At 40.5% G+C, this 120,481-nt stretch overlaps 2 protein-coding genes across 7 annotated transcripts; both read left to right on the forward strand.

Annotated features, from left to right (window-relative positions):
• The first annotated feature begins 3,181 nt into the window (after positions 1–3,181).
• Positions 3,182–105,303, forward strand: tln2a (talin 2a). Of its 3 annotated transcripts, none has more exons than XM_023291347.3 (58): positions 3,182–3,359; positions 28,523–28,570; positions 49,759–49,930; positions 51,108–51,205; positions 52,286–52,415; positions 52,707–52,859; positions 54,355–54,497; positions 54,921–55,048; positions 55,357–55,420; positions 55,532–55,636; positions 58,813–58,968; positions 59,804–59,905; positions 60,297–60,373; positions 62,315–62,495; positions 62,687–62,800; positions 62,950–63,058; positions 63,812–64,020; positions 65,698–65,796; positions 66,576–66,743; positions 67,460–67,594; positions 67,899–68,058; positions 70,778–70,944; positions 73,298–73,426; positions 74,232–74,345; positions 74,622–74,735; positions 75,102–75,236; positions 75,738–75,866; positions 76,049–76,151; positions 77,189–77,397; positions 78,562–78,681; positions 79,229–79,426; positions 79,576–79,715; positions 80,448–80,541; positions 80,756–80,845; positions 80,950–81,072; positions 81,192–81,335; positions 82,427–82,588; positions 82,886–83,026; positions 83,163–83,344; positions 84,698–84,830; positions 85,417–85,518; positions 86,559–86,729; positions 86,940–87,086; positions 89,395–89,496; positions 91,176–91,295; positions 91,522–91,668; positions 92,677–92,843; positions 93,847–94,030; positions 94,201–94,326; positions 95,589–95,705; positions 95,908–96,093; positions 96,773–96,880; positions 97,801–97,906; positions 98,605–98,729; positions 101,045–101,233; positions 101,317–101,499; positions 101,743–101,868; positions 102,459–105,303. In XM_023291347.3, the coding sequence occupies exons 3-58, from the start codon at positions 49,795–49,797 to the stop codon at positions 102,585–102,587; spliced, it is 7,629 nt and encodes a 2,542-aa protein (XP_023147115.2). In that variant the 5' UTR covers positions 3,182–3,359; positions 28,523–28,570; positions 49,759–49,794; the 3' UTR covers positions 102,588–105,303. The 3 variants fall into 3 exon arrangements, with proteins under 3 accessions (XP_023147115.2, XP_054866727.1, XP_054866724.1); XM_055010752.1 differs by having other exon boundaries at positions 101,048–101,233; XM_055010749.1 differs by lacking the exon at positions 3,182–3,359 and adding an exon at positions 3,508–3,684.
• A 5,380-nt stretch (positions 105,304–110,683) lies between these two features.
• LOC111582597 (tropomyosin alpha-1 chain-like) lies at positions 110,684–117,268 on the forward strand. 4 transcript variants are annotated; one of them, XM_023291352.3, is made up of 10 exons: positions 110,690–110,914; positions 111,409–111,534; positions 113,661–113,794; positions 114,781–114,898; positions 115,061–115,131; positions 115,265–115,340; positions 115,462–115,524; positions 115,780–115,849; positions 116,469–116,547; positions 116,920–117,137. In XM_023291352.3, exons 1-10 carry the CDS (start codon positions 110,801–110,803, stop codon positions 116,921–116,923), a joined length of 855 nt encoding a protein of 284 aa, XP_023147120.1. In that variant the 5' UTR covers positions 110,690–110,800; the 3' UTR covers positions 116,924–117,137. The 4 variants fall into 4 exon arrangements, with proteins under 4 accessions (XP_035813610.2, XP_023147120.1, XP_054867438.1 ...); XM_035957717.2 differs by lacking the exon at positions 116,469–116,547 and having other exon boundaries at positions 110,684–110,914; positions 116,920–117,268; XM_055011463.1 differs by lacking the exons at positions 110,690–110,914; positions 111,409–111,534 and adding an exon at positions 112,775–112,921.
• Positions 117,269–120,481: the final 3,213 nt, after the last annotated feature.

A 120,481-nucleotide genomic window follows, 5' to 3' on the forward strand; every position in this document is an offset into this window, starting at 1 on the left:
AAGGAAAAGGATTGACAATTTAAAAAAACAACAACAAATGAACCGGTTTTGTTAATTGTGGTTTTATATACTCAAGGATAATATACATTTTGGTTTATCAAATGGTCAGAAATAACAGGGAAATGCATAGATTTCTGCCAAATAAGGTAACAGAGTCATTGCCTTTTTACAGACAGACCATATTCACCCCCACCCACCCTTGTAAGTCAAGAAAAATGCTGCTGAGGAGCTCACTGAGTTAAATGTAAAGGAAAAATACATTCTTTTTTGTAGGAGCTGTCCTGTTTACCTTTTCTACTTTTTATGTTTGCTTTTTTCTGTAGGATTCTTAGCCGATCCCTTTTCATTTTCTCCACCACAACTTGAAGCATTTTTCCTGTAATATGTAATGCGTGCATTTAACCTCAAGGTGGCAGCATTGGTCTGATTTTACTCAATGTACAGGATCTGATGTCGAAACATGATTCCAGATTTTTGTGCTTTCTGGTCTTTGCAGTAAATGGGGCACATGGTTACTGGCATAGCTACTGGACAATGGCACCTGCAAGTTTCTGCATTGTGCATTCCAGTACCTTGTTTTGCAGTATAGATACACTTAAATTAAAGCGGTAGTCAAACTGCAGTGGAGTTGAACATGGGCCAAGACCTGATATCTCTTAGTGTGGTAGGTCTGCTGTACTTGAAAGGATTTATTTTCCCTCTTCAATGCCTGCAGGCATTTGTTGAAAGCAAACCGCAGAGGTGTCAACATGAAAATCTGCCGGAGTTAAGGAAATCTTTGAGTTCTTATTGCAAAGGTAATAACTTGTCCTGTGACCCTGATGTTATGGAAACTAGTTCACTTGGTGTCATTTTAAACAGCTCGTGAATGATGACAGCAAACTTCAAAGTTGAAAGTTCTCACTAGGAACAGTGTGCGCTCCAATTCTGAAATGACAGTACTATGTCTGGTGATTTATGCTGGAGTGCTGGTGGAAGTATGGAGATTACAGGAACAGACAAACCTCAGTGTGAGGCAGACGGACAGACGGTGTTAACGGCTCTGACAGTAACAAGGGCCTTCCATCAGAATGTCTGGAATTTAGCCGTAGTTATCCTGCTCCAGCTGGGGTCAACATCTTTAAGCTCCCTGGACGCCCCCCTCCAGCTCACATTTCAACCAACTGTACCCTAACAACAAGCACCCTGTGTCTGCATATAGCATGGGGAGCAACTGCATCCAATCCCTCAACTTATATTTTTGTCCTGATTCAACCCAAGTGACCCCAGTAAAATGCTGAAATTATTCAATACTCTTCATCAAATGTCCCTTATTTGTCTCACTCCCAAGTAGCTGCTGGACCCCACATCTCAAACAGCTTAGACTGCCTTAACCCGGGATCTTAGCTTTTATAGGGTCAGTCTTTATTGTGATGCCACACAGACTCTAACGTCTTCAGTGGCTCTGGAGGAGCTTCATCATGTTTAAGAGAACTCTAATGACGATCATTATGTCATCAGCGGCTCACAGAGACCATGGAAGAAGCCCTAACATTGCTAAGCTGCTACTGTTGGGCCCTTAAACTCCGTTCTTTTCCTTTCTGCTCCAGAGACACTGTAGTGTGACCAGCCCTGCACTCTGACCCCAGCCTCTGAACAAACTGGGATATGCAAACAGAAAATTTCCCAACTTTAATAATAAAGAATAGATTTTTTTTTTTTTAAATGGATGTTTTGTTTAAAATGTGTGGCAGCAGGAGTCTAATCCCAGACATGTAGTTTAGTCGCCACTGTGCAAAATGGATGCAGAGTCTGACACCTGAATCTGTCTAGTTTAACACACGAGCATGATTCGGTAACATCACAGCTCATTTGGAACCAGTCGCAGTCCACTATGAGCTCCTGCAGGTGTTAAGTGTAAACTTGACTCCTCTAGTGCACATACTATACAACAACAATGGGTTTTTCAGTGCAGCAGGAGAGATCTGTTGTCTGTCGGTTAAACCTACAAATGGGTGACATATTAAAGGAAAAACCCGAACTCTCGATCCCTGCAGTGAGGGACTCTGATGGTTCTGTTATGCTGTGGAGGGCATTTTGCTGGCATGTTTTGAGTCGATTTGTCCCCTTAGAGGGAATATTCATTACAAATCAATACAAAGTTGTTCTGAGTGATTACATTTATCCTGCGATGAAACATTTCCATTCTGAAGGGAGTGGTCTCTTCCAGGATGAAAATACCCCAACCAGTGAGCATGAGAGGAAATGACGTGAATCATATACTAAGGCCTTTGCTGTCACTAAATCTCACCCCAACAGAACACTTATAGATTTTGGACTTACATTTTCTATAGCAATCTCCACCACCATCATCAAAGCACTAAATGAGGGAATATATTTTGGAATAATGGTGTTCATGCCCTCAGCAGAGTTCCAGAGACTTGGAATATCAATGTCAAGGTGAACTGTAGCTGTTCTCATGGTATATGATGACACTTCAAAAAGACACTTTATTTTGGTGTTTCTTTTAATTCATCATCACGTATATTATTTTAATAATGGAGAAACAGAAGCTATAAACAATTATTAACAAGTTCATTCTATTTTTTTCTGTAAAAAAATAAACAAAAAACATATTGGATTTTATATATTCCAAGAAGAGTATTTTTTATGTGCCCTGAACATGTCCAGAGGAAGACATCAGTCTGTTTCTTTCAAATCTGCCACCACTCGTAGTGCTTTAGTAACTGCTGGAGAACACAATATGTTCTCGGGACATGTGGTTTAGAGTTTGTTGGACATAAAGATGGCAGGTTTGAGTCTCTTTATCAGTCAGGCTACAGTTCAACAAACAAACTAAGGTTTTCTGGATTTGTTCTCAAATATTTGAGCAGGTGAAGATGTTTGGATGTCTGGATGCATTTTTCTCCTTCTTATTTCTTCTTTTTCTTGGATATTAACATGCTTGTACAATACTGGTGCCTGCTAGTAAGAAAATCCCACAAATAATTAATTATATTATTATATAATTAATAAACTAACTCCCTCTATTTGTTAATAAATATCAGTTAATCCTAGATGATTTGTAGTCTCGTGGGATGTACCGGTGCGCGCACGGACTACAAAACGTTCAGGCCATTAATAATGACGCATTTCCTCTTTGCCCCCATCGTAGGATTATCTCCCCCTCCCCATTTACACACACCACACACACAAACACACACATAGTGCCGCCGCCGCCGCTGCTCTCACACTGTCCGGCCACTTGGAAATTTCCCTGAACGCGCAGGATATTTGCGAGCCGAGGAGCGGGACTGTCGGCCAATGTGCATCTTCTCAGGGCTGCCTCGCTTTGAAATGCCCCAGTAGAGGACCTGAAGGTAGGTTTTACAACCCGCTAATCGGCTTAATGTGGTGCCCATCTATCTCCCCCGCAGCAGATCTGTCTGACCTTCTCCCTGACCAGGCTTTCTAATCAAACTGTGTGCGTACGAGCGCAGCGTGAGTCCCAGCCTGCGTCCGGATGGGTAGCCTCTCTCTCACTGCGTTTCTGGAGCTTTTTTTCTTTTGAATGGATCTGCGTTAAGTTTGCCATGATGCTCATTCGAATCAACTTGTGGAGTGTTTAATTGTCTCCGCTTGCATCGTTTTTTTTTTTGGACGGCGACTTTACACACCACGGTTGCTGCTGCAGGGGGTCGCCCGGTGAGTTTTTCTTCCCCCCTTTTTTTACGCAAAGCTCGTTGCGCAGGATTCGGCATGTGGAGGCTGTAGCTTTTGTGGTAGGTGTGTGCAGAGTCAAAGGAGGCATGCAGAGTTCACGGAGGGGGCTGCTAAGTTGCATTCGCGCTGGTCAGAGACAACCAGCCTCCGCCATGTTTCCATGTCAGTCAAGCTGCCACTAAATGCCACAGGCGATTGTTTCCAACTTTTTTTTTTCTCTTCTCCCCCTGATCTTTCTTTACCTGCTGCCAGGAAACATTTAAACGCGTCTGTTGAAAGCGTCGCAAATGATTCCTGATCATCATATAGCTCTCCTTTCAGCAGCAGCAGCAGCAGGAGGAGGATAGGGAATAGGGATGTATGTTTTTAACCGTGGGCGTTATTTCTACCTTTTTATCCAACGTGTTTCCCACGCCTATGCGCATGTGGTTGGCATTCTACGGCATGCTTATCACGGTCAAGGTGACAATGGGAGCAGCGTGGAGGTGGAGGAGAGAGGGAAGGGGGGGGGTGTAAAGTGTGGAGTTAATGCATGGCTCCACTGCAGCAGGTTATGTAGAATAAAACAGTGAGGATGGTTGGCTGAGTATCGCCTCCGCTGCCACACCCCTTCATAGAAAGACGAGGCTCTTGATATTCTGCCTCTTCCCCCCCCCTCCTCATATATACACATACCGATCACATGTTATTATTACTGCAGGAAATCTCGTGATATCTTCAAGTGTGTGCCTCCTATTTGGGACCGAGCTGGACGATCACCTCGCTCTCTCTGTGTGTGTGTGTGTGTGCCAAGTTTGTGCGCAAAGGATCAATATAGCTCCTAGTATTGCACTGAGTGGATCTATCAGCAGCCAATGAATTTTAGTGAGCCGGTGCCTTGTGTGTGTGTGTGTGTGTGTGTGTGTGTGTGTGTGTGTGTGTGTGTGTGTGTGTGTGTGTGTGTGTGTGTGTGTGTGTGTGTGTGCGTGCGCGCAGACGTGACAGGCCATATGAGATGATAGGGAGAGGGTGAGGGTGGGTGGGGTGTGGGGGTGGGGGGGCAGCAGTGGAACAAGAGATGCCTGCAATGTTTGATGTGCAAGTGAGTTTCTCTGGCAGTTTAATTGGCAAAAGTAAATCCTGTCCTGAAGCCCCCCCCCCCTTTCTCTCCCCTCACCTCACCCCTTTTACACACCCACTCCCACTCCCTCCCTCCCCCCTCCTCTGGCTGCCTAGACCTTGGCTTGTCAGAAAAAGACACATGACCTTATAGGCTGCAGGCTCCAATGCGTGTGTCATGCTTCAGGAACGAGCGTTCTCCGTTTTGCTTTTTGTTTTTGCTCATCCTTTATGTATCGTCTGTCAAATATGACAAATAATAATCTATAGTTAATAAAGACGCAAAGCAGCCAAGAGAACGTCATCACACCTCCTCAAGTTGCCCTGTGCTAAAATCTGTCCTTTCAAAATGGCAGCTCTCGTCTAATGAGCCAGGCCTGTGTTGCTGCGTGCTGATCGCTTATGCCTCTCTTACATCTCTGCGAAAATGTCCTTTTCCTGAGCCTCGGAGTTACTATGGGCTGCCTCTGCTTCTGTTTGCTGCTGCTTGGTATGCGTCTCTGCCAGCAGCCACAGCCACCGATCATTTATTAAACTGACCAAAACTCTGTCTGGCTTCCCTGACATAAAAGCAGCAATCGACAGTGCTTTCATTACCTTAGCAACTGCGCTGTCCTTTTTGGAGCGTGTGTTTATGAATCCATTATGCTATTAGTAGCTCTCAAAGCAGAGCCATCAACAGATTCATACAACTCTTTACAGGGCAGCTGCTCAGTTATTTGGTGCTGAAATCAGGGAAGTTGAAGGAGAAGCAGTGAGTCACAGAGGAGTTGTTGAGGAAATGATGTGCACATACTGCCGGTAAACTGAAAGCGTAGGAGAAACTATAGCTAATCTTTAATTTATAGATTCACCAGACGCTATAGTTTATTGCTCTCTTGGTGTATAATATAGGAGACAATTGACTGATTGAGATTTGGCATACCTACGCCCACGGGGGAAGAACTTTCGATGGCCACGTGCTCTTGGCTGGACCTTCAAGGCCAGTCTCATAGGAGGTTACTCGTCAGCTGCACATGGCTAATTTATTGATCCATCTCTTTGTTCTGCATGAAAACAGGCCTCTGCTGTCACCACTGACTACAGAGAGGAAGTAATGAGCAACCTCTAATGACACTTTAATCACGGCGGTAATGCAGTGGATCACAGGAAGGGAGCAAGCAGTTTGTGGTTCAGCCAGGTAGCTCTGCTGTGCTCTGTTAGGAAAAAGGAACATCCAGGAACCGTCATTATGATCTTGGTCAGTCGGTGTTATGGGGATTTAGTTAGCAAGTCCTATTGAGGTTATTAGCATTTCCTCAGAGAGACTGTGAGAGCTGTTCTAGAGGAAAGGAAATGCCGAGCTCGTGATCTGTGTGCCCTTTCTATGCAAAAAGCTGCATGATGAAGAGGCTTTTTAATGCAGGCGGAGGGAATACAGTGAAAGCTGTTACAAAGAAAGCTTGGTTAAATTACATTTGTCAAACCTGCTATATCTTATTTGCAAAATTTCTGACGAGCAGCATCCCTTGGTGCTTGTTCCACAGTCGTTCTCAAGTAAACCTAATCTGTCTGCTCTTAATGCTGCCATCACCCAGTGAAGAATCCCTGCCTGTTCTGCTTGTTTCCCAGAGCAGCTCCCAGCTGGTCACCTGGAATTAATTCTCTGTTTTCATGGATCTTAGAACTTGAAACAAATGTGTGGAAGCGGTTGCCAGATTGGTAACTAGGGATCTGTGGATGGCTGCCAAAATTGGCAAAAATTATTGGTGTAGTTATGTTGATTTGAGCGATAATGATCCTCCATGAGTATGCAATTATAGATGATTATTGTATTGTGCCTTTATTGGCAGGGGATAAAAAGGCGGGGCGATGACCTCATGCGAGCATGATCACATTTAAAGTTTTATCAGTCGTGTCACATTGCTACTCTTGATGTGGTGATCATGAAATTTTTTAACCTGAGAATGTAGCGAGCAGATCTATCCAGGGTAGTCTGATTTGCAGCAGTCTTATTTGGAAGCGTGGGATTTGCTAGCAATTGTTTGAAGTCAAACAGACTGGTCAGGAGGGCTGGTTCTGTCCTGGACTGTTCCCTGGACTCCATAGAGGAGGTGGGTGAGAGGAGGATGTTGTCAAAGCTCACATCCATCATGGACAATCCCTCTCACCCACTGCATGACACTGTGGGGTCTTTAAGCAGCTCCTTCAGCAGCAGACTGAGACATCCACCCTGCAAGAAAGAGCGCTATCGCAGGTCCTTCATCCCATCTGCTATAAGACTTTACAACATCAGCATCACTGGCTGATGTTAACATAAACTGGACTATATCATTACCACCCCAAACCATAAAATTTGCACTGACATTCTTGCACTGCACATCTCTGCACTTTTAAACTTTATTTTTATTTTTTCTGTTAAAAAATTTTGCCACCCTTGTATATATTGTAAATAAAGCTGCTGTAACAATGTAAATTTCCCCTGGAGTGGGGAGAAATAAAGAACTTTATCTTATCTTATCTTATCTTATCTTGTTTTCCTCCTTGTCTGCCCTTTTTGTCACTCCAGTTTTGTGTATCTATGGTTTTCTGCCTTCAATCAGCAAACTTGTTCTCTCAGTGGTAGAACCTATGTTAATGTGCAGGGCTTATGGTATAATTCTGCTTAATTTTAATAAAATGCTCCACATAAGTGCTGGAATTTCTCCTTGTTTTGCTTGACTTCAGTGATTCCAGTGTGGGATGTGTTCTTTATGATACTGATGTGTTGTCATTGTACATTAAATACATACATTCCTAACTTGTAGTGACAGAATAAGGGGGAAAGATTCCTCTCTTTTTGGGTTCAGCTTTCTGCAGCATTCATTTGATGTATCAATATTCTGTAAATAGTATTCTATAAAGGAGTTTACAAATCAGCTTCACAAGTATCATTACAGTGTGAGTTTGTTTGGCTGCACTGCAAACTGATACACCAGTTGGTCTTGTTGTATTTCTGATAGAGTAGATACTGGGAGTGTTTACTGTGCTACTAAACCCCACCTGCTGTAGCTACTTTAGCCACAGGTGTCGTCAAAATCAACCAGGACTTAACAGGGCAATACGATTTACAGCATTAAAGTTTCATACCAGCTTCGTATTTAGAACTAACTGCAATTCATGTAGTTAAATGCCTTACAAACTGTAGCCCACTCACATTTTGGGAATGGTGAGTTGGTGTGATGGTGAGCTTAATGCCAGGGTCTGAGTGGAGGCGGAGGAATGTCTGGCCTAGTTCAAGTTAACAATATCACAGAATTTCACACTTCGTTGTGACCAACCAAGGCATGCGTAACCTTAAACACAAGAGTCAAATCACAGGATTCCAGGCAGGACTTCCTGTGAGAAAGAGGGCCCCTGTACCTGCCCCTTTAGTGCTGGGACAGGATCAGAGAATACACTGAACTGCTTTTCATGATTCTTCATATTGAACTGGAAGCAAGGGATCGGCTCATAAAACATTTTTAGGGAAACTTCAGTTTTAAAAAATGTCAATCTTGTGCGGCAAATACGGTCGCGATGGCAGCTGAGCCCTCTAGCAAAGTTTAACTGGTACCGTTTTGATGTGTAAGTTTTGGATGCTGGTTACAGTTGGATGGATGCGGCAGAGGCTGTCTTCTTCTTGGCACATCCCATCTACTTTCTGTTTTTCTCCCACCTCCCACTGAGTTCTCGTTTGCTTGCCTCCCACTCAGTCCACCATCCCATGTACACTGCATCACAAATAGAAGCCAGTACAGTGGTTGCCTTCAGGTAGTATGAAGAACTATTTCTGCGCAAGTGGCCTTTGCTAATTGACTGGTTTTAAATGCTCGGCGTGATGCAAAGAGAGGACATGTTCAGTATGTGTGCGTGTGTGTATTTTTCACCTCCTTTTTTTTGTCAGTAATTAAACATGAAGTATATTTTCAGGATGAGCAGCCTGTCTGAGCAAATAGGGCCCTGCAGCAGTGTCCATATGTGGTCGTGTGTGGTGCTGTAAGTCAGAGGACCCCCAGTATGGTTTAAAAATACTAAATTTTGGTTATGCTGAGCAGTTTGGAGCAGCAGTTGCCAGTATGGTTGTCATAGAGACGGGGGATGGAAACTCATGCTGCTTACTCCTTAAATAGGGATTTGAATAGGGTTGTTCATTTGAACGGATGTGATTGCAAATACAACAAAATTGTAACAACATTCGTATCCACAGATGCAAAACGAGTGCCACTGTGTGCTGAGATACATGCATGTTCTTTGCATATTCATATTTCCAAGTGTCACGTAGTTTCCTGTCGAGCAAAAGAAGCTGTAATTTGGTGACACAGGACCTGAGAATTTACTGTCCTGTCAAACTGAGCTGTCTGCATTTCCACACCCGAAGGAGCAGGAGTTCCATCGTCAGTGCAGCGGTTATCTGTCTGTGTCAAGATGTCTCTGAACACAGACGTGCTCATGCTGTTCGTTTTGAACGTCGTGTCCTCAACAAAAAACTATTACCAGGTTGAATATCACATGAAGCTTGAAAGAGCCTTCTGGTGAAATGAGGTGATGTCCTCCTGCTTCAGTTCAGCACTTGGAAATGAACAGCAGCTATTTCTGAATTCTTCTTTATTAGCTTCCCGGAAATGCTTGTCGTGGGATCTGTTACAGCTTTTTGGCTATAAATGTGTAAACACTTGCTAAAATTAAACTTTATACATGGTTATGATTTTAGAACTGCCCTTATATTTTAGTTTGCTTCCCTGCTATTGTGCCAGTTTTTCACTAGTCATAACAATCCTCTGCCTGCCGTGGATACCGTTGACCTTTGAAAAATATTACATTTGTAAATGATGAAACTATTTTGGATGTGGAACCACTGTAAAATGTAGTTTGCTTAGTTGTAATCTTATCATATTATTATCATAAATTAATGCCACAATCAGGCAGGAAATGGATGTCCTTTTAAGCTACACAAACATCTGTAAGACCGATCGCTAGTTGTTGGGCCAAATCCAGATTTACTTTAAAACCTCAGCTTGTAATTTCAGAGGTTTTGGCCAAAGCGAACCGTCATCTCAACCTTTAGCTGAAAGAGTATCTGCTCTGAAATGTGTTTCAGATTGCAGCTGAGCTCTTCAGCTATTACAGGACTGCATCTCTGGCAGAAATCCCTGCTGCCATGGTTGCCACCTCGAGGCTCATGCCTCTTAGTCACCAGGGCAGAAATGTAACCTAATCAGGTGTCTGCTGCTCCCAGTACATAAGCACACTGCACTGCAAACACAGCGTAGATCGGCTGTTCTGTAGGAAACCATGTGTGACCAGGCGTCTTTGTGTATCATGTTACTATGTAGTGTTCACTTTTCTCTTAGGTCCCTCTCTTATTAGATCCTACTGTGCTCTGGGCACTAAAATGAATTCTCCATTTAGGCAATTGGCCAGATTAACCACAAATCGCCTAAAGGTTCCAGGAGCACGCCTGTTCGATACAGATTGTTGGTTTGAACCTACAGACTGAGTAAGAGACTGTGCAGCTTTGATGTGAACTATGCAGCTATCACTCTGCTACAGCAAGTCTTTTACTTTACTCAGTGGACTACTCCATGCCAAATGCTACTTGTTGTGCAGACTGTGTTTGCATCCAGATAAAAGCTGGAGTGCTACCAGTGGGATTTTTTTTTTTTAATCTTTACCTAATCTTTATCTTGTTATCAATGTGAGAGAAATCAATACAAGAGGGGTAGAACTTAGTTTGCAAGCAAAAATAAAAATGTGAAGCAAGTGCATTCAGACTTGACGTTTCTGCCAACCTTAGGCCCGCCCTTCTATTTTAAAGATGGGGACATCTAAGTTTCCTCTGCTGCTTTGAAGGCCCTTCAGCAGTTGGTTGTAATTGCATCTATTCCCCAAGTCACGAACAAATGGTGTTCCCATTACTCAACATGTTTGTTGTTTGTTGACAAATTTCAACATTTGTATCACTCATCAAATTATTTCTGTCCCTGTGACGTTGTGGTTTGTGAAAATAATCCTGTGCTGGAATTCCCCAGGAAGTGAATGTGGAGCAGCTTTGTTGAGCAGGGGTGAGTGAACATTCTGGGTGTGCTGGAAATGTATCCCCACCCCTCCGCTCCTCCTCGGCCCTCCTGCGGCCCGGGGCAGCTATTCTTGGTTTTCCCATAAGGATAAATTCTTGCTGCAAGTGTTTTGCAGCTAACTTGCATGGGGAGTAACCCCTCTGTATAAGGCCACCATGCTGGCAGAGGGGCTGAAATGGCCTCAGTGTCGCAGAATAGAAAAGACGAAATGCTCTGGAAATGTGAGGGTGGTGACCCTCAGGGTGGCATGTATATCCTTTAGAATTCTGTTTTGGCCTTTTCCCCCCATTTGTCGTTGTGAAATGTGCATCTGTGCTGGTCTTACATTTGGCTGGCATCAATTCTCAGTTAAGGGATTTGTATTTAACATGAAGTCTATGAAATGACAAATGAAAACATTACAAAACATCATTGTACTGGAGTCCAAAATAGCTTGAACGTTCATTCCTTTCATTGTTTTCCTCTGGCTGATATCAAGACTAAAGTTGAAGTAGCAAACTGAGTTTCTTGCCTGCTAAACACCACACACCAAGCTATTGTTGTGTTAAACAAGTTTCCAATAAAATACCCAAGCCAAGGATGAGGTAAGCCTCATGACATCAGTTGGGCTTTTTTTCTTAGACTGTGAAAAGTTTTCATCAGAGGCACAGAAGATATTGTTATATAACTGTTTTCACAGGTTGTGTAGTCTTTTTCAAGAGTAGAAAGATGATTGTTGAAATTGTTGGCACGCCCCTTTAAATTTATATAAATGATTGTGCTGCAGCTTTAGATTTTATGCACTGAGGTGAAGAAAAATGACAGTCTCTATCATTTTTTTCTGCTTTGTGACAAATATTTTGTAGATTTTTTGTTGTTTTGTTTGGAAAATGCAAGTGTATAAAGTGCATTGTTCTCTGAGGAGACAGTTGAGCTGGGTATCTGGGTTTATTTTAATCCCATGCAGACCTGATGGTTCCTTTTTTGCATGCATTTCCATTTTTGCCTCCTGTTTTTCTTGTTGTGTTCTCAGTGATTTGTACTCAGTTCTCTCTTTTGTCATACAACGTGTCACGGTGCAAAGTGCATGTTGACAAATATGGCTCCATTACACATGGTGACGTTTGACCACAAGTGGGTGAAAATGCTTTAACACACAGTTTGAAATGGCAGGATGAGCCTTGTGTCACACATCTCCTGTTTGGAAATGATAATTTTCTTTCTGTTTTAGTGCACGGCAAGAAAAATGTGTCGAGTTAGTTTCCTCTTCTCGGTGTGTGACACTTTGCTTTTCTCAGATAGTTTTGTGTTGGATGTGTCTCACTTTGCAGCCCTCTCAAACTTATCCAACCTGACACTGCAAAATTCTACAGATGGAAGGCACCAGAAATAGCCCTTTAAGTGGCTCTTAATGTATGAGTGTTACACAATCATACTGTCAGTGCTCCTTGCCCTTGGCCGAAACCTTTCTGTCTGGAACAGCCTTGCTTACTCTCTCCACCTCCCTGCAATCCTCTGATGTCGCTTGTGGAGGTTGTAGAGTTTAAATAGAGCTATATAAGGGAAACCATTCTTTGTTTATTAGTTATGGGAGAGTACATGGGAGTGCTGCCAGGCCTCTTGCAGTAGAAAATGGGGACAGAAAGAAGAAGACGGAACACCACTCAAACAAAGTGGACTCTGCTATGTGGAGCTGTAAACATTGCTCTTTTTTTTTTTTTTTTAAGGTGGTGATATAATTGTGGCAGCTGGATTACATTACATGTGGAGAGCTCAGTGTTAATCAAGTGGCTGAAAATAGGCTTTTATTTGTGCACTGGGCTATGGGCAGTGCGCACTAATGCAGTCAGCTGCAAGAATATAGAGGGTTACATTAGCCGCCTACCAATGTCTTCCTAAGCCTGATTTATACTCTTTATGCGGTAAATCTATGTGGAGCCGACACAAGTGGTATATGCTGTTGTAAGCATTTATAATTGAGCGCTGGTACGTTTGCCGTTAGCGAGTGGGTTCCTATTCCACTAAGTTTCTTTGTGTACTTGTAACAATGACATACGAAATGAAGTAAATCATGTCATAGTTGGAGTCCATAAATGCTGGACAACAGTCACTTTTGCCGAACTTACTGCAACACAGTAAAGAGAGAAGACATCAGAGGCAATTCAGAATACAGGCTCTTGCTTTTGCATTATTAGCAGGCCAGATACAATTACAGCCTATTATGTTGTATATTTTGTTTCACTTACAGTCTATCTCTGGTCATGCAATTGCCTCCTAAAAACTCATGTTTTTGTATGAAAGTTATTTTTTCTGTTAAAATAATCCATTCCTACCTTAAGATGGTGCAGAAGTAACTCTACACTGTTCCTTCCTCTAAAATGCACAGATCTGCATAGTCCCTGTTTCTCTCTCAACTCATAGCTCAAGCACACCAGCTCACCTACCACTCCATTCCACTATTGTGTGCTATATACTATGTGCTATATTGAACCGAAAACTGAAAACTGAAGAAAAATAACAATGTCGATAGCCTCAGTTTGCAAGTTTACAAAATTGGTTTCTTAAGTTTATCAGAGCCCTGACAGTCCCATTGAATCCCCGTTTCTTTGATACATTATCACTATTAAACGGACCAGTTGCAGTTATTGCAGTCTACACTGCAGCAATGTGCAGTTATATTTAAGGGGAAGTGCATGTCAGGATAGAGTAAAGCCTACAGGAGAATTTATGGTTCTACGTTGGAGGTTGGTGGTTTGCAGAGGGAAGTATTATAAGAATTCACTCCACAACAAAGAAATGTTGTTTGTTCCCATACTATGACTTGTGTCTTTTTTGCACCGGGGGCAAAACAGAAGGACCAAAAGTAGTCTACATGTGTGGATGTTCCAAATATTCTTAAACTACAGTAAGTAGATCTCCATCAGCAACCCTCTGCGCATCAGCAGTACCATTGTAGATGCTGCTTTATAGATTGCACAGATTCAGCGCAAAAGTATAAATCAAACTTTAGTCTGGTGATTGCTGTCAGTAGAGTTTTGAGAAAATAGGGGTAGATCATCTACCTGCGTATGAGTACTCTTCTGCTGCCTTAACTCGCAGCTTAAGACCCTCCAAAGACGGATTTTATGATTAGATTTTTATACATACCCCGGTACTTGGCATGGATAAGAAATTGACCTAATTGAACATTAGAGCCACTCCATTCAGTTAGAATAGTTGCTGGTATGTGCTGCTTAGGGTTGGTTGTTGCTGGGGCTTGCGGGTGTGTCTGCAAGTAATGAAGAAGTCTTTCTGTTTTTAAAAACTGCTCTTTAAACATGTGGCTAAATCTCTCTGAGGTCTCCACTTTGGAAAATACATTATATTAACAAGACTTAAGTTAACAGTTGTGGGGGTGGTGCTAGGTAATAAGTCGCAATGCTCAGATTTGGTTGTCAGCTCAGTGTAATCATTGCTGCACACTTTGCCTCTGAATTAAACTGTTCAATGAATGCACTCTGCATGAACTGCATGTGGTTTCATGAGGCCTTACCTTCAACTTGTTGGTGCTTTTCTTTCTGTAGGATTAATGAAAAGCATGGGATTTGATGCTTCATAAGCACCATATGCTTATTTTCAGAGGCCAGTGTTTGCAAACGGCAGCATAATCACTTCTACTCCTAGTTTGAATTTAATGGAGATAATCCATTGTCAGTACTTTCTGCTTTGCCAATTTAAAATAAGATTGTTTATAGTAATCTTCTGAGCTTAAAGTTGGTCAGCACAGTGTTTCATATCGACGTGTCTGTGGGGAGCTTGTTCTCCAGCTGGCAAAGAGACAAATGCTGCATTGTCAGATTCCTCTTTTTAGATGGACTCAGGCATTTTGTCTTTTGGACTCGGGGTAGAATGCCAGCCTTGTCCTCAGTTGGGTTACTTATCTCCCCAGTGCAGAGCACACCCCCAGGGAAATTACCCACCCACCTCTTCATCTCTTTGACAACATGATTGAGTGATGTCTCCACATTTAAGATTGACTTCCCTGTTCGTCACTAGTGCTAAAGTTGGGCATCTTCCCAATTAGCTACACGATTATCTGTGTTTGTGAGGCTGGTGGGCAAACACCAGGTGGGGAATTTGTTGCTGGCTGTTCTTAAGGGAATGTTCATGCAGACACTCAGTTTAGAGTTTGAACTGGCAACAGGCACTGCAAGGATTGTGGATTTAAATGCCAGTTACAAGTGGCAGATGGGAAATGCATTTTTTTGTTTTTGATCTGTTTTCCCTGATATCAAGTGCAGCTTGTTGCCTGATTGAAGGCTTGTTAACTGTGCTGCCAAGCATTTTCATGCAGCTGTGGGAGCAGGTGAACACTCCCAAGCAACCTGGCATCCCTGTGTGCTTCAGACTGCCATGCATTCCACAGCTTTTTCTTCACCCCGCAGGATTTAATAAGGCAGGCTCTGTTTACCTGAAGCAGACGCACACTCATTTTTCTGTTTTTCAGGGAAGGAGATGGACACGCAGTGATTGTGGTGTAGTATTAAAACATAGATGGACGTGGAGATATTAAAGTTATACATTCTTAGACAAAATGCTTTCCTGCTTAGAATTAGATAAGAAGATTAATATTCTCATATCGGTCCATTAAAAGCATCACTACTTGTGATGTAAAAGAGATTGCTGATGGTGATGGCCGCACAGAGAATTATCACATAACCCTCAACCTTGTAGAGATAGATATATATCAAGTTTTAGCTCACTGTTATGTTTTTCCATTCTTCAGCTTTCATATTTTGGTTGATTCGCAGCTGGCAGGTGTAGAAGTTGCCCAGAATCCACTGTGTTCTCTCTGTTCAGCAGCAAATAGCAAAAGGACAAAGTTAGCAGCTACTTGATGAACACAGTGGAGCATTTTGCAACTCGAATGCTAATGTTACTAACGAGTTGGATTTATAAAGAGGCAAACTGGTGCTAAAATAAGGACGCACATTTGAGATTTGCTAATGCAACTCTTTTTACTTTGTGCCTTCATGACAGTTTGCATTTTCATATAATTTTTAATAAAGTGTCAACCATCAGTACATATTATTTTATCAACTAGGCCTGTATGAAGCCACTAGCTATAGCAGGTAATTAGCTTTGCATAAAGACTGAATACAAGGAATTAGGTTGTTTGGCTCTACCCACAGGTAAAAAATTAATTTACTAAAACCTCTACATTTTGCTAAATAACATGCCCTATATGTTTGATTAATTTAAATACAAACAGAAACAACTATAGCAGGTAATTAGCTTAGCATAAAAATAGAAAACAGAGAATAACAGGTACAGTAGCTTGTCCAACTCTTTCCAGAGATAAAAAATTTACTTAATATAAATTTTACATTTTGTTAAATGACATGTTGTATGTGTTTGCTTAATTTGAACACAAACAGAAACAACTACAGTGGGTAATTAGCATAAGGACGGGAAGCACAGAATTACAGCTACAGTAGCACATCCAATTCTTTCCAGAGGTCAAAATTTCACCTACTAAAACCTTAACATGTCACTAAATGATACATTGTGTATGTGTGTTTTATTTAAGATAAGATAAAGATAAAGTTCTTTATTTCTCCCCACTCCAGGGGAAATTTACATTGTTACAGCAGCTTTATTTACAATATATACAAGGGTGAAAAAATTTTTTAACAGAAAAAATAAAAATAAAAATAAAGTTTAAAACACAAACAGAAACAAGTTGGAGACAAGTGGGTTCAATGCTGGTGGTATGCTAAGTTAAATTAGTTTCTTGCTAGCTCTAGCTTAAGTGGTTTGGACATTCTAATCTAAAATCTGAAGAGAAAGTGCAGATAAGTGTAAAATTCAAACATGTCAAGGTATTTTTATAAAAGCATAATAGTTGGAAAATAGAAGTGTAAACACAGAGTGCAGCACTGTAAAATACTGTTTACTCTCACATTTAGCATTTATTAGTGCCAAAGTCCTGCTTTTAAAACATTCTTCTTTGTGATTGATGTTATCAGCTTCCCTGTAGTAATCCCGGCATGCGGTATGCATTGAATTCATACTGCTGGTCCCCGCCTTCCCTCCTGTCTCTGCCTTCATTTCGGTTGTGGTATTCCTGCTGAAAGATAAGCCGTCCTGGAATCGGCCCCAGTCTGCTGACCATGCAGGAAACAGTAGCAGCCCACCTCCCCTCGTCTGTGCCACTGCCTCCCCTGACCCTCAGCTCAGTCGCTTTCCCTCTTTATCTAACCTTTTCTTTTTTTTTTCTACCACCTGAGTCTACCCTTCTGTTAATTCCTCTCACCCCTATCTCTGTTTCACCACCCCACTCCGTTCTCTCCTCAACCTCGCGGCTAGCAAGCGTGTCAACACCTCGGCTGCAACCCAGTCACAGGGATGAAATGACACAGGTTGGGCTTTCTAGGCCGTAAATCAGCGCAAACATCTGGTAAATGGATGAAGTGTGGTGTATAGATGGACGGGATATTCACACTGCCTGCGTGACATTTTGAATTTTTCTCATCGTGTTTGTCTGGGTACCTTAAAGATTGACTCCACATGATTTGTGATGACTGGAAATGGGTCACCGGACCTTTATTTAGCTGCAGTTTGGTATTACTGTCAGTCACTTGCATAGAAGATTATGTTAAATAACCGGTCTGAGATGGTTCGTATGCCATCAGAATTATAGGTTTACTACAATGCTAAATGGACTTAAAGAGGATTTTCACTTAATACATATGTGTATGCTTTCATACAGTAAATGCTGCAAATGCTGTAAGCAGCGTTTTGCGCCATCTGTTTTTTTCACCAACTGCGCTTAAGTACATTAGATTATTAGAGTAATCAGATAATGGCTGTGCATTTTTGCATTTTTCTTTTGATACAGATTGTGTCACATGTCATGACGTGGAGTTTAGCCTATAAACCTGTATCTAAGATATTAAAATGGCTGCCTGAGACCTGATTTCAAGAGGGATATTCCACAAATGGAAAGTATGTTAGGTTACATGATGCAAAGATAAAATCTGTGAACCAGGATGATTGCTTTCATGTTTCATCCTATAAGCTGAAGAAGATGTGAATTTACAGGAATATAATGGTTTGAGGCTAATGTACGGGTACTTGTTGAACATGAATGAATGATAAAATTGAAAACATGCATTACAGCTGCGGAAATTTGGCTCTTTGATTGGACCAACATCAAAGCTCACTTTATTGGCTGTGGAAATTCACTGCAACCCTGGTTCATTCTCTGTCTTCATAGGATGACCTCTTAAAAGTGTGTGTGCACGCTGGCTATCTAGTGTGCCTTCTTTTGCCATCTGACTCCCCAAACAATGCCGAGTATTTAATGTGTGTGAGGTGAATTGGGAGCGGCTCCTGCCTGCTGCTAACAATAGAACTGACAAGCAAAGGGACAGGCTTTCACTTTACAGACAGCATGGAAAAACTGCGCTTGGAGTCGCTGGATTGTTCAGCCACAATAGGCAGTCTCAGTGCTGTAAGGCAGTTTGCCTCCCATGTCATGTTTTCCTTCTCCTTTAGTGTCCCTGAGCCTCTGAACAGCCACCAGCCTGGTTTTTAATTGGTTTTCCTGCCTGTTTGTCCAGGCTTACCTGCCTGGAATTGTTATCACATCAACTTGCCCTGAAATTGCAGTGGACTTTTTTTTTTTTTCGAAGGGGCTTCAGGAAAGTGTCACACCCAGAAAAGCACTCATCCATTTAGAAAACCTTGACTGCAAAAGAAGCTAATGGAAAAGATAAGGGCTGGCAGAGCAGCGCTTATACTAATTAAAATGTATGTCAGTTCATATAGCTTTTTGGCTGTTTTGGGCTTCGAGGGCCAAAGCGGTTGGAGCTACAGTAGCAGACCGTTAAATGTCTGATGCAGCTGTCCACCCAGTGAGCGGATTAAAGGACTCCCATATCTGTACAGCTGAGATGCAAAAGAAGATTAGGTCGGCAACTCATGAGGAGGGTTGGTCCATCCTAATCTGCAGGGCTGCCACACTGAGACATGGCTTTTTAAACTGGGCTTTGATGATTTATTGTATTTTGTAAATTATGGACTCACTTCTTTTTTTTTCTTAGGATAATTTTAAGAGCGAGCACACTAGCTTCTCATGTACCAACCCGCAGAAGAGGCAGCTCATTATGAAGTACAATGTGGCAAAAAAGGTCCCTCTAATGAAAGAAGTTACTGATTGTATTCTCTAAAGAAACTAATGCAGCATTCTCACTAGCTGTGATGCCAGGTTTGTTCCAGCGGCACTATTCTTTTGTTGCTATTGGACCTTTGTCAGCAATACCAGTGCATTAAGAGCTTAGTTGCTCATCTGTGTTCCACTACAGTAAACATTATTACGACAAACTGACCCAATTAACAATGTATAGTACCTTTAAATTACCCCGACAGTGACTTAAGTCATTCCTCTCCCATTATTCACATGCTGTATGCGATGCCAGCTGCAGCATTGAAGCCAGCTACTACTTCCAGTATGGGTTGAATTCTAATCCACATGGAGATCTCAGCTCCAGGTGTTCATGCAAAGTGACCAGAAGGTGTAACCAGAGGACAGTATCTATCATTCACTGGATGGAGTGCGAAAGTGGGATTCAATTCAAGATGCTCTGCTATGCCACGACTGCTTGGCAGCTGGTGTCTCCACGACCAGCACAACCCGCTTGAAACACTGGACGAGGGCCCAAAATTTAGGCTTTGAAAATCAGTGAGCTTTTCCAGAAACTTTTTTCTAGAGGGCAAGCAGGGCAGTAACTGAAATGACATTTAATACTTTGATGTGGCATCACTTTCTAAATATATCTATATATATTAGCCTGTTTGACATCCATGGGTGTGCTCAGTATGACGTGAAGCTTTTCTGTGAAGGATGCTCCTTTCGGTTCTTATTATGCTGATAGAGGAAGGATGTTGCTGATATGACCTGCCTTTCTAGGTCAAACATTTTAAGGGATTTCACCATGGCAGTGAAATTTCCAGAGACAGATGGTGGCTAATGAGTAACTGGAATCGACAGGCTGATAATTGACAATAAGTGAAAGATTTACGTTGAAAAATGCTGGTCGTAACGACTAGAGAAATTGTCAAGTGCCTCACATTGATGTTATTCTTTCCTGAAGATGCGCTTCACAGCATTATAAACACCTTCAACAGCTAATGCATTGTTTTTATGATCAGCAATATCAATTCCGCCCATAATTCTACTGTTTCATGCAGTCTTTTTGTTAGGGTTCAATTGTCAGAAAAGGGTATACCTTTGTCATTTTAGCTTTTATTGCTAGCTCAGATGTTGAGAAACAGGTCAGACTTCCCATCAGGGACATCAGAAAGAAGCACTAAGTGCATTTTTTTTCTTGGACTATTTTGTAGAATGTAGCCTTCAGAAAGCCATCACTTGAAATGGTATGGCAGTTTATCTAAGGAGTACAAAGAACAGCCAATACAATCCACTGATTTCCAGTTTTCTGTTGCCCATTTTGCCTTTGTTCTTCCTAAATATTTGCTTTAAGTTTTATTGCTGGTGCCTGCCTTTCATAAGCTTGAGATCTGAAATTAGGGTGTCAAGAATAATATCTTTCTTACTGAATGGCTGGACTGATGTTGAGTTTTAATGACTACAGACTCTGTCAGTAAACCTTAAAAAAAAAGTTTCTATGTGGTTGTCAGAAAGCCGATGAAACTGTTCACTGTCGCTCAGACGGAGAGCAAAAAGACACGCACATACGTCACATTCACATTCACACAGGGGCCTCTTACAAGCTAAAAAAAAAAATCAAGTGCAAACCACATGTAAATCACAAATGTAAACACATTGTTGCTACTCTGCCCCCACCCCTCTCCACTTTGCTGGATGGGTTTGATTCCATTCATGGAACTAGGAGTCGGCCATCCACAGGGATGAGGGTCTGTGTAATTGAATTAGTGCCCCCCCCACCGCCCCCACCTACCCCTCTGGAAAGGCAGGACTAATCATTGAGAATCTCTGCCCTCCCAAGAGAGGGTTGAATGGTTGCCTTGTATAGAAGAGAGCCGAGAGGGCCTCTGTTGTGTGTGTCTGTTTGAGTGTGTCTGCTTGAGTGTGTGCGCGTGTGTCTGTGTGCATCTCCACCTATTTTTGTGAGTAAATGTGGCCGTGTGGTGTTTGATTTCCAAAGATTGTCTATACCTGGAGCAGATTAAATGGTGCGTCTGGACACGGGGCTCCTGACCCCCTCACCTCTGATGGGGAAGCTATGGAACAACTGTGTGTGCATGTGTGTGTGTGTTTGTGTGTGTGCATGTGTGATGCAGAGCAACAGCTGTTCTCCAGATGTCCCTCAACTCCCCAAACGGGGGCAAAAAAAGAAATAATGAAAAAAAAATCCCAACCTGAAAGAAGCATAGATGAGGCCCTGTAAATATAGATTGTTTTTGTTGGTGAAATTAGGTGTTTTTTCACATTGGGGCAATGTACTGTGTTGCACTGTATGTGCCTCATACAATATTTGATATATATTATATCGAGAAGTTAAAAAAAAGTTGTCAGATCTTGTACACAGTGTATAAACTCTCTTTTACAAGTAGAAGTCAATCATTCAATATTTAATAAAGCAACAGTACAAAAGTATTGGCATCAAAATATACTGAAAGCACCAAAAGGAAAAGGCCTAATTATGTAGGATGGCATATTCCAGAATACTGTACTTAATTTAATTATAAATCCTGTTGCGTTAATGTGTTCATCACTTTAATAATGGAGCTAGTAAAAATGTTTACTTTATATAATTTATCTGCTGGGTAGCTTGTAAATTTCCACTCATGGTTTAATAAAGGGTTATCTTAATCTGTAATATTACATCATAATCTATTCGTTGATTACATTTTGTATTATTAAGCGAAATCTGCAAAATAACTAGTAAATTGCACTTTTTTCCACTTATGTGAATAAGTGGAAAAAAGTGCATTAGCAGAAAATGAAACATCAACTAAAGTACCAGTAACTGAAAATTGTACTTATGTACTTTCCACCCCTGATTATTTGTTACTATACATACTATTCTGTATTCTTCGTGCTTTAATTTAGGGCTAAAATGATTAGTTTAGCTGGTCAACTTATTCAGAGGGTTGTGGATGTTGCTTCTGAACACAACAAGCAGTAGAATTTTGCATTTCCCATTCTGAGCTCCACAAACAGAATGGTGTCGCTTATCTCCAAACTGCAGCAAATTAAAGCAAAACTTATCTGCATACAGGCCTAAAAAGATTTAATGATTATTATTTTTCTTAAAATCCACAGCTGCCATTGGGTTTTGATCAACAGAGATCCTGCTTTTTGTAACAGGAAAACATCATTAATATCCTTATTTTCTAGGTCAGTGAATGACTAGTATTGATTTTCTTTTCGAGTAGAACCTCCCGCTTGTGGGTTCAGGATTTGATCATTTGGCTGGAAAAGTGTATTGATCACACATACACAAACGCAGCAAGAGAACATGATTTGTGTTTAGAAAGATGGAGATTTTATTGTTCGTGGGAGCAATGCACTCTTGGGTGCTGGTAAAAGCTGATGTCATTAACTTAAAATCATTCAGTCTCTTCTTCTGTCTGTGACATTACTGAAACTGTAGCTGGCGTCTGCACTGAAAGGTTACATCATCTGATTCACACAGGTGGTGATTGTGGATATTTGCTTACTTTATTTACTCTTATATTTTGCAGTTATGCCAGATAATATGCCCACTAATAAGCAGCCCTGCGTGGCTTCAGCCCTTTTCTATTTTGATTTCTCCATACGTCTAATTTTTCTAGAGGCTAACAAGCTCTGTGTGATGAGTACAGCTCTAGACAGGTGGCTCTCAGTGACAGGGTGGTGGTTAATGAGTCCCCAACCCACCCCCTCCATTGTATTTATCAAGCCCAGATCCTATGGACCCATTTAGCTAATTGCATATCAGGGTCTGCTACTTATCCATGACAGCGCTGGAAGACACCAGACAATTAGTTTGTGGGCTTCAGTCAATCTGCAGTGCTGACATGTTGGCCATGATTTAGAACTTTGAGTCCCCTTCCACGGGCAGCTAGAAAGCAGCGGCATCATCATCAGCATCAAATTTGTTTTCCTCTCGGCATTGCTGCTCAAAATTCACCTCATTTCTCTGCAAAAGCTGAATTGGTCAGTCGTGTCTGCGGTGTAGAGGAGCTGTTTGAGAAAGGGTCACTCTGCCGTTTGCATTTTGGGGATTTTTGGGCTGCAGTGTTAAGTTTCAATGAGGCAGTATTATGAAGCTGATGGAGGAGAGGATTGCTGATGCTTGGGGGGGAAATGACTGGATTGTCCTTGATGCTTCAATTTAATGCTCCAAGGACGTGGGTGCAGAGACGTTTATGTCCCAGCTGAACAACGGCACTCAGCCAGTTGTCAGACTAATGTGCTGAATTAAAAGATGTTCAACTTGTTGGATGGACTTTGGGTGATGATAGGCTTCGATGTACTTGGGAAGGAAATGGATTTTGTGGATCTCAGGCCTACCTAGGTTTATTAGATGCAGGGTTTTACCAGTTGTAGTACATCACATTTACCTTCAGGTATAATGGACAGATAAAAGTGTTTCAGCTCCTTTAATCTCTTGGTAAAACTGAGAATAATGTGTTTCTCAAAATGCTTAAGTATTCCTTTAAGAGACACAAATCTGTATACTAAGGTTGTTTGTGCAAATCTCTACAGAGTTTGGGGTAAAATGTAGATGGGAATGTTGCCCTTCAGCGAGCAGCTGCCATTGATCTTTGAGGTGGCCTGCAGCAAGGAACTCAGCACCCAGCCCCCATTAGTTTTAGTGGAGCTGCTCAGTGGCAACAACTGTGAGCAATAAATCAGGTTAATACAATGAATTTCTTTTTTTTGGTTAATGGCTGAAACTTCATGTGAATGGGCCATGGTGCTGTGTTATTTTTTTGTTCCATCCTCACACACTCATACATATATCTCGTGTAAGAGATATGAGTTGCTACTTTGACCTGCGTGTAATCCAGCTGTGTTTATAGTGTTTGATGTTGAGGCATCATAGGGAGCAGTTTTATTAAAACCTCATTTTTGGGGCCGGAGGACGGTGTTTCCCAGGCACCATATTGTCTGACCTGTCCCCACTCTGTCCTCTTCTGCACTGTTATTAATGAAACTGCAGGACGGATGAAACAATGAAGTCCCAAGTGGCATATTGCACTTCTAAAGGTTGAAAGGAGCTATATGCCCCACCTCTGCAAACCTCAGGGGTACCAAAGGAGTTTCCCTACTCATTCAATTTTCTACCAGCCTTGTTTCCCGTCTTTTTTGGTATGACAAACGGCAACAAAAATATCCTCAAGAATAAGTTTGTTTTTTAAGCATACAGCTGCTGCTAGTGTCTGTGGTCCCCCCCTGCTCCCACCCTCCATCCCAGGTAGTGTTTTCTCAACTAAGCAAGCTGGATTTTGCTCAAAGCAATCCCCCTCAGGCTCAGAGGAGAGAATTACAAGAATGCAAATGTCTCTTAAGTTGCGCGAGATAAGGATTCTCTCTCCTCAAGTGTGTTTTGTTTAATTCGTGGGCTCACATTTATTTTCCTCTCGGCATTTTTTGTGCTTTCCAGTGATTCCTTTCCTGTTTTATTGTAGTTTGATCTGTGAGAAAGTTTCTCTTTCGCATTCTGAAGTGGATTTAATACGAGTCTCTGTTAATTGGCACCTAGATACCCATGTATTATCACGGAGTATAAACATTGTAGATCATAGTTTAAGTAACATTTTATGTGCCGCTGTAATTTGAATGTTGGAGTAAAACAGGTTCACTCTTCTTGTTACTTTGCCGTTTGGGGTAGTCTGATTACTTGAAATGTCAGTTCATGTCATATTTATAAAGTGAAATTCACACATCATCTCTTTTTACAGGTCTTAAAGGTCCCATATTTTGACCATTTTTTACTAATTATGGAAAGTCTCCCCAGAATGCATCTTTCATTTTTTCAGCTCAAAACACTGCAAAGATGCTTTATTTTCACATGACTCTATAACTTTTGGTTTTAACCCTGTTCTAAACAGCTTGTTTTCGTGTCTGTAGCTTTAAATGCAGCTAAATGCTGCTGTCCACACCCGCTACAGGAAGAAGACTCTCTCTGTGTCTGTGGTTGATGGCGCATAGCAGACAGTTGTTCGCCAACATACATGAATGAGTGACTCATTACCTCATGTGAGTCACTCATGTATGAGCATAAATAGTTGTGGAAAGTTACTGTACGATGACTCATGTGTGACTCTAATTGTATAGAATTCAGAGTTCAACTCAGGCACTGAACAGACTGTAACTACTACTACAACAACCCATCAACAGACTGCAGTAGAAATGTAACACTGGACCTGTTGACAGAGCAGACTACTTAACATATTCATTTCATATATATTTATACCTAGTTGATTGTGTACTTCTGTAATATATGTGTGTCTGTGATTTATATGTGGCTACAACACTACAGTTTACAATACCCAGCTTTATCATACCATGAATAAGACTGAGGTTATTGTTTTTGGTTTGTCAAATGTTCCTCCAGTTCTTTTCTGTTGAAATCAGGAGTAACCTTGGTTTTACTTAGTGTATGTCTCCAGACATACATGCTTTTTTTAGAACCCCATACAGATGGCAGGCCGTGCGTGCCTTAAACCTTCGCAGTTGCTCAACTCATATAGGCCATATTGGCTAGTGACAGTGGCTAACGTAGGCTGCCTTAGTCACTACTGGCATAACACACTGGAATCTCTGAAGTTATTGGCATTAAAGTTGAAATGTGCTCGATGTGAACTCCACATTTTGTCAAATGAGAAGAATTCTTGGCAAAATCCTGGCAAATGACATAAAAACTAAACTAAGAACTAAATGAAAAATGGCACCAAAACAGGACTGCATTCAGTGCTACTTTCCTAAACCCATTTTTCTGCCAATGATCATTCTTTTAATGGACATTTATTGATGCGATGTATTTTTACATTTTTTGACATCCTGATTGAGACTTGGAAAAAGTGAGTCATTATGTGAATAAGTTGTCTCCCAGTGAGAAACCTAAAACCTTTTTCACCACAATGCCAGTGTCAGCCAATCAGTGACACTCAAGTGACCGATTGTTACTGCCGGCTGCTTGAGCAAAAAACGAGCTATGAAGGAGTTTGATGATTAAGCAGGTAATCAGAATTGTTGGTGATGATGAGCAGCTCTAGTCAGTGCTGGCTTTCATCAGAATGCTTCTTTTTGGACTTGCCCTCTAATTTTACAATGTTTGTTATTCTTGGATGTATTAATTGATGGATAAAGGTGCAGTTTTCCTGTGTAATACACTTAATCCTGTGACATCTTGCCGGTGTAAAATCAGATCACTTCGTTGTTGTGTACGTTTGCATGGCTGGTGCATTACTGCACAGTCTTCCGGAGTGTTTGTGAGAATGCGAGTGCTGATGTAACTGCAGTGCGTGCAAATCCTCCCGGGGGAGACGGGACAAGCACGACAGTGAGAGCCTGCAGTGTGTTGCTTCTCCCTCCGATCATCCACCTTTAGAGTGTCTCTCAGTTGTCCCCCATCAGTCCTCCAGCCTGTCAGTGGAGCGGCTGCAGCTCGTGTCATTAACTCTGGCTATGAGCATTATACTGTACTGCCTGGACAGGTGTAATAATCCACACTGCCTGTTGTGAAATATTGTACTTGTCCAGCGATTGATTATTCTAGTCCAGAACATTTGGAAACTACAGCAATGTGCCACATACACAACCACTGGATCCTAGGATAAATGGGCTGTAGCTTTTTACTAGTAAAAGATGCTAGAAATAAAACGAAAATACATAATTATGATTCTGCTCAGAGCAGCTGAATGATTAAAAATTTAAATCATTATTTAAGACAATGCAGTTATTCAGTCATAAGCGTAATGATTTCAGTGAGGCTATAAGACAGATTAACAGTGTTTTAACAAGCTGTTAGTAGTAAAGAGATTATTTGGAAGCCAATAATCATTTCCCTGTTGTAGAGTCTGACTGATACTGGATTTTTAGGGCCAATACTAATTTTAGAGCATAAGAGATTCTGGCATTGATATAACTTGCTCATAATAATAGTAGTTATGGCACACATATCTAACCAAGTGGGGCTAGTTCAGGGTCCTTCCTGATTTAGAATGAGCCTTTGAGAGGGAGCACACTGGATACTAAGCAAGATGAGTCTGTGTTCAGTTATTTGACATAAATCTATGCATTTCTGACCATTTCAATAAGTAAAAATGCATCTCATGCTCATATCTACAAAACCCCAATTAGCAAAGCTGGTTTACACATTGAGTTGCTTTTTTTTTGTGCTCAATTTGTATCATTTTGCTATTAGCGGTTTGCCTTTGAAACGTTTTACAGGAGGTGCAAAGAATTCCGCTAATCAGAAAAAAAACCCCTATATTTTACCAAATCACAAAATATATTCTTTGCTTTTAATTAATGTGCATTTTTCAGTTAGAGAGATGATTTAGTTAAGAAATAAGCACCACTTTATAAGAGTTCTTCAGTGAAATTACCCATCGCTGCTGATTAGTTAACACCAGTCTTGTAGTTAAATTTAGACGCTCTCCATATCTATGTTCTGAACTCAAAATTTACTGTCAGATAATTAGAAATAAATAGGCAGTTGAAGCTTTATTTAACTATTCTTCATAATAAAAGCTTTGGTTAGTTATCATTAAATGAAAGTGTCACTGCTGATAATTTCTTATATTCCCTTCAGCTGTCACAAAACTGTGTGGTTGGAGCAGATTTCTTCATTTTAGAGAACTGTGGGGCATTTTCGAAAGCTGCTTGAGGTGGACTGCAGCGGATGTGACGCTAACTGTAACTAATTCAATAGTCGTCCTGATAACGTTGCCGTTCCAGACTCTCCAGAAAATCTGTGTCGAGTAAATATTTGTCCTGGGCTCTACCAAGAAGTCACCAGCACGTAATTCAAGTTCAGTCACTAAGAGCAAGTTCAGACTGTTTAGAAAGTGACTGATAAGGTTTCAGAGTATATGTCGTCTGCATGTGACATGGAAACAAACTTGAACATATTTTGAGTGTTGAATGTTTTACCACAATGAAGGCATAATAGGATATTTCACTGTTTCATAATGCATGTGCCTTGTATACTATATGTGCCTGTCTGCTTAGAAAAATATTGTTTCCATTAATGAAGAGCTCTTTTGTCATTTGAGCTTCATGCTGTTTTTGGACCTCTGCTCTTCATGCAGCATTAAAAATATTCCTTTAATTCAATTGTGATTTGTTTCTTGTTTTTGATGGACCTGCTAATTAAATGTGCATTCATCTCCTTAACCAGATGCTCGACTCTGTACACTAACAAGCCTGTAATTATTTTCCATATCATAATTATGCTTTAGCGTGAGTGTATCTTATCCTTATGTGCTGCCAAACATGGCGCAGCCTATTACAAATATCTAAAAATATAATGAAGGGCATTTGTGCCTTTAGATTTTAATGGAGCATGAACACTCCTGCTGTGGGATCCATTTCTTCCATTTGTATATAGAGCAAAAAAAAAGTAATTATCTTGGCATGTTAACCTGCCTGTGTGTCTTCTGTGCATTTGTCTCATAAAGATACATCCTTTGTTTTGCAGCTGTGAAGATCAGCGGACATCCAAGGCTGCATTGTCCTCAGCAATAAGGTAAGAGGCTGTTAACGGAGACAGGATGACTTTTAAGGCTTCTGTTTGGACTGTAGCTGCAGAGACTGGAAAATGTCATTACAGATGATGTGCACCACTTAGGCATGAAAGTGAAGCAGCTGAAAATGTGTGATTTCCATTAAATTCAATTAAAGTGTGAAATCACACATCTGAATAAACGTGAACGAAGCATTGCGCTCTGACTGAATGTTGTTGACACAGACTTGTAGCCAATGAAATCGTCCTATTTAGCTGCACCTGTTCTTGTATCAGTGCAATGCTATGATGTTCCACCTCACAGAAATCCACATATCAGTGTTCTGGGTAGTTGGGTTACACTTAGTATGGCTGCTACTGTAATACTGTAGGCTATACTGGAGATGTACTATCCCTCATCAGTGTCACTGTTGGTGTACAATTACATGGGACCTCTCCGTCGTGCGCTCCATGTTTGTGCTGGCAACACTCATCAGCATAAAGAGGAGTAGTTTCCAGCTGCCAGGGAGCCATTTGGAAGCATATTGTTTAAGATTTTAGGGTTTTGTCCTGCAGGCTCTTTGCTTTTCTCCATTGCTCTTAACAGCAGCAGCAGCAGCAGCTACAGTTTCTCAGTATTTTCTTGCACTTACATTTTGATGTTTTGTCAGCTTGTTTTCTTTTTCTGTCTTTATGAGTCACTCTCTTCACTTACACAATCACAGGACTGCAGTGGAAGCTGGGTGATGGACCCACGTCATATGCACTCCACCTGTGTAGCTCACTCTAAATTAGTATGATGCATCAGTGCTGGCAGCTGCTTAAAGTAAACCAGCTACTTCTGCTCCATTTACGTTTACCCAGCAATGGAGTGTGTGTGTAAGCCAGAGATACCTGGTGCAAAGCTACTTGCTAGGTGGACTTTTATCAGCTACTGTGTGATTTAGTTTGTGAACGCAAACGACTGTTCATTACGCTGCAAAAAAATTCAAAATAAAAATTTGTAAAAAAAAAACCCAAAAAAAGCAGTGCGGTCATTGGCAGAAAACATGTTAATGAATGGAATACTGTAACATTTAAAAAATGTAAAACTAGTGAAAGTAACAGCTATTGTAATGAAAATAATGTATATTTTTTTTAGCTGAAGTAAATACAGTAAGCAGTGTAAGTTTATGGTCACACTGTAAAATAATAAGTACAATTTTTCAAATATATTATGTACTGTTTTTTACTGCAGTGAACTTGTAAATCAATACTTTTTTCAGTGATTTTAGCAAATATTACTTATAATTCAATAAAACAAAGAAAATACATACAAACAATAGGCAAAAAAAAAATTGCCCCATTGTTCAGCAATTGATCTACATAGTGTTTCCTTCAAAAATTTCCCCCCCATTTAAATACAGTAAAATAACACTGTTGAAGAACAAATTGCCAATTCTAAAAATGCAGATTTTTAAATGTGGACATTATTTACAGTTTTGTTTTATGGTTAACATGTAAATCTGTAATTTAATAAAACAGGGAAAATCTGTCAAATAATAATAAATTGTTTTTTTAAAAAGTACAATCAAGAACTGTAAAAACTCTTTTTTTTAAATTTTTTTTTTTTACACTTTATTTTTTAGTAACTAATAGAAATTAATGGAATTTGTGATTAAATTAAATGGGTTTGTGTATCTTCTTGCATCTCTCTGACAGTACTTGATAACTTAGATTTTCAAGGTGGCTCAATGTGCAGCTTTCAGAGGGCAATTACCAGGCAGCATCTGGTGCCCAGCTTGTCTGTAACCATGCTCCAGTCCACAAATGAGTTTACAGTTGCTGTGTGTTTTAGTTTTCCAGCAATTAATGAGCTCTGATGTTTATTTGTCTTATGCCATGCTTCAGCAAACAGCCAGATCTCAATATATTCAGATGTTTGAGCTCAAAGCTAAGGACCACAGGTTAAGAAGTGTCTTTTAGATGTAGTAACATCTGAATTATACTCTGGTTTGTTCCTCTGTGTGCAGAAACTGCCTTCTTTAACTTGGGCCAGTGTTTAGTGCTACTTGAGGTGGTCCAAAAGGCAGGATGAGAGAAAACAGATTGTTGTCCTGCAGTGTTTGAACTCCAAATTGCCTGTGTTTTTAATGTAATGCAGTTGTCATTTATCATAAAGTATTTTCCCATTGATTACAACCAATAGTACTACAAGGACGGTGCCCTTATTGTAGAGGAATATAGGTTGAGCTGCCAAAAAAGGCATGACTTTTGAAAACAAACCAATATTTGAGTATTTCAGGCTTTCTTAACCTTGTATCTCATGAGTCTACTCAACTAATGTGATCGCAGCCTTCACCAGCTGCTCTGTCCAGTCTGTTGACATTCTGAGATGGTTGTTCACAGCTCATTGTTCTAGTATCAGCTCAGCTAATTAAGCCATGTTTGGAAAAAACCCTGCAAGTAAATGTTTCTGCTTTTCCATATTTCATGCATTTATTAGTATTTAACATTTTAAAGCGATCTCAAGACATCTGCCACCTTTCCTTTATTCTGCTTTTGTACATCATTATGTAGTCCATAATACAAGCCGCAAGCATATTTTAAACTGGCTGCTTTACTTTTTTATTTAGGATTTTGTGTCGGTAGTTGAGCAAAGCAGCAGTCTGACCAAGCAGCAGATCAGCTTTCCATAATTTATTCATTTTGGAAGGAATTCAGTTACACTCACACAGGTTGTAAAACCTCCATTTTAAAATTTATGTATGACTTGGAGCTCTGCCGTTGATCAGCCACAATCCTAGTTAAGTTATTATTAACAACAATCAGTTTCTTTTCTGTGACTGTTGCCGGCATAACTTTGGCTTATTTTATCAGCCAAGAGGGATAAAACATTTTATTACATCTTTGCTTCCCTAGTTAGGATGAGGAGGAGGTTGAATATGCTTTATTTTCTTGAATAGATGTGCTCGTCATTGCTGTCCTGTCTGCCACTCTCTTGCCAAGTGGATCAATTAATTGTATAGGCCTGTGAGAGCAACAAAACAGATTGGCCACATTTTTCCCTAAAAGAGAAATGTCTGCCAGTGCTGAAGATGGCTGAATTCAGTCCATTTCCAGCTTGACCAGTCTCATGGTTGGTGTAGAGTGTTTTCATCTGTTGGCCTCACTCAGGATTGACAATAGTCCACAGCACATTGGGACCATTGTAACATTATATTACAGTATCATGCACTGCATCTGTATTGGTGCATAAAGTACCTTGCAGTTGCACAATAGTTGACACACTTTATTCACATGGTGTCTGTAGAGTCGATGGTCATATCTGATTATGACCAGATGTTGTGGAACTAGTGAGTCAGAGTGGCATCATTCAGCAGCGGTGCGAAGTGTTCCTAAACAAGCTGTTCTGTGCTGTACTGGGTACAGAGAGTGGTGATCTCACACTCAGCAGAGCAGAAAGCTACCTGCTTGATGCTATAATAATTTCCCTCATTATTTTATTTTCTAAGGAAGTTGCCTCAGAGCGTGAAGCTTGTTATATCTAAGAACAGCCCACGAGTCCTGGGTGTGATGGTGTTATTGTTTTTTTTACTAGTGCAGCTTCTAGTTACAGCTGAACTGTCAGTGTTATCCGGACAAGCGAGTCTCCGAGTGGCAATGTGACTAGAGCGGTCAACTGGTCATTTATCTTTTTCAGGAGATTTGGTCTCAGTGAGTTTTACTAGCCCTGGAACATTGCTGGCTCCGGACCACATCATGCCGCGACTCTTCCACACTATCACTGCATTCCTTCCACTGCCAGACATTTTACCGGTAAACAGCGGTCATGTCTCCTTGTGGGGGTGACTGAGGCCATAGCCACGGCAGCTGACTGGCACAGTAGCAGTGAATCACCTGTTTTTCCAGCCAGAGTGAGTGGCTGTGCCATTGGGAAGGTTGTGCAATCCCAACTGCACCACTGCCAAATGGAACACGTCGGTGTCCAGAACCCCATTGGCCTCCTTGGCATTCAGATCTAGGCGGCCATCATGGGTCTCCCCCTTGAATCTTTTTCTGTCCCCAAATGATATTTGACTTTGTATGTGAGTTTTCTCAGAAATTACTGAAGTCTGACCCTAATATATTTGCAATAAAGTCTTATCTTGCTCACACTTCTTTGCTGCTGTTGTCAGCCTTGAATATTGATCTGAACTATTAACTGCTGATACATATTTGTCTGATAATGACTAAACCCCAGTCTTGTCTGGCTGACCTGTAGTCCCATTATCACCTTTCATTATGCCTCATTATACATCACTGTCAATACCTTAGTTGGAAATGGTGATGTTACAGTAATGACATTACTAACTACTTAAAGGATTTCGGCTGATTCTTCTATACAGTATGTAAATCACGAATCCCTTTTATACTCCAGAGGACTGTGGAATTATTTCTGAGGAAAGGGATTCAGTGAAAACTAAATCTTGGTCTGACAGCAAGAATTATCTCTGGTCTTTAACTGAACCAGACAGTCCCACAAGAAACACAATCCTCCCAGTAACTTTAAAAGCGCCGAAGTGCAGAGATTATGTTAACCTTTACGACACAGCAGTGTTTATTGATTCACTGTCTCCGTATGATTTGCCCATGCAACTACAGGGCTTAGGAGTGTTGTGAGTACAGATGCCCAGAAGTGTCACAAGTCTGAACCAGAGACACTTTTTTCCTTGAGTTATGTATTTTTTCCTCAATAGCAGTTAAATGACACAAGGTAAAATACAAAATTACTGAAACAGTAGCACACATGGAGAAGTGGCAGACTGTCTCAGTAATATCCTTTATAGTGTAATATTTACTTAAGGTTTATGAATATAGTAAGAATAATTGCCTTGTCTTGTCAGAACAAATAGGACTATGGCATTGAAAACTCTGCTTCTGTGTAGAACTGAACTGTGGTGCGATTCATTGCCGAAGATTTGCAGTTGTATTTGGAAGCGGAAGACTGAGTTATTTCTTGTTGCAGAAGTTACATCGTCTCACTTTAAGGAATCAAAAGTAAAATCTTTTCATATGCTTTACGGCACAAAATGGAAACACTCCAATAACATAAAAGTACAAATGGATGGGATGAATTACAGGCCAACCTACAGCGTTATTTGAATAATTTTTAGAATCGTTCCCTACAACACATTTCCCCAGAGAACAGACTTTTCATAACAAGCTTTAGATCTGTTCAGTTGGATTTCTTTGTTTCGACACAAAGCGTAGCAATGTTTGTAGGTACAAGTGCACATTCATTCAGACATCTATGTTCACTTTCTCTTGTCTGTTCAGAACCCTCAGTGCTGGGAAGAACTAACACCAATATGGAATGAGTCACAGATGTGATGAAGATTGAACAGGCTGGGTGGTCTGTGTCTGGTTCGGTGACTCTTGCATTTCTGTGTCCCTGATGGATGTTGGTCAGCTGTCCCACAAAGTGTTCAGACAGCTTGGTGGAATGAGAGGAAGTGGTGCGGTCCCATGAGCTATGTATTAATTTATTTCTGAGAGAAAATGCTTTGTACACTGATCCTTTTATTTATATTGTCTTGTTTGTGGTCAGCGTTTCGACACAGAGTTGCAGAAAAGCTTGGATGACCCTTGAGTGCTCAGAATTAATCTATTATGTGTGTCTGCTGCTGCAGATTGCACTCATGCCTGCCTCTTGCAGTTCCTGTCCAGAAACCAACCTAACACAAATTATAGACAGTACAAATTGTTAGTTTTAAAGCTTACACTTACCACATTATCTGTACTTAAGTAAAGCATGTGGCAGTGTTACAGCGTGCTTCTTTCACAAGATGTGATTCCTTTAGATTCATATTTTTGACAAAGCAGCATCAAAACTAAATCATATTCTGGCCTTTTATGGAATAGGGCATAATGTGACTGTATGTTAACTAGTTGTGTGTTTGAAATAACCTTGCCGTTTAGGCAGAAAATGTTGTACGTTGATATCTATGTGTATTTCTGATGCTGCACATGGACCTTCATCGTATGGTGATGTGTCTTCACACAGCAGAGGCATGGTGTTCTGAATCTTTATCATGGCCTGAGGCAACAAGTAGCAGCCAGTTTGGAACAAGAAAAATGGACTGAGGTGATGCTGTTGATCACAGTGTGTTAGTGGGGGGAAAAGTCCATATACAGATCCACAGCTATTAACACTCAGAGTTTGTTTTCTGCTTTCCTGCTCATGCTTATAAGGCAGCCAGTATTGCTTTGATTCTTCTCATATTTGAGTTTGAAAGACATTTATCAAAGAAGGTTTGTTAGTGGCTCATCTATCCATAAAAGAATGTAGATCCAGCTGTCGAGTCGATGAAGATATTGATTCATTTATATATCTATTGATTATTTAATCACCGGTGCTCTGTGACTTTCAGAAACATTGGAGCACTAACATTGCACTCAACAGATGTGAGCGTTGGCCACATCCTCCTCTCCCTTTGCGCTTAATTTACGACCAAACGATTGTGAACACAAGAGCCAAAACAATAATCCAGACGCACCCGTTAGCCTACTCTAGCATTGTAAAATACATTGAACATGTTTAGTTTTTACTGTCATTTCCATTGCTCTCTCGTTTTGACAGTGCAGTGTAGGTGGTCACTCAGTCTATTTATTAATTCAGGGAGAGCCAACAGTTTCAGTTGGAGGGACTTACTTCCACTAACATTCACACGCAGCTATACTGACTGCCAAAAAATAGAATAGTGAAGCTGTGACATTATTTTTTATTTATTTTTTTGCTAATTGTCCTTGCTTCACTATATGTTTACATAGCAGATACTTGTTTGTTGCTATATTAATCTTATATTTATGTTCAGAATCTCGCATATTGCACCTTTAACAGTTTCTTTCATTCATTCATTATTGGGATTGCAGATCTGAATGCTCATTTTATGGACCGATAGATTTTATAGCAGCTTCACAAGGGTAATGAAAGGTGGCTCATTCCACTTTCAAGAGCTACAAATTTCAAATAGAAGTATTTCATTAGTCAGTAGTGGTCCCATTGTGATCTAAGACTTTGACCGCTCTGACTTAACTTCTCTGTTAAACGTTGAATTATTGACCTTTTTAGTATGCTTGATTCAACCAGCAGATGTCAACCAGCAAATATTACTTAAACCCTAGTGTTTTTTAATATCCTTGTCTTATAAGACAGATCAGATATTAGGCTACAGCCGGCCTCTGTAACCATGGCAACCTGTATTTGAACACATCCTCTAGTAGCAAAAGAGTAGTTATAGGCTGAATCTATATTGTAAATAGAAAACAAAAGCTCTGGCCTTTAAAAGAAAATTGTAATGTGGGAGTAAGTGAGGGTTGTAATACAAGATTAACTCTGAGTGGTTGCTCATAGATGTGTTGTTTTACATAGTCATGCTTGTTTTCAGATAGCCATCAAAGTTGATATCTACATCACAAATCATGCCAAACCATTTGTAGTTTGGAATCGTATTTCAAACCGATTCCCTGGTTGAATTTTCAAGGTCCACTCGTCTCATGACTTTCATTCTTGGAAACATTGATCTTTAGCTTGAACAGTGTTTTATACCATTTTTTTTCACTCTTTGGGGGACATCAGAACACACCGACAACAAACAAGGTAATAACAATACATTATCATGTTGACTGTGCCTTATATTACGTTGAATGAGGTATTACCAACAAGGTTTGTGTTGGATTTGTGGGACTGTTTGCTTCTCCTCTCCTCTGCATGAAACTCAACACCTGCATTGAAGCTGTTGCCGACAGAGATGCATCACCTGCCTGCCTCGACTATTTGCCAGAGCTTTTTTGCTCGCACTCATACATACACACATGCATACAAATGTATGCATGCAAAAACACACAGGCAGACAAAAGACTCGTAGTTTGTGTCACTCAGGAGGTATGCATTCTGTCACCTGACCCCACCATCAGCCAGGTGGATAATTATGCCAACAGGCTTTATTTCTCACATGAACTCACACAGAGGGGATGTGTAGATGTGAAGGTTCAATTATTCTACATGTCTTTTTGTATAGCATATATTGCTATAATGAAGAGTAATTAAACTCTTCGTTTTTAGTTTGTGTGTAAATCAAGCTAAAATGCAATCTGTCTCAATGTTTGTGATGCAGCAGAATAAAAACAATAGTTGAGTGCTTTGCATTGTCATCAGGCATATGTTTTTGTTTGTTTTTTTATTATTATTGTTCTGCAGTCCACTCTGGCTACATGCCATTTAAAAACAAATTGATGAAAATGTGATTTGTGGACCCATCTTCAAAGTCCTGCATCTCTTTCAGCTGCACTTCTTACCAACATATATTTATCAGAAGTTTCTCTGAGGCTAAAAACAGCTGAAAGTGCGGAGTTTCGCTTAAATATTTTAGTCTGTTTGCTCTGATACAAACACAGGAAAACTGCGTAGGCCACAGACCCAAAGCGTAAATACTCATCGACAGCTTTACCTTGAAACCTGATGCATGTGTGCCCGTACTTTGTACTGTTTGGCCTATTTGAAAGACCTCCAATCAGTCTGGCCTCATGTACACTCAAAAAAACATTTAATTCACCATGAGACTGTGTGAACCTGGAGCCCTATGGCGAATAATAAGGCGTTGCTGCTTGACTCAGATGCACTTAGAGAGAGCAGAGTGATATTTTACTCGGTTCCTCACCCTGCATTCTCAACTGACTGTGCAGTCACACAGCCACTCTTTCGACCTCCTGTCTACTGCCGCCCCGTTCAGCCTGCTGGATGATGACCTCATTCCTAACTCTGCCAGTTGAGTCGTGTGTGTGTGTGTGTGTGTGTGTGTGTGTGTGTGTGTGTGTGTGTGTGTGTGTGTGTGTGTGTGTGTGTGTGTGTGTGTGTGTGTGTGTGTGTGTGTGTGTGTGTGTGTGTGTGTGTGTGTGTGTGTGTGTGACTAAGGCTGTGTGCTTTAGATCAATTTAATTTCTGCCTGATGAGTAGTCAGAGAGAGCCTTGAATGTCTTGTTTACACTGCGTTTACATGGATATGACGGCACTGGTGATAAAAATGGATTTATTGGCAGCTGAGGTTATTCAGAAGAAAACGCTGGCTTGTTCCAGATGTGCATCTAATTATTTAACAGTTAGAAACTGATTCATCACGGAATAATAGTCAAGACCCTATGCATATGTGGGAAGGTGTCTGTGCAGTTGAGAAAACACTGACTGGATGTATTAGAACACTTGAAAGGCCAATAGAGATGATGATGAGCAATAGAAGAGGCCAGCAAGCTTTCAGCTGCTCAAAGGGTGTTAATAATGAGAAATGCTCATTATTAAAAAGTGTTCTGAGGGTGTTGTCTTTTCCAAGCATTCAAAAAAGCATTAGCTCAAGAATAGGAGTGCATGGAATTGATTGAATAGTGCAAACGTTGGCCTCCCTAGTAACCAAACAATCACTACGTTATCGTGTGAGTTTACAAGTCTCATTAGAAAATGTCATTTTTACGTTTCAGCAACTCCAGTGCTGTCCTCAAACTCAATGGTTAGTCCTGAGATAAAATGGCAAAAATGTAGCATGTTGTGGTATCTAACAGTGAAGCTGCAGATTGCAATGAGTTGAACACACTCTCATCTCCCACTCCACTTCTAAACGTGTAGAAGAACCGATGGTGGCCCCTAAAAACCGCTAAGAACATGCTCCCTATGCAGACATAAAGGCTCCATTTTTTTTTTCTTTTTGGAATTATATTCAAACCATTTAGCTAGGTGGGAATGAATAACATTTTACTTAAAGTTTTATTTAGAAGACTGTACCATAGGGTTTCCTGCATCTGAGGGAATTGTCAGTGACATGAACTGTCTACCAAAAGGCTGGTCTTGTAATGGAATCAACCCATCCGTGATGCCTGTCAGCATGTTGACGTTCCTAACCATGAGTACTTAGTAGTCATTACTGCCTCATTACATAAGTAACCAGTACACATTGATGACAAGTATAAACCCCTTAAAACATCCCATGAAGACACTATACAGTGCTCTACCCCTGTTCCAAAAACCTCCCTAAGTGGGGCCCTTTCAGTTACTTTATGATGCTGAAGATAAGAGGGACCCCACTTTGGAGGTGTGCAAAGAGCATCAGCTGCTTCAGAATGTGAAAGTGTGTTGCAGAGTGCTGACAAGCATCATCGTGAGTTGATATTTGATGTTACTGCTTTGGTGTTCAAATGCTCAGATATGTGTGTGTGTGGATGATGTTGTTTTATTGTTTAATAGTTGTGATCAAGCATGATGTGAAGCATAAATCGAGCACATATTACTGGATGTTTGTTTTTTTTGACTGAACTGACAAAATTAATTTTTATGATGTGAGGCACGGGGTACATAAAAAGTGCTCCAACTGATGTGAAAAACCCAAATACCATCATGCCTGTTAACATACTGACGTCCTGACCCACGACTATCCAGTCATTACTACATTGTGGCATGATTGCATGACTACTCAGAGGTCAGGCGACACCCAACCTCAATGTGGACCTTCTTTTTGATCTCAGCTACACGCCTTTGTGTTATTGTGTTGATAAAATCTGTCTACAGACACACACCTGCCAAAGTATTCCAAACCTCCGCCACTGTAGTCCCTGCTACAGTGCATGTCTCCAGGGCCACATTTTGCCACGATGACATGCTCACACAGACTCACAAGGTAAAAACAGCACCAGCTACGCTATCGCAACCGCTCTTACGATGATAATGGTAAAGCCTGACAAAGTGGTGCATTACACAGCATGATTATTATTCGGTAGCAGTGCATATAAAATAGATGGATCACAATATGCAATATGCTCCTGGAGCACATTAGTCCTTCCCTTGAGGCTCCAGAGTGAGAGTTTTTTTCTCTCTCTCTCTCTCTGCATTTTATTTTTTACAGATTTTGTGAAACAGACATGTCTAATTAGAACTTTTAATCTGTGTGTCTCATCATGTATTACAGCGTTTTAAATTAGGTTTTGTTCCCAGTCAGACTCATTTAGAAAATGGCACTATTGAGTTCCCAGCATTCCTCGTCCTCACTGCATCTCCTGGCGCTATGTGTACATTGAATGCCACTGTCATCTGATAAGGTTCTATTGTGCTGTACATGTTGCTGTGCTACTTACCAGGACCAAGCTGCTTTGCTTTGCATCAGTATCAACAAGCTTTTTAGCTTCAAATTAGAACACAATTTGTTTATTTGGAAAAGCAAGTTGCCAAGTTAAACACAGAAATGCTACTTGTGTGAACCATAGGAAAGTAGAAAGAAGAATCACTCTGCCTGTATTAGTCCAGTTTGGCCTCGGTGTTGAAACTAGGCTACCAACATGCTCTGGCCAAATATTGAATAGGTTCCTTGGTCCAGAACTCCTCTAGGATTGGCCTGTTTGACTTGTGGGCTGTTCTATTATTGGATTAGAGGCCATGTTACTGTAATAGGGCCTGGGCATTCCCAGCAGGCACTGCTCTGCCTCATTGATCTATTGAACAAAAGCTACATGTTCCAGTGCTCGGTCTCATTTTCCTTTTATCTCATGAGCTCTTTGTCTGACTCTTAGGTTGGGAGTTTTCTCTAAATGAAAACGAATTCTGTATGTGTATAGTGACAAAATGTAACCTGCGTTCCTCTAACTCTTTAGTGTTTTCTGCTTCAGTCTCTTTGGGTGTGATGTCTGTCAAAGCCCATGTCTCCGAATTACTGCTTCAAACGTTACAATGCGTAACAAAAACTTGCATCCTTTGGCATCTGTCAACATTTGTTCTCTTAGATGTGCATTTCCGAACTTCATTACAATAAGACTGCAGCCCAATCGTCACCACAAACCTGGGAAACAGTCTTGGCAGATCATTAGATGTTTGATAAACTGTTTACTGCGTTCACTGAGAGTCTGGGTAACCTGCTCATTTAAGGCAGAGTTACACTGCCACTTACCATGGGTAAATTAGGTAGCAAAGTCAAATAATTCCAGTAGATTTAGGGTTAAGTTCAACTAATTCTGTGCACAGTTTTATTCAGTTTCATTCTGTTTTGGCAGGCATACGTGTGTATTTGATGACCAACAATAAGCAGAAGTCTTACAAGCATGGAATCCTAAATGTACTGTTTGTATTTTCGGCATCCCTCGCAATAATATCAGGACCTCACACAGTACTGCTTACGTTCCGTTTAAGAATTTTTGAATTATTTTTCTATGCACTGTTGGTTACTGGTTTGTAAGTCAGCTCAATCAGCTTGTCTCTGTGAAAACTGTGTGTATATCTGTGCAAATAAAGGTGAAGAGAAGAGCAGACAGTATTCAGTCATCAAGGCTCTCTGCAGCATTCATGTTTCTGGGGTTGAGGTTTGATTGAGGTGCAGTTTACTTCACTGACTGGTGATTCAGTGGTGCATATACGCAGGTATAAAATATATAGATTCACCTCAGGGAAGGGTTGTATTACCTTTTACAGGCCTAAAAATAGATCTAGATACAAGATTCATATAGGTGCACATCTTGTAGAGTGACGCTGCAGTTATATTACTATCTATCACTGTCCACAGACTTTTGTTCCCTGACTTCAAGGCAGTACCTTCTCAGAGACAGCACAATTACCCCAGTGAAACTGCAGCAAATCTTGGGAAAAGTCTAAAGGACAAAGTCAGGGGACAAACGTTCCACAACCTGCAGGCTTCATCGTTCACACAAATGCTAATATGAGTCGAACACATCAGTGCACTTAAAGCTTACATCTATGATTGTAATTCTCCAGATGCTCAGTAGATGCTGAGGTGTTTATTCATTAGTACTGGAGTGAATTACTGAATGTATTCAGATTCAGAAAGTAGCAATACAGCAAAACTCAGGTAAATGTGGAAATGTCAGCAACGTGTGCTTAAAATATTTCTTAATTTAGAAAATCCCCTCACATAGTACTAAACTATATTTCTGAGTACATTTTTCTGCTGTAGTTGTTCAAGGAAGAGCTACTTTATCTATTTTATATGTTCTTATGAGGTAGTGTAATCTATGAGGGCATCTTACTGTAGCACATCATCATATCTTTTTTTAATATAAAATCTTTCCCAATAATTGTTTGAAAGTATAATGTTGGCCAAACTGGAAATAGCAGAGAAATTTACAAGCAGCTTTAAATTGCACTGCATTACTGTTTGTAGGGACAAGGCATGAGTAAATTTACTTCAGTTCATTCCACATTACAATGCTTTAAAATGAGACAGGAAAAGTCATGTAATCTAGCTGAGGGAGGCTGGTCGGGGGTCCATCAAGTGGTCATGGTGGTGCTGGGAGGTGGGGGTACAGCACCATCAGTGGCTCCTCCAAAGAGACATCCAGGGTCCTTCTCTTTCCCTCCTGGCAACTCTGCTGCTGAGGAGTATACAAGTGCAGACGGTATTAACTTTCCTGGCGGCCTCACCGCCTCAGTGTCTCTGGCAGCAGGCTGATATACATCGTCACTTTTTTTCAGGGTAAACATGATACAAGGCTGAAATCCTCCTTCAGGCGTCGGCTGCTTGAATAGAGCAGATGCCCTTGTAGCCAACAATGTGTTTTCTCTTTACTGGTCCTCGCTTTACATGTGTTGCTCTGCAGCTTCAAGTTCAGTTTCATTTGTCATTGTCACACTTATGTCAGCCAGCATGCAGGAAAATGACTAATGTGCAATATAGGACAGACATTTCAGAGCAATAAGTATGAAAAACCAAGTAATAAAGCTTTTCAGAATAGAAAATCTAAGAAGTACAACCACCACACACTCTGAAGATGCAGCTGACATATAGTTTTTTCTTATAGAAACCAAGAAAATGGTAGTTAGGTGTGACTAGCCTTTACTAATTAGTAGTACAAAGTAGAGCGGGTTGATGGGAATGTCATTAGATTTGACAGACATCATCATCTCTGAAGCCGCACTGGTAACAAGGCTAAAAATTCTTAACTAAAGGCTAATTTGCAGGGTTTTTTCACAAGCTTTCAGTTCCATATCATCAGCATGATGTTTGCTCAGTAGTGACAGAGATGATTCACATGACTTAAGTATAGAACATAATGAATTTCAACACATATTTTATGTGGGTGACGTGTATCTGTAAATCTGCATTTATTATTTAACTAAAAGCCCATTTCCTCTGATTAAATTCCCCCTTAATGAGTTTAATTCTGTGTAAATCACATGAAAAATGGTGCTTACAGCAGAGTGCTATTGTTGAATATTCTTTGTTCTGTGAGCCTGCAGTAGATCAAAGCAGTGTAGGTGTAACTGGTGAAGTTGGGTTTAAAGTCAGGAGGGGGCTGGAAGCTTATGTATTACAATGTGGGAGTGTACAGTGTATTAATGATTATGGATTTATATGTTCTCTGTCTATCATTTTTCCAAGATTCGGTGTGTGAGGACAGTGGCTCCTTAATCTCTGCTTAAGGAGGAGTTCACTTTGACTAATGGTTGCAAAAGCTTCCTGATGTTGTGGCAGCTTTAAACGCTCTGGTCTGGTTTGGCGTGAATTAGCATTGATGTCGTGGAGCAAAGCTGAAATGAAAATAGACAGATGAAGCTGCAGACGGACAGCTCCCTCCCTGGTGCAGCAGGTGGATGGATTGTACAGTCACATAAAGCAGCAAGGCAGGCAAATAAAGCATGCAGGCAAACAGACGGGCGTGCACCCAGATGGATTCACCAGCATGGAAAAAAATGAAGACAAGAGTGAGATAGCAGACTGCTGTAGTCATCACTGAAAGTGCAGCTCTCCTTCATCTAATCAATTGGAACTGAAGATGCAAGTCTGGTGTCAAGCTTGTTTTATTTGTTTCTTGCAGTGTACATTCGTAAATTGTGCTGTGAAAACCTGTTGTGCTTCTGCGCTTGTAATTTTATCAACTTATTAGCCTTATTTGACCCCAATTGGCTCTTTGGCCTGTGAAATACCAAATCAGGCCATTTTACGTATTGAGGTTTCAAATTGAGGCATTATTACAAATTTATTTAATTTATTAAGTGGACTTATATGAGGCATTTAACTATAGTTAGTGTATTACCTCCAGTGGTTGGGATCAGCAGGAAAATGTGGTTTAGCCATCTAAACATACACTGTAAAACATGTTTGTACATTTTACGGTAAAAAAACTGTCAAACTATGACGGTTAAAATCTGTAAGCTCTACAACAGTTTGATGCAGCTTATACAACACTGAATAACCTTAAATAGGTAAATCGGGAGAAAAGTGTGTTTTTTCGATTTTTTTTTTCTCTTGAAAAAATACATTTCCCAACTCCTGCACAATTTTTAATGGAAAAATGCAGTAATATGTATAACAATGCTGTCATTTTTGCATTCAATTCTTGAAAAGAATACAATTTTTCCCAGTTAAATGTACATATTGTTGTGCTGATAATGGAAACATGCTGCTGCAATATTTATAACAAGTAACATGGCAATTTCTGTATTTATTACATATAAAAACTACAATCTGTTACCGGTCAAATTGATGTACTTTTGTGTTAATAACGGACATATGCTTTAATGTTTATAACAGCTTTAACTGCAATTTTTGCTAAAAATACATATATTTGATGTTAAATACACTAACTGTTGTGCTGATAATGGAAAAATGCTGTAATATTTATAATAGGTCACACAAACTTTATTTTATATAATAGTTTCATGTACATTTTCACATTTTTAAAGGTTACAACATATTTTTTTACAGTAAAATATGAAATAAAGCATGTTTTTTAACCCTAAAATCAACAATATCAATATGTTTCTTTACTGTAAATGTAGAAAATGTTTTACCAGAATTTTACGGTAGCCACAGCTGCCGGAATTTTACTGTGAAAACAACAGTTTTTTTTTTACTGTGTAGTATTAGTCAGATTAGTTCAGATCTGAGGGAGCTCTTTAAAACACTACAGCCACACAATTAACACAAACCATTCGATGAAGGCAGCATCAGACCAAGAACTCCCATGTCCTTCAATCTAAAAGTACAATTTTTGTTGAAATATTCTGCTGGCTGTGAAGAGAACATTGGCGGATATAATGGCTTCAGTTCACTGTCTGACAGCAGGGTAAAGTGGTGAAAATATTCCAAATGTAGCTGATGTTTAAGCGGATATTGATTTTTCTCTTACCCTTCAGACATAATTGTTAGCCACACTAGCGGGATGGCTCCCTGTATGGTGGTCGATCAGTCTGTCTGCTACTTAGTCCAGATTGAAATATCTCTAGACCTGTTAAATTGAATGGACTGCATTAAAGATTCTATATCACACTCCTTTTCCACAAGTTATTTTAAGTTTCACATTTCCTTCAAAGTGGACTTCAAATTCCTTTTAAAAGACAGCAGAGATGTTCTCAGGCATACCAGCATGGCTGTGCACACCGGGTCGTAGACCTGCTCTAAATGGGCTATTTCAATGTAGCTTTAGGTTGAACTGGTCAATCTGTAGTCAGGCGAGGATGTTGCTTATCCTGTTTTGACACCACAAAAGACTCATTCAGAGACACACTGTATGATCTATAGAGAAAGGAAATAGAGGAAAAGGAAATGAGGGTCTCCTGTCATCTTGTTTGGGCCTTATGAAGACACATTGGGGACATGTCATTATGTACAAAAACAATGAAAAACAGAATTTCGTACTTTGGATTCTTGGTTCCTGCTTGACGAATCTTAGGGTTGTTAACAGATTTGGGTTTGTCTTTGAGTTGTCCGCAGTTATAAGTAATCATTAAATCTAAGGCAACAGCAAATTGCATGTTCTGAATAGTTTTTTGGTAGTTAAAATATTCTGCACAGACATTTAAGACCATGTTTACTGTGATGATACTGCTGCAAAACTTTATTATTGTGTTTCTTTGACAATTTCTGCACTTTTTTTTTTTACACAAAATATGAGGAAATAATCCATTTTTCTAAGTAAAGACAGCTGACTGTTCAGTTGCATCATGATCACTGTTAATACTGCATTCTCACTGGAGCCGTATTCCCACACTGGATTTGGTAGCAGCCTAATGAGTTGGTTGTACTCAAGTGTTTTGGGGCTTTTACGATCACATTTGATCTCAGCAAATCCTTTCTCATCGCAGGGAAGGGAAAATGTATGATAGGATGCTTTGGTGGTAATCCAGCTTCAGTGGAGACTGATTTGTCTTGATGCGGGATGGAACAGAGATCTACCTTCGTTTTTGTAAAAAACAAAGAAAAAAACAGCTGTCTGAGTGTCATACTCACAATCAAGCTCTTAATTAGTTTTTCCAAGCATTTTTGTGTTTAGTCACGTGAAAAATTTAATGCTTAAAAAGCTGAAGATGTTTTGGGCTGTGCTACTTTGAGGCAAATCAGTCATTATTGTAAATGTCTTGTTTGTGTGCAATGAAAAAAATTACAATTCACAGAGGATTCACATCTTATACAGGCTTAAAACGGTTTACGGAAGGATAAATGAAACATGGTGTGTGACATAACCAATTTCCCTACTACTGCTAAGGCTGAAAAGGATCTTGTGAGAGCCTTTTTTTGTATTTTGAAGATTGCCCTTCAGTTTACATTCTTGAAATCTGACTTGGGACCTCGAATAGTCTGTGGATTACTGGACCAACATTGTGCTTCTGCGCCATCAGAGTTACCACCTGTAGGGAGGCTAGACGACTGTACAGAATGAAAATTCAACTGCCTGATTGGAGCGTTCTGTGAATATTTAAGTGTTTCAACTTTCTCTCTGGATACCTACAAAAACCCTTAAAGCATATTGCCCAAACGTGGTTATATTTTAATATTTTTAATCTTTATGGTTGAAAGTTTTATTCCTTTGGTATCTTCCATAAATGTTTGGTATTTTTCCATGCACACTGGTGTCCAGTTGTCTGCCTGTTCCAGTCCTGTAATGCAAACATCTCTTCAACGCCTTGAGGGAATTTCTTCAAATTTGGCACAGATGTTTATTTGGAATTGAGAATGAATTGATTAGATTGTGGTGGTCGGAGATGACTGTTACCTCACGAAACACACTTTGGCCATAACTCCAGGACTCATACACCAATTATGACAACATTTCCCACAAATGTCTTTTAGGATAAAATGAACCGATGATATTTTATATCCAACTCTATCACTCTGAAATTGCTGTGCTACATATAATAAATGAGTCTGGACAGACACGGATGTAAACAGCAACTTCACTGTTCACTGTTGTAGAAATACAGCCGTAAGACGATAATTCTAGTTTTGGATATTATGGTTGATTTGGATGTGTCAGCTGTCACATCAACAAATCCAAGGCACAAAAGAGGAAGCTACTCATGGTTAGGGCATGTTATAGTGCAGTTTAAAGTTGTCTTTCATTGTGTCTTGTCTCATTTGAAAGATTCAAAAGAGGTGACATTAAAACACTAAATACAAGCATAGCCAGTGTGATTCTATGTTGTAAGCAGTGACACAGAACTCGTAAACATTGGTCTTACTTGATACCAAGCTCATGGTTAATGCACACTTTCTGACTTTTTTTTCTTTTCATCTGTCTGGTGCATTCTGAACCAGATGTTCCCCCTAAAGTCTACTTTTGTCACAGCTTTTTTTTAGAGCAATATCTTCAATACAAGATTTAGATAAACCGAATAGAGGACATATTTTCTAGAACAACAAAAAAAACAAAACACTGCCAATGCTAAATGTTCAAATCCAAAAGTAATTTCTGTGCCTGTAGTACATGGCCATAAATAAGTCTTTATATCTGATACCTGCTGAACCTGCTCAAACTTCCACTGGTAACAGTTTCATCATATTATTAATTTGTCATGCTGTGTCATCATTGCTTCTTCTTATCTCTGTATTTCCTCCTGCTGTTTGTCCAACCATTCCTCAGCCCTGTAAAGGCTGATGCTGCAGCGATACAGTGGAAAAGAGGAACATTAAATTATTTGTCATTTTGCACAGGTGAATAAATACAAAAAATAAAACCCAGTCCTCTGAGGCCAGTATGCAGTCTAATCGTAACAGATAAAGGGACTGAAAAAAAAAAAGAACCGTGGCAAGAGCTGCAGTTCCTCAGTGGATTCATGCAATGATACAGAATTTATAGTGTTTCAAAAATGTGCCTAAATACATGTTTACCACGCTCAGCTCTGATAGTGTTTCCTCACTTCATACGCTGGTTTAGCTTTTGAAGCTGGTCTTCTAAAAGGTTTTTATGTTGGAAAGAGTAAAGGAGCAGCAGGTATTTGTAGTGAAAGTTGTATCCTGCTCTGGGAGTGCGAGTGAGAGCCAATTGTTCTGGAAATGTCTGGCTTTGTTCCAGCCACTATCAGCAGGAGGTTTTGGGGAAGTACTGCACTGATTAAGATGGAGCACAATGCATTAAGAGAGAAATTTACAGGCTTGAAAGGCTGCCTAAAATGCTTATTTGGTCTGTGAAAATGACATTACGAGGTGCTAAAGTGAGACAAACTGACACATTTGTGTAATTTTTTCTTTCTTCTGGCAACTTAAACATATTAGAATAATGCCTGGTTGTATTATTGCCTGTGCTCGCTTCAGGATACCGCAGTAGAGTGTCAACATGGTGGTCCAGACAAACACCTTCACTCCTGTCTGTGAACACATCTCACATAGGAACCAGATTCTGAATGTCTGAGTCGGGGTCAGATGCCAGCAGAGCCGAGGAGAGGCTGCCTCTGTACTTCAGTCATGGCCCTCTGACCTCTGACCTCTGGCCCCGCCTGTCACAGAGCTGCTCTGTGTTCCCATTGGTCCTGGACAGGACGTGCTCTGTTAGGGAGGTCACAGCACTTTCCTCCTTTTTCTTCCTCCATTTAGCTGTGAATCACGGCCTTCTGAAGTGTCATCCTCTTCCTTTGTAATTTACTGAATGATAACAATGTGTACTTTTTTTCTGTGTGTCCCCGTGCATGCTGTCGCATTGTTTTCACGTTATGATTTGGTATTTTTGCAAAAAATATCTAATAGTCACTTTACGCATTGATGTTTTGTCATCATTTTTACATTCAGCACCTTAAATGAATCTAGTTTTCCATTTTCAATTGCTTTTTGTTACTTGTTAATGCACCGCCAGGATTGCTCCCCAGTTTCATTGTACTCTGTGCAATAATAATATAGGAATCAGTCTGTCTTTAATTATGGTTTTCAATGTACAATGCACAGTTTTTATTGAAATCTAGATTTTATGCAGTGAAGCACAAACCGTGAAGAGTGGCAGGCTGACAGCTCAGCATTTTGTGTTCCCCCGTCTGTTAGCAAGTGGTAAGAGAATATAGAGCATGCTGTTTCTTTAACAACGTTGGACCCATGCTGACTTTATCTACGATAACAAGCTGGAAATTGCTTTGCCGCCCGTGTATATGTCAAGAAGATAATGTTTGTTCAGGCTTTTCTTGATGTTTTTCAGCACCGGCAAAGAGACGACAAAGATTTAGGCAGTGGTTTGTTTTTACGCACCTAATATGAAAAAGATTGCCTCTCCACATTCTAGTTGTTGTGGATTGCTTTTCTGCTTTACCTTTTATGTCATTTGCGCAGAATATTCAGAGACTTTTTTTCTTTGTCCCCAACAGGGACCAGATGGGCCATTTTCAAAGAGTGATAAATTTGTTGTCAGCTCTTTTGTTTTATGAAGCATAACAATGGCCTCGCTGTGCACAAATTAGCACTTTCTTCACATTCATAAAATTTCATAGTTTATGACAGCGCGAGGGGAAGGAATTTTTCTTGTGTGTGTGTGTGTGTGTGTGTGTGTGTGTGTGTGTGTGTGTGTGTGTGTGTGTGTGTGTGTGTGTGTGTGTGTGTGTGTGTGTGTGTGTGTGTGTGTGTGTGTGTGTGTGTGTGTGTGTGTGTGTGTGTGTGTGTGTGTGTGTGTGTCGTAGCAACATGCTGACCTACAGGAAAGCACAGATGCATGGATGTGAAAGACAGTTTTAGGTTGTGCTTTGTCTAGTGGGAAAATAACATAGATGTTTTATTAAGCACTGATAGCAGATACAATAGTGGACCTTTTATAGTATATCGAAAATCGCAATTGTGCCATTAGCAAGAGACTTGTGTGACAGACTTGTAAGACGTCTCCATTTAAACTTAGAGGTCATTGCTCTCCTTCAACATCTGGTTCATTTATCACAGTCGATGAGTTTTTTTACACCTCCTAGACTTGTGCCCTGAAATAAACTCGGCCTCTCCTGCCCTGTCCTTGTTTTTACCCAGGTGTAGCTGCAGCCCCCGCCCACACCGCCAGCCAAGATGGTGGCGTTGTCGCTGAAAATCTGTGTGCGCCAATGCAACGTTGTGAAGACGATGCAGTTTGAGCCCTCCACAGCTGTCTACGACGCCTGCAGGATCATCAGAGAGAGAGTCCCGGAGGCTCAAACTGGACAGGGTGAGTTAGAACCAGGCTCATATACAAGGTCCGATGTCAGCTCATCGCAGATGTATTGGTATCTGTGTCCATGTCAGCTGATAAGTGTTCTGAAACTGTCACCACTATATTGCCCATTTCTTGGTTGCAGTTGGCAACAAAGTACTCTTGTCACAACTTAAAATTTATAATATAGGTTGTAAAAATGAAATAAATCTCTCATGATAGATTATCATTTTTCTCAAATAAAAACTCTCTCAAATATCACCATTAGTATCACATGCAAACATGCTTCTTGTGAAATTTCCCAGTAAGGACACAGGTTTGTGTATAAACCACAAAGGATTGTTCAGGAGGTTTTATAGCAAAGATAGAGACAGAACTGGTCCTGGCAAAGATTAGGGCAGCAGGCAATAATACATTGGTTGTCACAATTCATAAAAGCTGCATATGCCGTTTGATTTAAACAGTTTAGCCTTGTATCTCCAGAGAGTTGTTTAAGTTCAGCATCATTTGATAGGTTAATATACAAAATCTACTACTTTAGGAAGAGATAAGTAAGTTCACAAACTGCTGAGTGTTTTTAAAAATTGGAGTCAATAAAGAAAACAACAATTCTGTGTCCTGTCTATTTGTGCAGCATTTTAAGTGCTTTTCATGACAGCAAAGATTTGTTTTTGTCTTCTTTGATTTTTTTCTTAGTATTATTTTCTTGTGAACTACCATTGTTGCATTACATAGTATTTGTCTTTCAGTATGGCCACTGTGCCTGTAAAAGTCAGTCATGGAGTCTCACAGTCTTTCTGTGATCACACATTAGACTCTAATCAGTTACAGACTGTTTTCATGAGTGGAGTGTCTGGCTTTCTTTTCCTCATTTGTCTTGTTGTGTTTACAGATGTGCATGAAGAGATTCCTGGCCTCATATTAACCATTGTCACAGAAACGTTTAAAGTTTTCAGATAAAGCAAAAAGATTTTTTTCAGGTGCTGCGTTTATTATTTGCCACCACTATGACATTCTAGATGGGACAAAATTAGCAATTGCTGTACCAGATGTTCAGCTTTGTTCCCTAGACCCTGCATCTGCTGCTGTGGAACCATTGTGAGGCTGATAACACACAATCTAATCCTGGCATAAGGAATAATTTCCATCTCAGTAACGTCTAAAGTGTTGATGTTTCTTTGCCCTGCCCCAGCTTCAGACTATGGTCTGTTTCTGTCTGATGAAGACCCCAGAAAAGGCATCTGGTTGGAGTCTGGAAGGACGCTGGACTATTACATGCTCCGCAACGGGGTAAATATGTCAATGTGTTTAAGCCACAAACACATACCATGGAGTGAATGTTTACTCTGAGCTGTGTGTGGCAAAGGGCTGAACACTTGAAGAACAGTGTGTTACCACAAACACACAGAGTTACCTTGGGAGCTGTGTGTGACTGAAACCCTGGAGAGGTATGTGTGAATAACATTGACCTGGACAAACTCATCAGCAGCAAACACTGGACTTTAACACAAACAAACAACAATCCTCGCATCTGACATTATGTGTGTAGCTGTTGTCATCGTATCAACATCTGAACTTCATCCAGATGTTCTGACTGCAAATTACTGACTGATGAGATCACAGACGATATAATGATCTCTGTTTGAATAGATCAGCAAAATGTTTCAATAATGGAGCATAATTAAACAGTTTAATTAAATTAAAAAATGCTTTATAAATCCACTGAAGGGAAATTAAAACCAGGCAGTTTCTGAAACAGCTGGGAGCAAAGATGTAGAATATCATTCAGGCAGAAATCCTATACAGGAGTACAAAAACAGTGAGACAGAACGGGAAGATAAAAGCGCTGGATAAAATTGGATATCAAGACAATGAGAACATCAAAAGAGACTTTTATAAGTGAGTTTTTAAGAAGTGCTCCAGCCAGCTGTAGATCGCTTGCCAGCTTGTTTTAAAGTCTCTGATCGCTGCTGCCAAGGGCCCGGCAGACTCTGGGTCTCTGTGTAGCTCTGCCTCTCAGCACATTTGTGGTTGTAGTTGTGCTTCTCTAAACGGTTTTTCCTCTTCAAATTCACCAAAGGCAACCCAGGTAGAAGGCATGACTGTGACCAATTACTCTGAACCAAATCTCCCCTCATTGTTGTGATTGGAAGGGAGCAGCAGGCTGTGATAGGCAGCCGTTAAATAAGGTTTTCTGGCCTATATTCTCCCCTCTCTCCACGCAACCTGGATGCGTTTGATCACTTTCTTGGCCGTTACTTTGTCTTTCTCTTCGTCTCTTTCTTTCACATCTAGTTCCTGCATTCCTCTCTCCTTCATTTAATGTTTCTTCTCTGTTTTTTGTTCCCTCTGCATTGTCTCTTTGTGCAGGATATTCTCGAGTACAAGAAGAAGCAAAGACCCCAGAAAATCAAAATGTTGGATGGGGCTATTAAAACCATCATGGTGGATGACTCCAAAACAGTGGGAGAGCTGCTTGTGACTATATGCAGTAGAATAGGTACATCACATCTTTTACTCTGCCTTTTTATCTGATTTACTGCCATTTGTACCCTATGATTGTAAAAATGTGCCTTAAAATGAAATGTTACAAAGTGGTAAAATGTTTTTTGAGTCTGATCTGAATAGTTTTCATTGCTTTTGATGGCGTAGAGCTTTAACAGACATAGAAATTGAATGTGACTAGGAGACAAAAAGATGCATTTAAAGCCTGAAGAATCAGATCAAATGCATATACTAAACGAAACACGTATCCGCTTGACTCTGATGGGAATGTCTGCTTTGTTCCCAGGCATTACAAACTACGAGGAATATTCTCTGATCCAGGAGACGGTGGAGGAGAAGAAGGAGGAAGGGATGGGCACGCTGAAGAAGGACAGGACCCTGCTGCGTGATGAAAGGAAGATGGAGAAGCTGAAAGCCAAACTGCACACAGATGATGACTGTGAGTTCAGGAAACAACAACAGACGTGACTAAAATGCTGCAGAACTGTATTTGACTTGAGGGTGGAGTGGTCAGCGATGATGTGTTTATCGCTAAAATGCCCTGCAGTGATGGATCTGTAGATTATTTCCTCCTTAAACAAAAATGATCATGTCTGAATATTTAATATCCGTACACAATGACTGTTTAATTCCTTATTTTCAAAACTCTCTGTGAAATCTCCCATTTTCCACTGTAATTTTCTCTCATGTCCCAGCTCTGCTAGGGTTAAGGAACACGACATAAAAGCTTCTTTTTTTTGTAGTTTAGCCAAGTTATTTATTACATAGTGATATAGTAAACAAAGAAGGGAAAAGTGCGATAGAAAAACGGAGCCTGGGGATGCTGCTAAATCAGTGAAGCAAATAAAATCAAAAGGTGGTTAACGAAGCTTCGACTTGCAATGTGAACTTCTAAAGAGAACAACGAAACTTCCTACCCGGGCTGAAATACAAAGGCAGCAGCCATCCTGGTGCACCTAACAGAAGAATTTCTGACTTACTGTGGGTGTGGTGGAAAAGCTAAGCCTGGCCTCGTCTCCAGGCAGTCAAATTGTCGCCTCATTACACAAATTAAAGCCCTGAGCCACTAGTATCCACTGGTTAGTGACTACAGAACACAGAGATGAGCAACCATCAGCTTCAGCTAGCAGACACAGAAGCAAGTGTTGCAGAATTACACAAAATACACAAAGAAGAAGACGGAAACTAAGGACACGAAGGCGAACTGCTCAAGCACAGCTGCCACGGCTGGCAGATTAGGTTCACTTATAAGCCAGGTGTTGTGATTTCTGCAGTTTGATTGGAGCACAGAGCTGGGCAGCAGGACAGTCAATCACAGATGTAGGCAGGAAGAGGAGAGAATTTACATACAAGAAGCAGGGGCAGGAACAGTTCAATAGGAAGGAAGGTGCAAGGCCGCCATGGACCATTAAACCATGTTGCACCCCTTTCACCTCAGCTGCACTACAACAGCGTGTCCAAAATCACTCCTTCGCTCTCTTATCCTCTGCTCCCTATATAATAGACACTCCATGGTTTACTCTGTAGTTTTCAAACTGTGACAGGAGTCGAGGGAGCTGTGTGAGGCAATGCGTGGTGGAAGAGACAAGAGCTTGCTGGTATTCCAGAAATAATTGGAAGTGAGTTTGTGTAGTTTGGAGCATAGCTTGTGTCAAAAAGGGCACTTTTCTTCAGTCAGAACTCAACTGTAACTGTGTGTTCCAAACAGATACACAGTTTTAGATGCAGCGTTACTAAGACTGTCCATCTCAAATGAAAGTCCGGGTATCTACTCATAAATCATGGAAGAAGCTGCCTTGATTATGTCTAAGTGGGTCCCACAAAAAATGAAAAAAATAGAAAATAGATCTGGCATGTAAAGATAGTGGAGTGAGGAAAGGAGCCAGTTGGGAGACAAGTGTGAGATTTGCTCTGATTTGATTTTGTGTTTTCAGTGAACTGGCTGGACCACAGCAGAACGTTCAGAGAGCAGGGGGTGGATGAGAACGAGACTCTTCTGCTCAGACGCAAGTTCTTCTACTCGGACCAGAATGTAGACTCCAGAGACCCGGTCCAACTCAACCTGCTTTACGTACAGGTGCGACTTTTAACATCCTTACCTGTCTCTGCATTCACTTTTTAACAATTTAACAGTTAACAACTATTGAAGCAGCATCTTGCCATTGTCAAGAACAGAGACACTGTGGTGCAGTTTTAGTGCCTGAAGCCAAATCAGATGTATTTAATGGAATTGACAGCACCACTTGAAGATGAGGTTTCCCTTCCTCCTACCAGGAGAGGATGTGACTACAGAGCAGAAGATGCACTGTACCAAAGATTTTTTTCATTTTCACATCATATTGCCGCTTAACTTATAAAACGTGTAGACAGTTGACTTTTTGATGAACTACAAAGTGTGTATTTCTAGAAAAGAACTGGATTGCTATAATAACATACTAATAACTAGTGTTTACATTTTTAAAAGTCTTTTTCACAGTTAATGTCTTCACGTATCTTTCAGGCTCGAGATGACATCCTAAATGGTTCCCACCCCGTATCATTTGACAAAGCCTGTGAGTTTGGAGGCATTCAGGCCCAGATCCAGTTTGGACCTCACATAGAGCATAAACACAAACCTGGATTCTTAGAGTAAGCATCTATATATGAAACCATTTGTCTGTGGTGACACATGAAGAATGTAATGTAAAATTTAGCATTTTAAAGACAGAATCCCATTTATCCCAGATTCTTTGTCAGATATCAAGTGTATTACATGCTTGACTTGATTTTAAGAAACTCGTAGATAGAAACCTTTGAGTGCAGTTCATAAATCCAAAATTGGGGATTTATAAAATGGATTTTTTTTTTTTTTAAAGTTTGACTGTCACAGAAAAAAATGGAGAGCTGATTCTTTTTGCATGAGTTTCACCTTCTTGTGTGTTTCATTTCTTTCCAAGCCTGAAGGAGTTTCTCCCCAAAGAATACATCAAGCAGAGAGGAGCTGAGAAGAAAATATTCCAGGTGTGGTCACATCGTCCTCTTCATTAATGTACATGTTTTTTAATTTTCACCAATGTGTCAATTGTGCACTACCTGTTCATATGCTCAACACATGAACATCCTACCCTGCAGGAACACAAGAACTGTGGAGAAATGACAGAGATTGAAGCAAAAGTGAAATATGTTAAACTGGCGAGGTCTCTGCGGACATATGGTGTCTCCTTCTTCCTTGTCAAGGTAAGCTGAAAAAAACCTTTATCTCTGTGCTTTTACCAAAACTTTAACAAAGTGCCAAAGTATCATTTTATTCAAAGAAGTGAACTTCTACCCTCAGAAAGTGAAAAAAGAAAACCCTGCCTCAAGTCCTTTTCTTACCTTTTTATTTATTTATTTTAAATGAGGAGGCAGACTTTGGAATTAGCTGAACTGTAGTCGGAGGCTTTTATCTCCTCAGTGTGAAATCTGTCCTCTGGGCTTGGTGTTAACTGGATAAAGAGGCTGATGGCAGTACTCGGCATGTGGGGAAATTGTCTGTGTCCATTTGAACTTTCAAAGCTTCTTATATCACCTAAACCAAGAGTACCTGTTGGGGGGAAAATGCCCTACTTTTTTACAGCTGGCACAAGCAAGTTCTGACCAAAAAAAAAAAATCCCTTAATGATATAGTACAAAAAGGGACCTTTTCAAGATTTGTAATCCATACATTTTCCCTCATACATCTCCTACATGTTTCTGTCTCACTTATTCACTCACTAATACTAGCAGCACCTCCTCTGCAGGGAGTTCTGTGTGTTCCTGGAAGGAAACCAAATGTTGTCACTGCAGCCAACTGTGGCACTGAGATTATTTCAGAGCGGGTAGGGAGGAAGTGGAGTGAATGAGAGATACAGAGAGACGTCGTACAGGTAAAACCTGTGACACTTACGCTCTCGAATAAGTCCAGCTGCCAGCTGATGGGAGCAATTTGCTGATTTCTAGTCGTAGTGCCCACAGTATGGAACTGCTGTGACAAGGGTGACAGATAACTCCCGTTTTCCTCCTCACATCATTTGTCACCAAGGGGATGTCCTGCATTAAGTTATGGGAAACCTCCCTGTTTGCACTGAAAAAGCACGTACCTGCCACTTTTTCAGATTTATTGCTGTCTCCTGGTAATTACGGGAAAAAAAGTCACTTGCGCTTCTGTTTTTGGAGTCTCTGTCAAACAGTTCCTGGCTTTTCATCAGCAGCTTTCATCAGCAGAGGATAAAGATGAAGTATAATAAAACAAAAGCTCCCTGTTGCATGGAGCTCACCTCATCAAGTCCTCATTTGCAGCAGTTCACATATTCCACAGTCGGCACTGTATTCTGTCTTTTATTGCTTTTAAGTTTAAAAATCTAAAACCTTGTTCCACCTCAGGGTTTTGGATCAGTGTTCCCCTTGATCAGTTTGACATCATACCTGCTCACCTTTGTCTTGTCTGTCATCCTTGAGCGTAATCCAGCGGAGCAGAAACATTTTAAATATAACCCTGGAAAAAATGCAGCCTACAGTCTCTAACCTATAACCTCTGGAGGCCTCAGAGAGTTTATGGGCCCTGCAGGACTTTTGCACAACTCACCTCTTTGGCCTCACGTCACAGCCCATCACGTTCCGTCCATCTGCTCCCCAACTGCAGCTCCTGAAGAAACATTTGCTCTTTCCATGCAAGGTGAAAGGAAAAGAAGGGCTCGGTGTTACAGCTCGGGGAGCGACTGGAGTATGACATTCGAGGTTTAGTGAATGCAGGGGGAGGTCAACGCTTGTTGACAGCCAGATAAAGACATGATTAAGACCTAACACATTAATTACTAACTGGGAAAAGTTAGCTTGTCTTCCCACTGCTTAGATAGTTGAATAACCATCCTGGCTGATCAGCATGACAGAAAAATTAGACTTCAATGCTGTGAGGCTTATGAATTAATTTTTTCTGTTGCTTCAGTTGTTAATCTGTCTTGTTCTCTAACTGCCTTTGATTCCAGTAATACCCTCAGCAGGCAGAGGAATAAGAAAATTAAAGAAAATGAATGTGGGCTCTGTTTCTTGCTAGAGGAAATAAAACTGTTGCATAAAATGGTTTGTTTGAATCTTGGGTTTTGTATATTGTGGTTTCACTTTATTTAGACGATGTGAGTCGATGCGAGGTAACTGTGTTGCACAAATGCTGTGTATATTCAAGGCGAAGACAGCAGAGATACTACATTTTATAAAGATGAATGAAGACGAGACATATATTTAAGGGGTAGTTTGTTGTTTTTTGTTTTTTTTTTGAAGTGGGATTGTTTAAGGTATTTTTTTTTAAATTTTGGTCAGATGGTTGGTCTCCAGTTTGGAGAACCAAAGAGGACGACTGGCATAGAAACGAAACAATGAACTTAGCAGCAAAGCGTAGTTTAGCCACCTAAACAAAAACATAAATATCAGTCCGAATGCGTGCTATATTTATGAAATTCAGATGCAAACTAACTTGTTGAAGCACTAAAGACACACAAGCAAACAAACTAACTGATCAAGCTGGCTGTAGCGCAACAACTCCTGTGTTCTGCAAGGCAAAATGACCATTTCTGTCAAAGAGTTTGGTGACTTTGAAGAGAACATCAAGTGATATACCTGCTTCGCTACTACTGTCTGATGACATTGTACAGTGGGGAAAATATTCTAAATGCTGAACTGAGAGAGGTTTGTATAGGTAGCCCTGTTTAAAGGCGTTTTCACTGCTTCATTTCCCTCCTGGTCCTCATATCTGCTTCTCCAAACCAGGGATGTGCCAACTGTGATCTATGTTGGATAAGCAATACCTACAACCCCACTTCATAGACACTGAACTGACTCTATTAGACACGCAAAGCCATGAAGTAAAGCTTAAAAAACTGTAATAAATAATGTAGATTGATTTGTTGTGAGGTCCTTTAAGTCTTGTGGCTAGACTGGCTACCAACCGGTCACAGCATTCACTGAGTGCCTTGATTGTCAACAAGAAGAACAGATGCAGGCCTTACTTTAACCCAAGTTAACCTAAGTGGCTTTTCATAGCTGCACAGTTGGACAGGGACAAGTTAATACCATGCTGGATCCCAAAGCACTGTGATATGACACTCCCCAGCAGGAAACATAGACAGAGGACCATGCATTTAAATAAAATCCTTATAATCACTGACTAGATTATCAGCGGTGTACTTTTTCTGTTTTTTTTCCACTTCATGCCTTTTTGCGAATAGTGTTCTCAGTAGTCATTTTTTGGCAAACAGTCTACTTGTTAGAGATCTTTTATGACATGATGCTTTAGTCTGTGGTTCAGTTTTACTCATTATTTGTTTGGTATAATGCTTGGTGCTTAGTGCTAGTGTTTTTGTAAGGTTTGTGAAGTTTATGTGTTTCAAATGTTTTTGCAGGAAAAAATGAAGAGTAAGAACAAGCTGGTGCCGCGACTCTTGGGGATTACCAAAGAATCTGTGATGAGAGTGGATGAGAAGACCAAAGATGTGGTTCAGGAGTGGCCTCTTACCACTGTGAAGAGGTGGGCAGCGTCACCCAAGAGCTTCACCCTGGTAAGACCCATATACTCGACATTCACTACAGAGATTTAACAAGAAAACCAGCTGCATCTGGCCGGACACTGATGCAGCCGTACACCACAGTGTTTTGGTACTTTTATTCCTTGTATTCAGATTGAGCGTTACATCTCTAACACTAAATATGAACCACAGACTCACAGTAAAACCAACAGTTCCTGCAGTGGCTGTAAAACCATCACTGTAGCATTCAGTCTGCCTGCCCGTCCTTTCATTCGCCTGTGCACTTCAGTTATTGAACAGACTCTTTTGTCTTCCCTGTCAGTACCACTCCTTTGTGTCAGCACCCAGAGTCAATCAGCAACATGGATTTAATCTTGCCGATCTGAAAAATGCACTGTCTCTATTAAATTAACGCAACCTCTTCGCTGCTGTTAATTTGTCTGAGTGCTCTGTGGTTTAGTCTGTGTTTTTGCGACACTGTGATTTGAGGTTCGATTTGCTGTTCACATGAGGAGCACAGGTTCATCATTTAAGAGGTGACATGGGTGACTGATTAAACATTTAAAGCGTGGCATTGTGAAAGATGCATCTAAGCTCTGCTGAAAGTCACTTTCCTGTATAAAGTCTCCCCCAAGATGACTCTTGGACTAATCTGACTCTCTGTAGGTTGCAGCAGTTTGATGTCAGCCCAGTACAATGTGTAGAGTTCATCTGAGACTAACTGTCTCCATGGATTCACATTAATCTCCTCAGTAAATCCTTAGCCTGTGTATTTCCCCACACACAGCACTGGTTACTTTCCTTGCAACCCAGCATGAAATGCATGTTTAAGATCAGACTTTGTGTGTGTCTGTGTGTGTTTGTGTAGGACTTTGGGGAGTACCAAGAGAGCTACTACTCGGTTCAGACCACTGAAGGGGAACAGATCTCTCAGCTCATTGCCGGTTACATTGACATCATCCTCAAAAAGGTGAGACATTTATCTCTAGAGACGCGGATGAATCCTAATGAATCAATATCCTCCTGTGGCAGGCGCATTCTCAGATCCGTTGATGCTTGATAGAGCCTGACCACTGTGTCATACAGCTGCAGTTAAATGAAAAGAAGCACAGGAAAGCTGGGCTCTTGTGTCGCAGGTACACTGCAGGAGGTGACCGTGCAGGTTAGAGCAAACGGTGAACTACAGAATGTATTTCTGTGTACCTGGTATATTGAACTTGTTTCATATAATGTTCAGTTTTAATGACCTTATTCTGATGTGTCTTAAGCCTGAAAAACAGGAGCAAATATGTGGGTGTCTGAGATCAATTTCCTGCTCTGACTCACCTGAACAAATGTCTATTGTTCTCTCTCTCTCGCAGAAGCAAAGCAAGGACCGCTTTGGATTAGAAGGTGATGAGGAGTCAACCATGCTGGAGGAATCTGTATCCCCAAAAAAGTATGTACATCTGCCAGACTTAGTATTTCAACTATTAAAACCATTCTACCTGCAAAAGTCAGCAGCTCAGTGTGTCCAGTGTTTTGGTGACTGATGGTATTCTCACTTTGTTTTGTTTTTAGCACTAATGCACAGTTCCCATTTGTTCCCAGCTTTACTCTAATATAGTCTGGTATAAACTGTCATTTGATGATGCTTTGACCATGAGCACAGGAGCGGCATACGTTTTTTTTTACATTATTGTAACAAAACACAAGATTAGGTCTTTTTTTTATTTCCTTCTCTTTGCCACCGTCGACCTCAGCTCACACATTCATCTTTCAGGACCTCATTGTACCACAGGAACACTTCCTTAGCTGGACCTTATCCTGTAAGATAATCATTATGTGAGGAAATGTTGCTGCACTGGACAGGCAAAGGCTCTATCTGAACATTTCCTGATTAGATGTATATTAGCTCATTTACCCACAGAGGACTCTTGGTACGTAACTGAAGCCCTTTCCTCCCAAGCCTCAGTCTGATATTGCTTTCCTGCTTTCAACTGGGAGAGTAGTTGCTGAAAATGCTATGGTATTTTTTTTTCTTTTATCTGTTCTTGTGCGCACGGCCGACGGCAGAAGTCTTTAATACTGCAACGACATAGCAAGCCAAACTCTGGAAGGCCTTATCTGCAGAAAAACAAAACAAACCTTTGTCTTCCAGAAGTGCACAGTGGGAAGACTGTGCAGTGTCATTCTGCTTTGTGTTAATGACCCAAAGTCACAAATCCCCACTGCCTGGTGCTAAATTTGTGCCATAGATGCTCATACTCAGCCAAGAAGCAGTCACATGCCGTCTTTTTTTCTTTTAGTGGCTTTTAAAAATATTCAGCTGTATTTTGCTCTCCAGGCAGCACGTTGCTTTACAGACATATTATGACTAAGCTGTAATAGATGCTGCATTACAAGGCTCCAGAGTGTGAAAATTGTGATAGCTCATGTGAAGTGCAACAAAACATTTTCTTTGGTTGTACGGGTACACCTGACATTTAGCAAGTCTGTGTGGCTACCCAGCTAAATATAATTAGTTGGCTTCATCTTAGCTAAATCTTAGATTAAAACACCTAATTACACCCTTTTCAAACTAATTTTTGGACGCACACTTGTCTGAGCCGTATACGCCCACTGTAGCTGAATGGGGACTAGAGGCTTCTCTGTGCACGCCCTCCTAAGGGCATCTGTCTATGCATGTGAGACACATCAGTAAATTGTGGAATCTACCAGTGGTTTGCATTGGAAGCATTTAGAGTATATCTGTAAGATTTAGCTTCAGGGAACAACCTTGACTACACTCTCCCCCCTCATCCTTTCAGTCTGTGGATGCACATTACCACTGCAAATATGTTGTCAATCAGTGGAAAATAGTGAGATGTGATAAAGTGGCTAACATTATGCACTGCAGTTATTGAAAAGAATGCAATCAAAGTATGGATGGCCACAGTGCTTTTGCTGTCAGCGCATCAGTGTTTTGAGTTAAAACGAAGGAAACACAATGTCTCAAAGAAACTCATCTTGTGCTTCTCCTCCCTGCAACATTAATGTAGTGAGGCATCATAAATGGCATTTAAACTCATTACTGCTTGTAATATAGCCAAAGAAGAGATACCTTTTATGAGCTTTAACTCCCAAATCATCCACATGAGAAAGAGCAGCTTAAATGTACAACACCTATTAAAAACACTTAACCGCACCTTTGTTCCTGTTTACAGTCATTTAAATAATGTGTATGAGAATTTACAATCAAGGTCATGCTTCAAATGTGTTATTCCTGCTGAAAGACTTGTGGTGCACCAAAACAAAAAAATTAGCTGCACCAGTGCCACCAATGTAAAGAGTTAGTGTGGAGTCCTGATTACTGTTTTTAGTTTTAGTGCTGATTCTCTGGCTGTTTGCATACTGGCAGGTCGACCATCCTTCAGCAGCAGTTTAACCGTGTCGGCCGTGTGGAGCACGGTTCCGTGGCACTTCCAGGGGTGATCCGCTCCGGCTCCATTGGCACGGAGTCACTTAGCATGGGTACCATGCCATCTGCTCAGCAGCAGATCACAATGGGCCAGATGCACCGTGGACACATGCCACCTCTGGTAAGAGCAGAAAAAGTATGTGATGAAATCCTGTTAAAGCCACTAATGCAAGAGTTTGTTTAAGCAATACAGCTGGGCAGAAGAATTATCATTTTCCACTATGTCACCCCAGGAGGCAGTCTTCTTTCCTTAATTAAGTTCATTTAAAAGTCACAGAGACACTGAATCTGTTTATTTTCCTTTATGTTTAGAGCTCAGCACAGCAGGCTCTGATGGGAACCATCAACACCAGTATGCAAGCTGTACAGAAGGCCCAGATAGACCTGGGAGAGGTTGACAACCTGCCACCACTGGGGCAAGATATGGTACTGTACACCGCACATGTAGAATTAGTATGCAACAATCATACACTCATAGATTACTTTCAAAGGACACGTCTACTGATAATAGCTGTCAAACGTTTTAACTGGCTGCCATGTTTAAGTTGTACCGACTATTTCTGGTGTCTGTTTAGGCTTCCAAGGTGTGGATCCAAAACAAGATGGATGAATCCAAACATGAGATCCACTCCCAGGTGGACGCCATCACGGCCGGAACAGCCTCCGTTGTCAACCTCACTGCTGGTTAGTGGCCCTGACATGACTCAACTAATGTGCCTTTCTTTATTCTTCTTCATGACATGAATCAGTTTTCCACTAGTAGGGCATTAATTTATTGAAATTTAAAGGACATAGGACTGCTTGAATATACATTGTTTCATGGTGGCGTTTTAAAAAAACTTAATGTCAATGATTTAAAGTTTTTAGATCCCATAACGAAGCTGGTGAAAGTGTAAATACTTGTGCCTGCACTTTTACAAGTACATTTTAGGGGTTTCTATTTTCTGCAGTTAAAATTATTTGGCCAATTAGTGACTTTAAAGTAGAACTTTTCCATCAGTCTGGTGTTCATTACCATCGTTGTAGAATCTGTATAAAATCTAATAGTTCCCTCACATCCCGCTGTGGTTTGGAGAGTGTGGGCTGGTGGGGGTATTGACTGGCTCTGTACCACTCCATGTTAGAATAGGTTGATCATTTGTTATTTTTTTCGGCTTTAGACTGATAGCAGATGGTTCTCGGTTTCCTTATTTTTTCCTTTTTGTTTCCCTCTGCTAAAATAGACTGATGTGTTTATTCAGAGTCTCTAATTTTGGTTAAAGGCAAATATTTTTGCCTCATTGCTGAATGTTTGCTTCCTTTACGTGATTCAGTAAATCTGAAGAAAACTCACTGGAGAGCAATTGCGCTCGTCTTTGTTTGGGTTTAGAATCGCTTTTATTCACTTTTCCATGATTATATTTCCCTGATGGTTTCTTTTATTCTGTCCCATCTCAGGTGATCCTACCGACACAGATTACACAGCAGTGGGATGCGCCATCACTACTATTTCCTCCAACCTGACTGAAATGTCAAAGGGAGTGAAGCTGTTGGCTGCACTGATGGAGGACGATGTGGGAGGAGGTAATGACCTGATGAAGGCTGCCAGGACACTTGCAGGAGCTGTGTCTGACCTGCTGAAAGCTGTGGAACCAGCCTCTGGAGAGGTAAGCAAAGGAGTCTCAAACTATCAGAATATGTTACTAAGGGAAGTTCAACTCCACCCTGTTTGTTTATGCTTTACATTTTGGCGCTATTCCTATTAGTATGACAGGACTAATAGCACAAACTAGTGTAGTTAGTTCTATCTGCTGCATTCTGCACATGTGGAAGGGTGAAAAAGTCGTGTCAAAGTCCCACTCTGAAGATAAACTTCGAAGGACTTAATGGGAGGTATTAGTGCGGAAACTGAAATGTGAAGCGCAGGCTAAAATTGCACACTATGTTGAGCCCAAACTGGATAGAGGAGAAGTTGAAGGCACAAAAACAGAGGGGGAAAACTGTTGAAAAAGACGGAAAATAGAAAATAATGTGTGAAGGTGATGCCTCACTCTAGATTTGCAGTAGGCAAAGTTTTTTACCATTTGTGTTTTCCGTACAACGCCAGACTTTGTGCGTACTTGATCGTCTGCACAATCTTTTGTTCTGTCCAAACTTGACAACCTAAAAAGCTAATTAAATTTGTCACTGAGCAGCTCAACCATGAGACAGTGTATCGCCTCTTAATAATGCCGTGTCTGTCCCAGTCCTAAACTTCTGTAAACACAGTAACATCTTTCACTGCTTGACGACTTCAGCTAACAGAAGCGTCCTGGATGATCTGAATAAGATTCGAGACTCAGGCTGAGTTGATTGGCAAGTTTCTTCTTTATGGAGACAAAGGTAGCTTTTAAGATGCTGCAAATATCACTTGGTATCATTCACAAATGTGCTCATGCAGCCTGCATCTCCTTGGTTTGCAGGACTTTAATGTTTCCACCAAGGTCTATTAAGAGTTGTTTTGTTGTGAAAAAATCATTCAGAAGTTAATGTACTGTACAGTGTTTGGATGGTAATCTGCATATCTCACTCTGGCCACTTGTGCATTATTCATGCAGGTAGTTGGAAAGATAATGTGCAGCATTTAGATAAGGAGAAATGTAGTCTGTCTTTAGGAATTTAACCTTCTGGACCCCAAACCAACCTGCTGGTTGTAAGGCATGCTAACTTTAAAAATATTGCCAAAATTACACCCTTTATCAGTCAGAAACTGCAAACAGAACAGAAGGAATTGTCCAATTTTCAACTTTTGAGTCACTATTTGAATGACTCATCTGTGACTTTGCGTGATGTTGTAGCCAAATCTAAACTTAAAATTGTAGTATTTCATCAATATCACTTCATTTTATGTGTCTCATTTAAAACTTCTGCAAAAATAAGAAGTTTGAACTAATTAGATTCTTTAAAAGGCGAAACATTCTGTTAAACTATCTGCAACTGTGAAACCTTTAATGGCTCGGTTATGACCAACAGAAATTGGTGACAGAAATTCAGGGACTTTTCAGCTGAATTGAGCTGTACGGCAGCCTGTGTTTACACAGAGCAAATAAATAGAAATTAAAAATCTAAATAGTGTGCAAATGTATTTTTGAGATTTACTGCATTCTAACTTAATTATGGTGCACACAATTTTTGAGTCCTTTCTGTTTCTGCCCACTCTTTATATTGCAGGGAACTGTAGTAATGCCGCTGATAAAACGGTGTACGACACCATTATCCACATATCTTAAGATACAAGATGGCGCCGGGTGTTTAAATGCAGTATCACATCCTGATGGGTTTTTTATGTGTGTCTGTGTTTGCAGCCCAGACAGACTGTGCTGACAGCGGCAGGCAGCATCGGCCAGGCCAGCGGAGACCTCCTGCGCCAGATAGGGGAGAGCGAGACAGATGAGAGGTTCCAGGTAACACTGCAGCCGCTTCATTTATCATCATCACCGCATTCAGAGAAAACCCAGTGTTCAGGAGCTGCCACTCACTTAATCAGAAACACACAGTGACCAGGGGAATATGAGGGGAATATTTTTTTTTGATATTTTATCTACATGTTTTGGTTTGAACTGAAGCATTTTCGAGCCGTTACGCTTGTGGTTTGCATTGAATAACTCATTCTTGGCTGGTCGTTGTTATTGTAACACAGTGTTGGTGGTTCGGTTACACACAGATACATCAAGTCAGCACAACTTTTCTTCAGCCTGCCTTACACAAACACACTGTATTGTGTTTTGGTATTTTACGGCACTCCAGTAATGATGAGTTGAACAGATGTGCAGTGGCTAAATGTTTTTTTTAATGAGATTAGACTGTTAATGTTGCAGCTTTGATGGCATTTGTATAGTTAAGTCTATGTTTACAATATACAAATAGGCAAACACTACTGCTTTTCCATTTAGAAAGTAAATGGGGTGGCAGTTAGATGTCCTATTTCTGTGCAGTGTTTGCTGGGATGTCTTCTCGTTTAGTGCAATTACACACAATTACCAACCACAGTAAACTTTTGCTGTAGAACTGTATGGAGTGGTAGTTTAACATTTATCTGCACTGTTTGAATGCTAATGTGGCACAGTTTCCATTTTTAATGGATATGAGGTCAAAACGTTACGTATGTGCAGGTCTTTGATGTTGCCGATGAGATGCTGCAGTTTGAATGTTGCTTTGCATCCTTGTCCACCCGTTGTTGTAGGACGTGCTCATGAATCTGGCCAAAGCAGTGGCCAACGCGGCGGCCATGCTGGTGCTGAAGGCCAAGAACGTGGCCCAGGTTGCAGAAGACACCGTCCTCCAGAACCGGGTCATCGCTGCAGCCACACAGTGCGCCCTGTCCACCTCCCAGCTGGTGGCATGTGCCAAGGTACAAAACAATGTTCTGTTGCACACTGAAGTGATATCAATGAACACAAGAGCCGTGTGCGTACGTCCTGTATTTAAAGTACACTTGCAGTGGTTTATGAGGAGCTGCGTGGTTGAGTTCATAGTAATTTCCTTTTTGTTTTGTTTTTTGATTGTGTCCTACATTAGATAAATGAAAGTGATTTCTTTTCAAGAATGATGAAAAAAAACACAATTTGTCGGCTGCTAAAGACAATGCATTTTTAGACAGTGAATGTATGAGGATGCACTAAGGTGCTGTTAAATACCCTGTGCCCTCATCATATTTGCACATCCTTAATTGTACAACCCACATGCCTTTAATTAGTCTAAATGCCCTCCTGGCTCCCAATCTGAATAGTTGCATTTACTAAACACATCCTCTCCTCTCTGCATAGCCCCGTGATGAGTTCCATCTGTTGCTCTCAAATCTTGTTTTCCCCTCATTTTCTGATTCCTGTGTTCTCTGTTAATGATGAGCGTGACAGCGGTGCATTTATACCAATACAAAATAAGTTTAGTGATTATGTTTGAGCCACACTATAGAGACCGGTAGATATTTCAAATTCCTATTTACATTTTTTAGTTTGTTTTTCTTTGTTTTATTTTTCCACTAGAGATGGAATTATTTTATTATTGCATCTCCTTTACTTCCAGCATTACTTTTTTATTTACACTTTCCGCCTTGTTGTGGTCTAGGTGGTGAGTCCAACCATCAGCTCCCCGGTTTGCCAGGAGCAGTTAATCGAAGCCGGGAAGCTGGTGGATCGCTCGGTGGAAAGCTGCGTCCAGGCCTGTCTCTCAGCCACGGAGGATGGTGAGCTCCTCAAACAGGTCAGTTTGGTTAATGTATCAATCAACATTGCTCTGAGGTTCAATGTTCTGTGTCAATTTTTGATTTTGTCTCAGACAATTACAAGGTGTGGATCCCTGGAATAAACACGGCCCAGCTTGATTTGTTTAATAGAATACAGCAGCTGTTTTTCATTCAGCGTCCTCAGTTTGTGTACTGACATATGTCCTAAGAAGCAGTGAAGATAATGAATCCGTTGTGTCTCTCACCAGCCTGATGGAAAATGAAGTAGCAAATAATGCAGCTTAGCAAGTGCATTAATGATGCACATCTTTTGTGCTGTAGGTGAGTGCTGCAGCCAGCGTAGTGAGTCAGGCTCTGGGAGATCTCCTGCAACACGTCCGTCAGTACACTTCAAGGGGAGAGCCAATCGGGCGCTATGACCAGGCCACAGACACCATCATGACCGTCACTGAGAGCATCTTCAGCTCGATGGGAGACGCAGGTGAGGATTTTGCATTATAGTAAATGCTAAAAGGTACAGGATAGGAAGAAGTAAAAGAAAGTAAAGGCCGAACTTGATGCACTTGGTTATGATTAAGCAATTATGCACAGTACGTATGTTAGGTAAGAACATTAATTGATTGCCATTTACCTGGGAATTAATTTTTGATTCGAAAAGCATTTAGTGTTTTTAGAAGTAATTGGCATAAAAGGCACGGCTGACAGCAGCTACATTTAGTGAAGTTTTAGTTTTTAGTTGAAGCAGCAGTTCTCTTTGGATGAATTTCTATGAAATATTCTGTAAACTTTCATTTTCCCCTAGTGCCACAATATTGATGTATGGTTTATATTTCTGGAACGTTTTGGGACCAATATTTTTGGTGAAATATGAAAAACAGCCCTCCTCAAATTGCTTCACACTACTCAAACTATGTTGCTTGTGCATGCCTATCTAGCAATGTGATGGCATGCAGTTCAGACCTGTGCCATGTTAAATTGTTATTTATCACATACGTAAGATCTGTTGTGACTTTTCCAGATAAATGACTGGGGTGCTCATCCAAATATGAACCTGACACATTCAGATGCTGTTAGGTTAACAGAAAAAAAAAATGCATGTCTGAAAGGAGCTTTACTTTTGTTGTTGCTGCCTGCAAAGTAGTTACTGTAGTTATTGATGGACAAAAAAGTCAAGAACCTGTGAATGACAAATTACAAATAGTTGATGGCTGACCCATGACTGATTGATGCCATGAAAGCTGTCCTATTCTGAGACCTGTTGTCAACCATACACACTCAGTCCTGATGACAGTTTGTCCTGAATCTGCCTGAGACATCCAAAATCCAGCCACCAGAGTCTCAGAACTCACCCTCAAAACTGACCTGCATTCCGCGAATACATTAAAAATTCATGTGGAACTGGGTGTACATCGAACCATTAAAAACTGGCTTAGCACAGCTCTCAGATTCCCGCTTTCTCTGAAGATGTCTTACTGTGTATCTGTACTCGCCTCATCCCGTCTTCTTGTCAGAGAGACTGACACGATGGTGGTTTTGAATGGACTGCTGTCAGGTGTGGTGAAGCCGCAGAGAAAAGCTGACAGTGATGTTAACAAGTCTGACAGTACAGAAAGACCGAAAAGATGGAAAGAGATACACAGAGGAGAGGTCAGCTCACACGAACCGGTCGGTCTGATAGACAAGCAGAATAGCTGTTTGCTCTGCTGAGGCCTAAATAAATGCAGCCAGTTGGAGAATAACGCCTTTGAACAGGTGTCAAATATATCGGGTTATGTCGCACCTGGCATCAAAAAATAAAGCATGAAGAGAATAAAAAGAGTGAATCCTTCAGTAGCGGAGTGTTGGCAGATCACCTGATGCTTTCACATGAATTATAGAGGTTTATTGTCAAAGAGCTTTTATGGTGAGCCAGGCCTGCTTTGATGGAGAGAATATAGTCACCAGATTCTTTCTTATCCTTTGTGTCTCATCTCATTAGTCTGATTCTAAGAATATTATCAAAGGGAATAGGAAATGCCAGCACTGGTGGAACATTCTTCCAGAGTGGTTATAAAACCTTCCAGATCTGATCAGCAAAATGTAACCACCCTGAGTTGAAGGAATGATGTGTATTTGCTAAAATGTGTTTTGGTTTTTGTTACTTCTCTTGGACATTTGAGCTTCACTCCAGTTAATTAATGATTTAATCTCACAGTTTGATGCTAGCATGCTTTTTTTTTTTTTTTATTCTTAAAGCTGGCATTGCACATCCACAAAAAATAGTCTTTCAGAGATATAGGAGGCAGCTTACTGTCCAACTCTTAAAATCAAATATTTGCATATTCATAGATTCAGGCTTTTTCAATAAGGAAGGAGGCATTTATGTCTTTTTAAGGAGTCCTAACCAGTAATTGAACTTTTTTTTAATAAAAAAACACATTTGACACAAATTATCATTCAAAGTAGAGTATTTTTATATGACTTCAGACGTGTCTGGAGGGCGTCTTTAACTTTCACTTACAGCTACAAAATTAAATGGTTTCAAATTAAAAATCAATGCTGTCTCATTGAAATATTTATCTGCTCCCCTAAGGTTTGCCCACATCCCATCACTATCACATTATTATCCCTAACTGTCACACGAGGAAGCAGGCATTAAGCATAGTTTGACTATTATTGCAAGCGGTTAGAGAAATGAAGACGGATTTCATTTTGTTCTACTAGTTGTTCATTACAAACAACTCAGGAGGAGCTGCAGCAAAAAGAATGAAAGGTTCCCAGTGGATTTTTTTTTGAGATCAAACAAGTTATTGATATTCATCATAAAAGTGTGTCCTGTTTCAAACAATACCTGTAAAGCCAGCTTTTGAAGTATTTAAATTCAGCTTTCTATACGTGCATGTTTACTACCTTGCAGTATTCATCTTTCATGCCTTTGTCCACACATGACTGCATATGTTAGCATGTTACTGCCACCTGTTGATTAACAGAATAGTGTGACGTTGTTGGTAGGACTGTCGTCATGTTGCATATACACATAAATCAGGGTCATTCTCATAGAAAATCAGCTTAATGGGGAGAAACAACATCACAATTTTAACACATTCAATGCCTCGTTAGTATGACTTACCCATTAATCCACTTCTCTAAGGTTTTTCTCATCTCTCTCCTTCCCCTCACCTCTCCACCTTGCCTCTCTTCAATCCTCTGTCACCCCTCAGGAGAGATGGTCCGTCAGGCTCGGGTCTTGGCTCAGGCCACCTCAGACTTAGTGAATGCCATGAGGTCCGACGCTGAGGCCGAAGTGGATGTCGACAATTCTAAAAAGTTGCTGGCAGCTGCTAAATTGCTGGCGGACGCCACTGCGAGGATGGTGGAGGCAGCAAAGGTAAGCAGCATGTGGGACTATAAGCATATCGTATGTATTCTGTCCTTTTTAAATTTTGCATTTGTATCTCACATTTCATCAACAAAAAGTCGTTAGATGACTGAGCTGAGCTGAAGTTTTGATTTTAATCAGAGTGGTGGCATTTTTATAAGAGCAGATAAAGATCTAGAGAGCTGAGCTGAGCCTCTCTGGTACATACAGTGACCTTTACAATGAGAGCAAAGGGGAAATAAGCAGATCCAGATCCCCTGCAACTGGTCTGGACGTGCACAAAATAGGAAAAGACCAAGAGTGACACTTTAAGAGGTGATTCTCCTTGGTGTTGTTGATAAGCGTTAATTACTGGATAAAAGATACCCTTTAAACCTTTTCCTAATAAAAAAAACCTATTAAAGTGGGTTTATCGTGTAAAAGTTGCTAAAGTAGATATTAGACTAAAACTGGAATTAATGAATTACTGGTGAAATCGGTTAATTGGTGTTCTGTTTTGTGGATTTGAAAATGTTTTCATTTCAAAATATGTGTGATGTATAGTAGAATCTTGGTTTAAAGCCCTTGTTTGGTTTGACTATCTGATTTATTTACTCTCCATGTAACAGCTGCAGAATTTGTCTCTAATACACTTTTTCAGAACAAAACAAGAACCCAGAATAAGCAGCACACTGTGTGAATAGCTCAGCACTTTCTCTGCAACTCTGCTTTTAGTCTGGCTTTAATGCAGCCATGACGCTGTTTGGTTGTTACTATACTGCTACAGATTACTACAGTTGCTGATACTGAAGGCAACTTGGAGCTGTCTAAGCTTCAATCTGTCCTGTCTTTTATCTCAAATGTACGTGAACAAACTTTTAACAAGATGAAGAAATAAAAGAAAACCTGCTTTGCTGACACCAGCATCCAGTGTAAACATTGTAGTGGCGAGCTTGGATTAAGTGAAACACAACAGCCATGTTTAATATGTTAATTAGTACATTGGCCTGTCTACTTGTTTTTTTAAAACAGCAATTTGCCATCAGTCTGTGTAGTTGTAAAACTTCCCTTTCTAAACAGCAATGATCAGGACTCTATGAAGAATCAATAGTCAAATCAAGTAGAGAATTTACAGGACTGGATTCAGCCAATACAGCATTTAGATTCACAATCCATTTCTTCTTACATCTCATCTTTTCAATGCTCTAAGATTATGACCAAGGCCACATCAAACTCTTTCTTTCCAGACTGCTGGAGGGCAGGCTTAGCTTCATCCTATCTTTCTTATCCAAACTATTTATCTGCTATCGCTCTACATCACTCTCATTATCAGTCTACAGAATCACACTGATATTAATAACTCTCTACTTCCACCATGAAAATTAAATGACACCCTCCAGCTGGTTAGTCAAGTTTGATGCCAGACTTATCACCATCACAGCTGTTTATTTATTCGTGTCAGTGGTGGCTGAGGCTTTGGCCAGCCGTTGACTTGGTAACAAATTAATCAGTTTTATAGAGTTTATTCATTCTCTATATAGTTTTTTAAAATAAATTTACTGTGCTGATATTTTGAAGCTTCTGTGTGATTATGATTTACTTTAGAAGATCGTATGCGTGGTATCAGCACTACACAGCTTGCTTTTGAAGACTAGTTTTCCATGATTAATTCTTTCATGCGATACGTTGTTACATCCTGGGAAAAAAAGCACTTTCTAATAATTATGCAAATTGTGTGCTCTTATTTAAATGATGTCAGCAGCTGCCAACAGGCAGATGACAGCTGCAAACTCCACTGACTTGAAACTGGTTACTAATATTACTGTGATTAATGTTCTGGTTAGTCAAATGTCGTGCAAAGTCTTGAAAAATATAATGAGTTTTTTTATTTGTACACATCTGGTACAACTGTGTTGACTTCTGCCAGTAGCAGTGCTGGGTTTAGCTATTGCTTTAATGACATGGGTTGTCCTGCACACCCTCTTCTCTGTTTAACTGCAGGTGATGCTTCCAATTAATTAACTTAATGACAGAAATTGACTTAAATTTCTCTCCGGCAGCAGGAGATTGGACGGTGTTGAGCATCGGTCCCAACAAAAACCGACAAACTTGTGCTGCCAGATACATAAACACAGGAAGATAAAAAGAGCTGCTTGTTGATATGAATAAACACCACCTCTTGACATTTAGCCACCAACCAAGAAGTGATTGTTGGCATGAAGATGAGCTGTGGCTGAGTTTGAGTGCGGTGATTGCAGTGAAGTCTGTGTCGTTTTCAAAGATTTCTGTGCACTGAATGGATATTCTAAGAATATGTATATGCACTGATTATTTCTCCCCACGCTTCTACCAGCTCACCTGTTATTTGTATGGCTGTTCTCAGGGTGCTGCAGCGTATCCAGAGAACGAGGACCAGCAGCAGAGACTAAGGGAGGCTGCAGAGGGGCTGCGTGTGGCCACTAACGCTGCTGCTCAGAATGCCATCAAGAAGAAACTCATCAACAGACTGGAGGTCAGCTCAGCAGCTCCCGATTACACTTTGACCTGAGTGAATATGTCACATCAGGAAAATGCTAAGTCTTCCTAATGTGGCCAGGGAGGAGAAAATAGAATACGCTGAGCATATTCCTCATCCCGAACCCCAACCCTAAATGTCACCATCTCTGACGTACCATATTTTAGCGTACTGTATCACCATCACCAAAGTAGAAGTGAAGGCATCACTTGGCGCCAAAGCTCCGTGAATATAAGAGGTTGATTTCAGGAGGAATGTTTCTCACCGTTAAATGTCAGGGTTCTTAGAGAGATTTAGGTTTGCTGGAAATAGGAAGTGAAGTGTGATCAAAATGCATCAAAAAGGGCTTATTTGCCTCAAGGTGATTTGACTTACAGTTCAGTACCACTTCAAAGGAAAGTATTCAACTCATTTACAGGGTTTAGGAATTACACCACATCTGTTTACTGTTGGTTGTCCCTTGTCCTAACATTTTGTCCCAATCCATCTGTGGATAAGAAATACACTTCTGTATTTACAGTAAAATCCAAGAAATTGTACAGTTGATTTTACTCATGCAGCCCATATTTCCAGAGATAATTAGCTCATCGTTTTATGGCTAGAAACATCAAAAGGATATACCTTCTTTGGAAGAAAAATATCAGGACACTAGTCATTTACGCTGCACAACCAGTGATACTATCTTAACATCAATACCCCAAATCAGAGATATAAGAAGAGAGAGTGATACAGAGGCAGACAGATGCTACTATATATCCTTGTTTTACATGTGCACGACTGTATATGTTCTAATATTCCTCAGAATGCTGCCAAGCAAGCTGCGGCTGCTGCCACACAGACCATCGCTGCTGCTCAAAATGCTGCCGCCTCTAACAAGAACACAGCTGCTCACCAGCAGCTGGTGCAGAGCTGCAAGGTGAGGATCGATGCTCACAGTGGGGACCCATTTACTTTCTGATGTTTTTAAATGTCTTTTCCATCCTTTAATGCATCATTGAAACTGTTTACTTCACACTGTCTTTCTTCATATCCTTATCGAGCCCTTTTTAATTGGCTGTTTAATGTCATTTTGCATCCAAATTGTTAGTTTGACGATTTTAGTCTGAGGCTTGATGTTTATCTGTGAAATTTCCACTTTGACTTAATTTAAGCTCGTGTGTACATTGTGTATGTGTTTTATGTGTGTGTATAGGCAGTGGCAGATCACATCCCTCAGCTCGTCCAGGGAGTTCGTGGAAGTCAGGCCAAACCAGAGGACCTCAGCGCACAACTAGCCCTCATCATTGCCAGTCAGAACTTCCTACAGGTGCAGCATGTTATGGCCTCACCGTTTCTCAGTTTAGCTGGACTGTTAAAAGTTTATGTGCCCGTAGTCACACTGAGTAACTTCAGCCCTACATTAGGAACCAGGCTGAAAGTATAAATAGTGTGTCTGTCGTGTGGGGACCCTTTAAAAATAGGACTGTAACCTCTTTTTGGTGTAAGCAGGCAGTTAGAGTTTCTTTAAAAGCTCCACCAGTACCTAATGCTGAAATATTACCACATCATTTCTAACTTTTGTTGTTGTTGTTGTCTCCCAGTGCAGCATTTGTTTCTTTTCAGGCTGGTCCATAGTGTTCTAAGGGGAAATATTTTTGACAAGTAATTTCTGTATTTCATTTCCACCCTGTAGCCCGGCAGCAAGATGGTGACCTCGGCCAAGTCGTCTGTTCCCACGGTGACGGATCAGGCTGCAGCCATGCAACTGGGTCAGTGTGCCAAGAACCTGGCCACCTGCCTGGCTGAACTGAGGATGTCTGCGCAGAAGGTAGAGCACAGATGCACAGGAGAATTCATGCATGTGGCACTGTTTTCATGAAATCACTGCATTTTAAACATGCAAAATTAATATAAGAAATACACTTGAATCATCCTAAAAAAATATAGTATACCTCTGTGGATCACATATTACGAGTATACTCCTTAGAAGCATGGCATGTACATACATAGAGTCAATTATATATTCCACAGTGTGACAGACTAGATTTGTTTGCTTAGTCCAAATCAAATACATTTCTATATAAACGACTATTAGAGTATTTAACTGCATATTAGACTCCTGAATCATTTGACTTTTTACAATAGTTTGTGCTTTTTTAGTTATGGTTACAAACTTTCTCCACCTCCCTGTACTTGTATTTTCAGTGTTGTTCATTTTCAAAAATACATTTTCTAAGTGCATTATGAAAGTATCGTTATCATTAATTCCTACACAATAATTGTGTAGTGAAAATCTGGTATGTTACTGACAGTGGACGTCTATTTCTAGGCTCATGAAGCTTGTGGCCCCATGGAGATCGACTCTGCGCTCACTGCCATCCAGACCCTGAGAAGTGAACTGCAAGATGCCAAGCTGGCTGCTGCAAACACCCAACTGAAACCACTACCTGGAGAATCGGTAAGAAACATCGTAGCAGCATAACAATGACTCATTCCTTCCTCCCAACTCAAAATGAAAAATGGCAATTGCATTAAGGTTAATCGAGCTATGCCAAAGACATTTATCTACCAGCAGCTCATGCCTGAAGCTTACATTCTATTAAGCAGCTGTTTTATTTTTCACCTTTGTCTTCACTTTAGTTGGAGAAGTGCGCTCAGGATCTGGGCAGCACCTCCAAGTCGGTGGGATCCTCCATGGCTCAGCTGCTCACCTGTGCAGCACAAGGAAATGAGCACTACACAGGTTGGCGCTGCTGTACCTACAGCTGTAAAAAGGATTTTACCTCTGCTAAGGAGCAGAGGTTGCTGAATCACCTCAGCTCATCTGTATCACATCCTGTAAACTGAGGCACCTTCTACTTTTTAGAAACTGCACAACCTTTCCTCTAGTGACTTAAGATGCCCCGCTTTTAAGTCCTCAAATTACCTTATCTCCTTACTCTTTAGCCATAAACATACAGTTTCTGCTATGAACGTTCACATTCCCAACAGCCTCCAAACAGCAGAGATGCCAGTTTTGTTGTTGCATCCTAATGAGCTAAATGTGCCGTCACTACTTTTCTGACCCTTCTGATGTTCAAGTTGCACCATCTGCACTAGCGTCTTTTGCTTAGCAGCATACGCTACAACACATACAAAACTTTTTTTTTGTTTCTGAACCACAGAAAAATTATATATATATATAAAAAACAAAAGTCAGTTGATACTTTGCCCGTGTAGTGTTCTATATACACTGTTTTAATGCACTAAGATGAGGTAAGGCATGTACATACGGCATTTTTAAACTTTGTGGCCTTCATTAGCAAAGATGTATTCTCTTGAAACCTTGTTGCCTTTATTGTATTTAGAATATGGCACATTCTTTTTCACCGAATCAGAGGAGAGATGCTCCCATTGCCTGGAGCCCATTTTAATTCCCTATAGTAATCTTTGCTAACTGAAATAAAATATGGTGTCTTTCAATTTTTTTCGACCATTTAGTTGGTGTGTTGTAGATGGCATGTCCGATTTCTCATGAGTCTCTTTCTGCTTGTTTCATCCTGTGAGGTAAACACCCGCATGGCCCCTTTTATTTTGTTTGTTGCAACACGTTTGTCAAAACACGGAAATCACTTTTTATATATTAAACAAACCTCTTTCAAGTTTTTATAATTATAAAACGAAGACATGATGGGGCCATTTTCTTGTAATCGTCATGGTGTTATGAATAATGGCACTTTCATGACTGTAGTTGCTGTCTGTTACATCTGCAGTCTCTCTTCTTTGTGATCCTGTGTGTAGGAATAGCAGCCAGAGAGACGGCTCAGGCCCTGAAAACTCTCGCCCAGGCGGCCCGCGGCGTCGCTGCTTCCACCACAGACCCTAAGGCTGCAGCTGCCATGTTGGACTCGGCTCGTGATGTTATGGAGGGCTCGGCACTTCTGATTCATGAGGCCAAACAGGCGCTGATTTCCCCTGGAGATGCAGAGAGCCAACAGCGGCTGGCACAGGTGAGATAATTCAAGATTGCTTGGGGGTGTATTCCCTTCAATACTATGGGCTACTCTTGGAAGACTCCGCTCATCCTGCTGTCAGACTTTGGCACCTTTGCTATTAAAGTTCCACCATTAAATGTCAATAAAGATACAAGTCTGCAGAGTTCTGCAAGCTGTCAAAACAAAATATATCCACAGACTGTGTGTTTATGAGAATTTATAAACACCGGTTCACATATAATTGCAGTGTCATTCCTTATCGTCTCCACCCTCCTGCAGCTACCCGTCTTCTTGGTTCATTCAGTGTTTAGTCATTTATTTCTTACCTCATACAAACTCTGAATGCATTTCATCAATGATTTCTCACTACTGAAATACAGTATTAAAAACAGAGTATTTAAATTTAACTTGGAACTCATGGATCAGTCTGGCTTTGGCTAAAACCAGAAGGTTTAGTACTGCAAAAATTTTGCAGATCTCACTGGATTGTGTTGTTTACATAGAAGTAATGTGACCTAAAGATGACTAAGCAGGGTCTCTTCATAGGTAATAAATTAAATAAGCAAAAGAAGTCAAAAGAACAGACGGTTCTTTTGGCCTCTTTTAACTAACAGCCTTTCTTTCTTTGCTTACATAGTTTGCTGAATGTGTACATTGGGTTGGTAGTGCATTCAAGTGAACACCTCTCTAATTTAGTGAGTGACTCTGTAATAGACCCGAAAAGTACTTTAATTATTTATGCTTTGGCGCCTTGACTAAATTATGTGATAGCAATGTAGAGAAAATAAGAACAAAATTACAGAATCACAAATGAAGCTGTTTTTGCTCTTTATTTGTCTCATACAATCCCACTCTGTCTTTTGAAAGAGTTTTTTAAGACACAAATTAAGTTAAGAAGCCTGTAGAGCTCTGTTATCTCATTTCCTTTATTTGTATTCAAGTGAACTACTTCACTAAAGCATCAGTCTTGTGCTTCTGTTTTGGCCTCTGTTATGTGACAGCAGAGTTTGTGATTTGCTGCACAACCAGTGGTTTCACACAGACATGTTGGTTGATATTTATAAAGAAAACAAAAAAATAATTATCCGGTACAATTGCATTGCTCACTAAGCTATGAACTCTAGTTCAGCCTGTTCACCTGCACATTCTCCTCTAACCCCCATCTGCTGTGTGTTTCAGGTAGCCAAGGCCGTCTCTCATTCCCTGAATAACTGCGTCAACTGTCTGCCCGGCCAGAAGGATGTGGACATGGCTCTCAAGAGCATCGGGGAGGCCAGTAAAAAGCTGCTGATTGAAACTGTGAGTTTATTCTGTGACTCACTGGAGCTGAGCCAACATAACATCAGCGTCATGGGTTACTTTCAAGAAAAAAAAAAAGACCCTTGAGCAATATAAGATTAATGACATACAAGTGGAAAGTAAAATTAGCTGCTAAAAAAACAACTTTTCTGGCAATATTTCATTCGCTGTTCGTATCAATGGAGTACTGAGCAAGTAGAATACTGATGTTTTGTCATAAGCATACAAACACAGGAAGCATCTTGCTTTTTAAACATCTCCTCCAATCTTACTTGTGAACAATTAGAAAAACTAAACACAATTTGGCCTGAGCGTGCCGTTATTAGTGTTTAGACACGTTGCATTTATGCTCTACAAAGCTCAGATATGGTAGTTTGGAATTGTTACATCAATATGTCAGTCAATTACTGAAAATGTATACACGGTAAACACGTTGTTGGCATGTTTTTACTGTTACATATGAACACTTATGTAATTTAATTATTTTTTACTTGGAGTTAAGTCACTGCCTTTGATGGTGAACCTCTCCTCTGTGTGCTTCTTTCAGATCCCTCCGGCCTCCAAGTCATTCCAGGAGGCCCAGAGTGAGCTTAACCAAACTGCAGCAGACCTGAACCAGTCGGCGGGCGAGGTGGTCCACGCCTCCAGGGGCTCGAGCAGCCAGCTGGCTGTGGCCTCTGGGAAGTTCAGCCAAGACTTTGATGAGTTCCTGGATGCTGGCATAGAGATGGCCGGCCACACTCAGGTTTGTCTTCTTGTATACCAGGTGTCTAATAGTCCCACTCATTCATCTGAGACAGCAGGAGCACAAATTACCACTCAGAGCTCCATTTTTAGGCATATTTTCACAAGCCGATGAGTTTTTGATGATGTTTTGATGATGTTCCTTTTCAGAAAAAGGATGATCAGGTGCAGGTGATTGGTAACCTGAAGAACATCTCCATGGCTTCCAGCAAACTGCTGCTGGCTGCTAAAAGTCTGTCTGTGGATCCAGCAGCTGCAAATGCCAAGAACCTGCTTGCTGCTGCTGCGAGGTAGCACAGCTATGCACACCTACGCATGAGGGGTTTTTTTAGTTTTCAAGCACAGTTGACTGCAATCAGATAAATTGCTCACACTCCCGTATCATAGACAGCAGTTAGAGCTATTCTCAACAACCTTTCGTGACAGATCTGGTTAGTTTATCAATTAGGCAGGCAGCAAATAATTAGCTGTGGCAAATCGCCGTTCAAAAACAAGACTGAATTGTTCCACTTCACAGATGAATACAAGTTCCAAATGTGCTTTACTGACACTGAGAATCATCATATTTTAATGCTGTTAGGCTAAAACCATTCCAGCTGTTGTTTCTAAACTACCACTTCAGTCATTTAACAATCATCATATTGAACCGTAGTAAAAATATCCATCAAGTAGATTCTGTTTTGTTGTAATGTTCACATTATCTGCAAAATGAATCCAGACATCTGCTCACAATAGAAGTCATAACATATTTATTACACGGTTTAATGTCCTAATGGCATTCAAACACACACATTGAACCGAAATATTAAGAAGCTTTCTGATGAATTGCATTAACCTGCACACACAAAAACAGACATAGATACACTGCAAGGATGCACACACAGGTTTTGTTGTTAAAGCACAATAAACCTCCAGTACATGTGCTGACATGTCAAAGCCAGCATGCCCAGAAACACTTATTACTATGCACCTTCAAAGACTGGGGTGTGATTTTTTTTCCCTTTTGTTTTCCTTTGTTTCAGAGCTGTGACTGACAGCATCAACCAGCTGATCACGCTGTGTACACAGCAGGCTCCTGGCCAGAAGGAGTGTGATAACGCCCTGAGAGAGCTGGAGGTAAACAAAGCTTGACCACCTGGTGATGAACCAGGAACAGTCAACAATCATATCAACCAATGCTTGAAAGGAGTTTTGAGCTCGGTTTATTTGCCATGCTCTGTAGTAGACAAAGAAATATTACTCATTCTTTCATCTGGTACTAACCAAAGAGAATTTTGTGATAGTAATTAACCTTCAGAACCTCTTATAAAACTGCCCTCTCATTTCTTAGGCTGTCAGAGGAATGCTGGACAATCCCAATGAACCGGTCAGTGACCTCTCCTACTTCGACTGCATCGAGAGTGTGATGGAGAACTCCAAGGTGAGACGCTGAATAAAACGGTGCAGTAATCACAACACCAAGCACACATAGCATCCGAAGCATTCCTCCTTGTCTCCTGTTTGTTGTGCTGGTGCTCTGTCCAGGTCCTGGGAGAGTCGATGGCAGGTATCTCTCAAAACTGCAAGACCGGTGATGTGCCTGCGTTTGGAGACTGTGTGGGGTCGGCCTCCAAAGCCCTGTGTGGCCTCACTGAAGCTGCAGGACAGGTACGGCATGAAGAGAAGCTAATCTCTACAGTACATGAGCTGCTAAATGGATTGTGATGCCTTTTTATTAGTAGGGGTGATACTGGTGAAGGCTGTTGACAGGTGTTATTTTTCCACAGGCCTCCTACCTGGTGGGTGTATCTGATCCCAACAGTCAAGCAGGACACCAGGGGTTGGTGGATCCCATCCAGTTCGCCAAAGCCAACCAGGCAATCCAGATGGCCTGTCAGAATCTTGTTGACCCCGAGAGCAGCCCCTCCCAGGTACATGCATGTACAGTAATTTCTGATTATACAGTGCATCTCCCAAAAACCTGAGTTAACTGTGTATTATAACCAGATAATGTACAGTGTGATCACAGTCGCAAAATGTTGTTTTTCTGCTGCTCTGCAGAGCTGTGATGCAGTACGATTTAGCATCAAGTCAATGTTTTGGGTGGTTGAAGGTTAAACTTGTGGAATGATGTAAGCTGATGCAGTTCTTGCTGGATTTTGTTGCTGTTTTGCTGTTGTGTACTTCATTTCAGGGTTTCTATTGCACTTGTGTTATATATAGATATTCCTGAAGTCATGTTCTCTGAGTTTTCTTGTTCTTAAAACCAATATAGACACATGGACATTATATATATGTAAATGAAGCCACCATCATCAGTCACTAACTGTTCTACACCATAGTTACCTAAAACTACTGGATTTCTACAGAACTGATCATTAAAGTAAACAAAAATATTATTCTGCTCAAACAATTGCACAATAGCCTGTGCAAACACCTGATGCAAGATCCAACTGCTTTGTGGCCTGATGGCTTCACTGCTGATCTGAAAGTCTTATATTAATATTTACCTAATTATTACCTTTATTGTTCTCAGCAACACGCGGTGTTAAAGACTAACAGCTTTGTGCCTAATTATATGCCTCCCTAAGGAGTCTCTCATGAATCAGATTCCAACTTTTAAGGGTTCAAAGAGAGATCGTTTCTGATTCAATAGCAAATACATTATACATAATACATAGAAATATCAGTGGCCCAAATGCATGCGACATGGATGCAAATGCAGTCAGCACTGAGTCCCTAGTTTGATTTCTGGCCCGCTGGACCTTGACTACATGCCAATCTTCTGCTCTGTTTTGTCTTATTTTTTATCTTTCTCCTCAATAACTGTCTGCTAAAGGCAAAAATGTCCCAAAACAACAAAAACAAGGAGTCACAGTGCAGTGTTTATGGTTTATATAAATACAAAGGCATGACACAGGAAGTGAGCATTTAATGGCTGCAGTCTAATTTACAAGTATATTATTTTTTAGATTAAAGTCTCCATTGCTGATTTACCCTTTTGTTGTTTAAAATGTGACAGGTGCTCTCAGCAGCCACCATTGTTGCTAAGCACACCTCGGCATTGTGCAACGCCTGCCGTCTGGCTTCCTCTAAGACAACCAACCCTGTTGCCAAGAGACACTTTGTCCAGTCTGCCAAGGAGGTGGCCAACAGCACCGCCAACTTGGTCAAAACCATCAAGGTAGGATTTCAGTCTTTTGTAACAGTCGAATCTGTCCTGGCATACCACAGTACATCTCTGAATTCTGTCATTGATGCGGGTTAATTTTGAGAAATCCTCTGTTCAGTCAATTCTGATACATTTGCGATTCACATCAGTTCATAGTTGTCTGCAAAAAATAATTGCTGTCAAGCGTCTGTCAGTGGTTTGTTTCATTTTTGACTCTTTTGTTTGCTAACTTAATTTGATAGCTTAATTGATAGACTTTAATCCTAGTTGTTTCATGCACTGTCATGTTCTGCGTCTCTCACTTTCTAGGCTTTAGACGGTGATTTCTCAGAGGAGAACAGGAACCGGTGTCGAGTCGCCACAGCTCCGCTAATCGAAGCTGTGGAAAACCTGACGACATTTGCTTCAAACCCCGAGTTTGCCAGTGTCCCAGCTCAAATCAGCAATGAGGTAAGGCTCGGTGAACTTCAGTGTTATAGTGTTTGTTTTACAGCAGCCCTACAGGAAATTGTGGCATCAACCACAAAAGCAGGATATTGTAATAAATGTGTGCATGTCTCCATCTTTATTTTTTGTTTTTCTGTAGGGCTCTGCAGCACAGGAGCCCATCCTCCACTCAGCACGCTCTATGTTGGACAGCTCTACTCACCTGCTCAAAACTGCACGCTCATTGGTTATCAACCCCAAAGACCCGCCCACGTGGTCGGTTCTGGCTGGTCACTCTCGCACCGTCTCCGACTCCATCAAGGGTCTCATCACAGCCATCCGGTTAGTGAACGACATCTGTTCAGATTTTACACAAACAGAAAAGCTGACGAGGTACAGTATGTGAAGGCTGCGTTTTCAGGAAGAGTTTGGGGAGTGTGCACATTTGCTTTCTCACAGTTTGACACGGAGATCAGTAGCTCTCATGTCTGTGAGGCAAATATGAAGTTAACACCAGCAGCCGCTTAGCTTAAAGGTTGGAACGAGGAAAATAAATAGCCTTGCTGTTTTAATAAGCTGAGATTTAAAAAAAAAAAAACATGACATTGTGGTTTTCCATTGTGTAACTGTTTCTCTCAGGAGTCTTGTTGTAGCAGTGTGGTTGCCAGACAACCAGGGGAGACTCCAGAAAGTTACCGATTTTTAATCCTTTATCCAATTTTCTCCCTATTGTGCTTCATTTCTATATAGTCGGGATTAAGGGAGGTGAAAATTCATGATTAAGGTTATGAACCTGAGAATTGAGTTTTGGCTGTAATACAGCTTTCTCTCTTATCTGTGTACCTGCTCTATGAAACACCTGGAGAAAGGATGCCCAAAATCCTGTACCCCGGGGTGGCACGTACTTGTTCTTATACCTGTGTAACTTACATTTATAATCTCCTCTTTCACACCTTTTCTACCTGACCTTGATCAGAACAAAACTGATGCCCATGAGGGACTAATTCCACGTGTCAAATGCACTGAATGTTAAGATTCCTCCTCGTCTCTGAACATCTGCACATTAGCATTCACGCACAGCCGGCTTAGCATCTCCTTCAATTCTGATGCCCTTATCACAGTCTTCCTTTTAGACATGACTTCACCGCGGCATTTTCAATTCAATGCTGGGAGTTTGGCCCGGGCCTTTAATAGAATTCTGTGATATACTGCGATGCTAAAGAATACAAATAGCAGTGGACTCTGTCCTGCAAAAGCTGACCTCATAACTTTGTTGGTCTCATTACACACAGAGACGAGGTTTGATTTTAGTTTTACTTACAATGTGCTGCCATGCATGGAAATGGATGTTTAGCTAACTTATTCTGCCCATGAGGCCGGAGTCCCAGACAACTCAGAGGCCTCAAAGCTAATTTGACTGCCCAGCTGGATCTCCCTGTGCTGTGACAAAACCCTACAGGCCACATTTCAGTAGATGTGGCCTGAGCAGCAGTGAGATGAGGAATACAGTAGAAAAGATGTTAAAGAGACAGCCTGGAACCTGTCAGTGTTTTAGTAGCTTTCATTTATGTTAACATTTGTTCTTTTTTTCTCTCTTCCTGTGTGTATTACTTCCTTTCTGCATTGCTCATTTTTGTCTGTAACCATTTTATTGCTTTCTGTTTCTCCTCTTTTCCTGCCTTATTTTATTCACAGGGACAAGGCCCCAGGCCAGCGGGAGTGTGACTCGTCAATTGATAACATCAACAAATGTATCCGGGACATTGAGCAGGCATCTCTGGCAGCCGTCAGCCAGAACTTACCTAGCAGGGACGACATCTCACTGGAGGTAAGCAACCGCCAGACGACGCCTCGACACTTTCTGCAGACAGCTGCTGGTATCTTTCTCCATTTGCATGTTTTTGTTCTTGTCTGGCCGCTTTTCTCTTTCGCTTACCCTTTCCTTCTTGTCCTCTGCCAGTTTTACAGTCAGTTGTTGTTGTCTTTTATTCTGTAGCATGCTCTGTGAATTTGATTTTGTCCATTCTGGGCAGACAGATAACTCATTCTACAGAAACAAGGGATTTAACAAAAAAAAAAAACTACTTTCTGCAGTGCAAAGCAGTATTTTAAATGGTTGCTTCTAGTAGTTGTCTCGCAGTGCACTTTGAATCCCAGTAGATCTTCGTGCCCTAAAACTGGTATATGGTAATGCAGAAGGGTTCAGAATAGACTTGGACACTTCACCAGGTTTGCTGTTCTGTGAAAAGTCTAAACTCACTTATTCGAAGCTCCAGTAGCTTTGGGCAAGTACTTTTCTGTTCACTTTCCTACTTGATGCTTTTAAGCAGGTCCCAGCTGACTTATTTGAATGCACCTCTGTCTCCCGTAAAAAGCAACACAAAAACTAATTTCTTTTTATTTCCTCTCTTCAGGCACTACAAGAGCAGCTGACGTCCACCGTGCAGGAAATTGGCCACTTAATTGACCCCGTTTCCACTGCTGCCAGGGGCGAAGCTTCCCAACTAGGACACAAGGTATATAGGGCAGGGAGTTAATTACTATTACACTGTAACTGTGGAGCAACAAAGTGGTACTTTTTTAGCAGCAGTGTTCAGAGACAGCAGTACTGCATATTGCTGTATGTCAGGTGTGGGCACTATGAACAAGATAAATATTGTTTCAGCATTGCACATGAAAAAGACATATTTACTTTAGAGTGCAAGATGCAGACATATTTTCTATTTTAGTATTTGTGTACTACACCACCTACTGTTGTTTAACATCAGCAGGTTTCTAGCCTTTCTTCGTGTGAATTTAATCATTCATGTGAATTATTAAATTCCCTCTCTGGTCATTGATTAAACCCTTAAAAACTCATCTTTGTGTATCAAAATTACATATTTAGACGTTACGTTTCCATTGAAATGAACCCTTCCTCCCTGAAAATGGCTGTGATGTAACTCTACATGTTGCCTACTTCAGAATATGCAAATCTGTGAAGTCAGAGTAATTCAGCTGTACATGTTTAAACCAAAAACTGATTCTGAAGAAGAATGATGATGGAAAGGCACGGCTTGCAAGATGACAGAAGTGGTTTGTTATGTATGTAGTCGGAATCACAGTTTTGGAGATGGTCATTGGTACACTGCAGCTTCAAGGCAAAAACGCTCAACCATGGTGTTGACTGCTTATTTTGCCCGTGATAAGTCTTCTAACATATAAAAACCAACATGCTAACAAGGTAAAAAACTTGATTTTAATTGAAGGATGTATGTAAAAACAAATCAGGACGCTATAAAATACACTCTTCCCTACCATTCCCTCAGCAGACAGCGCATTTGAATCTGCTTAAAAGTCTGGATAATAGCATTCAATAAGTGAAATATCTAAAAGATTTACCACATATCTGATTGAAACCATACAATTTGATAATAATGGATGATGATGTTCATTCATTTTCTGTAACTGTTCTGGCCCCAGTGTTAATGTGACATGTAACACTATCTAGGCTGAAGCACTCTTTTTTCAGTTTTTCTTCAAAGACCTCATTAAAAACTGTCACTCTTTGCCTCAGGTGACCCAACTGGCTCGTTACTTTGAACCGCTGATTAAGGCCTCTGTGGGTGTGGCATCCAAGCTGAGTGACCACCAGCAGCAGATGACTTTCCTGGACCAAACCAAGACTCTGGCTGAGTCTGCCCTGCAGATGCTCTACGCTGCCAAGGAGGGTGGAGGAAACCCCAAGGCAAGACCATTTAATGCTCCATTTTACGCTCAATGCACTTTGCTTAAACTGACGCTTCACTGCTGCTCCACACCTGCACAGATGATGTGAAGTGTTTCAGTGCCTCAGTAAGGATCATTACCTGTGTCCGTGCAGGGTCGTTTTTATGCGCATCCGCTTGTCGTTATGGTGATTATTTCATGTGCGCTTGTGCTGTGTCACACTTTACAGGCATCACATACCCATGATGCTATAGCAGAGGCAGCTCAGCTCATGAAGGAGGCGGTTGATGACATCATGGTGACGCTGAATGAGGCTGCCAGTGAGGTGGGAATGGTGGGAGGAATGGTGGAGTCCATTGCAGACGCCATGGCCAAGGTGGGTGCTGCTGGGTGGAGTCTGTCTTACAGGTTGTTTGATGCTTGGTAACCAGCAATGATCAGAAAGTGCGGCATTGTATCTGCACACTTTTAATTTGTTCTTCTGCTTGGAGTTTTACTGGTTATATTTATTCACACTCCCTGGTTCTTGGATAAGCATTAATTGCTGCTGCTGCTGCCAGACTGGTGATTATTTGGACTCTTTCTTAGCAGTAGCAGTAGCCAAGTGTATTAGTTTCCCCAGTACCATTTTATATCTTTTCCTGGGGTTTCCTGAGGCATTTGTAAGACGGGATAAAAATAAAAATCTTCCTTTTGGGGTCTCTTCCCTGTCAAGTTTCTTGGACACGTTCTGACCTCATGCCCCAACTACAGCCGTTGTGCATTCAGTTAAAGGTTTTTCAGGACAAGTGACATGTCCAGATGCCCCCAATTTACTGTTTGGTTTATTCGATCTTTCTTTCACCACCATCCGACCCAGTTCAATAGCATCTGGTTATAGGTTGATACTTCTAATCTGTCCTCATTTCACCACAATATGTCTGCAAAATCAGATAATTTGATCATCTGATTCTATCCTAAGATGATCAAGATTCCCTGCTGAGCTGAAGGGTCAACACAGTTATCCTTGCACTCCCCCGGTCTCCCATCACCCTCACCAACCAGATCTGACATGGAAAAATGAGCCCAACAACAGCACATGGTGCTCAGCCACAACATTAAAACCATTGACAGGTGACGTGGAACAGCGATTACAATGTTTCGGTGGGAAACCTCGGGTCCTGGCTTTTATGCGGATGTCATTTGGACACATACCACCCACCTAAACATTTCATACCAAGCACCGGCCAAGTTAACTCCCCAGTACCACTGACCTCCCCCAGCAGGACAGTCTGACCTTCCACACAGCAAAAAGCATTGACCTGGCCTCCAAAGCAGATGCACAGGAACAAGTCTGGTTCATGTAGGCCCCACCCCTCAACCAATGTCCCAGTGTGAGACCCCCACACAGGTCCTGTGTCCATGGCCCAGATGTTTTTATGTTGTGGCTGCTGAGGAACACTAGAATGCAGCACCAAAAATAAGTGTGATAAACTGATTGAAATTTGAAAGTGAATACAGCAGAACTGGCAGGGAAGCAAATGCTCTTGTTTTCCAGTATGCTCCAGGGTTCACAGATGCAGCCATCATTTTCTAATTAAGATCTCTTTTCTGCTTTTTGACCCATGTTTTCCAGTTTCTGTGTGTGACATCATAGTGTTTCCTTGGCACCATAAAAAGTCAATGATTAACATACTAATACAAATCACAAGTCGCTGAAGCAGAGGAAAATTGATCGTCAACGCAGCCATTCTTTGTCAGCGCAAGGCAATTTGGACTATCTTTCCAATTAACAGTCAAACTATTGGCAAACACATAAGGTGCGAAGCAAGAAAAAGCCTTTTATCTCGGGTACTGACGGAGAACAGCATCAGCTAATTATATCACTCCTCACCCTCCCGAGTGAGAAATATTGCAAAGGTGATGAAGTGCCTCAGATGTGTGAGTTCGTCAGAGGGAGTGGCGTCTGCACACCACCTCTGTGGCACATCACAATAGTTAATGTTGGTTCAATTTAGGTGTGTTTTGTCTGTGCCACTCAGTTTACTTGATTAAATGGGGATAATCCTCTCCGATAATCCATCGACATAATGGTCATTGTCCACTGTGGTTTAAGCTGAGGTGATTTAAAAAGCTTTTCTGTTCAACTTCGAGGCATTTAGTCAGGACCACAGATTCTAAGGTGTTATTTCTGTCAGCGGGAGCAGCAAACATTATGTACTTGTGATTTTAGGGAGTCGTTTCAGTACCAGTATGCTTTTCCCACACGTCTTCCTCTCTCTCTCATCACCTCTGCCTTCTCATGACACTCGCGTGTGTTGAACACTGTCTAATTTAGCAGAAACATTCATGTTTGCACTGCAAGCTGGTGATCAAATGTTTTCAGAGTTGATGCCATTTTAAAGCTGTAATTACAGAGTGGATTTGGTGGGTAATTTATAATGAGTGCTTATCATTCATCCTGAGTGTTTATCAGAATATAAAATTACATTAATGCTGGTTTGCAGATGAACCGATGCCTGCACACCTGGCAGGATGAGTGTGATTGAAGAGTAGATTAGATTTAAAATGTCATTGCAGCTAAAGAGCCGAATGATTGATTGTCTTCACGTTTGAAGCAGTTTGCGCCGATTATGAAAGGCAAACAAATGTCACCTTTAATTATGAATCGCAGAGCCATTTTAACTGTGTGTGTCTTTTCTTAGCTGGACGAGGGGACGCCACCTGAACCTGACGGCTCCTTTGTGGATTACCAGACCAGTATGGTGAAATACTCCAAGACAATTGCTGTTACTGCTCAGGAAATGGTGAGTCTTTAAGTAATTCTGAATGTTTTCAGACCATTTCAGAAAAACGTTTATTTGATATTGTTCTCGCTGGTTAGTTGGACCATACTTGAAGTCTTCATTTTTCAGGACTGTCATATAAATTAAGGTAACTCTGTCAAAACTGTTTCTGAAATTACAGGACATCAAAATGTGGTTTATCTGCCATAGCAGCTTATACAAATGTGAATGCTGCTTGGTGCTAATTCACGATTTGTATGGAAAAATTTGTTTTTATCCAATTGATTTACTACAAGTTGATTGTTTGTCACGCCGACATAACTTCACTGTGCCATTGCATAGTGTAGTTGGTAAGAACCACATTTAGCAACAAGAAAAGCACTCAGAGAGCGCAGTACTCTGCCAAGGCTGCTTAGTTGTTGTATGATTTCTCTCGCAGCAGTGGATTTGTAGTAGGATTGCAATCATGAGATCGTCAGCAGGCAGCTTATGTAGCGTTCACTTGTTGTCATAGTTACAGTGACACCGTCCTGCTATCTTGCAATGATACAGAAATCTTTAACAAATCCGTGGATCCAGACTATAAGCCGCATCACTGCCAATATCTAATCACTTGGTCCTTGTGTCATTTCTGACCTTCCCTGAAAATTTCATCCAAATCCGTTATTCTAGTTTTGAGTAGTGTTACTAACAGATGGAAGGACAGATTAACAGACAAATGTACGCCGATCGTCACATAACTCTGCTACATTCTTTGGCAGAGTAATAAACTGATTTAAACCGTAAGCCTTCACAGTTTGACTCAGTGTTTGATGGGCCACATATTGTTTTTATGAGGAAACGCCTTAGCTGGTTTCTAATAAAGCATGTGCCCAGCAAACATTAGTTAGATGGTGAAGTTGTACAGAAGTTTCTGAAAGTGGGTTACCCATAACGGCACAGTCAAAATATTTTACAAACCAGAAAATATTGATTGCTTACGATTGATTGATTACGATAAAAAGCAAATGATTGCAACCATTTTACAACTAGATAACACGGCATCTACTCCAATACTAGTATTACTCACCACCCTTTATAAATACAAAAGCTAAGTTTTTGCAATTTATGTTGTTCTGTCGTGTGTGTTGAGCTCATTAAGTATGAGCCTATGAACTGTCACAGCAACAAATGACCCTATGCTCTTCCAATATAAGTTTGTATTATATATTTATTCTATACCACAGCTGATTAGCTCAGTAGGTAGCATGTCACAGTTACGGTTATGATCCCTGATCTAATCACTGTTTGTGTTTTTGTTGGCCCTCAATTTTTAAATATATATATTTTTTCCATTTATAAAAGGATAATATAGACTCTTGCTTGAATGTCCAGGAAAGATATTCAGCAAATGTTCTGATAACATCTTAGACATCAGCACAACTTTGATTTCAAAACTAGTTTCAATCATAAAAGGATTTCTTCATTGGACGTTGAAACAACAGTCATTCAATATAAAAATGTTTGCTGGTTTGTTATAGAAGCTGGGCTAGTGTCATATTCTCCAGGCTACTCCTCATGAAAGCTGAGGTCTCTAAAAACAAAAAAAGATAATATGCATTGTCATCAAAAATGCTCTACAGTTTGCAAACAATGAGTGAAATGAAGTAAACCTGGACGGTTGAGTTTGGGCTGACATTTAATATGTGTTTATCCATCAGATGACTAAATCAGTGACGTGTCCAGATGAGCTGGGAGCTCTGGCCTCTCAGGTGACCGTGGACTACAGCCAGCTGGCCGTTCAGGGACGACTGGCTGCTCACACAGCTGAGCCAGAAGAGGTGAGGGCACCCAGAGACAGATAGTCTTACCGGTTACACAGCTCTGCTGCATCAGCATGGCAGCTTTTAAAGCTATAGTTGAGAGTAACACTTCTAGCTAAGTGGATGTAAACATTTGCACACAAACCGTTACAACACAAATCAATTCCTATGGTGCAACTTCTTATTTGCCTTATTCATTCACTCAGTGAGTTTGTAATGTTATTTCTGTGTTCTGTTAATGCAGATTGGTTTCCAGATCAAGACTAGAGTGCAGGAACTTGGTCATGGCTGTATCTTCCTGGTCCAGAAGGCTGGAGCTCTGCAGATCACACCGTCCGACAGCTTCACCAAGCGGGAGCTCATTGAATGTGCCCGAGCAGTCACAGAAAAGGTATTATTTTGTCATTAAAAGATCTGGATTAATCCATTTTTTTAGCCACATTTTGCTTCTTACCTGAAACATTTGGCAGAAGAATTATTTTGTCACCGTCTCACCTATTCCACCACCAAAGCTAAACTGTTGCCCCATATATTAACCCGAGACTCGACACTTTGTGACAACATTCATCATTGTTGTTTTTTGTTTGCTTGCCTAATCTCTAGGTTGGAGTTTTTCCTGCTCGGCCTGATATGATCTGCACCCAGAGAACCGTGTTTAGTGTTGTTCTTCTCTGGAATAGTAAAACAATGCTTTGTTTTTGTGTGTTTCACGCTAAGTGATTCTGCTTTCGTGGGTTAGTACTAAATGATTTTGTCTAACTGCAGTTTAATTTTGAGAACCCATAACATACAGAGTAGTGTATATTTTTTCTTCGTGTTATTGTTTGCTAAACGTCTTTATGAGAAGTAAAGGACAGATTTTGTCCGTGTAACATGGAATACTGGTCGCATTTTGAGATCCTAACCTTTTCCTATCTCTGAACTTTCCACAGCTCTCATTTCTAAGAATAATATCTGTGTGTGTTCCGGCCTTTTTTGTGTTCGAGACAAGAAATATCAGTTAATTAATTTCTGCTGTCACTCCGGCATCTGTGAGGAAAGCAAATGGTGGAAATCAGTACGACACATACTCATTTCACTGAGTGATTGATGATGTGTGCGGCTTTGTGCCAACATGATATTTTGTCATCACAGCAAATTTTTAAATACTCTTTGGACTGCGGCTTTGTTCTGTCTTCATCACTTTACAGAATGACCAAAACATAGCAACACTACTTCAGCGCTCGTTTCCGAACTTGTATGCATTTTTTAATATACGCACAAATCATGAAATTCACCAATCCAGATGCTTTTCAGGCAGCTTAAGTATTGGGAAAAAACCAATCTCTGTCTCATACCAAGTGATTTTCACATCCTCACCTGTTTAATTATAGGCTGTGATGTCTGTCTGTGTCCCCAGGTGTCCTTGGTGCTCTCAGCCCTCCAGGCAGGTAACAAGGGCACTCAGGCTTGCATCACGGCAGCCAGCGCAGTATCCGGCATCATCGCTGATCTGGACACCACCATCATGTTTGCCTCCGCCGGCACCCTCAACGCAGAGAATGACGAGTCCTTCGCTGACCACAGGTTTGGGCATGACATTTATCCGAATGTGTTTGTATATAAATACAACTGTGTGAGACATAGCGGAGTCTATAAGTGCAACACCTGACTGGAGTCTAACAGCCACCCTGTGGTTATCTTTCATCTCGGACTGACACAATGACTTATTAGCTGCTGAACAGAGAGGAAATGTCTGGCTTTGGAAACTGCAAATTACCCCGAGGGTTTGAGCAATGTAGAAAGTGTCACATCTCTTACTGTTCTTGTTCTTACATTTAGGATTCAGAGGCAGCATTCGTATTGTAAAAGAAGAAAACAGCAGGAGATTTAGAGCATAGAAATTACTCTGGTTATATTCTGTGACAAGCCACATTGTTTGACTTCTGTTGAACTGGGTTATGCTTATTATTTCTGAACGAACACGGTTCAGACAGATACATATCTAATAATCCAAGACTAGACTTGTCACTGTACATGCCACTACAACTAGAAATGATTAAGTTAGATCCTTACAGATAGTCTATATTAAAACTGCACTGTACCCCACTGAAGAATCATAAAAGCAGAAATGTAGAGGAGCAGTGTCAGAGCGGGGTGAAAGAGAACACACTCGGTTCATCTCAAATTATGTCACACAGCTCCCTTAGAAGTCAAGAAGGAACTTTGCAGCAGCTTGCTATCAATTTCCCTTGTCAACTTGAGCTAAATGGCTGACTTGACATGTTCCATAACCTCACCTGTCCTCCTTGTGTTTGCACGAGCTTTGATGAAGACATGCCTTTGATATGAGAGACGTTGTGTGGCAGATCTGTTCACTGTAATTCACACACACATTTACATTGTATTTCTGCTCGAGTAAGACGCAGATCATTGAAAGAATATCCAGAATTTTGCTCTGGAATTATGTTTTTGTTAGGTTTACAATCTCGGGTAATGATTTCATTATTGCCAAATCTTCTTATGTCTTTGTCTTTAATTTATCCTTTCTGCTTTTCTCCATTTTCTGGTTCCTTCTTTTCTCTGTCAGGGAGAACATTTTGAAGACGGCCAAAGCTCTGGTCGAGGACACAAAGATGCTGGTGTCTGGTGCAGCTTCCGGTCAGGACAGGTTGGCTCAAGCTGCCCAGTCTTCTGCCAAAACCATTACGCAGCTCACAGATGTAGTCAAACTGGGATCTGCCAGCATCGGCTCTGATGATCCTGAGACACAGGTTAGCCAGTCGTGTTTTTTTTTTTCTACCCACAATTTTCTGCTCATCCTTTATTCAGTGTGCCAGTTATCAGGAGGAATTCTGGAAGAATGAGCTGTGAATGGCAAATAACCTTTGTCTCTCCCAGACTGCATAGTGATTAATTGGCATCTGTCTGTCGTTTTCTCTAGGTGGTTCTGATAAATGCTGTCAAAGATGTAGCCAAGGCGCTGGCTGAGCTCATTAGTGCCACCAAGTGTGCCGCTGGCAAGTCAGCAGATGATCCGTCCATGTACCAACTGAAGAGTGCTGCCAAGGTGAGACGATAACTCTGAACTGACACTATGTCATCTAATTTAATGGACTCTGTAGGCAGTCATATATAGATTCTATATCTTTTTCAGATCAAGGCATGTTAAAACTCAGAATGCTGGAGTTTCTTCGTGTTTTTTTTTACTTATGAGGAATCAAATCAGTTACACTATTCTTCACGCTGCATGTGTTCATAGCAGCCGTTCTCCTCTTCCTCAGGCAGAGCCATGAATCAGTTGCAGCACCCCTGCTGCCATCATGAAACCTCGTTCACAACAGTTAATCTGCAGACTGTGTCTCCATAATGTTAATGACCAGGGTGTTCAGGATAACAGGAAACTGGGATATTTCTAACCGACATAAATCAGCTCAAATTCTTTGCTCCGACACATATGCAGTGTAAAATTTCAAAGCTGCGGTTCGTAATTCACTGATAACACTGCTGACGGCTCATTATCACCTCGAGCTGACAAGTTTGAAGAAAAAAAATTGTCAGTTCACAGTCAGTAACGGCAAAGAGTGTCATGGAGTCTTTGAGATGATAAAAACATGCCTCACACGCAGTTTTAGGACCTGAGGTGGAGAAGAAAAATCTGCTAAACCATTTGTAGGATTTTAGCTTCAAGTCCTTGAAGGCAGCAGGCTCCTCTCAGTGTGTGCTGTGCTCCCCCTGTCTGTCAGTGTGGTGTATTACACCTTTAACTGACTGCCAGTCCTGTGATTGTATTCTTCATATTCTGACATTTCTCCAAAGTAACTGCAACATTACATCCATAGAAATGTTTGATTTGTTCCTCTATATTGAATTAGCATAGAATATAGTTTTGTTTTTTTTAACTAAAGTACGTGTTCCATCAGCACCTCTAAATTTTTTCAGTTATTTGTCACAAAATGATGAGTAAGACGGGCTTGTAGCAGCGATTTTCTCCCATGTCTTTAGGCATGTTTGCACCAATGTGGAGAAGTGCCTTCGTTTCACACACTTTTAATTTATAAAACAGACAGTCCTGCCTCATTGTTTTCACTATTAAGAGTTTCTCTATTGATTTAGATTTTTTTAAAAGTACTATTCCTCTCGTAGTTGTGAATATTATTATAGTAATATGATTTAATGTGTTCAATTCTCCAACAGGTCAGTAAATTGGGATCTGTCGGTCTAACCTATTTGTATTTGGAGATTATGACTTGGAAACATGTTTTTGTGACCTTGTTGCTGTTTCAACACGCTGATGTGGATGAACACCGTGTTCCGTGCTTTTTCTGCCAGGTCATGGTGACTAATGTGACGTCCCTGCTGAAGACAGTGAAGGCTGTGGAGGACGAGGCTACTCGAGGCACCAGAGCGCTGGAGGCCACTATCGAGTGTATTAAACAGGAAATGGCGGTGAGGACGGGTAGCAAGTTAAGCACATGAATGCTTGGAAGTACATGTGACAAATCTGTGCTGAATAATGATGACTAATATTTTGTAAATTAATGAAACGGCTAAGCAGCTGTCACGCTACATGCTCTTCTACATCGAGGAGGTACGTCTTAATCAATCTGTGAATCAAATTTGTGAACCGCCCGTCCTGTGTCATCCTCAGCTGTTTCAATCTAAAGATGCTCCCAACAAGACGACGACACCTGAGGAGTTCATTCGCATGACTAAGGGCATCACCATGGCAACCGCTAAAGCTGTAGCAGCAGGAAACTCTGCCCGGCAGGAGGACATCATCCATACAGCCAACCTCAGCCGCAAAGCCATTTCAGACATGCTCACCACCTGCAAGGTGCTTTTCCCACTAGCAGGCAAACAACTCTTAGAGTTATTATGTCTTCATGTTTCTGCATTTTGGGTTTTTATTATATTGGCATTGGATATTCCCCAATAATACTCACTGGATGTGAGATGCAGGTGTTAGCCTGCCATGGATAGCTTATTTCAAGCAGCTTTTTCCCTCCCTTCAGCTATCTTTGTGTTACCATTTTCTTTGCTATGGGAAACCAAAACTTCCTGCCAGCAACCTACCACACTGACAATTGCAAGTTTCACTGAGGATTTGGGTCAGAATTGGATCTTGTAGTAAGGCAGCTTTGTTTGTGTTTTTTCAGTGGATTATTGATTTTAATCACAGTGCTCACCTCCCTGCGAGCAAATGTTCTACCAAAACAATTTCACCCATTGCTATTTTGGATGAACACTGAAGCAACATCCTTCTAGCCCAGTCCGCAACAAATGACTGGTTTAAAGAAGTGCAAAAAAGGCTGTTTTTTTCCCATAGCAAAATGATAATGTGGTGCAGGTAAACCATCATATTCTACAGAATTGGCTTGCAAAGCAAGGCTAGATATTTCCTAAAAAACAATACAGCCCAAAATTAATCCTTTAGTACCCACACAGCCTGAATGCCTGCACAGATGCAATTACTGAAGTAAAGGGAAACTTTCCTGTGTGTTTCTATCTTTCAGCAAGCAGCCTATCATCCAGAGGTCAGCGAGGAAGTGAAGAACAGAGCGCTGATGTTCGGATTAGAGTGTACAACTGGATACATCGATCTGCTTGAACAAGTACTAATGGTAGGTTGAACACTGTTCAGTCTGTGTAGAGAGACAAGTTTTGTTGGTTTTGGCATTGACATGTAGGATGAAAAAAAGATGTTGTTGTAATGGTTTATGCTGCCTGACCTTAAATTTCACATTTTTCTAAAGCTTAGTGCACACTCTTTATTATTATTATTATTATTATTATTATTATTATTATTATTATTATTATTATTATTATTATTATTATTATTATTATTGTTATTGTTATTGTTATTATTATTATCAGTTTATTTAAAAAGGGACCATGTACAATATTAAACATAAATGTTTCCATTTGATGTATTGCACCAGAGTTAGCTTTAAGCTAATTTCCATCTGCAGTCCCTTGGCAGGTCACAATAAAAGCATCACAACATTAAAATGTTACAGAAAAGTACATGACACAGTGAAACAAAACATTACACACACACACACACACACACACACGTACACACACACTCACACAATGTCAATTTAAAGGACATTGCTGGACTGAAATACATGACAGTCAAGCAAAACATTATACACACACATACTCTTAGAAGCACACGTACACACAGTCACACACAAATACCAATTAAACAGACATTAATGGTTGCAGTTCTGAGTGTTCTAAAGCAGCTTTTTCAGTTTGTTTTTAAAACTGCTGATAGAAATACAGGACTTAATGTCATCAGGCAGGGCGTTCCACTGAGTTGTAGCTTTTACAGAAAAAGCTGACTGTCCAAAGGTGGTGCGTTGAAAAGGTACTGAGCAGTCAGTGGTGGAAAATATCCTCGTGGATTTTATAGATTGTGCCGAGCAATACTGAACGACCTGGCGCAGAGGACACACTTAGTGTCAGATTATTCCATCTCTGCTTTGAAACTGGTAAATGATTCTCATAGTATAATGGTTTGTGTATATGTGTGCAGGTCCTGCAGAAGCCCACTGCAGAGCAGAAGCAGCATCTGGCAGCTTGCTCCAAACGGGTGGCAGGAGCCGTCACAGAGCTCATCCAGACCGCTGAGGCCATGAAAGGTAATGACTCACGCACACATTCAGCAACCACATCTGCACACACCAACTCCTGAAGTGTCATATGTGATAAGCTCAGATTCACATCAGTAAGTGATAACCTTTGTTCATTCACGTTAAATTTCCAACAAAGTTTGGCATTTGTAATTCCCAGTAGAAGGAATTTATATAAAAATACTCAATAATAATGTCCAATGCAACAGAGAAACAGAAACCATCCTTTTAAGAAACATTTAGTAATATTCCTGTCCTCCTTCTCTTGCCACAGATGGAGGTAAGTTAGGGCTGTTTTATGTACTGTGACGTATTTCACCAGTTGCGAGCTGTTCAACACTTTCTCTCCTCAGAGCTAACATCCGTTTATTTAATCTCATCAAATCCAGCTGCTGTCCGGCTTCTCAAGTACATATTCGTCTCCATCCATCACGCTTTGTTTTATGTACCATCTCATCACAAAGAAATCATTTCATCTTCATTGCAGTGAAATTTTGTGCAATTTGTGGCGTCCATCAGCTCTGCATGGGATGTGAAGATCTGTGGCACTTTTTTTTTTTTTTTGGTATGGTCACAGTGTTGTTGTTGTTGTTTACTTTGTGGTCACAGCGTGAGGCATGTTCTGTTGACACGCTGCTTTGTGAAGTATTGCTAAAATCCTGTTTTCAGGTCACGATCTTAATTATGTGTGTGCATACGCGCCTCAGGTTCAGAGTGGGTGGACCCCGAGGATCCAACAGTGATTGCAGAGACTGAGCTGCTCGGAGCAGCAGCATCCATCGAGGCTGCAGCCAAGAAGCTGGAGCAGCTCAAACCCCGAGCCAAGCCAAAGGTGGGTGACTGGATGACCGAGTGGAGAGATGAATGACATAAAGTCGCCACAGCGTTGTTCCGAAAAGAGCTACAGGGCCGCAGTGAAAGGAAGTTTGCACTGTTGTTTATGCACTAATGGCACTAACTCTGTGTGGAACTAAAGGACAAATGTTCGTTGTGAAAAACTGTGTACCAAGAATTATGACTCTTAAAACACAGATTTGCATTTGACCAGTCCAATGATAAAACATAAAAATTCTCTCCATTACATGTAAAAGTTCCATCTTCAGATGTTTATATAACTCAAAAATATATTTAAAATTATAAATAAGCACTAATTTGGCTGTGATATTATATGTTAATGAGCTGATGCATTTTGATGTTTATTATTGCATTGGGCTGATTGTAAGTGCTTTATGTGTTGTAGCACTCACACATCCTTTCTACAAGCAAAAACACCAGCACAGGAATTTAGTATTTGTTAAAGTAAAAAAATACATGAGTTTTGCCAGCAAAATGTGCTAACTAGATTGCTTTTATTGCTTATTATATTGCTGCCCCACTGTGTAAGTAACATTTAACTGTTGCAGCGGCTATTTTAAATGCGTTACATACAGTTAAGTGGTGAAACAAAGTTACAGAGCTTCACAAATGGATTTAAAGAAAATATTACGATAGAAAAACAAATGACAATAAAACATAAATCTGACTGCTTGTGAATTAGCTACTGGAACAGGAAAAAAACTAATTCAGAGTTCTACTGTATAGATTTATTACTGAATCATTTGTTCAGAAGGAGAATCTCTCTCTAGTGGAACTGCTCACTACTTATAGACATGTAAGGCTTCAGCTAGATTCATTTTTTTTGTCGTAGAAAAGTTGTACAATATTTCCATTTTTTAAATGAAATGAATCAGAAGAAACTAAGAATGTATCTGCTTAAGAAAAGTCAATGTCCTTAGTCGCTTTGTTTGACTGTGTCAGTAGCTCAGTGCTTTTTAAAATCAGAGTTACTCCTCTGAGTTGTGTCATAATAATATAAAAGATACTGTCATAAACATTGTAGCACCACATAATATTTAATTAGTGTATTGTTTATTGAAATCTGAGCACTGAAATAGTGGAAAACAGTTCAAGTATGTATATATTTTAGCTTAATAGTACACTCAAATTGTAATTCCCATCTTTGTGGCTGCCAAGAGTATTGGTTCCTTGAACTTTATCCTGTTATTTTGATCAAATATCTTTGTACTCCACAGTGTATTCAACACTGTAAGTGAGACAAATTTCCCTTGTAGCAATAACTTAACACATACATTTATTAATATTCTGTGCCTGCCTGTAAACATCTTTTCTTTGTGGTTCATTTTTAAGTTTTTGTGCTAATATTCAGAGTGGCAGAGGCCACATTTCCACTATAGCAAAATGACACATTTTGTTTTGTGATATTCACAGAGTGCACTGTCTCTCTTGTCATGTCTCCAAGTTTTCTTAATTTGAACTTCTCACAACAACCTAACACATGCGTGTTTTCTCAGGTTTATTGGATATTCATGTCCATCAAAGTTTTCCCTTTTTTTTTTTTTTTTAATCTCTGTAGCCGTTACTTTACCCACTGTTGCCATAAAAAACTCAACTCAACATCCTCCACATAATATCCTCAGTCATATCCCAATCTTCCAAACAACACTGTGTTTACCGTGTTTCCCTCCTCCCCCTGCTTCTCCTCCACCCTTCATCCATCCATCTGTGCTGGTTCTAGCTTAAGCCTGTCCCAGTCTACGTCTTCTAGCTCCCAGTTAACCCCCCCGCCTTCCCTCCTCCTTCCCTGCCTGCCCCCACCAACGGAGGCCTTCTCTGCAGGGCTCTGTCTGATATGTTTGATATATTAGGTTGTTATTCAGTCCCAACTATATATCAAACATATTCCTACAGTGTCCCGCTCTGTCTACAGACTTGTGGTGTGAATGTGTTTGTGTGCGAAAAGTGTGTGTGTTTGTGTTGAAACGGGCTGACAGGAGTGTGACTGGATGTCTAATGCAGAGTCTCGTTCCTTCTTTGGTTGCATCCAGCTCCTTATCAGCTGTTGCGGTTTAAAGCGATGCTTTGTATCTGGCTGTGTGAAGCATTTGGAGTCATCCTGTGTCTCTTTTAGTCACTTAATATGTCGTTATTGATGAGAAAATGATTAATCAGATGTGACTTTTTCAATTCTGCTTCAAGAACAGCAGAATTTATTACAGTGTGATTACAGTGAATTTATTTCTTATAATAATAGCTACAATTTCACAGGCTTCCTCTTATTTGACCGATTCTTTATTCTCCCTTCCTCAGCAGGCTGATGAGACTCTGAACTTTGAGGAGCAGATCCTGGAGGCAGCTAAATCCATCGCTGCAGCCACCAGCGCTTTGGTCAAATCTGCCTCAGCTGCCCAGAGGGAGCTGGTGGCTCAGGGCAAAGTGGGCTCCATCCCTGCCAACGCCGTGGACGACGGACAGTGGTCCCAGGGTCTCATCTCTGCTGTGAGTGTTGTGGCGAAGGCTCATTTTAGCCAGTTTACAATCTGAGGATTATCACAACATTCATGTTTACATTTTGTTCCCAGGCTCGTATGGTAGCGGCAGCCACCAGCAACCTGTGTGAGGCCGCAAACGCCTCGGTGCAGGGCCACGCCAGCGAGGAGAAGCTCATCTCTTCAGCCAAGCAGGTGGCAGCATCCACTGCTCAGCTGCTGGTGGCCTGTAAGGTGAAGGCCGACCAGGACTCTGAGGCCATGAGGAGGCTGCAGGTAAACACAACAGTTTCATTCAGCTGCTTTAGCAACTAGTCATCATGACAGTGAAGAGAGGCGGTGGTAATATTTACTATCGCTGCATAACTCATTACTCATCGTTTAACAGAATTCTGTACAGATCAGCTTAAGTATTACATGTAAAGTAGTATTATACCACTCATAGGGCAATGTTTCTGTATTGTGAGTGTTTTTATTTTTGCTACTCTGCTGTTCTCAACTGATCTCTTCCTCCTGTAGATTGCTGGGAACGCTGTGAAGAAGGCGTCAGACAATTTGGTGCGGGCGGCCCAGAAGGCAGCATTTGACAAAGCGGATGAAGACAACGTGGTGGTCAAGACGAAGTTCGTAGGTGGAATAGCGCAGGTAACGCTTTCAAGCAGTATTTGATATTATAACAGGCTTCTACTGCCGAAATAGCAACTCTTTCCAACTTTTTTCTCTGGACTTTGGTGTATTATTAGGTTTAATGTCAGCTGAATCTGTCCTAGTCCTTTAAAACCACCATCTCCTCAATCTGTAGCAAGTTGCACATTTGCAAGTACTTGTTTTTGTAATAGCAGAGATGAGGAGTGAGTAAGTTTGGAAAGATTTTCACTTGGCGGATACGATTGATAGTTTGTGTATTGAAGAACATTCAATTGCATTAGCACAAATTGCACAGAAACATACACATCCAAAACCAAGACACCATAAGATATCATGTGTGTCTAAAGTTATTTTTAAAGCTGCCCTGCACATAATAGTGAAACATTTCATTTTCATTGTTTATCTGCATATGGCTGGAATGACAGTAAATCTGACTTAACGTGGACAGTAAACAGGTTTTTAATTTCTTAGTATTCACAGCGCATGCGACTTTTGTACCAAAACTGAATGGGTTTTTAAATACAGGACTCAATAATCTGCATAATAATAGAATGCAACAATAAAAGGTTTCCTCTGTGTATGTCCAGATCATTGCAGCGCAGGAGGAGATGCTGAGGAAGGAGAGAGAGCTGGAAGAAGCCAGAAAGAAACTGGCTCAGATCAGGCAGCAGCAGTACAAGTTCCTGCCCAGCGAGCTTCGAGAAGACAACAACTAACCGCTGCTGTGTATGTTCAAACCAGTGTGAAGAGCACATCTGTATTTGTGCACAAATGTGTGTCTTTCCTATGGCACACCTGGACAGGTATGTGGCCTCCAGTGACTTCAGATGTATTGTGACTGACTAAACAAACCAGTAAAGCCCAAGTCTGCAGTGAACACCACTGACCACATCATGTGGGAAGATCTTCAAGTCAACTACTAGCAAGTTTGAAATACTACTGTGTGGAACTGACTACTTTGTGAAAACATCGTACAGACTGTGGTGATTCGACAGAAGAACTTCTTCATGTCCTCATGTAAAGCATAACTACTTCGACTGATGTAATCTGAAACTGAATGTGACCTGCTTAGGACAAACAGCACAGCTCATTCGCTCTTGTGTTTGCCCGCAAGCTACAACTTCTTTCTTTTCTTTCTAAACTTGCAGCTCTAGTGCATAAACTTTAAAATGAAGAATTGATTGTACTGCTGTTCATGTCACATAACTGCATTAACTGCATCTGAGAGCAAAAACATTTCAGCTGGGTACTCAGATAATGAATGAATGTTGGCCTTTGTGCTCCAGTTTGGCACCTTAATGTCTGTCTGAATCATGTAAATCACTGTGGCATGTCTTCACTTCAATTCAGTGGCTATTAACCCTAATATGAAGGAGGGTCCGATTTTGCATAATGGTGTTTCTTGGACCATAATGTGAATTTCAATAATGGACATTTGTTTTGGGAATCTCCCGTTAATGTAGACAGCATCTTAGCTTTCTCTCGTCGTTTTTCTTCTGATATTCGTTGGCTGTACATGCAAAATGTCTCCTTACGATGCAACAAATTCTACGTGTTCGTCAAATTCCTTAAATATAGGTGTGATCATGTGCAGCCACTCAAATAGAATGTTTTACATTATGTTACCATGTGAATGCTTTTCTACACAGGACAGCATATTACCATAGAAAGAATATTTATTACTGCTGAGTGTTTTTAGCAAAGAGAGGTCTCTTTGGGGCAGAAATAGTCTTGTTTAGTTGCTTAGTTGCTGTCGGACAACTTTACAATCCTTCAGACACTTTTTTTTTTATTCCTTTATCATTTCAGGTGTTGAGATCTACGTACAGTATGAGCAGAATTTGATCATGATGCAATAAGATGGATGGTGCTTTAGAGGGCAGTATTGGTTTTCCTTATGCCTGCAAACTTAAAGTAATAATCCAGGAGATGATATTGTGTTACTGAGTGCTTATGTATTTGACTTTCAGTGTAAGATGGATAGTTTGCAGAACGTGGAAATAAAGAAGAACTGGAAAGAATACCTCGGACCTTTTGAATCAGTCGAATGCCGTGCAGCACCACGTCTATGCATGTGCTTGTTTCTGACGGTTACTTCTCCCAGTAGATTTACTTTGGTCCTGATGTTGACATTTTTCTTTCCCACTCATTTTCTAGCAATACTCAAATCACTGCCAGGGATCGATCTGTGTCAATTCACCTCCAATTCTGTGCAACAAAATTCAAAATCTGAAACTTACTGGGCAATAAGCTTATTCTAAACAAAACACAGCTTCTAGCAGTCGAGGTTAAAATGAGTGAATTGAAAGTGAAGTGACTGCGACACTAATCACTGCAGTTATTCTTTTCTGGGTGCTCTGTGCGACTTTTACTGAATATGCTACTTGCTGCAATAGAAGAACCTCGTTGTTTACCGAGTTTGATTGTAATGTGTTTTGTTCCCTCGTCTTACTATACGGGCTGTGTTTCAATATTAAACTACAGTATAGTGTAAGATTAGGTCCTGCTGTGAAAATGCATGGCTTTGTGTTGCAGATGCAGAGTGATTCAGACCTCCACGTACAGACAGTGTACCAGAGCTACTAGCTAAAGACAGACCGTCACTTTTAAGTTTTTTGACAGTTGGATTCAGAGGTGTTTTCCGCTGTTGTGTTTTATGTGTGAGCGTGGGAAACAGGAAGGGTCCACTGCTTATCAGTCAAGTCTGTAGTGTTATTATTAGTGCCTTAGTCCGTAGCCCATACAGTGTCCGGTCTGCTTGAGTGACAGCTTCACCTGATCGGTCAATAGAAGGTACTGGACAAGCTGTCATTTGGAAATGTAGGTTCATGTCTGTGGGTTTTTCTTAAACATTTGTCGCCCCACTTGCTAACGTGCTGTTCCTCTAAGTGCTGAAACCATCTGCACCCCCTTTATTTTTCTCTGCCACATGCAAGGCCTTTCAGGGACGACAGAGGAACCGTTCGCCAGTCAAGAAAATGTGTTGTTGTTTAAAATGTACTATCAGTATATATACTGTATATGTATATTATATATGAACACATTTTTGTACTGCATTCCATGGGCATGTACCACAGTGCTTCTGAACTACGACAGACTGGAGACTTGAGATCTGTCAACTGCTTTATTGTGTGTTATGAAGTCACAGAAATCTTATGGATGGGCTTTTATTTTCTTGTGCTTTTAAGACTCTATGAAAGATACACGTGGTAAGAACATTTCGATATATCTGTCACCATTAAGATGTTGTGACGCATTTCAATGATGTGGAGTAACTGAAGTGTTCTGTATGTTTTTTTTTTCCTCTCTTAGAAATAAAATTAGGAAGCCGCTACGATAAAGATAAGTGATAACATACAGTATAAAAGATATTTATCTGGCCTCGATAAAACTATTTTTTGTATTCACTGAAAATAAAGCATTTCAATGTAATGACATTTCTTCTTGTGGTTATTTCTTTTGTGTAGTTTTACACTTGGTATGATTTTATTAATTTACAGTATCCGCATATCTTTATTTCAAATAGGAGACCTGCATTTCCTCTGATCCTTTATAACAATTAACCAATACTGCAATCAGTCAGATTTGAAGAAAAAAATCACAAATACACATTGGACAGTTTGAAAACGTTTTGCCTTTCTTCAGCAAAGGGCACAAATTAATTAGTATGCTCTTAGCTGCCCAAGAGTACTTGGAGTTGAATACACATTTACAGTTGCATTAAAAAAAAAAAAAAAATCCCAATTGTCTTAAATTGGAGTCCAACTCCAATCACTCAGGAAGCATCACATTCCGCTTTCACACCAGTTTTCAATCCTGTACGCATTATCAGGGATGAACTATGCAGTGCATGCGAAGATTTCACTCCTGAGAAAGCAGAAATTAAAATTTAATTAAAGAATTGAGTGGAGCTGAACATGTTTGAGCTCAAAAATAGTAATTGGAAGTGAGTAAATGGTTGAAAGAGGTACCTAAATGTAAATAAACAGCTGAAAATGTTTGCTAATAGTGAGAATAAACTGTTAAAACTGTTTGCTAAAAGTACACTGCAGAAAATAAAATTTTAAAAGGGTAAACATTCCAGCAGCTGTGGCACCAGAAAAACTAACAAACAAACCAATCACTGTAAAATAACAGAAAAACAAATCATTTTTAAAAAAAAAAAAAAAAAAAAAAGAGGAATTCACTTTATTAAAATACGTTTTTGATCCTTAATCATAAGAGATTGTGTACATGTCTGGCTTTTTAATGTTTAATGAAGTATATTTACATGTCTAACAAAAACAATTGCTAGAAATGTAAGTATAATGACGTTTCTAAATATTATGCACTGATAAGGAAAACATTCATTTAATTTAAAAGCTTAGTGTACGAAATAAAAAGCAAATATTTTGTTAAATTACAATAATTTTCAAATGCATTTCACAGTTTTTAGGCCAAAAAGGTTTTCTTTAATCAATAGAAATGTTATGGTTAGTCACCACTGCATGTGGTTTAAATGTTTTCAGTGAATTTGTAAAAGTATGTCTATTTTTGTAATTTTATTGATACCTTTAAACATCTGAAAGATACAGAAGAAAATCTTTAAAATTAAAAAGGAAAAATACATAAAATTACGGTTGGTTTTGTTCTTTTTTACAGCGTATGGATAAATAATTGAAAATTGTTAGCTAAATATATGGGCAAACTGTTGAAATTGTTTGCTAAAATTAGGAATAATCGTTCTTAGCTTAGCTGAGATTGTTATTGTTAGCTGACAGTGTGGATTAACAGGTGAAACAGCTGAAAGTAATAAAAGACAAACACAGGCCAAATAAATACATAGCTTGAACTAATTCCTAAATAGCTCTATAGAAACTGACCAAAAGGTTGATAGTCTAACTGCATCAAAAAATATTTTAATATCCACTATTGTATAAGGAAATGTTAAATAAGATTACATTTATAGTATATATTTTAAATCGGTTCAAATGGGCTTTTGAAGATGAAAGGGAGTGTTGATGAAGAGGTTCTGGAGTTCATCTGACAGGACGATGTGGGTTCATCAGATGAGGAAGGCCAGGAATCACTGTTATATGCTGGAGACAAGTTTTGGTTTGGGATCAAAATATACCGAGGTTTTATTTCCAGCTCTGTAAGAACGCCATTTAATTTTATTCTGAGCAGTTTATGACATTGGCAGTAACATTTTAATAATTTATTTATGAATCAAATCTGCAGCAAGCACAATTTTGCTCCCAGTTTTCTGATTAAATCCACGTCTGTCTGCCACGTCCATGTATGATGTTTGAGATGCAGGATGCAGAACCACTACAAGTTCTCCAGTCCTGATGAATAACAAGAGAAGTAAGTTCTGGCAAGCGGACAAGGTCTCTTTAAGCGTCTGTGTCAGTTTAGTGTCAGGACAAGATGGTATTTCTGAGTCAGCACTAAACCTGACGCTATATCGAGTCCAGGCTACGAGCTGAGACCCGTGCTAAATTTGTCCGGCACTAAAATTTGAGGAGGCAATGTCAATTACAGTGGCACAGCTGCTCCCGGCACTGCTTTTAAACCTGGAATCCTTTTTCTGGTATTTCTCATTCAGCCAGCTTTTAGTGCTATTGCTGCATACGCTTTTCCATTTGATATAAATTTAAATCCCACTCAGTGCTAAACATTTGCCTGTTAACAGTGGATGTGACTTGTAACAAGAGGCCCTGTTAAACTGACTTGGCTGAGAAGAAGACAGCAAAACCCTGGCTATAAGGACGAGGGCATTGAATTTAATGTGGACAAGCAGCTGATAGAAGACAGCTCATCCATTATTTTTATGTCCTAAATCTAATTATAATAAAAGTCAGAAAGAGGGTACAGTTACTGATGATGGCAGCATGTTACAGAGTAAGACTAGAGGCTTCGTACATTGAAGACTTGGTGGCGCCACAAGCACAAACAGTTTCTTGATTTCTCTTTTCTCAGCCACTTTTAATCACCGTTTTTTTTTTGTTTGTTTGTTTTTTAAATTTTCAATAAAAAACACCAGTGATTATTTACTGTGCGACTCTACTAATGGAAACTGACACAACAGTGGCATCCTGTGCTAAACACTGCACAGCGGCCACATGCACTCATCACTCCAATATTTTTGCATGATCTCATACATCAGCTATGCACGTCTAAACCGTTGTGATGAGCTTCATTAATCAGAGCAAGAGATAAAGTGTGACTGAGGCGGATCAGTTGGAACACCAACTTTATTCCTCCCTGAGACTTTTAATTATTGAGGAGGAAGTGAGAAATTCCAGTCTAGACATTAACAATGAAATCATCATTTTTGTCTGGGAGCTACACGTTGCAGCTGTCTCAACACATCTATGATGAGCTGTTCAGACAATGCTGGCCTTTACTTCTGATCTGATAATAGGGTTCGACTAAATTCAGACAACAAATTTGATATCCAAGAATATGTCAGAAACTAAACAGAGCTGTAAAACACCACATAAACAAAGACTGTGTTTAGATTTATGAGCCCCTCTTGCATACATGGCCATCAACAGACAATGGTCTCCTCATGAAATCACGTTTCAGAGGTCATTAAACTTCACATAGCTCTTCAAAATGCCAAAACGTAATTGTTACAGGGCCACGTCCTTCCGCAGATGAAGGGAATTCTGGGAATCCTGAGGAATGCTTCAATTATGTGTCTGTTGTGAGGCTTTAACAGCATACAACTGACTTTTTTAGTCAAATTATCAGAGATTTTCTTTTTTTTTTTTTTTTTTTAAATTTTAAACTTTTTTCGGAAGGGTCCAAATGATTCTAAAGACAACCACTTCATCTTTACTGTTGGGGAAAATGCTTATATGTTGTTGGTTTATGGTGTCCCCGTAGAAAAGAGCATAAAGGTCACATTCAACTCCAGTTACAAACACTACAAATCATGTTTGATCAAATATACTTCTGCCTTTAACTATCAAAAACACACCTTAGAAGTATTTTCAAAATACTGAATCAGACCCTTAATTAAAGAAAATCATTATTTGTTGGACAGGTACAATGTGCCGATGTTCATCTCTGTGTCTATCCTGGGTGACAGGGTGACACGGATTGCGCCACGAGCCTCTCTGATCTCTGTATATGACAGGCATGCCGGGCTGGCTGCTGAACAGTCCACAAAACACATGGCAGGATGACAACACAGTGACAGCTGACCGCCTTAAAAAAGCCCCACGGGAAGAATATTGGGACAGACCACCAAAGAAATAAAATGCTACAGTCAGAAATACAAAAAAGGGGACCAGTTCATGAGCAGATCTTACAATATTTAATCCTAAAACTTTTACCATCTGTACTTTATTTTCTTCAATTTTCCACAATCTCTTCTTCTTTGAGTATTCAAACTGAGTAACATTCACATAGTAATAATTGGGTTAGCACAAGACTTGCAGCATCAAGTAACAGCAACAGAGTTTTTCACAAAGAAATGACCTGGCAGAGAATCAGATTGAGAAAAAGAGTCAATGTCTCTTAAATCAGATTAAGTGAGAGTAGGAGTGGCTGTGAGGGCTGTGGACAGTTTCCAGCAGGTGCTGTCCGAGCAGTACGATCCCAGAATATGCACTCAACAAAACACAAGAAAACTATAGGAACAAAAGAAACTGGGGACGAAGACTGCTTGAAGAGAATGAGAAAATACTGTCAGTGTGGGTTGTTATTTGTTATGCACTGAAGAAGAACAGTGCTGTTGCAAATGTATAGTACAACATAGTCCAAGTTTGTACACTTAATTTAACCTATAATCACTGTAGAGCTTATTTTGTCCCACTAGCTTCATTTTTCCTCCTCTTCTTGTGGTGCAGTTCTCTTGACATGTACAGAAAGGAATCAGTGTAGTCGACAGTAAAGTATTATTACTCAACCATCCGCCACCCTGACCGCAGGTTGTGTGTGACAGCTGCGCCTGTGCCAGTGGCTCTGTGAACTATCACAGAGGCACAGCGAGGGGGCTGCTGAAATGCCAAAGCTTCTGTATCTTGCCCTGCTCACACCACCATATCCACTGCGGCCCGTTTGAGATAGAACACTCAGGCATGCATTAGCTGGGAGAAGAGTTGGACAAGCTCGATGATATAACTCTACAGAGAGCAAAGCCTATCTGATAGCTGCTCGGATGTTGAACTATGTTGTGAGGGAGCTGCTGAAATGATCCCTGGAAGACAAACAAGCCATACTGGCTAACATGACACCCTCAAAGGGAGAGAAACTTTCACAGGGGCTTATCCAATCAAATATATTTGTTCTGTGTGAATAGCTTTGATGAATGAAATGCTACTGCAATTCATTCAGTGCTAATATCTGAATAAATGAAGAGAAAATGTTGAAAGTTGAATGCATGATTTATTAAACTGCCTCATATCCTTTAATTTGGTGCTGCAGGGCACATTTTAAAGATGGTCATTTGATCTTATTTGCCCTTTGCTCCCATGAAGCTTCTGGGTCATCTTTCTGGCTGATAACTGGGTCATTATTATCAACATGTTTCTCTCAGATAACCCTCCTCCGAGGACTACTAGCCCTTTGAGTCATGACACTACTTCCACTTGGAGGGTGTTAGAAACAGGAGGGGACGTCTTGGCGTGAGGGGGGAGTGTCTTCCTGACGTGCGTACCCCATGTATAGTCAAAGAAGCGGTCAAATGTCTTAGAAGAGCGAATCAGTGAAGAGATTCAGAAAAAAGACAGGTCCTACGTTGGCAAGCAGCTGCAGTTGTTTCCAAAAAAGTATTGGGTATCCAGTAACTGCCCAGTCAAAATACATATTTGACTCACTACACTCGACGCGAGCTCGCACTCCAGCTTGGCGTTCAGTGTGGTTCAGACGCTCCGACCACTTCATTGAGATTCGTTTGTTTTCGGTTTGCGCGCAGACCCCCCGACACTAAGCAGCCATGGATGCCATCAAGAAGAAGATGCAGATGCTTAAGCTCGACAAGGAGAATGCCTTGGACAGAGCTGAGCAGGCCGAGTCAGACAAGAAGGCAGCTGAGGACAGAAGCAAACAGGTCTGCATCCTTTGTGAAACCTGCTCTGGTACTTTTACGCACCGGTGCCAGTGGCACAGTGCGCACGGCGCTGCATGGCTCCTGTCAAGTGTCCTTCCACTGAGGATTAATATGAGTGTTATCATATGAGTATATCAACTTTAAAAGAATGTAAAATGGAAAACAATTATCATCTTTATTTTATAAGCGGACTGCATGAACTTGGCAAAATTGATAACTTTTTACTTCTACTTTTGGATTCTTTATTATTCAGCTGTTCTGCTTGATAATTAGAAAACTGTCTTAAGGCAACAAGTGTTTACAGATAATTTCCAGTATTTTAGGAGTAATTGTCTCAACTGTTGATGTAGTTCATAAAGTAGCACAATAATCCGTTATTGTCGCTCCTCATTTTCAATTAACTGCTAACACTATGAGGTGTCACGTATTTGTTGTTCACACTGAGTTTGGGGATATTTTCCTTTTGCAAATAAACGTGTTTCTCTGTGAACCAGCTTGAGGATGACCTGGTGGCACTGCAGAAGAAGCTGAAGGCAACTGAGGATGAGTTGGACAAGTACTCTGAAGCTCTGAAGGATGCCCAGGAGAAGCTGGAGCTCGCTGAGAAGAAAGCCACAGATGTGAGTTTGGGTTGAAGGTGAAGTAGATCAGTGGAGAAACCCAAGTGGGGTGACTATTGGCTAATGATGTGACCTTGAAACACTCCTCGGGGTCACCTTAGAAAACTAAGACCACCAGTCCCAATACAGATATGTTCTAATGCTTAAGTTACGCAATAATAGTCAACTATGGGAAACCTTTGGGTTACATAGAATGAATATATGTATAGTTAAATTTAGCTCTTGTGCTGTATATGGTAAGGTCACAGCTCGCTGGCTTACTGGTGCATTCCGGAGCCATTTGGACCAATCTTAGGACCAGTGTCTGGTTTCAGTCGGACGTTTTACAGGCATATTTTGGCCTGTAAAATCCTTGACAGATTTGTGGTCGTACCGGTTTCAGTTGGCACTGCACTGTTAATGCTCAACCCAGATGAAATTACCAGTTTATTGACTGCGTTTAATGTTATGCCAATTAAGCTTAATTGACTACGTCATAACCAGAAACAAAGACGTCAGCAGCAAGATTAGTAACTCAAGATAAACTTTATTTGTCCCTCAGATGGGCTTAGTTTAATTGGCTAAATGATTAGCTTGGCGAACTAAATTTAAATTGCATGAAAACCGATCCGGACAATGATCTAGATGCAAACAAATGAACAAACACAACAAATATATAAATGAAATAAGAAATACATGCACTTTTAAAGTTATTGCACTTGTAGCAGAAATACAAAACACATTTTTTAATAATAAGAATATAAATACAATATTCATATTTGAATATTCACGTCTTTAAATAAATCAGACACATATTAGCTATATGCGTAAAATTGTGACTGAGTGATGCATTTTTGCTATTGTTGCATCTCGTGGTTAAATCGGTGCGTGATGTTTGGAGCTGTGGTTTTGATGGGGTTGGCCCAATTTAACAATAGGGGATGCACTTAAAATAGCTCCTGAGTTATATAGTTAAATAGTATCCAGAAAATATTTTAAAATGACATGAAATTGATTTTAAGGAAACCCTGTATATCCGAATAATGTATGTTCTTCGTTTGGTTGGTAAATTTAAATATTTGCAAGTAAAATGAGTTGCTTCCGGGGTTGGTGGCACGTCCCAATCCTCATCAGCGGTTGATTAAAGGCGGTGGGGGCAGGGATCAAACGCGCCGCATCTCCAAGCGTGTGTGTGAGTGTGTATGTGTGTGTGCCTGCGCCGAGGGAGCCCGACAGAAAAAAAAACTAGCTTAGCCGGGACAAAAACAGCAGAAAAATGGCCGGTGGCAGCTCCCTGGAAGCCGTGAAGAAGAAAATCAAGTCGTTGCAGGAGCAGGCCGATGCTGCGGAGGACCGGGCAGCGTTATTACAGCGGGAACTGAACCAGGAGAGGAGTTCGAGGGAAGCAGTAAGCTGCTAATGATTTAAGGCAATTAGTGCCCAGGCTGCCGACGGCATTAGTCGCAAATCTGGTCAAAAAGCGTAGCGGCTAGGCCTGGTAGACCACCACGGTGTAGCCTCTAACACATGCAGGTAGCTGGTGGTTTGAAATTAGCCCACTGTGGGGTGTGAGGACGTGATGGGTGGATGAGAGGACACCACCCGATACGTCCCGAATAAACAAACAGTCCTGTTAAAAGTCGGCTAACATTACAGCAGCAGCAGCAGCACATGTCCTCGGAGTTAAACCCTCTCCTGTGCAACTAGATAGTTGGAGCCAAAGGAGCTGCTTTTATCCTCCAAAATACAGAAATGTAGCTAATTTATTCATGGGACGAGATGAGGAAGTCACTGTGAGGCAGGGAATTGCAGGTTTGATTGGAAAGAGGGGGGACAGGTGGAAAAAAATCCCTAGCATGCACTTTAAATGCATTGCTAACATGCTTTAGGTTAAAAGAGCTCTTTTAACCTATGTGTGTAATGTCCACAATACAGCCTGCATCCCTCCTTTAGGCTTCCTCCGTACCCAGCCTCTCCCAGGAGAGCTGGGGCTGGGTCGGAGACAAGCCCAAGCTCCCTTTGGAGAACACGAAATAGGTTGGCTCCCCTTTTACCAAGCAGTTGAAAGCCTGAGCAGCCAACTAAACCACACTATAGTCCACGGTTTTACTTGATTTGACTCAGATTGTGGTGTTGTGTTCTCCTAGGCTGAGGGTGATGTAGCTTCACTGAACAGACGTATCCAGCTGGTTGAGGAGGAGTTGGATCGTGCTCAGGAGCGTCTGGCCACAGCTCTGACCAAGCTGGAGGAGGCTGAGAAGGCTGCTGATGAGAGTGAGAGGTGGGTATCTTACATCTGGAGAATGTACCACACCTGATCACATTCAAATCGTATGATACAGAGTCAAAAACACAGCTTTAAAGCCGTGATGTACACAGAATCATACATTTTGTGTGTTTTGTTTACGTTAGTTCCTCATCATCTTATGCTTTTCTCCTCAGAGTTCAATATTCTTTATTAAAAAGGGTGGTGTGGTAAGGTTAGTACAAGCTGTTTGGGTTTTGAAACTGAAGTAATTTCAGTCCTGAACTATTCATGTGTATCTAAGGCAGCTGTTGCGGCCTTTATGTTGTACAGTGGTGATGCTGGTACTGAATGCCATAAAAACAAACAAGCTTTTCATATCTATCACTTTAATGTTGAATTTTTACCAAACTCTATTATATCAAAAATCAAAGATTGGCACATGCTGTTGGAGTACTGCTCCTGCCTCAGTGCTGCCACCAGTGGCAGCAAGTTATATTGCACTGCTGTGTGCACCAGATTTAAACTTTGCAGAAGTCAATTTTGTAGCTGTTTTGTAAAATGATATTGAATAAATTATCCAGTTTGTTATTCATGATATATAACTGACCCATGCAGTACACCTGTGGTATTTTGATGGAAGCCTAAATTATACATATTAGTACAACAAGCGTGGATATTCACAACATGAATAATGTAATCCCTGTTGTGATGTATGGCAGGTTTAGTAATTCTTGACTGCTCACGCACACAGTCGTCATGACGAAGTGTTGCCCACCACAACATGACAGACCTGTGTGTGCGATTGTGTGTTTAAAGTATTGAATTTGAAACTCCTCTTGAATTTTAGGCCACCATCACCCATTATGAGAAGCCAGCAAGAGCCATGTACTTTGTGGTAGATGTTCTTTTATTTCCTTGGCCTGTATGAGACAATCTTACAGAGCTCCAGTCAGCCGTACAAGAGGGAATTATCCAGACATTACTTAAACTTACCTGTCGCTCTTGGTTCTTTCCCTCAGAGGCATGAAGGTCATTGAGAACAGGGCAATGAAGGACGAGGAGAAGATGGAGCTGCAGGAGATCCAGCTTAAGGAGGCCAAACACATTGCTGAGGAGGCTGACCGCAAATACGAGGAGGCAAGTATCTCAGCTGTTCACTTCACTCTGACCTTCAGGCTTCGCATTTTCTGCATTCTTCAGAAATACTTGTTAAGATTGCAGTAGATGCGTGAAACCACTGAGTTGTGTCTGACTGTGTCACACTCGTGAGGGACTAGACTTTGTGTATTGTGACTTCAGGTGGCCCGTAAGCTGGTGATCATTGAGAGTGATTTGGAACGTACAGAGGAGCGTGCTGAGCTGTCTGAGAGGTAACAACTGTCTCTGCTCTCGATGAGAAGTTTCAATAAAATTTGCAATAAATTCCTAACTATTTTGGTTTTCACGCACTCCTCCCTCTATCTCTCTATTGCATTTTGTTCAACCCACATAATAACTCAACAGCAAATGTTCTGAGCTTGAGGAGGAGCTGAAGACCGTGCAGAACAACCTGAAGTCTCTGGAGGCCCAGGCAGAGAAGGTACTAATAAGGAAGACTCATGACAAATAATTTATCGTGTAAATGCTTGAAATTAGTTTGAGTCTTTTGTGTACTCCTTTGTATATTTGCCTAACTCCTGCCTTTTTGTATGTAACTACAGTACTCGCAGAAGGAGGACAAGTACGAGGAGGAGATCAAGGTCCTGACAGACAAGCTGAAGGAGGTGAGTTAGCTGCTGTTACAGTAAATCACCAGTGAGTCGCTTTTTAAAAATGCTTTTATCCAGCCTGCAATGAATTTTTAACAGGTGTTTTGTAAAGCTTGGATCTGATTCATTAGTTACTTGAATTGAATGTGCTGACTATATATTTTTATTAGGAGTGATACTTAAGCGCTTTATGTTTCCTGTAGGACGCTTGTTAGTAATGCAGACTTCATAATGGGAACTGCTAATGTTTGATCGTATTCTTCCACTCAGGCTGAGACCCGTGCTGAGTTCGCTGAGAGATCAGTCGCCAAGCTTGAGAAGACCATTGATGACCTGGAGGGTATGAATCCTTTACACTTGATTTGCAGTTTGTAGCAGAATTTTTCTTCACATTTTTTACACAAAATGTCATTCAGTCAGTGCAAAAAGAAATGCTGTTAGACCATAGTTGAGCATACTTGCGGAGTTTTCCTTGAACACCAGTTTACTTTCATTTCTCAAAAAGGACTCTTAAAATGAGAAAAACAAACTCTTGGGTAAACATTGATGCTCTGTGAGATTATTTGTCTGGTCAGCAGGTTGTTAGATAGTGCTCAGAACAAAGCAGTGATCCGCAGAGGCCGGCGTGATATTATTCATGTTGGCAGCATTTCTCACCACAGTGTGCAATTTGGCATTCTGGTGTAGTGACTGTTCAAGGCCAGCTAGTCCCGAGCAGTCCGCACAGGGTCATGGAACATGTGAGGCAGTTTCTCAGTGACTCCTCAGGAATCTGACACAGCGTCAGCAGCTGTTCATGCCTCCTTCCTATTTCTGTCCAGCTTTTCTTTTTTTTTTTTTTTTCCCAGTTTCTCTATTTGCGTTTTCTTTTGACTTTCATTCTGACACTGTGATTTTTCTGTTCTTTATTTTGTTGCATACCCCTTCCCTGCCACTTGATAATAATTACCATACAATAGATGAGCTGTATGCCCAGAAACTGAAGTACAAGGCCATCAGCGAGGAGCTGGACCACGCTCTCAACGACATGACTTCCATGTAATTCACCACATGCTTGTTTCTGCTCCTTACCTTTAGATCTTAACACCCCTAACCACTTGTACCAACGTACAATAGCTCCCTCTTGTGGCTTGTTGACTGCAGTGATTTTTATTATGGTAAATCATAGATGGCTGACTTTTCTATCCTCCTCAGCTACTTGTCTAACAATGATTTGTAATTATACTAAAGGTGTTCCAGATCTATTTTGAACTAGTCTCTTTCTTAGGCTGGATTTTGTTTTCTTCCATGGTTTCATTTTCTAGCCTTTCTAGCGTAGTTTTGCATCCCCTTTCCTGCTTTGGTTTTGCATGTCATTCATTCCTTCTTTTATTTCTACTTCCAACACCTTTTGTTCTTCTTTTTTCACAGCTAAATTTTTACACCCTTCACTCCAGAAGCTGGTTGAGCATCATCATTTCGCTCCTGTGCAGCGCAGCCCAACTTTCTTTCTCCTTTGTCTCTGTATTCCTTTACCGCCCTGCAACTACTGCACATTGGGCTGCTGCTGCAAGCATCCATTTGTCCATCTCTCATCCAGACCTTTGAGCCATATTGCTTTCTGTAAAATAAACATTTTCCATCTGTCAGCCCTTCCCCTTTCTTTTTCAATGTTTCATCATTTCCATTTGTCCCACCTTTTTTTTTTTTTCATTTTTGTTGTCTGTTTTAATTTATTTTGTTGAGTAGCTTTTGAATAAACTCTGGAGCTCCTCTTCCATTTACTGTTCCTTTTTCTGTTTCAGAGGAGTGCTCTTTTGTAAAATGTTAATATTGGGATGTTATTAATTTTAAGAACAAGCTAGTCTCATGAAATACAATGCGTGTCTTAGTCTTTCTCTGATAGACTATGGCCACATTATCAATAGTCATGACAAGTTACTTGCTTGGATAAGCGGTTTTGTATGTGTCCCCAGAGTTTTTGAATTTACTGATTCAAACATATCGGGTGTTATCTTTATTTTCTAGACCATCCCTACACAGTTGTAAACCTAATGATTTAGTCTGAGTTGAGTATGAGTTAACCTACAGTAGCATCAGCATTTGCAAGTCCTTAGCCCTCTGTGAGCAGCTACTTGGCCAAAAATATAACGAAGGAGAAAGTAGTGTATCTGGTTACAAACAAACACATTGTAGGTATGCATACCAAAGCAATTTGAGTTCATGGCAGAAATGGAAGCCTTGGCCACCACACACTGATCTAACTACTATATTGACAGCTATTTAAAGAATGTCAATTCACTGAATTGCGAATTGCAGAAAACACATGGAGTGTAAATGGTGTCAGAAACGGGGTTTGATTTCCAGACAATCATAACGATTATAACTTTACATACGTTACATCAAATCCACTGAAATTGACCAATTGAATCTAGAATATTTATTTGTTACAAGCCTGTAGGCTTGTTTCAGGCTATCATTAACATTTCAAAGGAAAAAGAAAACATCTGTCCGTAAAATACAACAAGACAAACTGTTTTAAGCAGCTTTTTGCTATGGTTAACAAATACAGCAAGTTGCTGATACTTTGGGACCCTTTATAATGTGAAAAGGTGAAGTAGTGATTGCCGTTGCTTGCAGTGTTCATGAGATTGATAGTGCAACAGCTTGAAAACAAACTGACATTTGTTTTATGATTAAGCTTCAATGCGTCACTAACTCTTTTGTCTCCTGTACTAACCTGCTTTGTCTCTTTCCCTTTTTTCTTACCTGCTTTCTGACTGTCAAGACCATCTATACAAGCAGATTGAGAATAACCGTCTTCTGACCAATGAACTGAGAGTAGCCTTAAACGAGGCTTAAACTGGGACGGGCTCTTGTATGCATTAATTTTACTGAAACTTGAATGTCAAGAAATATTGTCTAATGCTGTTATAGAAGACGAGTATCGGCAAAGGTGTCTGTGACACAGCTACACTACACAAGCAACGCTTTCAACAAATGGGAGTACAAGTGGAAGATCTTCACATAATGCATGTTCAAACTGCAGTTTTAAGTGGGGAGGTCAGGTAACCTCAGTTTAGCAAAATTATGGATTGGAGTAAATTATTTTGTCAGTTATTGTCAGGGCTGTAGCACATGGATTGGGATGTAATCTGCATTTTGCTGCTGTTTGTGGAGTGAAGACTGGTGCTGATTCTTGGGGCCCACAGTTGTGGAAAGCTTAAAATATCACAAGGAATCTAAAATTCTTCCTCCATCCTTGAACCACAGTCAAGTTTTCAACTCAAAAATTCAGTTGCAAATGGAAAATCACAAGATGTAGTACAGTCACTAAAAGTGTGTTCAAAGAAGTTTGACTTGCTCTGCTTTGTTGCAGTTGGATGGAGTTTCATAGTCTTCATGGGTAGCATTTCATGTCAGAGTTTTGAGTTGCGTTTAATAACACATTTGATTTTGGTGATGTTTCTGAACCTGTGATGTTCTCAAGCAAATTGAGTGGGCATAACAGACTGTCCCCACCTCTCCACCCCCACTTACCAGAAATGCCTTATATGTAGAATAATAAATTATTTAAGGCTAAAACGTAGCACAGGTGGAGATTGTATTATTTGGCATGTAGCAGCAAGGACGCAGTGTTCACATGTGCCTGCTAAATGACAGAGCGGCCTGTTTGAACCACTCTGAAACCTGTTGGTGCTGTAATTGTCAGAAATCAAATGATCAGACATGGAATGTATAATGATAAAGGCAGAATAGTATTGGGCCTAACTCTGGAGGGAAATAGTTATTTATGTGTGAAGGGGATGTCTATAATTTGAGGTTTAATCAGAGCTCAGATTCATTTTTTGAAGTTAGCTTTTTTTGTTGTTGATGATTAACCTGAAAACTGTTTGGTGAGAGTGCTGGGACTTGATAATGTAAGCCATGCGCATCATTCAAATCCACTGCCAGATCAGACTTGACTGAAAAATAGACCATCCTTTGTTCCTAGACACAGCTCATGCAGTCCTGACTACAGCCCTGTCTATAGCTTGACTGTAACATTTACAGTATGATTACTTGTCAAAATGAAATTTAGGTTTGTGGAATTGACTCACAGTTAACTAACGTAAGTTGTGGGGATATATTAACTTAACGAATGCTGATCTGTTACCAAAAACTTACACTGGGAGGTGAAATTTCTCAATTTTATGAAGTTTGCAACGATACCCAGCACGTTTGTCACTATTACACTGAACTAGAGCTTTGTCTGTTTATACTCTGCTTCTTTGCACCATCTGTTTTATGGTTTTTAAACTAATGCAATGCTATATTAACAGATAAACTCACACGTGCGAAAGAAGAGGGCCTGAGCATAAAGCAGATGCTGGATCAGACTCTAATGGAGATGGTTAACCTTTGACCCAGCTCTGGTCCTCTACCCCACATTGCTTCATCTGCTCTGAACATGGCTGGTTCCCACATACAGCTGCTACTCATAATGCGGGGACTTGTGTCTATTTGTCTCCTGTGACCTTGTCAATGTGTAGACATTAGCTCTACACAAGGTAGCAGAATGAGCTTTGGTGAGCTACAGTTCAACTACACTGTTTGTAATGCACTGTATTCAAAGGTCAGTTTAAATTCACTGTATATCTCTGATGGTTTACATGGATGTATTGGGAATAGGCACTTTTTTGGGGAAAATACTGAACATACTCATCATGAATGAAGCCATAATTTAAGCCAAGGTTATATAAAAGGGAATTTTATTATATGTACTTTTGTAAAGTTGCTTGTGTGTCCATTTCTTCTGTATTGTGAACATTTATTCCGTGTCAGTGATGTTGTTCATTTCCAGTTTAGTGAGGAAGGAGTTCTTAGAATGGTTGTGAATGTACTGTATTGTTTCAGCTAAGTGGAAGACATGCTTTTGCCCTGTACTCATGTTTCTGTTGCTTGTGTAGATGTTTTCTAAAAACTTGCTTGATTTTTGTCTCTCCCATTTTAT

Source organism: Amphiprion ocellaris, chromosome 1 (genome assembly GCF_022539595.1).
Source record: "Amphiprion ocellaris isolate individual 3 ecotype Okinawa chromosome 1, ASM2253959v1, whole genome shotgun sequence".
In the NCBI taxonomy this organism is placed as follows: domain Eukaryota; kingdom Metazoa; phylum Chordata; class Actinopteri; family Pomacentridae; genus Amphiprion; species Amphiprion ocellaris.

Coding starts and splice junctions, on each gene's coding strand:
- LOC111582597 (XM_035957717.2), top strand. CDS start 110,801: ATGGATGCCATCAAGAAGAAGATGCAGATGCTTAAGCTCGACAAGGAG. Junction 114,899..115,060: donor CTGACCGCAAATACGAGGAG/GCAAGTATCTCA, acceptor TTGTGACTTCAG/GTGGCCCGTAAGCTGGTGAT. Junction 115,850..116,919: donor GACCATTGATGACCTGGAGG/GTATGAATCCTT, acceptor CTTTTTTCACAG/CTAAATTTTTACACCCTTCA.
- tln2a (XM_023291347.3), top strand. CDS start 49,795: ATGGTGGCGTTGTCGCTGAAAATCTGTGTGCGCCAATGCAACGTTGTG. Junction 80,846..80,949: donor GTGTGATGGAGAACTCCAAG/GTGAGACGCTGA, acceptor TGCTCTGTCCAG/GTCCTGGGAGAGTCGATGGC. Junction 101,869..102,458: donor TCGTAGGTGGAATAGCGCAG/GTAACGCTTTCA, acceptor GTGTATGTCCAG/ATCATTGCAGCGCAGGAGGA.